The sequence below is a fragment of the Anas acuta genome, chromosome 2 (genome assembly GCF_963932015.1).
Source record: "Anas acuta chromosome 2, bAnaAcu1.1, whole genome shotgun sequence".
NCBI classification, from domain to species: domain Eukaryota; kingdom Metazoa; phylum Chordata; class Aves; order Anseriformes; family Anatidae; genus Anas; species Anas acuta.
In genome coordinates, this window is record NC_088980.1 from 99,352,119 (window position 1) to 99,496,297 (window position 144,179).

General features: G+C 36.9%; 1 pseudogene; it reads left to right on the top strand.

The window, feature by feature from the left end:
- The first annotated feature begins 32,136 nt into the window (after positions 1-32,136).
- Positions 32,137-89,693, top strand: LOC137851576 (CWF19-like protein 2; annotated as a pseudogene).
- The last annotated feature ends 54,486 nt before the right edge of the window (positions 89,694-144,179 follow it).

Consider the following 144,179-nt stretch of genomic DNA (forward strand, 5'->3'; position numbering starts at 1 on the left):
ATACAGTACCTTTACAAGAAACTCATTTTATTTGTTCACTATGCATGATGTGTAATTTTAAGGATACTTTTTATTCTCTAATAGTATTAAACACCATACAAAAATGAAAGATTTGGGAGAAAAATTTTACCACGAATTTTCAGTAGCTCATAAGTCTATTTATAGAATGCAATAGCTAGGATATTCAGTAAATATTTTCCCTCATCTGCTTACTCTGAAACACTAAGTGTAGGTAGACAAAGTATGTTGAGATATCACATTTTGTGTAACCTACATGTATTTCTTACATAACCATGGAAGAAAGATTAAATTTATTAAAATAACAACAACAACAACCACCTGTAGAAAAAATTACTTTTCTTACAACTTAAGTTATGATGTTATTGAAGAAAAAATATATCATTCAAATTATATCCTAGGCTTTTTAAAAGCTTCTGTTCTTGAGTTGCAATCACCTAACTGGATTGTATGACAGAAATGTAAGAAAGCAATATCTGAGATAGTCCAAGAGTGGCTTGGAAACAGCAAAAAACAATGCCAAATAGCCTTCATTGACATAGTGTTGGCATAATTTATGTCAGAGTTTGTTGTTTGCAGAGTAACACCTGGCATTTTATACTGAAATAAGTGACAAACAAATAGGGTGCTTTGTTCTTGAATCTTCTCTCTTGTAGGATGCTTTCAACTTCTTTTTCACTGTATGGGAAAAAAAAAAGTGATTCTGAGAAATAGCCATTTTCCACTGTTATCACTTAGGATGCCAACAGGTAGGAGCATCCAGCTGTGAAGTTCAACAGCCTACTAAGTTTCTCAGGTATGCAATACTGCTAGAATCTCTTGGTCACTTCTAGATTTTAAACAGTGATTACATTTGCTATTTGCCAATTTCTTGTTTGCATGACAGTAGAAATAAATACAATAATGCAACCCAATAAAAGTCAGTATCTGTTATAAAAAGCTTGCATTCTGAATACTTGTAGAGTTGATGAGAACCAAAAGCTCATGTGACTGGGACTAAGACTGTGCTCTAAGAGTCCAAATCTAGTGCTCTACTCACTGAATAACTCACTGACCTTTTAAAATTTTTCTTATTATTTACTTGCATATGTTTGGATGAGTAGTATCTAACAATAGATCATTAAAAGCCCAATGATATTGTGTTTTAAGAGGGAAGCCACAGTACTGAGAGCTTTCCTTGGAGGGGTATATTCACTATTCTAAGTCAAATTGGAGGTGCTTGATTTTATCAGATTATTCAGCATTTTATAGTGCTTGTACTTTATATGTTCACAGCAGATCTCCCACGGACTTCAGTTGCACCCTGAAGCTTCGTTATTTTGCTAATCAGACTGCGGTTGTCTTAAATAAGGTACTCTATTGTATAACTCCCAGTTAGATGTTATAACTGCGAAACTTTGATTTATATGCCAAGTATCTTAGGAAGAAAATCCATTCGTTAGGAACATTATTTTGTTACTTAGGAGACAGCTGTGAAATCCATTAGAAAACTGAGTCACTCCACCCACATGGAGTGAAAAGCTCATATACCAGACGTATATAGTAGGATCTTCAGCCTGTTGACATGTTCTCCATGACAGTTCTCCATGACAATATGTGTTTTCCAATTAAAGATGTATTTAAAGGAAAAACAAAACCAAACTCTTGTGGTTTAACCCAGTAGGCAGATGAGTATCACAGAGCCATTTGCCCACCCTCCAGTGGGATGTGGGAGAGAATAGGGAGAAAAAAATTAAAAGCTTGTGGGTTAAGATAAAAGCAGTATAATAGGACAGAAATAAAAGAGAAATAATAATGATGACAATAATAATAATAATAATAAACAGTAATAATAGTAATTATTACTAATTACTAATTAAATAGTAATTATTACTAATTATTACAAAACAAGTGATGCACAATGCAATTGCTCACCACCTAATGACCTATGCCTAGCTCATCCACACCCCCACCCCAACCCATTTCTCCAGAATATTCTGGAATATTCCTTTAGCCAGTCTGGATCAGCTGTCCTGGTTCTGTCCCCGCCCGACTTCTTATGCACTCGTCACTGGCAGAAGCTGAAAAGTCTGTGACTTAGTTTAACCACTGCTCTTGCAAAACTAAGAAATGGAAGCACATAAAACCAGGTAAAAAAGAAACTGTGAAATAAATCCTTATATAATCAGCAACCATTGATCATTCCATTCCTTAAGAAACCAGCTGTAGAAGCTGCCTTAGTGCACAGTATTATCATCACTCATTCTAGCCTTTTACTTAAATTGGAATGCAGGGATTTATGAGGATGGGAAAATTTGGCAGAATTTCCGCTCTGGTGAAGGCTCCTCCTTATTCACATTCTATGATTTTTGAAAAGTAGTTCAAAAATTCATCAGCAAAAAGTATATGTTGTATTCTCTGCAAAAGTTAAATATTTTCTATACTTTATTTCCACTCTTATAGAGAAACTTTAGTATCGGGTTGCTAGAAGATATTTAGTGTTTTTTAGTATCTAGAAGGTCCTTACTAGACAGGTGGGATATCTCTGTTATGGTAACAAGAAACAAATGCCAGAAGACTAATCAAAAGACTTCAGTGCAATCCAAGTGTCCTGACTTTATACAGGATTATTTTACATGAACCTGGGCTCTTGAAGTTATATCAGATAATAATTGACAGTTCTGACACAGGAACCTATGGGGGTTTCTTCTCGTGACTGTCTACTGAACTGACTGAATCAGCACCTGTCTGTTGTGACAACAGAAGACAGATTGTCATATGATAGAAGTCAATGTAAAGAAAATGATTGTTCTTATAACAGGTTTACTTTTTTAGTCTTGCATGGGTGTCATTATTTTCTTTAACATTATAATCATGTGATACTTATAAATAATTTTAGGTACAATTTTAAACTGCAAATTATTACTCATTATTACAAAGCAAGTTTGATAACCTTCAACTTATACAAATAGATATCTCCATGTTAGATTTGGTCCATTATCTATAGTTGGATTTACCTGTAGACACAAAAGAATGCCTATAAAATTGAAAACTGTGTTGACATAGTTTAAAATAGTTTGTAGAAATTGAATCATTACACCAAAGTTAAAAGGAAAACTGGAGGACATTAGTCTGTTCATGTCAGGAGGTGAGAACAGCAGAGCTGGAGAAATGAAGGATAATCACCATTTCTAAATAGGGGAGACAGCTGTCACAGGAAATTGCAAATGTAATGGTAAGGATTTTTAAGAAGTCTATTAAATCAGAAGGGTCAGTAATTATGCATTTTCCCAGTTGCAGGTCCCGTCTTTGTTATTCTCTAATTGTAAGAAAAAATGTATCACAGAATCACAGAACTATCTAGGTTGGAAGAGACCTCAAGATCATCGAGTCCAACCTCTGACCTAACACTAACAAGTCCTCCACTAACCCGTATCGCTAAGTTCAACATCTAAATGTCTTTTAAAGACCTCCAGGGATGGTGACTCCACCACTTCCCTGGGCAGCCCATTCCAATGCCTCACAACCCTCTCAATAAAGAAGTTATTCCTAATATCCAACCTAAAACACCCCTGGCGCAACTTTAGCCCGTTCCCCTTCGTCCTGTCACCAGGCACATGGGAGAACAAACCAACCCCCGCCACGCTACAGTCTCCTTTAAGGTACCTGTAGAGAGCAATAAGGTCTCTACCCTGAGCCTCATCTTCTCCAGGCTGAACAAACCCAGCTCCCTCAGCTGCTCCTCGTAGGACTTGTTCTCCAGACCCCTCACCAGCTTTGTCGCCCTTCTCTGGACTCGCTCCAGCACCTCGATGTCCTTCTTGCTGTGAGGGGCCCAAAACTGAACACAGTACTCAAGCTGTGGCCTCACCAGAGCCGAATACAGGGGGACAATCACTTCCCTAGTCCTGCTGGCCACACTGCTTCTTATGCAAGCCAGGATGACGTTGGCTTTCTTGGCCACCTGTTGAGGGATTTTTGAAACAGCAAAAATCCCATGGCTTGCTGTAGCTGAGCAAACCAAGCTACCAGGGCAACTATGAGAAGTTCCCATGACAGTGTTCCCACATTACCCAATTGAGGAATGCAGAAAAATATTGTTACCAGTAGCTGGCTTCAAGGACAAGGTCTACGTAACTGCTAATCACAAGTGGGTTGTTTTCTTGCAGGTGGGGTTGTTTTCTTGTAGTTGTTTGTCTCAATGCTTTTGACCAATAACCTTGTGTGAGACACTATCTGCCCCTGTTAAGTTCACTATAAAAGTTAGACTATTTGGGCAATAAAACAGAGCATGATCTGACTCTACTGATGTCTGTGGTGCTTTCAGCTGTGCTTCCTGCAACAGCCACCTGAGCACACTGCTGGCTCATATTCAGCCGACTGTGCAACAATATTCCCAGATCCTTCTCTGCCAGGCAGCTTTCCAATCTATCAACTCCCAGCCTGTAGCTCTGCTTGAGGTTGTTGTGCCCCAGGTGCAGGACCTGGCACTTGGCCTTGTTGAACTTCATACAGCTGGCCTCAGCCCATCAGTCCAGCCTATCCAGACTCTCCTGCAGAGCCTTCCTACCCTTGAGCAGATCGACACACGCACCTAACTTGGTGTCATCTGCAAACTTACTGAGGGTGCACTCAATCCCCTCATCCAGATCATCGATAAAGATATTAAAGAGGACTGGCCCCAGTACCGAGCCCTGGAGAACACCACTAATAACCAGCCTCCAGCTGGATTTGACTCCATTCACCATGACTCTTTGGGCCTGGCGATCTAGCCAGTTTTTAACCCGATGAAGAGTACGCCAGTCCAAGCCACGAGCAGGCAGTTTCTTGAGGAGAATGCTGTGGGAAACGGTGTCAAAAGCCTTGCTGAATTCAAGGTAGACCACATTCACAGCCTTTCCCTCATCCACCAAGGGCATCACTTTGTCATAGAAGGAGATCAGGGTCGTCAAGCAGGACCTGCCTTTTATAAACCCACGCTGACTGGGCCTGATCACCTGGTTGCCCTCTAAGTGCCGCATGATGACACTCAAGATAATCTGTTCCATGAGTTTCCCTGGCACTGAGGTCAAACTGACAGGCCTATAGTTTTCCGGGTCTGCCCTCTGGCTTTTCTTTTAAATGAGTGTCACATTTGCTAGCTGCCAGTCAACTGGGACCTCCCCTGATAGCCAGGACTGCTGATAAATGATGGTAAGCAGCTTGGCCAGCTCCTCCGCCAGTTCTCTCAGTATTCACGGGTGGATCCCATCTGGCACCATCGACTTGCGTACATTCAAGTGTCGTAGCAGGTTGCCAACCATTTCTTCATGGATAGTGAGGGCCACATTCTGCTCTCCATCCCCTTACACAAGTTCAGGGTACTGGGTATCCAGAGAGCAACTGGTTTTGCCACTAAAGACTGAGGCAAAGAAGGCATTAAGCACCTCCGCCTTTTCCTCATCTTTCATAACTAAGTTCCCCCCCACATCCAGTAAAGGCTGGAGATTCTCCTTAGTCCTCCGTTTTTCATTAATGTATTTGTAAAAACATTGTTTGTTGTCTTTGACGGCAGTAGCCAGATTGAGCTCCAGATGAGCTTTGGCCTTTCTAATTTTGTCCCTGCACTGCCTTGCAACATCCTTATAGTCCTCCCGATTAGCCCGCCCTCTTTTCCAAATATTGTAAACCCTCTTTTTCCTCCTAAGATCAAGCCACAACTCTGTTCAGCCAGGCTGGTCTTCTTCCCTGCCAGCTCGTCTTTGGGCATGTGGGGACAGATCGCTCCTGCGCCATTAAGATTTCCTTCTTGAAGAGCACCCAGCCTTCCTGGGCTCCTCTGCCCTTCAGAACTGCCTCCCAAGGGACTCTACCAACCAGTGTCCTGAACAGTTCAAAGTTAGCCCTCCGGAAGTCCAATACAGCGGTCCCATTCCTGGCTTCTCCAAGACTGGAGAACTCTACCATTTCATGGTCACTCTGCCCAAGACAGCTTCCGACCATCACATCTTCCACCAGTCCTTCTTTGTTTGTGAAGAGAAGGTCTAGCGGGGCACCTCCCCTGGTAGGCTCACTAACCATCTGCGTCAGGAAACTATCTTCCATGCTCTCCAGAAACCTCCTAGACTGCTTTCTCTGGTCTGTGTTGTGCTTCCAGGATATATCTGGGAAGTTGAAGTCCCCCAGAAGAACAAGCACTGACGATTTCGCAACTTTTGTCAGCTGCCTGTAGAACTCCTCATCAGTCTCCTCATCCTGGTTCGGTGGTCTATAACAGACCCCCACCAGGATGCTTGCCTTCTTGGCCTTCCTGCTGATCCTAACTGATAGGCACTCAACCTTATCATTCCCAGTCTCAAGTTCCGTGACATCAAAACACTCTCTGATATAGAGAGCCACACGACCACCTCTTCCATGCTGCCTGTCCCTTCTGGAGAGCCTATAGCCAGACATTGCAGCACTCTGGTCATGAGAGTGGTCCCACCACGTTTCCGTGATGGCAACCAAGTTGTATCCTGACTGCCACACGATGGATTCCAGCTCCTCCTGTTTGTTACCCATGCTGTGCGCATTAGTGTAGATGCACTTCAGTTGGGCGATTGCCTTCTCTGCCAGCCTTGCCATTGTTCCCACTGGCACAGCTCTAACAAGCCTTGTTTCAGCCCCGTCCCCCTTCTCACCTAGTTTAAAGCCCTCTCAATTAGCCCCGCCAGCTTCTGGCTCAGGATCCATTTTCCCCTTAGAGATAAGGACCCTTCTGTGACCATCAGGCTGGGTGCTGAGTAAAGCTCCCCATGGTCATAAAAATGAAAATTTCTGTGTTGGCACCAGTCTCTGAGCCACGTGTTTATCAGGTGGGCTTTCCATGTCCTCTCAGTACCCCTCCCTGACACCATAGGGATGGACGAAAACACCACCTGTACTCCTGCTCTATCCACTAACTGTCCCAGTCCCCTAACGTCCCGTTTGATGGTCTTCAGGCTTCTCTCTTCAATGTCATCACTGCCAGCCTGGACTATGCAAAGAGGATAATAGTCAGAGGGGCGAACCAGGTTGGGAAGCTTTCTGGCAATGTCCCTGACCCTGGCCCCAGGGAGGCAGCAGACTTCCCTACGGGTAAGGTCAGGCCAACAAATATGTCCCTCTGTTCCCCTGAGAAGGGAGTCGCCCACAACAATCACCCTTCTTTCTGTCCTGGTTGTAGGCAGTCCTGAGGCGTGGAGTCGACTTCCTCACCCTAGGCATCCTCCTGGGTAGACTTACTACATCTTCCTCAGCTACCAGTCTCTCAAGCTCCAGGGCCTCAAACCTGTTGTGTAAGGGCACCTGGGAAGGTGGGGCCGGTGGGGGAGGGCATCGCCTGTGATGTTGAGCAGAGACCCGTCTCCATTCCTCCTCAACTCCTAGGTCCCCTGCCCATGCCCGACAGCAACAGGGTAGGTGGTCCACCCCCATTTGGGGTGTCTCACCCCAGGGCCTGTCCTTCAGGCTGTGCAGGGAGTCGCTCCACAAGTCTATCTCACACTCACACTCTCTGATATCCCTCAATCTCTTGACCTCCTCCTTGAGTTCTGCCAACAAGGTGGACCAGGTCATCCACCTGCTCGCACCTCATGCACACAGTCTCTCTGCCCCCCGCAGGTGGTAGCAACAGGCTCAGGCACTCCCTGCACCCGGAGACCTGAACTGCTGTACTTTTGAGTGGCAGTCAGTCTGGCTGTATACAGACTTCCTGGAGAGCACACTGTGCCTGGTGTACGACATTGCAGCTGAGCTAGAGGTAGACCACCATTAGAGGAGGCGTTCATATGGGCAGGGGGGAACACTCTGCCCTTCCTGCTTGCCCTGCCTTTGCGAATTGCCGCGCTAACTGCCGTGCCACTCCCTTCTGCCGTGCCACGCCCTGTTTACCCATCCTGGTTGCCGCGCTCCTGGTTGCTCGCGCTCCCTTGGGGCAGCTTATGAACGGCCGTGGAGGGGGCGCTGCTGGCTCTGCCTACACCTCGTTCTCGTCTCGTTCACCTCCCTCGCTAGGGCTTCCGGGTCCTGGAGGCTCCCTCGAGTGGGCTCGGTGCCAGAAAAATTAGCTCTGCCTGTCCGATCCCCTGCTCCGCTGCAGAATGAGTCTGCCCCGGAGCCAATCGCCTCGGCAAGTGACTGAGGTGTGAAAAGCTTTTGGATGAATTTAGACACTTCAAGAAAACATGCAATGAAATAGATAGGTGAAGGAACGAATCCAAAAATGGATCCTGCAACCTCATCTCATATCCTTTTTTTATTATGCAAATTATTTTATGGAAGAAAGATAGGAGATAATTCTTTTGGGGGTTAGTATTTGACATAACATTATACAGGAGAAATAATAGCAAAAATGAAGATCAAGATGTAAAGGCTTACAACATAGGTTAAAAGGTGCTTCTAATAAAGATATGTTATTCTGAGAGAACAATAGGTTTGGACGAATGTTTTTGACAAGGATGAAGTTTTGGAGCATTTAATATTCAAATTGATGAAATTGACAAAAGTAGTTGAAGTTTGCTGACTAAACATACAGAAAATGATTTTGTTATGCAATAGAACAGGAGAGGGTGTGAATAATATGTACATGTATGAAGAACCATATCAATCTGTATTATGATCTGAAACATAGTTTACAAAGCAAGGGTAGGTTTCAGTTTAAGGTTATGTTTTTACAGTCACTTTTCTCAACTGTTCTCATTTGCAGATATTCTTAAGTGTAAATGTGAAAGAAAGGGAAAATCCAGGATATTATTAGCCTTTTGTGGGATGGTTATCCTGTGGAAAATAAGCATAACTGTAAGGAGGTGGCCTTGAGGGTATCAGGTACATAATGAAGACAATCTCATTGTCAATATTGTAGACAATTCTGGCTATATATGGACATAAGAGCAAATAAGCACAAGCTGGGCATTAATACATTTAGGTTGGACTTCAAACAAACAAACAAAAAGTTGTAGCCACATGACTAGTGAGATGTCTGAAACAAACTTCAATAGAAACAGTGTGGACCGGAGTATGACAATTAAATACTAAGCTTGAAATAAATTATAGGCCTACCTACTTCAGTATAGGATGGGATCTGAAGATCAAGCATGTCTGTTTATGATACTTATTATAAAATGCAACCCTGAGAAATGTAATTAGATGATGAAATATGCTTATTGGATGGAAGGCCATTTTAAAATTTTGGGTTTTGGGGAGGTGTGTGTGTTGGGCTGGGGGGGGAGGAGGGAGCAGAAGGGAGGGAGTATTAACTCTTGTTGTATTTTCTTTTTCTTCCAAGGCCAGGAAGGTTTAAAATTTACTTTTTTTCTTCAGCTTCATGATCTATTTTACTCAATATCACTTAATAATAAATACATGAATATATATATATTTGTATTAATCATTCCTTGAATTTTCTTCCATTGGAAAAAAAAAAAAAAAAAAAAAATTAGAGAGAGATAGAATAAGGATGTTTTCCATAAATTACCTGGAAAGCAAGCTGCCCTTGAATCTCATCCAGACGTGATATCACTGTCATGCATGGAACACAGGACTATCAGCAGTATACACTATTTCAAACACCTTTCCTAAACAATGATCTAACTTATCAACAGAATAAGAACCTAAAATAAAAATATTGTAAGAACTTGTTACATTCTTTCAGCAAATAAATTCTCCGAAGAATTCTATTTCAGTTAACACAGAGAAGTTCTCTTACATCTTCACAGATGTCAGTTAAGACATTCCCTAGTTTGTCAAGTGACTAAAACTACGACACTTCATATCATATTGAAATAATTTCAATAAGGGATGTTTTGTAAAAAGGAACCATATACATATGTCTCTAAACCTAGAGAAACGTTAACCAAAAAATACTTATTTATATACTTATTATATGATAATATAATGCTTTTGCTTACAACCCTCCAAAAAGTTATCTTCCTTCCATTGGGAACACTGGCATTTTATTTCTGTCTATAAACTAGATTTCTTTTTTTCCCCTACTGATACTACATGTAGTTTAAGGATATACATATATAAAGGTAGAAACCTTACCTTACTTGTATGATATTGCTGATGTCATATTTATACCACAGTACTGTATCTTTCCTCATCTCAAGGCCATTTTTTTGTGGAATAGACTACTCAACAGAAAATGGAAAATAACTCAGAGAAGGTGGCACAAAAGGGAGCATTTCTTCCTCACTGCAGGCATATAAGAACCTCTGTTTTACTTTTGCCTGTGTAATGCTGTGAAATCCTTCTTCAAGAAACTTATCTTGTTCCACAACCCTGCCAGCTGCTCTTCCAGCAGCTCTCCATGCCTGTCACAATTTGCTATGACTAGTCTGTGGTATCATCATAATGAACAGCTATCTGTTTGGATCCTTGGCCAGTGATACATTTAGAGATTTCAGTCTGGCCACTAGTAATGATCTGTGAGATTGGAAAAGCTCTAAAAGGCACAGGAGGGATTTACAGGCAAAGAGGAAAATGATTCAACTGTGTAGAAGCAGCATGGAGTTCAGCACCTAGATGTTTTCTCCTAGGTGACTGGGCTCCCTCATCATGAGGGTGCCACCCCCTCTCCTCTTCTACTGTTTCATCAGATAATAGTGCCTGGTGATTCACTGTGGTGACAGTATTATAAATGGGTTACATGTCTGGCTCTTTTACAGCAGGGATATTTATTTGTTATAATGTCATTTTGCATACCCATTTACAAAGCTGGGGAGAAATGAGTGTGGCACCACTATAGGGCTGCCTGCTCCACATGGGTATTTAAAATACTGTTCTCCTTCACTTCTGCCTGGCAGTTTAACTTTGATAGTTATTCAAGTTTGTAAGTGTAGTCAAGAATAGTCAAGGCTTTTACACAAGGAGTGCCATGAGATTAAATTCCCAAGACTGTGTGGACAAAATCTGAATGCCTTGCAGTCATTATCACTAAACAGAGATAATAGAGGTGCAGAAAGGCTGTTTCAAAATAGAAAATTAAAGATGGGTGACTTGTGGCCTATTCTAATGTACTAGCTATCACATCATACTTCCCTTCTTAATAGTCTTTGGAGAACTAGTCCCTGCTCAAACATTTAAAAATAAATAAATAAGTAGATATTTTTAAGGTCTAAAACATAATAATAATTAAATAATAATTCAAACTTCATTGAATCTCCATTGACTTTCTGGATTGCAAAAGAAATATGAGCTCATCTCACTAGCAGAGAGAATTATTCATGTCTCTGTGGTCATGAAGAGGTGTGTTTGCAGTACAACTAGCATGGTTTTCTTTTTGAGTAAATGTAAAGGACATGAGTTAATGACGTTAGTGGGAAAAATGTATAAAATGGTAATACTAAGCTGAAATTACTTACTAAATGTATACTACTGAATATTCTGTATTGTAAGTACAAGGAAATAATAAAAAAGGTTGCTTATAACACTAACTGCTGTGTTGTAAAATAGTTTATTATGTTATGAGTATTTTATTTTATTTTTTGTTGCCAGGGAGAAAGTTTTATTTAATAAGCAGCATTTTGCTGCCTTTTGCGACTTATTATGGGCATTAGTATACAGCACATACCTAGAAAAAAAATAGGCCTATAACTAGAGTATGCAGATTGAATCTACAGCTAATCGTCTCTATATCTTTGTACTTAAAGTACTGAATTACAAATGAAATCCTAGGCAAAATGTATTACTTCCATTTTTGTTTACCAAGATTCTTTCTGTACCCGTGAGATTCATATGAAATTAGACAATGTCTGGAAAGCTAGGATTTGTAATAATGGCCAAGATATTATACGGATTAGAGGAATTTGAATGAACAATCCCTTAGCTCATAAAAGAAAATGATAAAGGATAAAAGATAGCATTAACTGTTCAAGGGTCTTGGCTATGTACTCTACTGCAGCTGCACAAAATTAAAAGTCACTCGCTAGATCTCTTAACTAAATACAAAGCAAAAGGTCTCACAAGCAGGATGTTAATGAAAATAAAGTTATTAACTGTGTATTTAATTCTTTTTTTTTTTTCATGACATTGGTTTAGGTAGTGGCCTTTCTCTAACAGTTTTGCTTTTGTGTGTTTTAAAATCAGTTTAGGATTATTATTCCTTCATTGAAGTCTTATGTTAAGACTCATATTGCTAGGTTGGGGTGACGCTTTGGCCGCAAGGCAGAGTCACACAAAGGATATGTTAAATATTTTGAAAAGAGTAATTAAGAGATATTGCAAAGTACCAGGTATTGCTTCATCCCACTTCATCAAAGTTATCAGTGGCACATTAAATAATGATTGAATAATGAATGCTGTCACTATTGAAATGATAATCTGTTGCAGCATACTGTAAATTAGCTTATATTTTCTTTAACTAGAAAAGATGGTTAACACAACTTGTCTCCTTACTTCAGAGTGATTTGGAGGTCAGCAGAACCCAGCTCCTTGTAACTTTTGCATAAAATAGAGCTGAAAGAAGTAATTTAAAAGTGTTAAATTTCTTCCAAGAGGTCAGTGGAAATCCTTCAGTCCAGGGTTTCAGTTTGAGGTTATTACAGAAATGGTTATAATTGTGTCATACATATATTTTTATTAGACACTTTAAAAAGTCTGATTCCCATTGATAACCATGCTCTGTCTGTAACTTTCTCTCAATAGAATAAAGCTCATGTGATTTTTCTTTTATATAATACTGTATAAAATTACAGAAATATTTGAAGTCATGGGAAATACTTGATATTATACTGGTATATTGGTAAAATACCTATACTATATTGGATATTTTATTTCCAGACAAAAAAAAGTCTGGAAAAAAACTCTTTTTCATAAGTAAAAGTTTATTTCGGCTTAGAAACCACTTCCTGTTACAGGGGTTCTGAATTATCAAATATATCACACAGTTCAAAAGACATACTCAGAGAGGAAATATGCAAATCAAATGTGGGTAAAACATGCAAATTAAATGTGGATAAGTAACGTGCAAATGTGAATAAGTAAACGTGCAAATAAAATGTGAGTAAGTAACAAGACAAACCCTTAACAATAACAATAACTAAAATAACAAAGTAAGGCATTTTACCAAAACCTTATACAAAGACTTATATCTGGACAAGACTTCTTTACTGTGATGGTGGTGAGCCCAGAGGAGCTGTGGATGCCCCAGCCCTGGAAGTGTTTAAGGCTAGGCTAAATGGGGCTTTGGGCAACCTGGTCTAGTGCTACGGGGGTTGGAGCTAAGGTCCATGATCTTTAAGGTCCCTTTCAATCTAAAACGTTCTATGGTTCTATGAATAAAAAACTTAGATACACAGATATTTTTATGAATTATTTGTTAACTTGTGCCCACCAAGAAAAATAATCAATGCTATCTGATCTAATAACCATGTCTAAGATGGACAGTTGGATGGACAGATCGGTGTGGGTGTGTGTGTGCGTAGAGACTTACAGATGCATCTGAGACAGAGAGAGGTGGTTACCTATATATCTACAGGAAATTATTATGGATTTCCTTTCTCTGTGATATGTTACTGTCATAACTTGTCAGTTAAAACAAATTTCAAAAGTTTACGTGTCTTCTTGTTTGAACAACATTGCTCAACACAGCCTCATTCCCATTTATTACTGGTCAATAATAACATTGAAGCATGGAATCCAATACCTCCCACCAAAATAGATAAATAAATAAATAAATAAAGCAACAAACTAAATGAATAAGCTGGCAATAGATTTGTTCAACAATGCAGGAATTGGTAAATTAAGCTTTGAAGAGTGATATGATGTTAGTACTGTCTGTCAACCCAAGAAGAAGCTATAGAGGTATCACTGCGTCTTTCAGCATCACTGTGTTAACTGTTAAAAAGAGAAAAAGAGTGCATGTATAACTTCTATAATATGTATATATGTGAAAGAGAAGCAATGAGTTATGCAGGTGTTTTGACTCCATGTCTTTATCATTGTACTTGGGCCAGGCTGGGATGGTAAGCAATGGTAATCTATTTTATTCAAGAATGCTATGAGAATAATTATAAAACTCTAACAATAAATATATAAAGAAGAAAAAACACACCTTCAGATGAATATAACTGAGTAGAAATAACATGAGGGATTGCACACAAGTTACTATTTAAGGAGATATATTTTATTTTTTTTTATTTTTTAAAAAAAAGCCTTTTTTCATGTGAAAAAAATCAGATTACACGTGTTAAAAGTATTATACATAGACAAAAGTATTCAGAATACTTTGCTAGACAGTCTTTCACAGGTAACAAAGTAACCATCTTAAGTAGCAAAGAAATACAGACTTTTGCTGATAAACATCTCAAAACAGTATAATAGAGCAAACGTGCTTGATTTATAGTAACCAGTAAGAATTTCAAATAAAATGCTACAACAGAATAACAGTAAAAGATGCAGAAAGAGACAGTGGACGCAACAAAGGAGGAAATCAAGACTAAAAAATAGGTTAAAAGGATAACTGGGGGTGGTTTATAATGGTCCTTATTCATTGGGACACAAATATGTTCTGGACTGCAGCTGTACAAATAGTAAACTTTAACTGGAAACCAAAACAAGTATATTTCAAGCAAAACATTTTTTTAAAATTATTTTCAAAGTTCATTTATTGTTCTATATTCTACCTTTTAAAAATATTTTTCAGCTTAAAAATGTAACTGTAAAATTAACTATAAATGTAAAAATGTTAAAAGTAATGATTTTGGTTTAGTTTTGTTTCTAAATATGAAAAAAAAAAAAAAAAAAAAAAAAGACTTTCCAAATATGAGTAAATAAATGAATAGTAAACACCATGTTTTTAAACTAATCATCTTTGCCAGTTCAACCCAATTTGAGAACAAATTTGCTTCCTTAAAGCTGCATTTTTCCTGAAAGCTGCATTTTTTCAATATATGGCTTATTTAATAGGGGTCGGGCAGAAGCATTTATCTGTATTAATCTTTAACCCTGTTCTATATTACTTGCCTGGAGTCTGTCCAAAGATTATTGCAGTTGACTTCAGTGTGTGTTTTGATCAGACCCTGAGTTGGGAAATATTCCTGAATCAAGGTCTGTAAGAGGAATCTTGTTCAAGGTAGAGAACAAATTGTGAAGGTGAAAAATGAAAGGGCAACTGAGAAAAAGGTCTGGTAGACTGGGGAAAAAATAAAAATAATAAAATAATAATAATAATAATAAAAAAAGATAGATCCAAGAAGCTCAAACATGAGAGAAACTAGACTGAAAACTGGAGATTTGTGTCTAACATGATGAATAATTTACTTACTTGGTTTGGTTCACAATTAGACAACATAAATATGGCTGTAGTAATTCTGCTGTGCAATAATGCTTTATAAACAACTAGCAATGCTTAGCTTTTTCCTATTATGATATAGATTGTTTGACATTAATAATATTCTGAGTCTGAGGCAAGGGCAATGTTTTTAAACTTCCTCTCCTGTATATATGCTACTACTTAGAATCAGAAAACACCAATATATAATCTAAACTGTGAAGTTACCTCTGAAAACAGTGACAAGTCTGTGAGTCTGTAATACGTGAAATAGTCATGGTTATTCTAGGACTGATCCAAAATATATTATAGATTTTTCTGGCGAAAAGCACAGAGTTTGGACTGAGCTCCAGTGTCATCAAACACAGTGAAATAAGAAAGGATGATTAATTGCAAAGGCACTTCTGCAGCTGTTGCAGAATGTTGTATAGAAGAGGAGAGACTCTTTGTTTAGAACAATGCAATTAAGATGCAAGGAATGAAAAATAGCACCTGAGCTAGCATTTGTTTATCACTAGACTAAATGCTTGCATGTAAAGAAGCTTCAAGTTGTGAATTGTGAAATGAATCAGGAATTTCAGTGAATACAGCCTTGCTTCACAAAAAGGATGATTTTCAGTGAGATACGTCTGTACTTTTGAAAAGAACACCACATTATAACAGTGTATTGCTATCTTATAATGAATAGGACACATGAGCAGGATTTGGGGAAAAATAATGTTTAGAATATTTTATGATTATGAGGGGTATTGAAAGGGAAAGTTACTTAGAGAATATTTGGATTTTAGTAGAGAAAAAGGTACTTTTGGATACAGAAAATTGATACATATATCTCTGATTCCAGATAGAATTGAAACTGGACTCAAATGACTCAAGTCCCAGATCAGGAAAGACTGAGATACTTCCTTAAGGTTAAGAGAATGCTTGTGTTCCCTTCGTAAATAGATATGAACTTAAATGCATTCCTGAATCAAAGCCAAGGATACTAGTTTATTTTTCCTTGGGCCTCATCCTGGAAAGACTTTAGTGCAATAACTTTTGAAATGTAAAATATGTGAATGATTGCACACATAATCAAGTACACACACATGCTGCTGACTTTGAAAAATTTTAGATAAAGATCTCAGATTAAATACTCTGACATATATTTATATACTTAAAAATTATTAATTTTAAGAACCCCCCAGATAATGAAAGGACTTTCTACAATGTTCTCTCTCTCTCTCTCCTTTTTTTTTTTTTTTCCTTCCAGAGTTACTCCATTGAAAGGCATGAGAAGAAGCACTCACATTTTGATTGTGAAAAAAGCAAGTGCAAAAAGCAAGACATACTACTGCATTCATTGAATTTAGACCATGTTTGGTGTAAATAAGGTATTTCTGAATAATTTTGTAAAACTTTCGTTGGCATATCTTGCGTAATAAGAAAAACATGAACACATATTTGGTATTCCAGCTAAATCGTATTTAGCAACCAATAAAGAGAATAGACAACAGATTTTGATTAATATTATTGTGTTTCATACTTATCTATTTCTCTATTTTTATGATAAATGCATTCAAAAAATATCCTCTGTCACAATGCAAATACTTTTTTTTTCTTTTTTTTTTTTTTTTCTCTACAGTAATTATCAGTTCAATATAAAAAGTTTAGCCTTTGGACAGATTTATGGAATCTTTAGAATATCTACTTTTAATGCCAGAAATGTGATACAGGTGTGATATATTTGTATTTCTGACAGGAATAGGATTGAGACTAAATGGAATGTGAGAATTTTGTAAGGATTTGAAGAATCCTTAAGGAAGAAGAATGAACTGCATCAGCAACTATGTGCTTAATCTGTGAATTTGCCAGATTTCTAAATAAATTGAGGGGGGAGGGGGGGAGGTGAGGAGAGTGAAGAAGGGGAATGAAGGGGGGAGGATAACAACTAATAATTGATATAATTATTAGTAACTTGGAAAATTGGAACCAAGGTCTTAAAATACATCAGGAATTTGATAGGAGCCAGCAAAAGGGCTGGATATGGGTTGTAGCAATCTGTACTTCGGGAAGCCTAGCCATTCAGCTTTACATATAATTAAAGTAATCTAGCCTAGTGGGAAGAGAAAGTTAGTAATGTCCTTTTATTTTGTACAAAGTTTCTTTGCAAACTAAAATTGAAATAAAATCATTTTGGACACAAATGCTATCAGTCCTATAGACTTATCAAGGCATACAAATGCAGTATTTATAAGAGCATTACTTGGATGAAAGAAAATTTGTGCTTTATTGGTGAAGATAGGAATTGGCCAGCACTGTGGAAATATTCCTTTTTTAAATTGACATTCTGTCATTTATAATTTGACATCACAGAGAAGCAATTACTCTATCTGGAACAGATAATTTCATTATTTTTAGAGTGATTGTTGTTGCATTAGATGAAAAATAGATGAAATAAATGAATATTGTTTTTCATTTTCTTAACACACGATTCTTGATCAAATTAATATAAATGTGCATTATGTACTGTCATGTAAAACTAAATCAAATAAGATTAAAAAAATAATGCTTGAAACTTAGATTTTTATACAAATCCAATATGATTTAACAAAAATAACTTACCTGCACAAGCTTATGTTACGCTATAAATCTCTGTCAACAGATATAGGAAAACAAACAAACAAACAAACAAACAAAAACGAAACACCAAGATTAAGAATGTAACTGGTATCTTTCTGAAGACAAATGAGGAATGATTTGAAATTACACCTTCAGAGAGATTTTTGTTAAAGAAAGCAAACGGTTTGTTTTGGTCCCCTGAATTTGTTCAATTCAATTTCATTTAACAAACACAAAGCACATGCAAGCACTAATATAGGCTGTTTCTTTTCAGAATGAAGCTACAGATCATGGAAAGATTTTTTTGATTAATCTAATATGTCTTATACATTACATAATAATTAGAAAAAGAAGAAAAAAAAATATCCTTGTATTCCTACAGGAGCAAAAAGAATTGGTCTTGATGACAAAGCCAAAAGAGTAAATACTTAGAACTTATCGTGACCTTTTATGAGTCTCTATTCTATTACACCCTCGTATTCAGCAGAAAAATATTCTATTTAACTCACAACATAGATTTACTAAGTAGTACAAAATATACTTCACCATTGCAATGCCAAAAATATCACATTCATAATATTGTATATTCAAATGCCTCTGCAGTCTCAGAGGATCTTTCGTATTGCATCTTGGTGAGTGAAAGACTTAGAAACAGCCTTTAAAAATTCCAGGTATTAATGATGGTTTTCTGATAATATCTTTATTGCCTTCTATTAAAAACTTTATTACATCAGTCAGACACAATACTACTGTATTATTGCTATAACACAATATGATGAATGAGGGCTACCTCTCCCTTATTACATTAACACTATATTAAGTTAATCAGATGCAGTCATAGCTTACTATGATGGATGAGATGTACACTATTGTCAGCAATTATGTATGAAAAATAAAAGTTCATAACATATATTCTCACATTTTTTGCTTTAAAGAGAGTTATATGCAGTTCACAAAAGTAAAAAGAAAATCTAACACCAGTTGTTTTTCACATTTATCAAAGCACTCTCAAAGTATTCATTTAGAGATGGGCAACTAAAAGCTGATGGGATTTACTTCATGTTGTTGAGATTAATTGCAGTGTTGTGAACAGAACTTGTGTTTATGAACTCACTAGCAACTTGACATAGGTATAGCTGTTATTGGCTGAAAGTGGAATCCCACTGAAGTTAATGAAATCAAAAATGTCAATTTTTTAGCATTATCCTCCATTATTCATGGTATTTTTTCACCTCATGAGCATTCACCATCACACAGAGGTACTTTTTAGCTAATTCAGGAAGACTAATTCATATCCAGAGAGATCAGCAAGATGTTTTTCTCAGGTTACAATGGCATTACACGTTATTATACATATACATTATAACATAGTATTTTGCTTTGCAAGCTTATTATTTCTCTAATATCTGAAAACAATAAGCATTTATAAAGTTTAACATGTGCATAAAGGGCATAAAGGATATAGAGGCCATTTGCGCAGTTTGACTGATAAACGTGAAAATTATAAACTTTTAAGATTAAAGGGTAAAATGTTGCTGGAAAACTATATTTGAGTGGATGGAGGTTACCTTTGATGGACCTCAGAGCAGTGCATGAGGTTCTCGATATCTTAGTGATTAAAAGCAGAAACAGTTCTGGTCTCTGTGAAGACATCATAGAACAGGCTGCTAATAGTATGCTTAATTTTAAACACGCATGGCATCATTCATACTCACCCTGGTAGTATCATATTCACACAGTCTACTGAAATTAGGTCCAAAGTGAAGAAAATTAAATAAAATACAGACAAATATTTGCATTAAAGTACAAGTTATTCCCTATATTTGATATACACTTTGTGTTCTTTTCTGCACTAGAATGAAGAATTTACTCAAAAACAAAATTTCAAAATCGAATGTACAACATTTGTAGAAGCTAGAGCTGAATATTTATGTCCTTGGGAATGTATATTTATATCATTCTGAAACAGCTATCTAAGAATCACATTGTCAATCAGCTCATCAAATGTAGCAGGGAAAAAAGAGAGAGAGAGAGAGAGAGAGAGAGAAATAGCCATAAGAGTGAATACTTACACATAGAAAAGACAGAAATAATTTCACACATTGACTTGATTAAGCCCAGAATTTAGCACCTGCTCAACATTAACATTAAACCCTCTCAAAATTGTAGAGATTTAAAGCCACTCTTAATTGTTGTGCTGAATAAATACGTTTCCAATTATTTGATGTTAAACATTTCAATGTTTGATTTTGAGTCATTAAGAAGAGTAGAAATGATTGGCTTGTTATTAATAATGAATAATTTCACCAGTATTATGTATATCCTAAGCAAGGGAAAATTTCCAAGTACAGCAACTAAATGTCTTATTACTTTCTCTGTTATCTGAAAGAAGGAAATTTAGGGCCTGAGGTTTTGATGTTTCTAGGACCTGAATAAGGAAACAAACAGAGTGAAAATTACACTTTAACATATTATATTGCTTTTGCTGGTAAAGATCAACTTTAGCTGATTTTTGTACTTTTAATAGATATCTCAAACACAACATAATAAGATGTTGTTCAAACATATGTGTTCAAAATGAGACCTCCAAGATAATAACTTTAATTTATTTTAAAGTAACATTATATTTACTCGATTTTATCATTACTAGATTTTTTATCATTACGCATTCCTTCATTAAGTTCTCTCCCAATGATTTTTGTGCAGGTAGTATTTAACATCATACAACTGTTATTTGACAATTACTAATGATTGTCCTGTGGTTTAACCATGATTTTTATTTACTGGGAAGAACTAGTGGATACTGAGAATCAATATTTATTATTATTATTATTATTATTATTATTATTATTATTATTATTATTATTATTATTATTATTAAGTAGATGTTTCCTGGGAAGCAATTTAAAATGGAAACACAGCTCTGGTCATAGAACTGCATTCTATTTCAGGGTGAATTTTCTGAAAGATACATAGAAAGGCAGCTCAAAAACAAAACCACAGTAAAAACATTCCTACCAGAACAAAACGCTTTGTGTAATGCACTACTCTCCCTTTGGAAAAGGAATCAGAGTAAGAATGCATTGAAAATGTGAAAAACGTCAGCTATTTTAGTAAATGCACTACTGACAGGCACTTAGATTTAAGAAGATTTAAGAATGTTTATAGGGAACATGGTACTAATGCAGCAAATGGCATTACATTTCCGGCTATAGTAGTTTATTGGAGCTTGTAGACCTCTATCTCCACATATATTTATCTTCATAAGAAATTCTGTATTTTTTTTAATCTCAGATTGTCAGTTTTCTGTCAGAGACTAGATAAACATCAGCAAGAAAACAGTACAGGTAATAAAAGTTATCTGAATTTATGATATTGGAACTTAAAGACTAACATCCATACCATAAAAAATAGCAGAAATGACTTTGTCCAGGTTTTCTATTGATAAGTTTATCCTTGGGGCTATTTATTTCTCGACACTCTCTTATTTTGACAGTAGGTAAAAAGGGATTATATGTACTCTAGTTTTCTTTAAAAGCTATAAGCAAGATTATTATTATTAATTATTATTAATGTATAAAAAGTAGAAAAAAAGAGGGAAGAAACAATAATTTCAGCAGGACAGATGCATTCACTAGCTTTTCTAAACCATGCTAAAATTGTTACGTCTGTATCTCCTGATCTGTTTATAATTATTAACCTAATTCTGTTTGGTTTTCAGTGCATGCATTGGGAGTTAACACCTTGAATATCAGTAATTGATGTGAGAATACTTCTCTCACCTTACACATTTTCAGGCTAGGGGGAATGATATTGCAATCAGGTATTAGCAACTAGACTATAACATAAATAATTGTTATTTTTAAACCTAGTACTAATGTTAGTAGATTTAATAGCCTTTCAGCTTTAAATTAGAAAAATATTCAAATCAGATGGTGGTTTATATTCTTTATATTATTATTTCCCAGTCTGAGCTTGTTTAACAAAATTATCTGGTCAATGGCTGACCATGACATGTCACACACAAGACCAAAGTAATTTTACCCTATAATTTATTATCAAGGTACTAATACATATTTAGCATGATTTTATTATCATTGTTGTTGTTGTTGTTATTATTGTTGTTGTTGTTATTATTATTATTGCTATTATTATTTCTATTATTATCTTTACAAGCAATCTCAGAAAGATGTCAATGTTGGCAAATCTAGGAGTATCCAAAGACAAACTTTTTTTTTTTTTTTAAAAAAAAAAAAAGGACTGATGAGATGAAATTTGGTTTATATATTTATTAACTCTATTCATATTAGTACTACACAGTGCTATCTGAATCTCTGATATGCATAACAAGTACTAACAGACTGACATAAAGTGAAAAGAACCTATTAAAATTTCAGTACACAGTTCACTGGGTATTTGAGTAAGTGTGGGTTTGAACTTTACCTCATTAACCTCCTCCTTTTGGCTGGTGTGTTATAGGAGGCTAGAATACATCCCTTAGGCAAACATTCCAGGGCAGGGCATGCTTTTTAAAAAGTACCTCTAAGAATCTTTTATTTTTTTTCCTGTCAATTTTTGGAAAAAGGACTTCTCTCCCTGCAGGTGACTTCCAGCACTCCTTCCCATGCTTCACCTCCTCACCTCATGGCAGTACTAATCTTTCATCTTCTCACATGCACAGCATGGGTACTCCTTGTCTACAAGCATGAGAAACAAGCAGCACTGCAGGAAAGGAAGGATAGTGTCCAGAGACCTTCACCTACTCACTCCATTCCTGGTTCACAAAAACTCTGGAGAAAACTCTGGAAGAGGGAAGAAGGCAGTTCTGGAGTCAAAGCAGAGTCAGACAATACAGGACAGTACACCAGACTAATATCAGTGCTTGATGCTTAGCAGTAATGATAAGTATTATTTATGTTGAGAATTACAGTAGCACAGTGGTAGAGGGGTGTCATGCACCACAAATCTATGAAGAGAAAATGAAAAGATTTCCTATGGGAATATTCATACTGCTGGGATCAGAAATGTTCAATGTCACAAGGATGGAGAAAACTGGTAGATTGGAAGAGAAGCAGCAGTACTGGTTTGTTCATCTATTTTACTCTTCAGTTTCAGAGGGACTTCTACTGACATAGTTAAACTTGTTAAAACATAGTTAAAAAGAAGGGACCTGTCATCTGTTTTATGACCTTTCAGTGAGATAGTGAAGTGTAAAATTTACTTAGAGGTAAATTGATATGCGTAGTAACTCTCCTCCTTCTATTACAGAATTTCTAGGTTGGAAGAGACCTCAAGATCATCGAGTCCAACCTCTAACCTAACACTAACAGTCCCCACTAAACCATATCCCTAAGCTCTACATCTAAACGTCTTTTGAAGACTTCCAGGGATGGTGACTCCACCACCTCCCGGGGCAGCCCGTTCCAGTGCCTAACAACCCTTTCAGTAAAGAAATTCTTCCTAACATCCAACCTAAAACTCCCCTGGCGTAACTTTAGCCCATTCCCCCTCGTCCTGTCACCAGGCACATGGGAGAACAGGCCAACCCCCACCTCGCTAAAAGTATTAGTACATGGACACATAGTTCTCAAGGAGGTAGCCTGCTTACTTCCACTGTGTTAAGTTCAGAGGATAGCTCACTTGCTCTTATGGAGATTTCCATTGACAGCTTTCAAAAATGAGGACAATGGGGGGGAATGGAGAGGCCATTCAATACTTTTTCAAACACACCACAACTCTGCAGTATATGCATGTGGTAAAGCCATGTCATGTACACATTTGTAAAACCTAAAAATATTGCCCAACATTTTGGGAAGGTTATTGAATAGAAAAGAGTTCTGTTTGTCTCATTTCTTCCACTTATGAAAAATCTTATTTTGTTGTTGTTGTTGTTGTTTGAGCTCTCCAAAGGCTTTTGTTATATGAATCTATACCATAGGTTCTACTTAATTTTTCTGAAGACTATTTTTCTTTATAAAAACACTTGCATCTATAAGCTTTTTTTTTTTTTTTTTTTTTTAACGTTCTTTTATTTGAAATAAAGAACATGGTGGACTAGATCTACTTTAAGATTCTGTGCAGATACTTAGTGCATAAAATAAAAATATTAATAAAAATATTAAAAATAAGTCCCTCAACCACACAGCTTTCATAAAAGCAGTACTCTAAAAATATGTATATTACAGTGTCTGAGCTGGTTATGCCATCCTGATTACAATTTGTACAAAATTCATTTATTCTCCCTAAGAAATATACTTATTAGTATCTTTGGTAGAATATGCTAAATTGACTGAAGTTGGTTTAAAGATTAATAAATTGTACCCCTTGCACCACATTTGCATTTTGCATCCTTAACGGATATTCACCCTGAAGAAGGGCAAGTGGTTTTTCTGCTGTCTTTTCTCTCTAGAGATGTTTGTTGTGATGAGGTGGCTGTAAAATTTGCTAAGTGTTTTCCAAAAATTGTGCCTGTAGAGAGCGTGAAGGGATGCTGCAGATCTGACTGTCACCACAAGAGCTCTTCTCCTGAGAACACCTCCCTCTTTGAGTTGTGTGAGTTACATTTTGAAAGGTAGGGCAGCTCATCTTTACTTGGAATATAAATGAATTTAAGTAAAGCTTTCCCTCTATTCAACTTTTGCTGAATTGCCTACTATAATTTGATTCCTGATTGAGCTATGACTATTTGGCCTTGGAAATGCAGGAGAAGAGCCTTTTAAACTCTCTAGCTGAATGTGTGTCTCTCTGGAATATTGCCAAAGTTTTAATACATACTTGTAATTATTCTCTGGCATTTAAATCTATTTGGCTCATTCTCTTTTATTCTTCTTGTTAAATTGTTTTCAATCTGAAACATAGTCTATGAGGTCTTCTTTCCAGTGAGTTCTGAGTACAGAGTTAATTGTTAGTAACAGGTATTTTAAAGACCCACTGATGACTCATGAAAAACTTTGAAAATCATTCTATTTGCTGTTAATTTAGAATATACGCATAACTTACATGTTTGTGTACTGGGTTTACGTGGTGAGGTTGTTGTAGCAGGGGGAGGCAGGGATGACTTCTGTGAGAAGAATCCAGAAGTTGTCCCATGCTAGATAAGGGCCAGTTTCAGCCAGCTCCACAGGGACCTACATCTGGCCAGAGCTGAGCCAATAAGCAATGCTGTTTGCACTTCTGTGAGAGCATATTTAAGAAACGGAAAACACTGCTGCACAACAGCATCTGGGAGAGCGAGGATAAAACAGCCCTGCAGATGCCAAGGTCAGTGCAGAAGGGGGGCAGGAGATGTTCCAGGCATGCAGCAGCAGTTCCCCCGCAGCCTGTGGAGAGGCTCCTGGTGGAGCAGGCTGTCCCCCTGCAGCCCATGGAGCAGATCTCCATGCTGCAGCCTGTGGAGTAGACCCCAGTGGAGCAGGTGGATGTGTCCTGGAAGAGGCTGAGGCCCATGGAGAGCCCCTGCAGGAGCAGGACCCAGGCTGGAGCTGCAGCCCATGGAGAGGAGCCCACGCAGGAGCAGGGAATCCAGGGGGAGCAGACACTTGTGGGGACCTGTGTGGGAACAGTTTGCTCCTGATGGATGGACCCCATGGTACAGACCCATGTTGGAGCAATTCTTGAAGAGCTGCTGCCTGTGGGCAGCCCCCGCAGGATCAGTTCGGGAAGGATGACATCCCGTGGGAGGAAGATTTTTTTCCCAACATAGCCTTATTTGCTTCATTCTGATTGTTATATTAGTTTTTCCTCTATTTCATAGCCAGTCTGTATTAGCCATTGTTACTAGATAAAAGCAAATTTGTCTTCCGTCTGGAAGCCTTGCATTCTACATTTTTTATTATAAAGAGTTCTTGTAGGAAAATAATCAGGGGAATGTTCTTACTGTCTTGTGCACTTGAAATGACTAAATGACTGGGAAAGAAAAAGTTGGTTTTTTTGTTTGTTTGTTTGTTTGTTTTTGTTTGTTTGTTTGTTTGTTTTAAGAAGTAAATATGGAGACTGAGATACAACCTCATGAAGTTCAACAAAGGCAAGTGTACAGTCCTGCACCTAGGGAGGAATAACCCCAAACACCAGTGTTGGCTTGGGGCTGACCTGCTGGAGAGCAGCTCTGCAGAGAGAGACCTTGGAGTCCTGGTGAACTACAGGCTGACCAAGAGTCATGTGCCTTTGTAGCCAAAAAAGGCCAACGGTATCCTGCACTGCATTAGAAGAATGTTGCCAGCAGGCCAAGGGGGGTGATCCGTCCTCTCTACACAGCCCTGGTGAGGCCATACCTGGAGTGTTTTTCTGGGCTTCGCAGTACAAAAGGGACATAGAACTGCTGGAGCAAGTTCAGAGGAGGGCTACAAAGAGGATTAGAGGAATGGATCACCTGTTGTATGAGGACAGGCTGAGAGAACTGGGCCTGTTTAGCCTGGAAAAGAGAAGACTGAGGGGAGACCTCATTAATGTATATAAATATCTGAGGGAAGGGTGTTGAGAGGATGGAGCCAGTTCTCTTTTCAGCTGTGCCCAGTGAGAGGATGAGAGGCAACAGGCACAAACTCAAGCACAGGAAGTTCCATCTGAATTTGAGAGGGCACTTCTTTACTGAGATTGACAGAGCACTGGAACAGGTTGCTCTGAGAGGTTGTGGAATTCCTTCTCTGGAGATATCCAAAACCCATCTAGATGCCTTCTTGTGCTACGTACTTTAGGTGATCCTGAACTATATGATCTCCAGAGGTTCCTTCCAACCTCGACCATTCTGTGATTCTGTGATCCCCATGTGCTGAGAAAAAAAAAAAAAAAAAAAAAAAAGGAGAAAGAGCTGGTGTTATTCTTATGTCATGCAGTCAAGTTGCTGTGACACTCCATCTTTTAGTAGGGTTGTGAATTGGTACAGAGATAGAAAATGAGCTCTTGAATCCTTCAGAAAACCACTGTAGTACTAATAGGTGATATGATATAGAACAATAGCTTATGTGAATCAAGAATGGCGTTGCTATTTGGTCAAGGGAAGTGATCATCCCACTCTGTGTTGGTGCTGCCTGACTTTGAATATTGTGTGGAGTTTGGGGCACAACAGTAAAAGAAAGATATAAAACTGTTAGAGAGTGTCCAAAGGAGGTCAACAAAGATGGTAGAGTCTAGAGTAGAAGATGTATGAGGTGTGGCTGAAGTCACTTGCATTGTTCAGCCTGGACAAGAGGAGACTGAAGGAAGACCTCATTGTGGTCTACAACTTCCTCATGAGGGGCAGCAGAGAGGCAGGCACTGATCTCTTCTCTCTGGTGACCAGTGATAGCAGCCAAGGGAATGGCATGGAGCTGTGACAGGATGTTCAAGCTGGATATTAGAAAAAGGTTTTTCACTGAGAGAGTGGTCAGGTGGAACAGGATCCCAAGAGAAGTGGTCACAGCACCGAGTCTGATGGAATTCGAGAAGCATGCTCTCAAACACATATTTATTTATTTATTTATTGGCTGGTCCTTTGGGGACCCAGGAGTTGAACACGATGATCCTTGTGGGTCATTGGTCATCGTGTGGGTCATTGGTCAGCGGGTGGTGAGCAATTGCATTGTGCATCATTTGTTTCGTACACATTATTATTACTACTACTACTACTACTACTACTACTACTACTACTACTTATTATTATTATTATTATTATTATTATTATTATTATTATTACATTATTATTTCTGTCCTAATAAACTATCACCATCTCAGCCTACAGGCATCATTTTTCCTGATTCTCCCCCCATCCCAGAGAGGAAGGGGGGAGGGTGAGCAAATACCTGTGTGGTGGTGCTTGGCTGCTGGCCAAGTTAAACCACAACAATATCCTATGATTCTATGATTCTGTGATGATTCTCTTTTCCATTGGAGCCATTACACATTTAAATGGAAGATTAATGACATTTTAATTAATTCTAGGTGTCAAAATATAAATGTCTCCATAATCTAGTCCTTATAGATTTATCTGTCTTATCCTTCATTTTATTTTAAAAAGTTGTGCACTTATTTGTCAGAAAATATTAGAGTTAGGAGTCTTGCTGCCATGCCAGATTCAATAACCCCATGGATATTTCCTTTCTCATGGGAGAGCTAATGTGAAACATTCTTTAATTCTTTTTTCTCAATTCCTTTAAGTCACAAAATATATTTTGATAATTCTAATATTTTTATTTATTTTTGACTTAGAAAAATATATATTTTAATATTATTGTGGTTATTCAAAACAAGTAATGTAAATAATAATAATTATCCTGTGTTACTAAAATAATATTTTGATTTAATGGGACAGAACTTAAATACCTTTATATCAAGGGAGTGAAAGGTTTATGATCTAGTCCTTAATGAGTCTTTTGAAGTATATTTATTGTAAAATGATTTAATTTCACAGTCTTGCACTTTAGAGAATCTAATGGAACAACTTATCAAGAACACGACAAAATCTGCAGTCTTACCCATGAGCTGATCTGCACTGTCAGATTTTAACAGTGAGAAAGAGAGTTACATCTATATTATGTTTTATACATGTATAAAGAAAATTAAATGTTCTGTTGGAACGCTATTATATGTAATATATTTTTATGAAAACTATCTGCAATTTTAATTAGCCTGTATCCCCTTGAGATCTGAAAGATCTAAAGAACAAAGACTCAAATTCAGGAAAAGATGTTTTGGTTTTCATTAAAATATAATGATACCCTTAATGCTTCTTGATTTCTTTCACAATCAAAGAGTAACAATAAAAGATTGGAGAGGGATACAGACTTTTTTGTTCTGGGGTGTCATATTAGAAACATAAACCGCTTTTGCCTATGAGAATAGTAGTATGATATGAATAGTAAATATGAGAGAAGGAAGGGAAGGGAAGGGAAGGGAAGGGAAGGGAAGGGAAGGGAAGGGAAGGGAAGGGAAGGGAAGGGAAGGGAAGGGAAGGGAAGGGAAGGGAAGGGAAGGGAAGGGAAGGGAAGGGAAGGGAAGGGAAGGGAAGGGAAGGGAAGGGAAGGGAAGGGAAGGGAAGGGAAGGGAAGGGAAGGGAAGGGAAGGGAAGGGAAGGGAAGGGAAGGGAAGGGAAGGGAAGGGAAGGGAAGGGAAGGGAAGGAAGGGAAGGGAAGGGAAGGGGGAAGGGGGAAGGGGGAAGGGGGAAGGGGGAAGGGGGAAGGGGGAAGGGGGAAGGGGGAAGGGGGAAGGGGGAAGGGGGAAGGGGGAAGGGGGAAGGGGGAAGGGGGAAGGGGGAAGGGGGAAGGGGGAAGGGGGAAGGGGGAAGGGGGAAGGGGGAAGGGGGAAGGGGGAAGGGGAAAATATCTTAAAAAACAAACAAACAAACAAACAAAAAAACACTGACTAATAACCCACATCTGTAGAAAATTTTTCAGCAATAGGAAAATCGACTCTGGGGCAGATGCATTCCTCAGCAGATCAGGGGATCAAGGCGGGCAGGTTTTTTTCCCTCATTGAGGCCACTTGAGGCAGCCGAGGGAGCTGCTGACCTGGCAGCAGCTCCCTCGGGTGCAACACAAGGGTGGATGATGAGGCACTGGCAGAACCAACAGTCCCTCCCACTACAGCAGCCCCTGGGGACAGTGAGCAACCAGGAGCATGATGAACATGGCGTGGTGCGTCAGTCAGGGCCTTGCGCTGCAGTTGGTATAGCAGTTTGCATGACAGTGTGCACAGGCAGGGAGAGCTGTGAGGCTGAGCAGGATCAGTCATATCTGTGTATGACCAGCCCAGACCCTCAGTTCCAGGGAGCTCCAGTCTCTGGAGGTCCCCCTAGTGTCTGAAGGCAGAGGAAGGTGTCATGGGTGCAAGTGTGCCCAGCTTGATGAGCTCTTCAAACAGATGGCTCAGTTGCAAGAGGAGCTCACCAGGCAGCATACCATTTGGGAATCTGAGCAGGAGATTGACAAATTGTATTATATGCTGTCACAGGCCGAGCAGAAGCCCTGCCTGAAGTCCAGGCAAAGAGTAGGGAAACAAGTGTGCAGCCCAACACATTTAAAAGACTCACAGGATGAGGGAGAGCGGACCCTTGTCTCTGATCTGAGATGGAGGAGGAGTCTCCCCCTGACCCTGAAGTGCTCCTGCACAATAGATACGGGGTTCTAAGGCAGCAGAAAGGTGACTCGAAGGGAACTAGTAAAGACCTTAGAAAGACCAACCACATGGAACTCAGAAAGACTGACCACACAAAGTTGTCTCAGTCTCCCAACTGCAATAAAGCCAATGCCACAAGAAGGCATGAAGGGTGTTAGTCATTGGAGATTTCTCTCGGAGAGGAACTGAGGCTCCCATTTACTGTCCAGACAATCTCTCCAGAGAGTTTTGCTGCCTGTCTGGGGCCTTTATTTGTGATATTACGAAAAAGCTAACGAGTCTGGTGGGTCCCAAAGACTACCACCCCTTCCTACTTTTTCAAGTAGGATCAAATGAAGCTGTAACAAGGAAACTCCTAAATATCAAAAATGATTTTATGTCCCTTAGAAAGATGTTGAAGGATCAGGAGCACAAATAGTGTTCTTCTCAATCCTCCCACTTGGTGACTGGGAGCCAGGAAGGAGACAAATGAGACTAGTGAATGATTGGCTGAGAAACTGGTGCCATGCCTAAGGTTTTGGGTTCTATGAACTTGAGTGTGCTTTTGAGGGACCAGACATGCTGACATCGGACGGGGCACAGCTGTTCACATTAGGCAAGAATGTTCTGGGCAGTAAGCTGTCTGAGTTTATCAGGAGGGCTTTAAACTCAACTTTGTTGGGGAAAGGGAAACACCTCTGAGCAAAGAAAGCATACACGAGAACACTATCATTCTAAGCAACAGCAGGGAAATACTTGCAAATTGTCCCAGTGCAATCAGGAAGGACTCTAGAAACACGATATGACCGAATGCCCAGCTGAAATACCTCTACACTAACACACACAGCATGGGAAACAAGCAAGAGGAATTGGAAACTTACCTGCTCTAACTGGAAATTTATCTGCTCTAGGGAACCTGCTTTGGCAGGTGGGTTGGACCCGATGATCTCTGGAGGTTCCCTTCCAACCTCTACAATTCTGTGTGATTCTATGAAACTATGGAGCAATTAGACGAATATGAGCTGATGGCTATCACAAAAATTGGTGGGATGGATCACATAACTGGAATATTGGAACAGAGGACTACAAACTCTTCAGAAGAGATAGACAGGGAAGGAAGGGAGGGGATGTTACTCTCTACATTAAGGAAGGAATTGATTGTGAAGAGTTGCCTTTGAGAAACAACCATGGACAAGTTGAGAGCTCAAGACCGCATCAATGAATGACAGCTTGTGGTTGGGGTCTGCTACAGGCTGCCTGATCAAGGGTAGCCTGTGGATGAGGCATTCTTGCTTCAACTACAAGAATAGTCACACTCACATGCTCTCATCCTGATGGTGGACTTCAACCACCCAGATGTCTACTGGGAAAACTACACAGCATGCTGTAAGCAATTGTAGAGTGCGTTGAGGATAATGTCCTGGTCCAGGTATTAGACAAACCAACCAGAGGTGAAGTGTTATTTGACCTGGTGCTCAGAAACATGGAAGAGCTCATTAAAGAGGTCAAGATTGGAGACATTCTGGGCTGCAGTGACCATGCCCTAGTTGAGTTTGTGATCTCGAGGAATATGGGCCTGGCAAAGAGCCAAGTCAGGACCCTAAACTTCCGAAGAGCAGACTTCAAGCTATTTAAAGACCTAGTAGCTGAGATCCCTTGGAACACTAACCTTAGGGACAAAGGAACTGAGCAGAGCTGACAACTCTTGAAGGATGCTTTCCTTAGAGCACAAGAACTCTCCACCCCTCTTTGTAAAAAAGCAGGCAGGGAGGGCAGACAACTGGGATGGCTGACCTGCTGGTCAAACTGAGGTGCAAGAAGGAAGTGCACAGGTAGTGGAAACATGGCCTGGAATGAGTATAGTGATATGGTCTGGATGTGCAGGGATGGGATAAGGAAAGCCAAGGCACAGATGGGATGCAAAGAATAACAGGAAGGGATTATATTGGTACACTGATCAGAAAAGAATAGCCAAGGAGAGTGTACCCCCTCTGATGGATGAGAAGGAAGAACTGGTAATGACAGACATGGAGAAGGCTGAGATACTCAACAACTTCTTTGCCTCAACCTTCATTGACCGTCAGGCTTCCCAAATCTTTCGTTTTCCTGAACCCATAGACGGAGGCTGGGGGAGCAAACTCCCATCCACTGTAAGTGAAGAGCACGTTTGAGACCACCTGATGAAACTAAACAGGTACAAGTCTATGGGGCCTAGTTACATTCATGCCTGGTTCCTGAAGGAATTGGCTGATACAGTTGCCAAACCTCACTCCATCGTATTTGAAAAGTTCTCACAGTCAGGTGAAGTCCCTGGTGACTGGAAAAAGGGAAACATCAATCTAATTTTTAAAAAGGGAAGAAAGATGGTCCTGGGGATCTACAGACTAGTGAGCTTCATCTCTGTGCCTGGCAAGGTTATGGAGAAGGTCCTCCTGGAAGCAGTGTTAAGGCACATGCAAGACAAAGAGGTGATCCAGGATAGCCAGCATGGCCTCACCAAGGGTAAATCATGCCTGACCAATCAGGTGGCTTTCTATGATGGAGTGACTGTATCAGTTGACAAGGGAAGACCAACCAATGTCATCTACCTGGACTTCTGCAAGGCCTTTGATGCAGTCCCACATGACATCCTAGTCTCCAAATTGGAAGGATATGGATTTGATAGGTGGACTATTCAGTGGATAAAGAATTGGATTAAGGGTAAGACTTGTTCTCCAGACCCCTCACCATCTTCATCGCCCTTCTTTGGACTTGCTCAAGCACCTTGATATCCTTCATGTAGTGAAGGGCCCAAAACTGAACACAGTACTCGAGGTGCAGCCTCACCAGAGCTGAGTACAGCGGGACGATCACTTCCCTAGCCCTGCTGGCCACATTGCTTCTTATGCAAGCCAGGATGCCGTTGGCCTTCTTGGCCACCTGAGCACACTGCTGGCTCATATTCAGCTGACTATCAACCATCACTCTCAGGTCCTTCTTCTGACAGGCAGCTTTCTAACCACTCATCTCCCAGCCTGTAGTGCTGCTTGGGGCTGTTGTGCCCCAGGTGCAGGACCCAGCACTTGGCCTTGTTGAACTTCATACAGTTGACCTCAGCCCATCAGTCCAGCCTATCCAGATCCTCCTGCAGAGCCTTCCTACCCTCGAGCAGATCAACACACGCACCTAACTTGGCGTCGTCTGCAAACTTACTGAGGGTGCACTCAATCCCCTCATCCAGATCATCGATAAAGATATTAAAGAGGACTGGCCCCAGTACCGAGCCCTGGAGAACACCACTAATAACCAGCCTCCAGCTGGATTTGACTCCATTCACCACGACTCTTTGGGCCCGGCTATCCAGCCAGTTTCTAACCCAACGAAGCGTGCGCCAGTCCAAGCCAAGAAGAGCCAGTTTCTTGAGGAGAATGCTGTGGGAAACGGTGTCAAAAGCCTTGCTGAAGTCAAGGTAGACCACATCCATGGCTTTTCCCTCATCCACTAAGCACGTCACTTTGTCATAAAAGGAGATCAGGTTTGTCAAGCAGGATCTGCCTTTCATAAACCCACGCTGACTGGGCCTGATCGCCTGTTTGCCGTGCAAGTGCCACGTGATGACATTCAAGATAATCTGCTCCATGAGCTTCCGCAGCACCGAAGTCAGACTGACAGGCCTATAGTTTCCCATGTCCACCCTCCGGCCCTTCTTGTAGATGGGCATCACACTTGCTATCTGCCAGTCGACCGGGACCTCCCCTGGTAGCCAGGACTACTAATAAATGATGGAAAGCAGCCTGGTCAGATCTTCCACCACCAGTTTTCTCAGTACCTTGAGAAAAAAGCCCTGCCCGCCTCGATCCCACACTCTACTGCAGAATGTGTCTGCCCTGGAGCCAACCACCTTGGTGGTTGCTAAATGGTGGCAACCAGTTTAAAGGGCCTGCCACTGCCACTGCTGACTCCACCCACACTTCATCAGCCTCCATGGCCCAGCTGGACGCAGCCTCTGGGATGGCACTGCAACAGCTTCCCTGGTTAGCCTGTTGTAATGCCACACAACCCTTTCAGTGAAGAAGTGCTTCCTAATATCCCACCTCAGCCCTGGTGCCACTTGAGGCCATTTCTTCTTGTCCTGTCACTTGGTGCCTGGGAGAAGAGACCGACCCCCCAGCTCGCTACAACTGCCTGTGAGGCAGCAGTAGAGAGTGATAACGTCTCCTCTGAGCCTCTTTTTCTCTTGGCTAGATAAGCCCAGTTTCCTCAGCCTCTCCTCACAGGAGGCTCACAGGTCCTCTCTAGACCCTTCACCAGCTTCATAGTCCTTCTTTGGACATACTCCAGCATCACAATGTCTTTGTTGTAATGAGGGGCCCAAAACTGAACACAGGTTGAGGTGCAACCAAGAGCCAGATCCAAGTACAGGGGAACAATTGCTTCCCTGGTCCTGCAGGCCACACTGTTTCTGATACAAGTCAAGAAGCTGTTGTCCTCTTGGCCATCTGCCCATACTAGCCAGCAGACTGGCAATTCCCAAGAGACACAAAGCACTGCAAGGTGCTGAGGTTTGGGCTATGCCTACCGAGATGCACTTGTGAAAAACTAAGTTTTGTTTTTGCAGTAGAGAACCAGTTTTCTGTATTCAAAGGTAGTTGTGTAGTCGTAACAAGGAGAAATGCTAAGTAGGTAAGAGGACAGTAGAAGGCCTTACTGTTCCAAAATAAGGTAGATGACTGAGAAAAACAGGATGAGCAATGTAAGAACAGTAAAATAAATGTTGCAAGTTCTCAAAACATAAAAAAAGGAAAATGGAGAAATTAAAGGGTTGAAAAAGGTACACATATGGTACAGAGGAGCATCAAGTAGTTTGTGAACCAGTAGTACTAAGCCAATAAGAAAACAGAGGAGGTGATAAGGTGTCAGGTAATAGGGAATAAAAGGTTATGATTTGTTTACTATAATGCGCTCCTAATTGGCAGGATGCCCACCGTTGTGATCGCAAATAAAATAGCTTCACAGAAGATCCTGTCTGAAGAAAATTATTGAGATTTTTTCTCACACACTCAATACTGATCCAACTCCACAGCAGACCCTGCAGCCACTCCAACCCTGGAGGACCCCAGCTGGGCCCAGAATCTGCTCCTGCTTGTGCCACCAAAGCCCCTGAGCACCCCACCAGTGCAGTTGCCCCACAGCCTGTGGGAACAACACGGAAGGGCAAGCACGTGTCCAGGGAGCCTGGGCAATGACCCTGCACTCGCATAACTCCTCCTCACTGAGCATTTTACTGCACAGCCCCTTGCCCCCAGGGCTCCAGCCCAGGTCCCAGTGTCAAGACAAACCTGCAGTGGGGGGGATGGTTGTGGGAGCAGTCAGATGAGAAATTCAGCTCCCCAGGCCCTGCCTCCCAGCCAAGACCCTCCCCTCTTGCTGGGTGCCCCACAAAGGCCTGTGACATCACAGGGCCATCGGCGACAGCATTGTGGGGCTGCTGACACCATCACCCACTCATTGTGCAGACAGTGGTGCTGCTGGTGACTGGCTGAGCTCAGGCCAGGGTGACGGCCAGAGATTTGCCTTCCTTGTGGTCAGAGCTGGGGAGGGGGTAGCACAATGCTCAGCCTGGGGCTCTTTGTGCTCTGCATGGCCTCTCTGCTCCCCAGCAGCCTTGGCTGTTCCAGCTGGCCCCCCTGCTCCACGGTCATATGGGATGTGGCTCCTGAGGACCTGGAGCACCAGGACATTAGCACAGGGTGTCAGTGTTCCCACTTGCCCTACCTGATGGACAAGCTTCGGTCCTCTCTGGCACTGCTGGATAGAACTTTTGGGTCCATTGAAGTGCTATACAGAAGCAGCCCAGCCCAGTGCCTGCTCAGCGGGGTTTTCTTGAGGGGATTTACATATGGAGAAAAGCCAGGAGATGCCAGAGAGAGGTGACAAAAACAAAACAAAACAAACAAACAAAGAAACAAACAAAAAAAGAGCACCAAATATGTCACTGATACCTCAACTGTACATGAAAGATGTCATACCAACTTTTCTATGAAAATCAATAATCTATTAAGTATGTGCCATACTCTGAAATACTCTTGTGACTTCAGATTCCTCTAAAGAGCTAAAAACAGATTTTGTGCATAGCTTCTTAGCTACAGTTATAGATTGTTGGATTGTTTTTTTACAACTATAGTTTGCCTTTTTTTTTTTTCTCTCCTGTTTTCAGTTTTACTTGCCATTTGTTCTGTTTTATTCTACTTTGTTCTTCCAAGGTGAACACTTTTCAATATTCCATGAATAAATCATCATCACTTATTATTGCTCAGTGGGTCCTTTGGTATCTATAGCTTAAACTCAGTAATTAAAAGAGCTCAGAAAATCCTTAGCCTGAGCTTTCCACAAAGCAGAAAAGTGAATTGTTCCCCTAGTGTCTGTTGCTGAAAGGAAGGAAGGAAATTGAGGAAAATGGACAATTAAACTTTACACCACTACCTCATATTTTATTCAGTATGATCAGAGAATACTTAGCTAGTTCACCACTGTGGGTAATTTTTCATGTTGATTTATATCAGTAGTTCTTAGTTTTAACTTGAAAAACTAAGATTTAAAAATATGTAATGATTTTGAACTACTTTAATGTAAAAAGCTGTTTAAGGAACCGGCTCTCACTCCAGTACAATCTCTAATACAATTCAAATTCAAATGATAAATCAGGAAGTGACTGATCACTATTTGAATGCATAGTGACTCCCAAAACCTGAATAAGTACTTCAGCAGATACTGCTATTCTAACTCATAATACAGTTTTTTAACGGCTTTCATGTATAAGCGAATCATTCTGTTTGGTTGTCAATTATTCAATTAAATTCAAATTATTTGTTTATGTTGATTAATATTCCTTATTAATTCCTTATTATTCTAAGCTCATAATGACACAGACAATGTGGAGATTTTCAGGGCCTTTGGATGGTATATTTATCTGATTAGATGGAACATTTTAAAACCAGTATCTATCTGTTCTCGGATATTTGGGACTGCACGTCTGCAGAGTTAAGCATGACAGTAAGTATTCCATGAGTGTGCATCCAGTTTCACACAATCATGTATTTTATGTAGTGAAATGCCATGAATCAGGTCACTAAATAATATATTATTATATATGTAATATAGCGTACAGGATTAAGATTTTTTTTATTTTTTTCTAAATTTGACTATTCATTTTGGCAATCAAAATTCCTGGTGTACTGTGAATATACTGATTTACCATCTACCTTGAACTACTGTGTTGTCCAATTTTGCATGGGCAATACATTCTACACTGCAGAGAGGGAAACAAATTTTATGTAATTAAAAAATCATTCAGAGTCAAATACTTAATATATATTTATTGATACATTAATAAGTTTGTTACAAATGTTCCCTACTGATATAAATCCTTAAGATTGTTGAGCAAGGACATGTTTTAATTCCATATTATGATTTTCTAATGTAAAGTTAGAAATTATCCACCATTGAAGAGGACTTGGACACATCAGAGGACCTAAAATGAATGTAATTAATTCAACCACAGTTAATAGGAAGACTAATGTCCAGGAAACACTGTGCATCACTGATTCAGTACAGTGTCATAGATGGTTTACAGAACTCAAAAATTTACTCATGTTGCAGTTTTGTTCTTTAAAGCTTATTATTATAAATATATACCAGATTATTAGAAAATGTAGTACACTACGTTGGCTGTAACACAGTATACAATATAAAATGAAAAAGTCCTAAAAGCCATCAGTACTCTCATTAATCTATCCCTACTTGTGCAACCAAAGTAAAAGCCCAGTTGATCAGAATATTTTCTTTCCAAATAAATGTTTGATTTCACTTCTTTCTTAACTTATTTATATCAGCTTTTTTTTTTTTTTTTTTTTCCAAATTATCTAGCCTACATTGAAAATATTCAATACTCAATTCAGAAACAAGATATGTTACAAGTATTGTTAAAAATATTTGGAGATTACAATTCTTCAATAGTATTTTAGAATAGTTCACAACATTGATCAAAACAAAAGTTGACTGTTAAAAAGTGTCCATGAATGAAAATAATTAATCTCATTTAGAAATGTTGTTAACTATAAAATATTCATTGAATTTCATAATAGTTGATTCATGTAATATCTATCAATTATTTTCATCCTTATTTGTTTTCAATCTCTTTCAGGTTCCTCTTTCACACAGCACTCCTTTGTCGGCAAAATATTGAGTCAAATTCAAAATCTAGATCATTTATTTATTTATTAATGCTGAACAATACCTGCAAAGTATCTTTGCTGTTTTTTATCTTGAATTTATGTTTTTGACTACTTCTAACCTGCCACAGTTATCATGACTGCCAAGAAAATAAAATAATTAAAATGAGGAACAGGCTACCATAGATCATATGGAATATTTAAATTGATTGCGACCTCAGAGGGAAAAAATATATATATGTCAGTTTTTGTGTTTGATTCCTGTGTCCACAGGACCGAAATATCACTGAGGAATAAGCTGATATTTTTACAGATGGACAGAAATAGTCAATATATGAACTGCTAAGTAACTTACTCCCCATTCCACATTTCTCTTCCCCTACCTCCCACCCTCACCTCCCGAAGAAATAAGACATACTTACTTGATAAAGTTGCAGAAGTGAGACATTGCACTTTTCTGCTTTAGAGCAGAGAGTCCAGAAATTACTTCTAGTTCTCTCACTGTTACAGGGAGACTAAAGTGAAAACATTGCACTTCTCTTTATTTGCAAACAAGAACATTAATATTTACTGTGTACTTCTCCAGGTTGCTTTGAGGTTTGCTTAATGCTTGTAAAATACTCTGATGTTCTTTGGCAAATCTTTCCTTATCCTGCTTCACAGCTGCAATTGAAGAGTCATGGTATTTCTGAAAATAAAAGGATTAAAAAAATAAATAAATAAATAAAAGTTTCCTAGGCCAGGTGAAAGGGTTAGGTGAAAACTTGTGTGCTGTGCTAGTTCAGATCGTAGTTAAAGTAAATGATAATTTTCAAATCATAAGGAAATCTAGAACTCTCTTTTTAAAATAATTGTTTTATTACTTTTAGCTGAGTAGTAGCAGTACTTGCAGTGCAGTTTTTAAGGACCCTAAAAAGCTTAATGTTCAGATCTGCTGGACTCCAGCAAAGGTGGAAATGCACCAAAATATGGTTCTATTTGTGCTACTTTACACAGAGTACGTCTTCTGGGTACGTGTTAAACCTGAGATGCCTCAACCTCATACTATGACAAGACCCAAATGTGGACCAGTCTTCTTCCTCTCCTTTCCCGTCAACACCCATTCCTTTGCTCCAAGGGAATAGCTTGGAGCTACTGTCATAGGTTTTGAACAAGTATTGGTTTGGCTAACTGGAAGGAAGCCTCTGAGAAGTACAATATCATGGAATCACAGAACGGCCTGGGTTGGAAGGGACCTTAAAAATCATCTAGTTCCAATACCCCTGCCATGAACACGGATGCCACCCACTACATTAGGTTGCCCACGTCCTTGTCCAACCTGATCTTGAACACCTCCAGGGATGGGGTGTCTACAACCTCTCTGAGAAACTTGTTCCAGTGCTTCACCACCCTCTGAGTAAAGAATTTGCTCCCAATATCTAATCCAAATCTCCCCTCTTTTAGTTTAAAACCATTTCCCCTTGTCATGCCATGCTGCCCTAGCAAAAAGTTTCATTCCATCTCTTTTATAAGCCCCCTTTAAGTACTGAAAAGCTTCAATAAGCTTACCCCAGAGCCTTCTCTTCTTTAGGCTGAACATTCCCATCTCTCTCAGCCTTCCTTCATAGGAGAGGTGCTCCAGCCCTCTGATCAACTTTGTAGCCCTCCTCTGGACCTGTTCTAATGGAACATTATTCTTATGCTGTTCCTACAGCAACTGGTATTCCCTGGTATTATCCAAGCCTGATCATGCTTTGCTTCCAAAATCAGATGAAATCAGGTGTTGCCAGGGTGGTATGGCCATAGATATGTACCAACATATAGTATACAAAACCAGCATAGGTTGCAGCCTGCAAAAAAGCCAGCCTCCAAGATAACACTAATTTTCTCCTTTTTACATGTGAGGTAAACCAAAGATGGAATATTTCTGTGAATTTCAGTTAGGAAGAACAATTTGTGCTGATCAAGCATCATTTAAAAAAATCAGCTTGCTTACAAAAATGCACATATATTTTTATTCCTGGGTACAAACTGCCTACCTCAATTAAAAACAGGAACTTGTTTCAAAACCCCTCATCTTTCAAAGAGTTATAGGCAGGTTGTTCAGGCTGTAAAAGGTGTTTCTTTCTCCTCTTATTCACTCTTACACACCTCCTCTGCAGTATTATCAAGTTGGCCTAAGACACTGAGTTTCTGAACAGTCCTAAGTTTTCTTGGATGGAATATGAGTGCTAAATATATCTTGAACAAGGAAAATTTAAAGTTTCAGAAAACCTCAATACAACATCCATGGTAGAATTATTTTTTATTACTGTCACATAGTCTAAAACACATTGATGATTGTTGAACTTGAGATCAGCTGATACAAATATTGGTATTTGAACATAATCTCAGATAAATTTCTATTCATCAAATATAAGAAAAATATAAGAAAATAATTTCATTTTCTTTTTTTTTTTTTTTTTTTACTACTTCAATTTCATTTCTTTTCTCCTTCCCTAAATGCACTAATAATCTATAATAAATTAATAATAAATAATGTATTCCAGAATATATAATCCCATGACAATGTCACCAATCCAATCTATGAGGTGCATAATATAAATTATTAAACACTGAACAAATATATATTAAATTAATATCTGGAATTAGCTCCATCTGATAAAGTTATGTTTTGCTATATTTCACTCTCTCTGTAATTTATTGTACATATAATATTAATTCTAGAGTGAGAGGAGGAGAAAAACAGGAAGTATATTAAATATATATTTCATTGTACATTAAGCTAATATGTATTTTAATGTAATGAAACATTCCTAAGCAGTTTAATTCTACTTGCTTCAAAACTTCAAATTACAAACTGGTTGTCTTCTTATGCACTCTATTAAACAAAACAAACAAAGCCAAAAATAAATAAAATAAAATAAAATAAAATAAAATAAAATAAAATAAAATAAAATAAAATAAAATAAAATAAAATGTAATCATAATGTATTCAAAATGTTTCAGAATAAAATATGATATTGAGAACATAATTATTCTGTAATCTTCACCTGACACAGGTTCATTCTGAACCAAATTTGGATTTTACAAATCAAATTTCTGTTGGTTTTCCTTTTCAGTAGTTCAAGCACAATTACTTATTGTTCCTACATCCAATGGGATTAACTGTTAAATTAAATCACAATTTAGCTGTTCAGTATCTCACTAATCATGGTTGCAGAATTTTTACAGTAGATGGAGTCAGGCCAAAACTGCAATACCATCAGGCAATGGGAGTTTTAAGTAGTGACAGTAAATTCTCAAGTGAGACCGACAGAGTGATTTTTCAGGTAGGACTGTCAATAACAGTTCTGGATAATTAAAAAAAAAAAAAAAAAAAAAAAAAAACACGTAGAAATATTTGTTACATTTTATTCATATTTACAGGGTAGGAAAGAAAGTGATGAAAATAAAAATCCCCATTCAGAGGGTCCTGTCTGAAATTATACTTTTAAGGATAAACTTAAATTTCAGACTACTTGACTTTTTGCATTTCCTGAAGTGATACTGCAAATGATGTCACCACAGTAACAAACACCTTTCCTCTCAGAGGCTGTCTGAGCTCAAGCACTGATTCAGCAAGAACAGTTTGACACTTTAGGGCATTGTAATACCAGAAACTAAAAACTGCTTATTTAAAATAAAATTCAGACTTTTAAATTATTCAACAATAATTGATTACATTGAGTAAGAGAAACCCTCACTAGAACTTACACACATTAGTGTATTGGAAGTAAAGAACACTGTCAGAATAAAAGTATAACTGCAGCTAAATTTGCCATCAAAAGTACTTTGCACTATACAGCAAGGACTGCGTAATTGGATAGTGCAACCTGGCAGCATGTTAAGTGTTGTGAACATGGAAGATCCATCTAGTGTTAATTGTGCCTAGGAAAGCAATCCTTATGAATAGCCTTTCAAGTCTAGGTATTTTTATAAAGAAAATTCATCATGGCATTTACATTCTCATCTATTGGCATTGTGTCATAAAAAAGCAAGTCGATTTGAAAGATGAATCATATGCAGTTTTTCTGTCATGATTATTGATTATCTTTCAACCTATAAAGACTATGTAAGGTTAAGAAGCTCTTAGAGATTTATTATTTTTATTGATCTATCTTTTCTGTGGTGGTGAAAGTAAGCATAAATCTCTGTTTTACTAAATGATACATTAAACATGATTGCTTCAAAGAATTAAAAACACATTAAACATAAAGAACTAACACTTTTTTTTTTTTTAATTTAAGCATAGATTTGGATAAACATTTTAATGCTTTGAGAGCTTTAAAAACATTTTTATTTTGCCCTTTTTCAGAATGTATGGAAATGTTATTTAAAAACCAATTACATGCAGAAGCTTAAAAACTTACTGGGTTTTCTTCTGCATTCGTAAGGAGATGGGGGGACATAAGTAGGACAGAAGGGGAACAATAACAAAAAAAAAGTACTTAAAAAGAAGCAAGAAGAAATCACCATCAACTGAGTTGTGCCTTCTTAGCAACTGCTAATACATTTCAGAATCTATAGACATTGGCAAAGTAATACAACTACAGGCATATATGAACCTTGCAAACAAGGCCAAGAACAATGACCTATTTTTGGTTGACAGCAGTTTCCCATCTACTGAAGGTCATCCTTTCTCTCTATGCCTGTAGAACAGCTACTGTGACCATTCTGTAATCAGTTTCAGTTAAACTTAGTCACATCAGCAAATTTTAATTTTTAAAGCTGTTTAAAATAATCAGGATCATTATTTCTAAAATGGACTAGGTCTTGACAGCAGCTGTTCCTAGGTTATGAATGACAGCCAGTGGTGAACAGAAGTGAACAGATGGGTTTATGGTGGTGGTTCCTACCCATTCCGACATATCCAGAAAACTATGGCTGCCCACACACAGTAAAGTAATTATTAAAAGGCAAATTTAATCCTAAACTTATTTTTTTTCTCAACATTCTCCTTCTTCTACTCCATGGTATTCTACACACAAAAGCATGCCCAGTCCTAATTTAATCCTTATGTTACAATAAGAAAATGATCCAGTTGCTACTCTATTTTATCTCCTATTAGTACACACACAGGTGTTGCTGATAGGGGATTAAGAGCTGTTCTTGAGAGATGTTTGCAAATGTAAAGGAGATAACTGAAATGCTGCAAAAATGTTCAGTGTTGTTCTGGACAAAGAGTAAACTCTGCTCCTCAAGACATCATTTACAGTGAAATCACTGGAGGGCTTTATAAGCTTGCAAGTCTTTTACTTCTTGATCACCCTCCAGAATTTGATTCAACTCAGTGGAAATTGTCCTGTGAATAATGGTAGCTCCTAAATTAGACATTTTGTTAACTAAAAATCATAATAACCCAAAATCACCCTTTGCACCAATTTCTAGATTCAGCCAGAGTGCCAAGAACAGTACAGGCCATGGACAATGATCATTTTAGATCAGGCTTGATCTATATGCTGGAAGAAACCGTACGCAGGAAATCTGACATACAGAAATAAAGAAATACGTTGTTTAGTAGCATAATGCATAATATCTGAATAACTAACTAACTAATCTAAACTTCTGTTAGAAGTTTATATGGATCTCTGTTACGTAGATGTACATCAAGATCTATTGTATGCTGGAAAATCCCTTTTTATGGAAAGTTTCAGGTCATCATTGGGATGAAAAGTTGCAAGTAACGTTTTCTGTTAGTAGTTTCAAATAAAGTAAAATCTATTTTTTCCTCTTAAGAGAAATGTTGTAAGGAGGCTGCTTTTAACTTATCTAAGATCAATGTGTATTTTTGTCTGTCTGTCTATGTACCTATCCATCTATCTGTCTAATCTGTGTAGATCTGTATGTGGATTACATGTTGTATGTTGTTTGTATATATTGTTTATATATATATATTGTATTGTTTGTATGTATATTGTATGTTATTGAAAAATGTAATAGATTTGTCTTTTGTGGTATCATTTAGAAATAGAGCAGATTAATATAAATACATAACATACCTTTTATTACTGTTCTCTTTATTAGTACTTTAGAGATGAAACAGATTTTTTAAAAGAGCCCATTGTACTAGGTTTATAGCATTTGTTATGTACAAGCCAGAGATGCTTGAATATTTCTGGGAATCCTCTGCATTAACAATTTTGTTAGAATTGATATTTACTCTCCATTTGTTTCCAAGTTACATTTCTCAGCTCTCTAAAACATGTCAACCATTTTTTCCTTCTTAGAAAACCTCATTTTAAACACACTAACAGTATTGTTCTGACCTTTCCATGACTTTTCACTTTCTCATAGACCTATTTGAGAAAGTAACTTTGATCTAGCCTTAAACCACTTTGCTCCATAGTTATTGTTCATCTTTTTCAGTCTGGATTTGGTCTTAGCATAGTAAGAAAACAGCCTTTCTTTATGCAAGTAACTATTATTCATTGATTTCCATAAAATATCCAATGATTGTATTGTGTGTCCTCAACATCTTGTGTGTCTATGTATCAGCAGCTGTTAGTAAACTTCTACTTCATCTACTCATCTACTCTTTTTCTTTTTTTTTTTTTTTTTTTTTTTGGTAATTGTCATTCATACACAAAAACTGACTTTACAAGTAGGCCCAGATATTTGGAAGACAAATTGAAAGGTATTAGATCTTTTTGCAATTTTCCTAACTTGCAATAAACAACTTCCTTATTTCTCACAGTACCTAGTAGGTTGCTATTCCTCCCTGAAATTTCACTGTAGTTAGATTAAGTATCCCATGAATCTCTTCAGTTTGATACCAAAGAGACAAGATGACAGTTTCCACAGTAACTATGAATATATTAAAGTTATGCCAATGATACAAGTTTTCTCTTTAGTGACTGGACAGACAGGCATTGCGAAGGCCGAATCATCCTGTCCTAAACAAATGGCAAGTATTCCTTTGAAGATTCCTGTCCCTTTCCTTTGATGGTGGAAGGAGTCCAGGTAATAAACTTGAATGATTATAGAGATGAAATTAAACTTATCCTGCTTACTGTACAGCTATTAATATTTTTATTATACTTATCATTTAAATATGAATTAAACTCAAGCTTTGGGATGTAAAGAGTGGATCAACCCATTCAGTTTCCTTCAGATATCAGCTCAATTAGTTTTTTTCTCTCTAAGTTTCATCCTTCCTTTATTAAAACATTATATTGGGTTTCCAGATGGAAGAGTGAAACCACTGAAGCAATTTTTTTGTAAAGTATCTTTGTAACATTTTGCAGCTCAGGTCATAGGTTATTTCAACAGACATCAGAGAGCAACATGTATGTGACTTGCTAAACAGTAAATAATTATTAATTAAAAATATGCAGAATGCAATAAAAATTACATACTGAAACTGATCTGGTGGCTTTCCTTCCCTGCAGTGTGGTTGTCTTCTAGCTACATTCCATGTCTGTTTTATAAACCACATCCTAGCTCCCATGATGTGACAAACATCCCAGGCCCTCATTTCAGTGATAAACACTCATTCATATTTAACTGTCTCTGTCAACTTCACTTTCATGTTGCGTGACTTAATGCTTTAAAGCTCTTTAGGATACCGTTTGTGTTAAGGATTCCGTACAACAATAACAAATGTTTTTATCCTTGGCAATCCCAACAGACACAGTAGGAGGAGGATTAGACATTTCGGGCATGGTAATAAAATACAGTATCTTTCCCTGCTTCATAAGTCATTGCTGTTTAGGCAATTAGGCACCTTATGTTATTCACAATGGCTGTGTAAGCGTTTGTCATTAATTAAAAAACAAAACAAAACAAAAACAAAAACAAAACAAAACAAAAAAAAAAAACCACAGTATCAGTCCAATTCCTAGTAAGCACATCTGTACATTAAAAATTATAGTTGTTACTGTTAGTTACTTATGTTGACAGTTTCAGCAGAAAAGCCAAGGAAATAAATATCTATTAAGACTGGATTATTCTTTCAACCATTGGAAGGGCTCCTAAATGTTAGAGTGAGAGCATTGATTTCAAAAAATCTTGCTTTTTGCCTATTTCTGTGTGGTTTCTCCTACACAAGCATGCATATTAATATAAAGTGTTTCATTCCGGGACTTCTGCTTTCATAAGCTGCCTATTTGGCACATTTTACTATATAAGTGCAATAAGTGCAATGTGTTAGTTACATTCCCTGAGATAGGTTTAATCTTCATCATTCTTTTTTTTTTTTTTTTTTTTTTTCTGTATGCAATATAAGCTATATAAAAACGCTAAATGTAATAGATTCTTATCTAACAATGTTGGCAAGTATTTGTATCTGATTAAAAGATCACATTAAAATTCTTAAACTCACTGAATTTATATAGAATAACTGCTAAAAATATGTCTGTCTAGGAAAGAAAAAAAAATGTATATTTATATACTATTTTTTTTCATCTAACCACTTTGTCAACTAGCTATCAGTATTCAAAGGGTTCATCTGCCAAGAAATACAAAGAAGAAAAAGATAACTGTTTCTCAGTCAGTGACATTTTGATGTTTTAAAAACAACAAAAACATGCATTTAAATAACTTTAATTAACTCTAATTAGGTTCTTTAAAAATCCTACATGCATTTAATTGCACCATTGTGTAAAAAGCAATATGTTTGTTTGTTTATTTATTTATTGACAAAAAAAAAAAATATAACAGGACATTTTAACAGTTTATCTTGTGAAGCTAACTAAAGGCCTGACCTTGTCAGAAAAACCTTTGACTAGATATTCTGCATTTGGGTGATCTTGACTGCAAGAAAGCATAACACGAAGCCATGAAAAGCCATGTACTTATAAGGTTACTGGCAGTATTGGTATGTCACAGCTGAATGTCTTAGCTTTTCCTTATCCATCACACCTTCCAGAGCATGGTATATAAAAAAAAGTGTTCAATGATGACTCACATAATGGACAGAAATAATTAAAGATGAAGTACCATCTCATCTTATGTGGATTCATTATAAATAAACACACCAGTTACATTGGTATAGTTTGTAATGTCCATGTTAAAGTCACTTTATATGACTGTTTGTGTTTGAATATTACAGTCAGTAAAGCATTGAGCTGAATTCCTTTCCAACTTTATTAGGGCTGTATTTTCCTCACTATGTACATGAACAAAGCAACCACTAAGAATTTAAATTTAAGCAAACAAACAAACAAATCAGATATTAGTAATCATAGAACTTTGTATTATGAAGAAGGTATGGCTTTATTAGGAAAAAGGATTACTGTGAATATTATTACTTCTTTTTAAGTATATTTAATTAAAAGCAGGAAAAAAAAAAAGAAAAAAAAAGAAAAAAAAAAGCTTATCCATACTTAGATATTTATACTTAGATATTTTTAATTTTCTTGTCAGATAAGCTTCATTTCAAAGTAGAGTATTTACAGTCTTACATGACTTTTCTGTACAGTCATACAGTGGCCATTCATTACTTTTGTGCTCCTAATATTTTCAATTTAATTTCATTAATATTAAAATCAAAATGCCTAGATTTCTGTTGTTTCTCCTAAGTACTTGTCTTCTAGGAAGAGTGGATAGAGCATGCTACTATGGAATAATTTTTTTTCCTTCTAATAAATTAATTTTCTTCTAATAAATTATTTTTTTCCTTCTAATAAATTATTTTTATTAGAAAAAAATCAGTTTCTTCTGGTTAGTAAAACTCGTGCATGCAAGAAGAGTTTAAAAAACAAAACAAGCAAACAAAACTACAACAAAACACAATCCTTTATGGTACTTTTTTTTTTCTAAATTACTAATTTAGCAATAGTAAATAACTAAAAAAAAAAAAACACTAATTAATTGTATTGATTATTTATAATAAAAGTTTGATGGTGATGGTGATGATGATGATCTCCTTGATCTTCATTACATTGAAAAACATCTTTTCATGCTCCAGTGAAACTTCTGTCAGTGGGGGAAAGAATTTTGTGCCTTCTCACCCATCAATATGTCTTTTCAACTGTTGATACAAGAGATTGGTACAATTTTGTGTTTTCAGTTTTCAGTAGACTAAAAGTTCAGGCCCTGTTGTTCTGCTTGGTTGTTCTGTTTAAGACACATATCTCACCATCTCTTTTCTGGCCAAGTATCCAGACTATCTTTTCCAGAGTTGTTGTCTTCTCCTTTACTTCTGACTTTATCAGCCTACTTTATATCTATTATGTCTACATCTATGTGTCCCAGAAAGAAAATGAGTCTGGTTCTTGTAACCATAATCATATTTAATAAAGTTATCAGAGTTCTTTGTTAGAGTGAATGAGTACAAGACAAAACACAATCCAATTAACCTACTGAGCTTTGCAAAGTCTTGCTATGAAATTTGAGCTGTCAAGAAAAAGATGGAAAATATTTACATTGATTAATATGTAAGATATTTACATTGATTATAACTGACTAAGAGGTAGGAAATGAAGGAGAGAAGTTAGTGTTGATGACCTGCTATCAGATCAGACATTTATAAACATCCATAAAGCATTAATTATTAGAAGATTGACATTAAATGAAACAAATATATTTATGATAACCCAAACTGAAGTTAATGAAGGAGTTCTGGAAACATCTCATGATATGAATTGATCATGATAGATCATGGTCATGATAGAGACCGACATTTTTTCAATCAAATTCTCTTTCTCTGTTCTCTTCTGTGTGATTCTGACTTTTTTTCTCCCAAAGTAATATTTTTGCCTTCTTCCACACTGCATTTTGGACAGTCTGAGTCTTTTCTCTTCAAATATGATCCACTGAAAACAAATTATATCCTTTTACAGCTTTCTTCATTATTTCCTTACTTTTTTAATTGAAATAATATCCCATGTCTTGTTTTGTCCTTTACAGTAGGACATGGAGGGGGCAGAGGGAAGACAGTATTTTATTATCTGCTTGTAAAGCACCATGTAGTTTCAGTGCCACATGTCCAAAATTTAATAAACATATCACACCATAAAATTAAAAACTCATACCCTTGGCAAGGTGCTCATTTGGCAGAAAATCTAGACTCTGGGTCCAGATGGGTTCTGCATTATGAGATGACTCCCTTATTCAAATTTTGATAGAGGCGCCCTGAATGTGTATTTTGATACCCTCTACAGGAACTGCTTTTGGTTTGTGTCTCTGTTGCCAAAACAACAGTTGATGAAGTAACAGCAGGTTCTCTCTCTTCATGTGTTTCTGTACCAGGAAGTCAGAACTTTCTTCACCTGTTACATGTGAAAAAAAAAAAAAAGAAGAAAAAATAAAATAAAATAATAAATAAATCTTAAATAGCTGTGTACTTTGTTCTTGCATACATTAATTTCACCAAACATTGTCATAGCTCAAATGTATCTAATTCTACGCTTTTACATAACTAAAACAGAAAGAGTAGTGCCCTATGAAAGACAGTTCAAGTATTTGGTGGTCTGAACTGTCTCCTGGAGAAGTCTAGCTGTCTCCATTGCCTATGGGAGAAACTTAGTGACGGTATTTCTAGCTCAGGTGGGTGTCTAAAATTTTGTGGATTGAATGTACATATCTGGATAACTCCCTATTACTATAGTACTATAAAAATGCGTTTCCTTAAAAAGAAGGCTCTTTTTGTTTGTTTGTTTGTTTGTTTTTAATGTTATTATTCTATATAAATGCAGGTTTTGCAAAATGCAAAACAAACCAACAGATTTCATGCAAACCATGCAGATTTCATGTCTTCTTTCTGCAATCATTAAAATACACTCAGGTATTGCATATTAACTTCATTCCTCTGGAAAAAAAATAATTCTTGTTTGAATAAAAACAAGAACAACTTACAGATCTTCACTAGTAATGAGTTTAGATGATTTACAGAATCAGAATGATTTATTCAGTTCCTTTGTAATTCCATCTGTACAAATCAATGAAAGACACTGACAATACAAAGATGAGATAAGGATAAAAGGACAGAATGGCTAGAAATAGCAAGTAGTAAATTTCTGAAAAGAATTGAATGTGATATGTAAGAGATGGATTATATTGTGGAAGTACAGAATTCAAAGACATTTATTTTCTCGTTCAATACATTCTGAATGAAGTCTTTATACATGTACATTGATAAATTGAACAACTCATTCAAGTTTTAATTTATCTATATATACATCCGACTCTTCCTTGAGTGGCCCTATCCACACAGGAATACTAGGAGCCATAGTACCTTTATAGTGCTTTGTAGATGTACAGTTTCATAGGAAGAGGAATGGCATATCTAAAACTGATCCTCATAAAGGAGAGTTAACTTTAACCTCTTCCCACCCATGACGATAGCAGTGAAAGTGGAACACTTGGAACAGCAGGCAAGAGGCAGCAGCAATAGCTTCAACTTGGGCTATACTGTGAACCCCAAGTAATAATCTAAATTAAAGTTGTGCACCACCAGACATTCATTGCAGTTGTTAGCTGTGATAGTCACAAAATATTAGGGTGTTGGAGGTATCTCACCAGAGTTATACTGTCTAATAGCAATGAGAATATCAAAACATTACATAGCCGTTGGATATCCATTACCAATAAATAAATATCTGGATAGAATTTCTTTCGAATTTACTTCTACTTTATTTTAAATACCATTAAGAGCTGAGAAGCAATGGAAGGAGCAAGAAAAAGTAGCGATTTTCACAAAAGGAAAATTCAAAACCAAAGGAAATTCTCAATATTAGCAACTTAAATTTTAACTTTTAACTACTGAAATTGGGAACAAGAACAACAACAAGATAAAAACAGTAAAAGTTTAGATGGCAAAAGAACTTGAAGAACAGGATTTGAGAGACCATATAAACTAAAACTCATACCAATTGTACCACTGTTACAAGGTACATTGTAAAGCAAATATGTAGATATAATATACATAAATAGTAATAATAAATATTTAGATAAAATTTAGTGGATGAAATGTATAAACATTTAAAGAATTTTATACCGTTTTGTGAAAATATTAGTCTACATATGTGATATAAGATCATTATTTTGCACCTTGGAAATGACTAAATTCTAAACAGATATGAATAAAGTTTGTAATGAGAAAGTACAACACAGCAGTGTTATGTGCACCATGTGTTGTTAATCACTTTTTCAATATCTGTTTGGTAAATAATAAATATTTTGAATATCATTAAGTACAGACAATGTTCCAAGAATCATTGATTATAGTAGTAAAGAAAATCATATTAACAGTAAGCTTAAAATTTTAAGCATGGGTAAAGAAAAACAGTGGCAAGAGAGCAAAAGAGCTCTGATATTAAATTTATTTTTAAACTGGGAATGAAAATAACATTTATTGCCGTATGATGTTAGCTACTAAAGCTATCATTAATAGTGAAGTGGAAAGGGAAATGACACAAAGCGAGATCATAAATGTAGACATAATTGAAGAGATCTTTACAAAGAAACAATCTCAAATACTACTAGCTAGGATTCTGACAAGAAAATTATATATTGTAATGCAGGTGAGGAAAATGGCCAAATACACGGAAGGAAAATGATGTAAGCCATAGACAAGAAAAGACTCCAGAGATAAACCAGGAAGGTACCTAAATCATAAACATAATCTAACTATAAAGACAGAAAATAAATAAAATATATAAAGAAGATGTTAAAAATATAAATAAACTATGAATACCATTTTAACTTATGATTTTATTTTATTTCATTTTATATCTTTCCAAGCATTTTGTATGATGGACATTTCTCCTAATTAGAAAAGATACTGGGTACTCACCAGGATACTGTAATTAATAGGATTTTACTGTAAGAAATACTTGCACGCTATGGTGAGACCAAAGTTTACAAGTTAAAGATGAGAAAAAGGAACTCTTTCATAGCCTTGCTAATTTGAAGATAAATGGGAAACAGAAAAATGAAGGCTTGAGACTTTCATTAAAATGAGATTATTTTTGATATCCCAGAGCTTGGAAGCATTCTATGCAAACATATCTAATCTTAAGAAAAAAGTTGTTCTAAGGGGTCTTACAATTAATACTTCTCTTGTTTTTTTTTTTTTTTTTTTTTTATTTTATTTTATTTTATTTCTTTGTTTTTCCTATAAAATTTTATTTTGTGTGTGTGTGTTTACTGTTGTTGTTTTAAATTTTATATACATGATAAGTGAGCAATCTCAGAGTACATGGTGTCTGACTAACATGGTTTGGGCTGTATTTTGAAATGAATTAAATGCTCCTTCACTGAGTGTATCAATCTAATGGATACAAGGGCTATTTGAAATTTGCATAACTTAAGATCATGTAAAAAAAAATATTATGAAGTACGTTTTCCTTTTTACCCTACATCCTTTTCCTGCAACTTCCTTTTCTATTTCTAAAATCTAATTGTGAAATGTGCTCATTTTTTTACTACTTCTACTGATTAAATTGTCATTATAATGATCCCAAAAATAACATCAATGATGTAATGCCATTACAAGGAACTACATTTTGGTTGAAAGGGAATACTTCAGACCCTATGTATATTGTATTTCATATTTTCATAAGTGATAGCCAGAACATTGGTAAGAAAGCAGGAATTAATGGTTTTGAATTTATGAAAGAAGAACTTGCAGGAATCCTATGGCCAGAACAGTGCAAGCTGACATTTTGATAACAGGGGTGTTTTCAGGTACAGAGAAACTTCTGAACATGTTGCATTATGGAAGTGAGATTTTTGAGTTCAAACCTCCTATCTTGTTTTGGAATTCTTCTCCAAATGCATCTGATTTATTTATTTATTATTTTTTATTTTCCATGTACAAGCTGCAAAAACAGAGACACACGCTTTGTGAATACAGCACCAATGAGCCAGGCAGCACTACTTCAAGAGAGGTCTAAAGGTTTCCTTAGTCTAAATCTTTGTCTAAAGATTATTTTAGTGCAATTTCAGTGGAAGGAAAACCCATCTGGACTACAGTTTTACTTTCTTTCAGGTTACCTACCAACTGGAAATACACTGCAGGCAACAGTAATTATCTCCTTTAAAAAAGGTATGGGAAGTTGCCCTGATAAGACATGACTTAGCAAACACATTTTAAAGTATAATTTATATGAAGAACTGAACAAGTTTTACCATACATAACACATCCTATAGGGAAGCTTGCACAAAACTATCCATCACCTTGTTTCCTTCAAATACACTTACTGTGAAGTGCCTTTTTCTTTTTTCTTTTCTTTTTTTTTTTTTTTTTTTTTTTTCTCATTCTACTTTCTAGATATATAGATGACTTCGGGAATTCGGATGCAATTAATCCATGATCTAGCAATATCCTTTTTGAAGTGGAGTTTTCAGGTCAAGTGGCATCATTTGCATTTGTAGTTAGTGAATGAGAAGACATTTTTGTTCAGGTCTTCCAAGGAATGTAAGTTTTATATATCCTAGCACTTATATTAGTACAGTGTGTAAGACCTATCTGGGTAGGCAAACAATTGATATAACTAGATTGCCAGTCTATTGCATGATTTTATAGTATTATTAGGAGTGTACTTACTCCTACATATGTGCTGGCATTTTTACAAAGAATCCAGCAATGGCAATTTATCATCTTGTTACTATGAATACATAAAATGTCACCTTAATAAGGTATTACTCTAAATTTTAATATTATAGTTATGAAAGTCTATTTTCTCCTTTCAGTTAGTTAGTGCTTTCAATTCACAATTCATTAAAGAAAACAAAATTATATATTTTATCATAAGATTTGCCTTTTCTCCATTTTATTGTCTTTGCCTTCCTCAGTAAAACAGTAAATTCTAAATGGCCATCTGTCTAAAATTCTCTCGTTGCACAGGTAGAGCTGATTTATTTACAAGGCACATCTTGGCAAGCATTTTTAGATCTCACTTAGGATTTCAGGAAAACTGGGACTGTTTTATAATTCACAGCTATCAAGTGAAAGAACTTTACACTACTTTGTGTTGCCTGCACAGGGTATATAAAATATTTAGATGTTACAGTGGGGCTTGGCAAGCCAGTATTGTCACATCCGTTTGGGCATTTTCTGTTACACATGGTCACAACAAACAGTCAACACTTAATCTTCAAATGCATATTTTGAGGAAGGAAAAAAAAAAAAAAAGTCCCGGAGGTAAGAAAGGAGGAATGCAAAATACTAGTATCAAACAGGCAAGAGAAATGAATAATACCTGAGTTTTATAGATATCATAGATATCAAACCAACTAAAGAAAACAAACATATTTATTTTATTTTATTTTATTTTCATATTAGGTGTTCTTCTTTGTGCGGTAATAGACAGAATACTGCATGTTAACATTAAGGTAAGCATGAAAAAAATATATATATTTGATGCAAAGTTAAGCTCAGAGTGGAGACTAAGTCTTTAGTGTATGATAGACCAATGAGCTCCACTATTTTAAGAGGGACAAAGTAATGTTAAAAATTATCCGAAGATATTGAGAGTTAGTTTCCGCAGATGATCTATTAGCCATAATCAAGAGCCAACTATATAGACCCTAAGGCTTATAGGACATAAATGCAAAATGTAATTTGGAGAGTCACTACACCATAGTATGAGGCCCAGGTCCAGACTATTGCTCCTATGGGAAAGGACATAAATTCAAAGGAATAAGGGAGCAGGAGTTAAGCTGAGAGCTGGAAAATGGCATCTTGCTCCTTTTGGCAAGATGAGAGTAACTGATGTCTCCAGGGTGGGCTACTATTGCTGTCAGAGCACTATGCTTCAAACCATTCATTCTTGTCAGCCAACATCAGTCAAGTGTATACCCAGCGAAAGCAACTGCCTCTGGTACTCTGCTGCCCTGGGTCCTGCTTTGCCTACTCAACCTAAGCAAGACACATGGCATTGCCCCAGGAATGCTGTTGTATTATATGTTGAATTTTAATATTTTCTGAGATGTCAGGAGGTTAAGAGTACGACACCATGGATGAGGACATTGCAAAGCTGAATGTAAGTGAAACTTAAATGTCTTCTGGAAACTGTGATGCAGCAAAGAATTCCTTACAGCAGATTAAGAAATTAATCAGAACATACAAATGGTCAGTTAAGACTGATAAAAACAGCAGTATCCCTTAATTAAGAGTCTAGCTTGTGTTCACAAACACAAAAACATTTTGTCTGCTTGCTTGTTTGATAACCTGTTCCAGACCTATTTGTCCAGAACATTTGAAGTAATAACAATGATATCTATTACTAAGATGAATAGTGATATATAAAACTGTGGCTGAAGCAGGCTTGAAATGAATATCAGCTCCCTTAAGCCATGTAAACCCTACAGAAATGGGTGGTATGTTCTATAATTGATTCTATAGTGATAGAAGTACCCAGTAACTTAAGGAATTCACTTTGTAGATACAGTTAGTACTGAAGGTTTAAAGAACAGACATAAATAAATAAGAGGGAAAAAGAAAAAGAAACCAACCAACCAAACAAACAAACAAAAACCAGATTGGTGCATTAGAGGAAATTTAGTAATGAAAGAATCCTGAACTTTGAATTAAGTGCCTAAACACCAAATTTATTGAATATATTTATATATTGGAAGTATATAAGACACAGAATACAGAATAAGGTATGTTTTCTTCTGCTTTTTATTCCAGTCTAGTATTTCACTCCATTCTAATATTAAAACACTCCAATATTAAAAACTTGTAGAAGCATTATTTAGGTTTTATTTATTTATTATTTTTTAACTGTGGTCTGGAAAGGAAAAACCAAGAGAAGAGCAGGGGCGGTGCCCATCACAAGGTTGATAATCAGTGTTTTTTCAATTTTATTAGCACCAAAAAGCTAAGTTACTGTTATATATATTTTGACTTACATATTTTATATATTTAAAAGAGACTCATAATGCATGTATGCATTGATCTGAGACATTTAATTGTATTAAGTAAAAATAATGTTTATTTTAATGAAAAATTCAGTCTGAGTTTTAAACACTTGTCTCTATTTGCAGCACCTCAGAATAGGCTCTCTGTTTGTTTTTCACTCTGACAACAAAGACCAAGAATTTTTTCCTCTTTTGCATCAAGGCAGGTGGCAGTATTAAAAGTGAAGAGAAAAAGAACAAAGAAAAAGAAGAAGAAATAAAAATCACCAATTTGAATAATACTTCAGCTGGGTTTTTAGTCCTAAAGTCATTCCAAACTCAGATCTTTTCATCTGTAAGATAGACTGTAATGTCACTTGTGAACTGGATCTTTAGCTCTGAATCCCTAACCTTGTCAGAACAGCTCTGCTCAGAAAAAGGAAACCTTGGAACTCATCAAAACAGTATAGGAGAGAACAATGTATGCTTTTACTTTTGTTTTGTAGGCCTGTGTTTTGCAAACCTTCTGGACAGTGTCAAGGCAGGAGGCTAGCATACAATTGGGTGCCATTAAAGGAAGTATTTTTTTATATAAGTACATGGTTACTTACATGTATATAAAATATCAATGGCAATATCAACTCAGCAGAATGTCAAGACCAGAATTAGGTGTTTGTAACACCATGGCCTAAGCAGAAATTTCCTAGGAGCCAGCTTAGTCAGGAAAACTCCATTGGCGATGGTACAGCACTAAGAAGAGATTGAACCTGACTACTAACGGGGACTAATGGTCTCTCAGAAATAGGTATTTTAGAGAAGTAGCTTCTGTTATCTACATATATGCTTATTATCTAGAATGAACTTGTTTTTCTGAAACAGTAACATTCTTAGCATTACTCTTCCTAAAGATAAATCTCAATACCACAAACATAGCACTATGTAGACCTTAAAGAAAAATAATTCTTAATGGAATATAGCACAGCAATTTGTGTTTGTGTGCATGCATGAGAGAGAGAGAGAGAGAGACTGAGTAAAACCTATACATAACCCACTCATTAGTTTATTTCAATACAGATTTTAAGTGGCTTTGCATTTTCCTAGTTCTGAAATGGAGTAAAATTCCAGCACTTTGTGCAATCATTTTCAAATTCAACCTGCTGGAGCAGGTATTCAGCTGGAGCAAACTGATGCAAAGCCACTGTTCCGTAAGTGATAATGGAGCTACGTCACACCTGATAAAGATCTTTGCAATATATTAATTAAATTCACTAGGGGTTTTTGGAGGACAAGTAGTCATACTTGACATAGAATTCATAGAATTTTTTCTTTACATTTTACATGCCATTTAAGGAGGAAAAAAAAGGGGGGGGGGGGGGGGGGGGGGCTTTAATAAAGGTTCTCATTAGTCTATTAGTCTATTGGACCAAAAAATGTTTTCAGTGAAATATAGACACTTTCAAACTGCTTTTACCAGGAGTCAAAGCATTCAGGAAACAGTGGTGACTGAAAAATCCTAATCATTATAAAAAAAAAAAATCCTGATAATATATTCTATTTTTTTTTTCCTTTGTGTCATGAATTGTAAAATATCAGCACTTATTTTCAGGTCGCACAAGTCAAGGCTAGCAGAGGAGTAGAGGCTTCCAGCAGGGATGATGGGTCAATCAGACCCCTCTAGTCTCAGCATGAAGCTTCTACTGCAGTGAAGGTAAAGCAGCCTTGGCCTGGAATTTTCCCAACAAAACCAATGTTTTTTATTGGATTGACAGACTTTTTTTTTTTTTCCTGATATTTTACAAGAGAAAGCATAAGTAATTTTGTCTAATAGGGAATTGTTTAAGGTGTCACATTGGTAAAATGTCAGTACCATCTGAGAAAAAGTACACATTACCTTTTTTAATGACGGACATAATGACATTTTTTAATTTTTTTTTTTTCATTTTCTTGTGTACTGCGATAATATATTTGCCCTTGAAAAGTCTGTTTAGGTGCATGTAATTTATTTTCAGCTATATACAGTGTAATGAGATGAATCAGAAGATGAAAATACATACTGCTTTCTGCATTTGACATAGCATTAATAATAAAATGAAGCAGGTCTCAATCTATGAGAAGCAAATCTTTTAGCTCCAGGCATTTTTCCAGAGGCATATAGATTTCTGAGTCCTCTGTTATGCTGCTACTATGACATCATTATCCCTCAAAACTTATCCTTGTTGTAATGCACACATGGACACATATAAAAGCTGCATACAGTGAAACATAGCTGGTGCATACTAAATGTGCAGAAAAGAAAGAGAGAGAAAGAAAAAGGAGAGGAATTTTCTCATGAAAATCCTGTCAGTCATTTGGAATAGAATGACAATTACAACAGTCTCATATTTAAGGTTTAATTGTCTGCTTGATGAGACAATGGGAGGGGTTCTGATGATAATACCATCTTTTATTCAGACACCATAGGTAAATATTGCATCTCTCTGTCTTTTCTGCAACCTAGAAAATGCAGTATTATGCTGTTGAGAATAATTATTGCACAAAATAAACAAAACCAAATTAAATGAAAACATGATTAAGTTATCAGTAGTGCTACATGTCCACAAAGATACTATACAACTGTGTAGAATAGCATTGATCTGGGTTTACCATCACTATGTACAGCTCCTGCTCTGTTTCATTTTATAGTCCTCTTCCAACAGCATCATTAACTTTTCCATAAGACGGGGTCTATGACTAGAGTAGTTCACTCTACTAGTTGCTTGGTAATAATGATTTGCGTTGCATATTTTAGGCTCTCCTGCTGCTGACCTGGCTGAATGAATTCCATTTAGGGCATTTGATAGTAAGTGTACATCAATGCATTCATCAGTTACACTAAGAATGAAAGCCTGTATTTCTTTCCTTGTTAGAATGAAAAGTCAGAGCGGTGCAAGGAAGTAAATTATATACAAGAAGGGAACACTATTTTTTTTTTCTTCCTCATTGCACTGATATATTTTACCACTTCAGCAAGTCACCCGTGTATTGTGTTGTACACACATACCTCACTTTTGACTTACAACACTGTATATTTCACATCTCCCTCATCTGCAGAGAAAATAGTTTTCAAGGAACGCTTGCAATTTTCTCCACACCGGAAAGCAGTGTACGATCTTTACTGGATCAAAGTTCTTACTTCAGAAAATATACTCCAGTACTTTTTGCAGAAAAATACTTTTATTATTCAAATGATAAATGAAGTCATTTCACTTAAAAATATCTCATATTACTCTTCAAGTTCAGAAAGTGTGATCCTCTATAGACAAATATGTACATCCATAGCAAAAAAAACATTTCATTTCCTACAGAGAATATTTAAAAGTACTAGGTCTTTGTGCATGGTGCTCTCTATGGCAGTGGTGATCTCAGGACAAATATCAGAAAACATTTTCTGCATATCATAATGACATCCTTTCAACAACAGCCCTAGAGGAGATCCTCTCACACACCCATAGATACACATAAATAAATAAATAAATAAATAAATCTCTGGCAATCATAGAATCGTAGAATATCTTGGGTTGGAAGGGACCTTAAAGATCATATAGTCCCAACCCCCCCTGTCATTGGCAAATATATCTGTTGATTTGTTAATTCAGGAATAGGTATTAGGAGAAAATTGTGCAATAAATATTCCTATTCCAAGGAATAGTCCATTATTCTATTCCAAGATAATGGACAAAATGAGGCAATCACTAATCTCAAGCAGAGGACTTTGACATCTATACTTTGAAAATCTTTTCCCCTGCGGACTTCCAGGCCTTCTGCACACATAAAATATGAAGAAAATAAGTAACTAGATATCTAAATACATTTTTTTTTCTTTGTCACTATCCATCTTGATTTAGATGTCTAAAGACAGGTTTCCAGCAACATTTAAAAAGTCTAAGAGTATTTAAGAGTTCCCTACCTGCTAGCAAGCAGCTGACAGACAAGTCAAAGGACCTGTAGGAAACCCATCTCTTCAAATCAGTATCCTAGCAAGAATGAATGATGAGAGACATCTGATATGACACCAGACCTCTGTAAAGCCAGTCAACCCTTCTCTTCTCATGTGGTTGAGAAACAATAGACATGATGAGTCTGTCTGAATTTAAGAAGAGATTGGACTGTGCACTTAGTCACATGGTCTGAACTTTTGGGTAGACCTGTGCGGTGTCAAGAGTTGGACTTGATGATCCTTAAGGGTTCCTTCCAACTCAGGATATTCTATGATTCTATGATAAAAAAACTTCTCATGAACATTTAGCTTATATTACGTATAATTTTTTTACATGTCATTTTGCTTAAATAGATTTTCCTTTTTATGTTATATAAATATATATATATATATTGCAATTAGACAAAATAAGGCCAGTAAAGGCACTGGAAATGACATTAGTGTTTAAATTTGTGTAATAAATAAACTTATTCCAGATAACCATTTGAAAACCTTTTACAACTATTGACAATTCATTAACGTGAATAAATATAAATATCAAAATACTTTTTTTCCCCTTTCTTTTGTATGTTCCTCATCTTCTAAGGCATAATATGTGTGATACTGATATATATATTGTCGTGGTTTAACCCGGCCGGCAGCTAAACACCACGCAGCCATTCGCTCGCCCTCCCCCTTCCATCTCTGGGACAGGGGAGAGAAATGGAAAGTGAAGCCCATGAGTTGAGATAAAGACAGTTTAATAAGACAGGATAATAATAATGATAATGATAATGATAATGATAATGATAATGATAATGATAATGATAATAATAATAATAATAATAATAATAATAATAATAATATGTACAAACAAGTGATGCACAATGCAATTGCTCACCACTCGCTGACCGATGCCCAGCCTAACCCCGAGCAGTCCGGCCCCCTCCCCCGGCTAGCCACCCCTATATATTGTTTAGCATGACATCAGATGGTATGGAATACCCCTTCGGCTAGTTTGGGTCACCTGTCCTGGGTCTGTCCCCTCCCAGCTCTTACTGCACTCCCAGCCTGCCTATTGGCAGGAGAGAGCAAGAAGCTGAGATGTCCTTGGCTTGGTATAAGCACTGCTCTGCAACAATTAAAACATCAAGGTGTTATCAGCACTCTTCTCATCCTAAGCCAAAACATAGCATTCTACCAGCTACTAGGAAGAAAATTAACTCTGTTCTAACTGAAACCAGGACATATATATATATATATATATATATATATATATATATATATATATATATATATATATATGTATATGTATATATGTATATGTATATATATATATACGTATATATATATATATGTATATTTCCAAGCATTGAACATATATCTGCAGACATTATATACAATTAACAGAAAAATGCTGTGACTATTTGCCTCTTTCAAATTTACACTACTTGTATGCTTGCTATTACCACATATGTTGTAAATATACTTTTTCACTTAATCACCATAAACAGACTATAAAGAACTATAGTAACTTACATTTGATATGCATTTTTTTTTCCAGCAATATTATCTAAAAGCAAATTTAAGAATAGAGTTAAAAGGAAATCTTTTTAAGAATATAGCAATATCACATGAATTGCTAGTTATTAAATATATGCATTTTTGCATCATTTATTCTGAAACAGATTGAAAAATGTATTTTAAAACTTTTCATATCCATCTGCAAGCTACAATTTTACTGCATTTTAGTGTCAGAAAAGCTAGCTTCATTCTTAAGAGAAACTGAAATCTATGACAACCTAATGCTTCATTTATTGAAGTCTGTAACTACGCAGTATTTCGGAGACCATTCAATCAACTACTAAGACAGATGGATTCCTATCTGGACTTTAAAAGCAACCCAACCAAACCCCCCAGAAAAGCAGCAAAGAAAGCTTCCTGGAGAAACAAAGAAAGGACTAAAAAGTAGTTATTTGAAAGTCTTTAGATTGGACAAGAACAAAAGTTTCTGTCCTTATTTACCAAATAAATAAATAAATAAAGAGAGAGAGAGAGAGAGAGAGAGAAAGACTTCTTCCTCACATAAGCTTTAAACATTCAGCAAGTATTTCTCAAAGTTCAAAATACTACTAACATCTAATGTGTTTCCTGGTTGGATTCACAACTTTGAAAAAATACAGCCTGTAAATAGCATGTATTGCTTTATGATTTGTTTACATGTTGACAGTGTAAAGTTTGAAGAGCTCAAGAAGGTAATTAAATGACTATATTTTAGATAGAAGAGGATGGCTTGCATAACAGACTTTGAGATAAAGTTTTTCTTCGTGTTCCATTCTTTCCTTCTAAAAGCATAACCATTCCATAGGCATTAACAGGTGAATCTTCATTTAATACTTCTTTAAATAGCTGTACATATTCATCACTAATCTTTTAGAGGATATGGGTTGTGCATAGAGGCACATATATATACTCAAACCTATCTATATGAAATACTATGAAGAACTTGTGACCAGTGAAAGGTGACATTAATATAGGAAATGCAAGTATGTTGGTACATAGTGCATCATCTGCCTTGTTTGCCTGACAGAGTATACACTAACAGACAAAACACTGAAGCAGCTGATGGTGTTCCTGCAATTTGTTTCCTGGACAACAGGTTTAAGACATCACAAAAACACACATAATTAGAGGAAATATTATATGTATAATACTATATATATATAGAGTATATATATAATGTCTCACTCTAGAGATGTAAACATGCCTACAGTGCTGTGACATCATTGAAATTATGGAGATGTGGATGGCTTCCATGACTGAAGTGTGAGAATGGAAGGATACTGGTTCTTTAGGAAGGACAAGCAGAGGAAATCAACAACGACATAGGATCAACAAGCACATAGAGTGTGTGGAGCTATTCCTGGGGATGGATGAAGAGCCAACAGAGAAAAGGGGAAATGCAACACAAATTTTTAGAAAGAAAAATAATGTAGACCCAGGGAACCACAGGCCAGTCAGTCTCATCTCTGTGAGTGGCATGATCATGCAGCAGATCCTCCTAGAAGCTATGCTAAAGCACATGGAAAATAAGGAAGTGATTGGTGAGAGCCAACATGGTTTCATGAAGGACAGATTGTGCCTGTCAAATATGTTGGTCCTCTACAATAGGATATCCACACTAGTGCATAAGGGAAGAGCAACTGATTTCATTTACCTGGACTTTTGCAAAGCATTTGACACTGCTCCACATGACATCCTTCTTTCTAAGTTGGATAGACACTCAGTGAGTATGGAATTAGCTATATGCTTGCAGTCAAAAACTTTCAGTCAACACCTGTCCAGGTGGAGACAAGTGATGAGTGGTGTTTCCCAGGAGTTGGTATTGGGACCCACACTGTTTAAAATTTTTTGCTGAAGACACCAAGATGTGCGGTATGGTCAACATGCTGGAGGAAAGGGATGCTATCCAGATAAACCTTGCCAGACTTGAGAAGTGGGTCTATGTGAAACTCATCAAGTTCAACAAGGCCAAGTGCAAGGTCCTGCACCTGAATCAGGGCAATCTCTAGCATAAATACAGTCTGAGTAGAGAATAGATGGAGAGCAGCCCTGAGGAGAAGGACCTGGGGGTTATTACTGGATGAGAAGTTCAACTTGAGCTGGCAATGCACACTTGCAGCCTAGAAAGCCAACCTTATCCTAGGCTGCATGAAAAGAAGCATGGCCAGCTGGTGGATGGTTGAGATTCTCCCCTTCTACTCCACTCTCCTGAGACCCCACCTGTAGCACTGCATTCAGCTCTGAGTCACCCAGAACAAGAAGGTCATTAACATATTACAAGTACAGAGAAAAGACATGATGATATCCAAGGGTCTGGAGTACCTCTCCTACAAAGCAGGGCTGAGAGAGAGATGGGGTTGTTCAGCCTGGAGAAGAGAAGTCTCAAGGGAGACTTTATAGCAGCCTTCTACTACCTAAAGGGGACCTACAGGAAAGCTGGGGATGGACTCTTTATCAGGGAGTGTAGTGATATGACAAGGAGTAATGGTTTTAAATTAAAAAGGGGTAGATTTTGATTAGATATTAGGTAATTCTTTACTCTGAGGGTGGTGAGGCACTGGAACAGGTTGCCCCAAGAAGCTGTGGAAGATTTCAAGGCCAGGTTGGATGGGTTTTTCAGCAACCTGGTTTAGTGGAAGTTGTCCCTGCCCATGGAAGGCGGGTTAGAATTATCACAGAATCACAGAATGGTTGAGGTTCGAAGGGATCTTCAGAGATCATCCAGTCCAACTCCCCTACTAAGAAGGGTCACCTAGAACATGTTACAAAGGATCACATCCAAGTGGGTTTTTAATATCTCTAAGGAAGGAGACTCCACAATCTCTCTGGGCAGTTTGTTCCAGTGCTCTATCATCCAAACTGTAAAGTTCTTCCTCATATGGAGATGAAAACTCCTGTGGTTCAATTTATACCCATTAACCCTTGTCCTATCACTGGCCACCACTGAGAAGAGTACTCTTTACATCGTGTCTCAGGTATTTGTAGATCCTCTCTAAATGAGATCCCCTCTCAAACTCCTCTTCTCTAGGCTAAACAGACCCAGCTTGCTTAGTCTTTCTTCATAGGACAGATGCTCCAATCCCTTAATCACCTTTGTGGCTTCCTCTCTAGAAATCAGATTAGAATATAACTTCTAATCCCTCTCTAGAATTAGATGATCTTTAAGGTTGCTTCTAATCCAAACCTTTCTTTGATTCTATGATTCTATATAATATATATAAAACTTCATAAATGGGGAAACAAAGTGGCCTTTTAGTAACAGAAGTTAAAGAATGTCTACCCAACATGTTACGCACTTTTTTTTTTTTTTTTTCATCAGTCATTTAGCTGTCATTTGTATTGAAGTTGCTTGTCATGATGCAGGGTGGAGACTTGCAGATTTATGAGATTCCCAAACTCATTTTGCAGATGGGAAAGTACAATTGTTATGTGGGCTGCGGGAGGGAAAGTTCTTACTTATCTACAGGCAATGGCAAGGGTCTTTTTAAAGACCTTTTTATTAAAACAATCAAAAATGTAATCTAAAATGTAATTTTGGATTTTTAAATAGCTTATAAGAATTTTTATCTAAATGTGTAAACAGAGATGGACATCTTTCCCACTGGAGGATCCTGTAGTTTATTTTATGTTTAAGGATGTCTGTTGAGAATGATAGTTGTGTCCCATTTATGCATCCTTCTTAGGGAGACTATCTCTGAAAATTGAACATTATGATGATGGAGGAACACAGAGAACCAAATAAAAGGTAATACTTTTTCCAGTCTACGTTTTCAATTTCTTCACTGTGTTTATTCAATTTCTAATTAAAATTTCTTGTCCCAATCTCTACCATTTACATAGTCTTTATGGTTTTCCTATACTACTTTTCCTGTCGCTTAACTAAATAGGGTTATGTTAAAAGCCCCTTAATTTTTCCATTGAATATTATACTCCTACGCATTCTCTCTAACATATTTCTGTGGCATAATAAGTACTTTCCCTTAAAGGAATGTAAGCACATTTCCTTAAAGGGATCATTACAATCTGCATTTATATTTGGTTATATAACAAAATGGCTTTGATTAATTATTCAGGGCCAGTAATATTTGTTTCAGATGACAATCCATTTCATGTTGTTGCTTAATGCAACACAGGCATGTGGTTATTTTCTATATCCCCAGGAAGACCTTCAAAGTCAGTGTATGTTCATGTTTACTCACACATCAGAAAGCCTTTGTTGAAGAGTGTGTGGTATTGTGGTGGTTTTATTTGGTGGGGCAGCCAGGCTCCACCACAACTGCTCTCTCACTCCCCCTCCTCAAAGGGAAAGGGGGAGAGAATACAATAGAAAGGGCTCAAGGTTTAAGGACAGGGATATCACTCAACAATTATTGTGATGGGCAAAACAGGCTCAGAGTAGGGAGACAGTGAAGTTTACAACGTATTACTAATAAGCTAGAGAAGTGAGGAAAAAAAAAAAAAAAAAAAAGGAAAGATAGCAAAAACACCTTCTCCCTATCTACCCTCTCCTCCTGAGTGGTGCAGGGGAATGGCAAAATGGAGGTTGCAGTCAGTCTATGGCGCTTCTCCTCCACCGCTTCTTCACAGTCACTCTCTTCCCCTGCTCCAACATGGGGTCCCTCCCATGGGATGCTGTCCTTCCCGAACTGATCCTGCATGAGCTTCCCAAAAGCAGCAGCTCTGCAAGAACTGTTCCACATATGGGTCTGTACCATGGAGTCCATCTATCAGGAGCACACTGCTCCAGTTTGGGTCCCTCACGGGCAGCAGTTCCTGACAGATCCTCTGCTCCTCAATGGTTCCCTCTCCACAGGCTACAGCTCCAACACAGAATCTGCTCTGGCAGAGGTTCTACACAGGCTGCAGCCTCCTTCAGGCCACATCCACATTCTCCACTGGGAGTTCCTCCATGGGCTGAAGTGTGGAGCTCTGCTTCGCTGTGGGATCCATGGGCTGCAGGGGGACAGCCTGATCTGCCATGGGCCCCTCCACAGGCCACAAGGGAACTTCAACTCTGGTGCCCAGAGGACTTCCTCCCCCTCCTTCTTCACTGAATTTGGTGTCTGCAGGGCTGTTTCTCACTCCTCACTCTCCCAGCTGCTGTTGTTCAGCATTTTTTTTTCCCTTAAATCTGCTCTAATAGAGGTGCAAACAATATCGCTTATTGGCTCAGCTCTGGGCAGCAGCAGGCCCTTTGGAGCCAGCTGAAACTGGCCCTTATCTAACATGGGACAGCCTCTGGATTCTTCTCACAGAAGCCATCCCTGCAGCCCCTACTACCAAAACGTTGCCACGTAAACCCATTACAACCTTATAAGCTGAATTTGAACAACACCATTTCAGACACTTGCTGGTATAGTTATACAACATTCTCCCTTATGTTTCAGTAGATTAAATTAACCAGCATCTAACTTCTCATCCAGGGAATTCAGTTTCTGTTCATAAGAGACAAACTATCTCCTCTAGTGTTTTTTGTAAAATCTACTTTCCCAGTTTGAGGGCCCAATAACGAAGTCAGAGGCAAACAAACTGAACATTTTGAAGATGAGATTGCTAGGAAATTCTTTGGTATACAAATAATCTACTCTGATATCAGGAGAATTTTATAGCAACCAATAGGCACCTGTTAAAGCATTAGCTCCATCTTCATCCAGCAATCTTGTGGTTAATTTATTTAATGGCCTTGCTCCTCTGGCATACTCTGTAAGGACAGTTATGCAATTACTTCTACAATAAGAGACAGGACTTCTAAGTGTCATTGGGAGCAACAAAGAGCTAGATATCAGAAAGCACATGTGAGTGAGCTCCAGATATATCTTCTCAAGCCTACAAGGGATAAAGTTTATGATAAAAATTCCTAGACACCTGAAATAGTTTTAAGGTTTGTTGATCTGTCAGCTTGTTTAAATCACATTTCAATCTGTCTGAATAGTCTTTATTTTAGATTTTATGGTGCCATCTTATAAGAAAAATAAATTCAGAGAGGAATTGTTTTGGTACTGAGAACTAATCTTAAATAAATACATTTCTTTCAGATGTTACAAAAGTAACTTTATCTGTTCATTAGATGGCTGTTTTAGTCGGAATAATGGTCGTCAGTGCTGCTGGTTCAACTCAAAGTCTGCTGAAGGAAGCTGAGACTCCAATGCACTACAATGAGTTCTGGATCAAATAAAAGTACTTCAAAGAACTGACTAGTGCTCAAATATTCAGTTAACTGTTATACTTCTTTCTTGCAGTTGAAAAACCTTTCAGAAAAGTTCTGTGTACTGGTTATCCTCAGAGGCTGCTGATCGTCTGGACATAATGAAAGAGAAGTGTACTTTTCAGCCATATTAATACCATAGCTACACTGCAATTACTGCAGTTAGTGTTGTTAAGAAAATCTGTCCAAAATTCTGGGCAGACACTATCTTATGCTTAGCTTTTTCTGCTGTGGCTGTGGTAGAACAGCCATACTGAGTTACAATAGCACTATCCCAGATTCCTGAGTCTGACAGAGGCCTGACAGACCCTCTGGTGCATGCCTGCAGTGAAGGAATAAGGTGTGTTTTTCATCAGCAATGGATTGGTACTTCTGTTTCCTCCACCCTAGTGTTTCCAGGCAGACATGTTCAGAAAACAAAACAAAACAAAACAAAAACAAAAAAACATTCAGGAAGAACTAACTTCCTTCTCCCTCTCCTTGACAGATATCAGTAGCAGAAGCTTTGGAAAAACGGAGTAGGTGAACAAAGCAAATACAGAATTACAGCTTCTGGTGCTGCAGTGTGGAAGTATTTTCTGACTCACATGGGGTATCACCTCTTCTTTTCTTAATTGTCTTTGATGGACTTCCTTTCATACTTATAATCACTTTTTGAATCCATTTATATGTTTGGCCTCCACAACATCCTGTGGCAATGAGTTCTACAATTTAATTACACTCTGTGTGAAAAAGCACTTCCTTTTGTTTGTTGAAAATTCTCTGGATGATAATTTCATTTAATGTCCCGTGTTCTTGTTTTACAAAAATAGTGCATAATTGCTCTATAACCTGCTTATTCATGGCTTTTACAATTTTATATATCAAGATCATGTCCCTTTAGTTACTTCTCTGTGTTAAAGATTTCTAATCTAATATCTCCTTCTACAGAAGCATTTCTAGATTTGATCACACACACAGCCCTCCCCCCCACTCCACTTTTCTCTGTCTCATTGTAGTTTTATTGTAGTCTTTGGCAGATGAGGATACCAGAGTTGCAAGTAATAGTATGCACATGGTAAACTTTCAGTGCACTGAGCACCAAAACAGAGTTAAACAAGGCTCACTGGTATGAATCTGTAGGATTCACAGTCTGCAATATGGGGATATTAAAATGTTTTGGTATGGCTTTTTTTTGTTTGTTTGTTTCCCTTCCTAAGTAGAAATCTGTACTGCCTGCCTGAGTCCTTGCTCTGAAGAATTTCCATGGTATTAGCTGCCAGGAAGCTAATGCCATAATAAAGGACAACTTTTTGATAAGCATATGTTTATTTTACTTTGATATCCCTATTGTTTATGGTAGCTTTTCAGGTAGCTCACTAGCAAAATCTTATCTTCATTGATAGGAAAAACAACAACAACAACAAACAGAGAAATATTATGATAGTGGGTCATTTTTACAGAATAAGACTGCAAATAAGAATAGAATTTCCAAATGCCATGACAAAATCATTGGATTATTTTTTTTAGCTTAAATTCAGTGGTTGAAGTAGTCCATCATCATTTAGATGAGATTCAAAGAAAAGATCTGAGCTTTCTCACTGAGGGGTTTTTAGTTCACCTCACACTATGAATGGCAGGACATTCCATCTGGAGCCCTATGCTTCATATATTCATTCTATTATCCCCTCAAGGAGGTTGAAAATATATTTTTTCCCAAAGTTGGAAAAAGAAAAAAAAACAAACAATCAAAAAAAAAACCAACAGCAACCATAATTTGAATTCCATAAAGATATATGACAATATAATAATTAAATTTGTATGTTGTCGGTGAATTTACTGCATCTGTCATTATTGGCAACATCTGTCATTTCCAAGCGATATTTGAGTGCCTCCTTCTGGACCATACTGGAGCGCCCAAATGAAGAGTTCTTTCCTAAGACAGTGTTCTTGGATAGTAATGCTCCCAGTATTCAAGACATATTGCATATTCCGATGAAAAGCAAGAAATTGCTTTAGTGAAAGGATATATATAAATATATATATAAATTTATTTATTTATTTATTGTATTATTACTGTAAAGCCAAGAAGCACTCGGGTTTGAGGAAGCAAAGAAATAGAACTGCAACTGCAATATCTCCAAAAATAAAGTCCCAGATTATCACATCATTTGCATAGGAATCTTTGCATGTTTATACAGGTATAAAGTTTGAATCAGTTCAGATGCTTCAGAACAAATAGACAGTATTCCTAGATCTTCATCTGATTTCCTTCTAAAGGGATTCCATTAAAAAACTGTGAAATTATTCAATAAATATCTCATAACTTGTGAGGTTGCCAACCATTAGAGATACTTTGATTATTATTACATATATATATTTTTAATCCTTTTTCTTTAATCCTTAGATGGCTTTAAAATATGCTCTATTTAAACTATAAGATCCAAAGCATTTTTCAAATTTTTGAAGATGTATCTTGTTAATACCTTTTGAGTGGTCAGGCACAATGTGGCAAGGCACTATAAGCATAATAATTATCAAAAGACTCTTGCAATTTAATTACAGGAAATTACATCACATATCTGACTGTACTCAGCGGACTTCTGCTGTGAATTATAATGCCAATTGCACTTTATTTAACTACTATCCAGGTATCACAGTCTTCTTTTTAATGACTCCCTTTGTGGAAGTTCAAGTCTTTTCTTTTAATAAAACTATTTCACATTTTGTCCTTGCCAATGTCAGTTTAAAAGAAATGAATACTTCCTATCTGTCTTGTTAAGGGAGATGACCTGTCCAACCTCTCAATGGAAGGTTTGGATTCCCATTAAAAGTTTTCAGCTCTTTCTTTTCCTTTCTGTTACTATGTGCTTTATCTTTTGTGGATACTTTTTCAAAAAATAAATGACCCGGTCAGAAGTAGAGAAGATTTTGCCCCAAATCTTTAAATTTGTTACTGGATGATACTTCTAGATCAATATTTGCATTAAATAAAGTGAATTGGTTGGACAAAAGGAGAAGATCAAAATGAAAGATGGTTACCACCCCTTGTACAGAATTTAACCTTTAGGACCCAGAACTGTTAGTGAATGTGTAGAAATTAGTAGAAAAATGGTGTGTTTTGTTTAATATTTCAAGATGAATACTAATAACAGATTTTGCTAATTGAAAAGAAGAATAAAGACATAATTTTCTTGTTAAGTGGAATGTTTATCCATTTGATAGGCCTGATATTGGTTAGCAATGCAGTTCATTTTTAGGAGGTGTTGATAATATAAATGTGGTAACATAATAAGTATTATTTAAATTTGTCAAAAGTAAATTATCTGGTCAATGAGAATTGCATTCTAATGTAACAGGCAATATCACTAACAGATGGTAAATATATGTTAGAGGAAATACATTAAAGGGCATATTGAAGATGTCTCTTCCCCTGGCATATATTTCTTTCTAGGCTTTACCTTTATTAATGCAAGTAAGGTGAGAAATTCTTGTGATGTTAGCAATGACTATTAATTCTACCAACTGTTTTCTGCTAAAGGATTTTTTCAGTAACTTTAACATAGTATAACTGATCAAAAATGTGTATAAAAGAGGTAATAAATGTTAAGTGATATATTTAAGTGTTTCTAGCTTAATCTAGTGAATAAAAACAATCACCTCTTTGTTTTATGAAAACAGCAGTTATGGTCAGAGCTAGACTCCGGAGACCATCAAATCCATGTTTTCTGAGTACAGGAATCATATGACAAACCAAGCTAGTGGTGTCAAAGAGTAGGAAATTACAATTTAACATCAACAGAAATTAGCAATATAACATCAAAGGGTGCTGCCCCACAGCCGGATTGTTACTGCTTTCTACTGAATTTATTATTATAGAATCATAGAAACATAGAATCATTCAGGTTGGAAAAGACCTCTGTCATCTAGTTCAACCTTTAAACTAGTACTGGCAAGTCCACTACTAAATTATGCTAAATTCTACATCTACACTTTTCAAGTGGAGAATAAATTGTTATTTTTCTGACAGGAATCATATGGGGATGAAACAAGACTCAGAAATGTAGATCTCAAAAATAAACTTTTAGATACATATAACATTTTTATTTTTATAGAATAATAATAAACTTTAGCATGTCATTTTGGATGGATATTCTCAGTCTTCAATGGGTGTTTTGATTTGACATTTTCGTGTCAAATAACATCAGGTGCACTTGCCTTTTATTGTGTATGTTGTGGGATACCTGCAGTTAACCTTTCTAACTTAAAGCCTGATGGCTATATCATTTCCCTAAAGACTCAGTTTCATATCACACTGTCTGAAGTTTAAGCCAGGGTGGCCTTCTTCCAAGAGGAATAATATATTCTGAAGTGAACCTTCCTCTGAAAGCTTCAGCTTTGTGTAAAACGTAAAACTCCAAACTGAAACTGATCAACAGAAAATTTTTGGCTGCTTTAGTAGTCAGGGCATTTTCACAGAACTTGAAAATTGTACATCCTAATCCCTCTGGCAACCTTAGTCTGCCCTACTTTATGCAAGAGGTCTAACTGCAGAGGTACTTAATAAAACAATGTTTTTTTTTCTCATTTTCCTTCAGCTCTCCTAATTTTACTATTTTATTTTTATTTTATTTTATTTTACTTTATTTTCTGCTTTGAAAAAGTGTTTATCAAACTGTGTCTCTAAGATAAACAGTAATGATATTAAGCAGGATCAACCCCAGAAGAGCAGCCTTCTGCTTTCAAAGAAAGGATTGAGGCATGATTTTCCTCTTATTGAAAAAACAATATAAATAAATAAAAAGATATCAGTAAAATTATTTTTCATATTTTATTAAAATATGACTCTTGACAAAGATAATTTCAAACAATTTCAACAGGTGTTTAAGTAGGGTTTAATGATCTGTAGCTGCTTGGATCATCTCTAACAGCATTTTAAAATACAGTAACAACATTTAATTTACTTCTTAAGAACACTATTTAATTTTAATATAAAATTAAATATTTTTAGCAGCTGAACAACCTTGTTGCTCTGCTTCTGAAGAAACTAAATTTAAAGAGATGTAATACCAACGTTAAATTACACATATATTGACTCGTATCTACACCTTTTATTTTAATTTATTGTTAGGCTTTTTTATTTATTACTAGAAAAAGAAGTACAAAGTAAGCAACTTCTTAAACACAGGATGTGGTAAAGTCTAACAAACAAATTTCACTTTTTATTGATATCTCTAATTGTTTCCTTTCCCCATCACTTCTCTGGCATACTTTCTATCTTTCTCCCCATACTTCCCCTTCTGATAAAGATTAAGAATTTCCTGATATTTGATCATTGCATTAAGTGTTTGATCTTTATTTTCATCTTACCCTTCTCGTCTTCCTTCCTACATGTCAAGTGCCAAGGGCATGGTTCATTTGTTCTGCACTTTAGCATAATGGCCCCTGGAGGCAAACCAGCAGATTTTAGAGTATCCTTGAGATTACACTGAACTTCACCAGAGGCAGTAATGGACCTGTGATTTCTGAAAAAAATTATAATATATATATAATATATATATATATATAATATATATAATATATATAATCTTTGATCTTTGTCTTCACCTCTTCTCTGCTATGCAGATTTCTGTTACAACTAAAGAACTAGATGCTAGTATTTTACATTGTGTTGAAATAGTATAACACAGATTTTTCTACCATTAAGTGCAAAACACTGAGCCAGAACAAATAGAAATGTTTAAGTAACAGTTTAATAATTCTGTCAGGACTACTGGATCACCACCTTTTCTTAAAGTAAAGCTAGAGAGGGAATCTTCATTAGGGAGTGTAAGAAGAGGAAAAGGAGTAATGATTACAAGCTAAAATGGGGGTAGATTTAGATTAGATATAAGGAAGAAATTATTTACTCAGAGAGTGGTGAGATACTGGAACAGGCTGCATAGAGAAGTTGTGAATGTTTTTTTTTTTTTTTTTTCTAGGTAAGCTACTGAGTTTTTGAAGACTATTAGGTAATACTTCTATAAAAGACTACTTGAGTAGTCTGTGTTCAAACCTCAAGGGCTTCTTTTCTAAGAAAAGCTCCCTAGTGTAATCTAAAGGGTGGTATCCAGTACTCAATAAAATATAGATATATATATATATTTGAGGGTCTTTCCTTTCCTTTCCTTTCCTTTCCTTTCCTTTCCTTTCCTTTCCTTTCCTTTCCTTTCCTTTCCTTTCCTTTCCTTTCCTTTCCTTTCCTTTCCTTTCCTTTCCTTTCCTTTCCTTTCCTTGCCTTGCCTTGCCTTGCCTTGCCTTGCCTTGCCTTGCCTTGCCTTGCCTTGCCTTGCCTTGCCTTGCCTTGCCTTGCCTTGCCTTGCCTTGCCTTGCCTTGCCTTGCCTTGCCTTGCCTTGCCTTGCCTTGCCCTTCCTTGCCTTGCCCTTCCTTGCCTTGCCTTGCCTTGCCTTGCCTTGCCTTGCCTTGCCCTTCCTTGCCTTGCCTTGCCTTGCCTTGTCCTTCCTTGCCTTGCCTTGCCTTGCCTTGCCTTTTCTTGCCCTGTCTTATCCTGCTCTCTTCCTGCTTTTCATTCTCTCTCTGTTTCCAGACAAATGTCTGGAAACAAAATTCATGAACAAAAGTAAGCAACACAAAACCTAAGCTGACTTTAGTTCTGAGGCCATGTAGTTGTAGTCTATATACATGACATTTTTCAAAAGCTCTGGCTGTCAAATAATATTAACCAGGTTATATTATACTTCATGAATATGTAGTATATTTCTTCATTATCATGTAATACACTTCCATTTATAAATAATGATCAGGTTTTATTGCTATCATAGATAAATATTAAAGGTATAATTTAAATAGTTTTATTAGCAAAGTGGTACCTACAGTCTTCACAGAAATACATACATTTTTATGCCACCATTTTCTCTCATGTATGTTTTCCTTTTGTTCCTTTATAAAGGTATGCCTCAAATCTATTAGATATACATTAAATACTTCATGTCTATTTCAGAGAAAATTAAACATGCATTTGGAAAGATGTATCGAAGTATTTTCATTCCAGAACTTTCACATTTTAAGACTAATCTTATTGTCTATGATTAGTCTAAATATGACAACCTCTACTGCTACCATTACAAAAGATTTACTGTTTAACTCTTCAGATAAAATAAATAAATAAATAATATTTCAGTTCTCTTGACTTTCTGTCTGTAGTTTGATATGTTGACTTTTATTTTCTGGTCTTTCATGTGAAGTGATAGCACTCAAATAGTTAACCTCAAATTGCTAGAATGTTGAATTGTTGAAATATATTTTGTTAAGCTTCCTGAAACTTAAGAAATACAATATTCAAAATGTCTTTAGCATTTTGAAGGCAGACGTCAAGAATATGTATGGAAATGTATGGCTCCTCAACTATAGTTGAAGACACAGAAATTTAAGCTTGTTTGCTTTGCATTTCATATCTGATAAAAATCAGATAGGGTTACTGTCAATGTCTCATACACATTGTTGCAAATTTTCCTAGTTATATTTATATTTATATCATCATTAATAGATGATCTGTGCTTGGGAAAGTAAAGAAAGTAACCGAGGGTACTGAGAGAACTGGCAGAGGAGCTGGCCAAGCCACTATCCATCATTTATCAGCAATCCTGGCTATCGGGGGAGGTCCCAGTTGACTGGCGGCTAGCAAACGTGACGCCCATCTACAAGAAGGGCCGGAGGGCAGACCCGGGAAACTACAGGCTTGTCAGTTTGACCTCAGTACCAGGGAAGCTCATGGAGCAGATCCTCTTGGGAGTCATCATGCGGCACTTGAAGGGCAAGCAGGCGATCAGGCCCAGTCAGCATGGGTTTATGAAAGGCAGATCCTGCTTGACAAACCTGATCTCCTTCTTTGACAAAGTGACGCGCTGGGTAGATGAGGGAAAGGCTGTGGATGTGGTCTACCTTGACTTCAGCAAGGCTTTTGACACTGTTTCCCACGGCATTCTCCTCAAGAAACTGGCTGCTCTTGGCTTGGACTGGCGCACGCTTCATTGGGTTAGAAACTGTCTGGATAGCTGGGTCCAAAGAGTCGTGGTAAATGGAGTCAAGTCCAGTTGGAGGCCAGTCACTAGTGGCGTTCCCCAGGGCTCGGTGCTCGGGCCGGTCCTCTTTAATATCTTCATCGATGATCTGGACGAGGGCATTGAGTGCACCCTCAGTAAGTTTGCACATGACACCAAGCTAGGCGCGTGTGTCGATCTGCTTGAGGGTAGGAAGGCTCTGCAGGAGAATCTGGATAGGCGGCACCGATGGGCTGAGGTCAACTGCATGAAATTTAACAAGGCCAAGTGCCGGGTCCTCCACCTGGGGTGCCATAACCCCAAGCACAGCTACAGGCTGGGAGATGAGTGGTTGGAGAGCTGCCAGGCAGAGAAGGACCTGGGAGTGATGGTTGATAGTTGGCTGAATATGAGCCAGCAGTGTGCTCAGGTGGCCAAGAAGGCCAACGGCATCCTGGCTTGCATAAGAAACAGTGTGGCCAGCAGGGCTAGGGAGGTGATTGTCCCCCTGTACTCAGCTCTGGTAAGGCCTCACCTCAAGTACTGTATTCAGTTTTGGGCCCCTCGCTACAAGAAGGACATCGAGGTGCTTGAGCGGGTCTGGAGAAGGGTGACGAAGCTGGTGAGGGGCCTGGAGAACAAGTCCTATGAGGAGCGGCTGGGGGAGCTGGGCTTGTTCAGCCTGGAGAAAAGGAGGCTCAGGGGTGACTCTCAACAGATACCTTAAAGAAGGCTGTAGCGAGGTGGGGGTTGGTCTGTTCTCCCACGTGCCTGGTGACAGGACGAAGGGGAATGGGCTTAAGTTGCGCCAGGGGAGTTTTAGGTTGGATGTTAGGAAGAACTTCTTTACCGAAAGGGTTGTTAGACATTGGAACAGGCTGCCCCGGGAAGTGGTGGAGTCACCATCCCTGGAAGTCTTTACATTGGAACAGGCTGCCCAGGGAAGTGGTGGAGTAACCATCCCTGGAAGTCTTTAAAAGACGTTTAGATGTAGAACTTAGGGATATGGTTTAGTGGGGACTGTTAGCGTTAGGTCAGAGGTTGGACTCGATGATCTTGAGGTCTCTTCCAACCCAGAAATTCTGTGATTCTGTGAAAACAGAAACAATCAACGAAACAAAATTAGATTGCTCTTTCAAAGTGACTTCCTTTTCTTTCTTATTGTATAATCATTAAATTAGTTACATTAATAGCCTGTCATTTTTTTTTCCTTTATTGATAAGTGATTTTGAATAAAAGTTGTTATTATTTACCATTTCATGGAAAAAAAAATAAAAAAAAGAAAAAAAAAAAGTCTTGAATAATTCTTGAATAATTGTTTCATGCCCAAACATTTTTTAACATATTTTATTTAGCAAAAGCATTTATCTAATCCTGTTGAAGATATTGTGGCTATTTTTGTATGGTTCTGAAACATATCACTTTGCCTTATTCTCCCCTAACAAATCTCCCATATTAAGGAAGGTAAATTTAGTGTTGTAAGTATGATGGGGAAAAAATAAATACATAAACACACAACCTTGACTTCAGCAGAGTTATAATGAGATCAGAATTGATTACTGTGTAGGATCTAAATACCAAGAATAATCATTCCTAGTGAATGTACATATGACATATGTACATATGACATAAAACTGGGAGGAGTGGCTGATAGGCCAGAGGGCTGTGCAGCCATTCAGAGGGACCTGGACAGGCTGGAGCACTGCGTGGTGGGGAACTTCATGAAGTTCAACAAAGACAATTGTAGGGTCCTGAACCTAGGGGGGAATAACCCCATGCACCAGCACAGGCGGGGGGCTGACCTGATGGAAAGCAGCTCTGCAGAAAAGAAGCTGGGACTCCTGGTGGCAGAATGATCAGGAGCCAGCAGTGTGCCCTGGTGGCCAAGGTGGCCAGTGGTATCCTGGGGTGCATCAGCAAAAGCATTGCCAGCAGGTCAAGGAAGATGAGTGATCCTGCACCTCTACTCATCCCTGGAGCACCTCTCCTGAAGCATTGTGTTCAGTTCTGGGCTCTCTAGTACAAGAGAGACATAGAACTGCAGGAGCAAGGCAAGCAGAAGGCTATGAAGATAACTAGGGGACTCGAGCATTCATGAGGGGAGGCTGAGAAAGCTGGGCCTGTTTATGTTGGAGAAGAGAAGACTGAGAGGGGATCTGATCAACATACACAAATAACTGAAGGGAGGTTGTCAAGAAGATGGGACTGGATTCTTTTCAGTGGTGCCCAGCAACAGGACAAGAGGCAATGGGCACAAACTGAAACACCAGAAATTCCAGCTAAATATGAGGAAACATTACTGTTAGGGTGACAGAGCACTGGAACAGGCTGCCCAGAGAGGCTATGGAGTCTCTTTGGAGATATACAAAACCCACCTGGATGTGATCCTATGCAACATTCACTAGGTGATCTTGATTGGCAGGGTGGTTGAACTAGATGATCTCCAGAGGTCCCTTGCAACCTCAAACATTTTGTGATTCTGTGATAAAGGAGATCTTAATTCATCAGTGTTTAAGAAGCAATTTGTGATTCCTTAGGCATACACATACACACATGAATTCTGACTAATTCTGATTTAACAGTACTAGGAATTGAACTTAATCCTAGAGTTAACCAAACAGATTTTTCTCTACCCCTTCATTCAGAATTACCACATATGCTTTGGCTGTGCACAACTTCCTACAATCTGGTCATTCATTTACACAACTAGAAAATATGCTTTTCTCAGCAGTTCTATGGAAAATGGTGGTACTACATCACTGAGCTAGCTTTTCTTGTACATTACAGTGCAAACACTGCAATGTGTTTTGTTTTACTTTGGTCTTATATATTAAATTCACTTTAACATGGTTCCAGGAGGTGAAGGTGTTGCACAGGAGGTAGTTTAGACGAAATCTTGGAATTTGAATGTTCAGCATGTCTCAAAGTTTGATCCTCTTCTGTCATATCAGGTCAGCATCAAAGGATAAACTGAAAATATGAATAAATCTCCTCTGAGTATGGAGGCAGTGCATCAAATAAAATTTCAAATCAGTTTGTCTCCATTTGAGATTATTTTTTACAGGGAGGTCATGGATGGAGGTTGTGATTGTTTAACTAGCATGTTATAGTCTTTCCAATAACACAGAAACAATCAATACAAAAGTTAGTAATGGATGGTAGCTTATTTAGGAGGTGATCATGAAAAAGGGGGGTTAAATTCCTTACAGAAATAGAATAACAATATCTGCTGCCCTGGACACATATTTTCAGATAAATAATATTTTCCTGGTCATTCTACATCCATTGTTTTCTATCATAAAAAGAGAGGGTTTAGTTCCTTTTGCTGCAAAGCACAGAAAGGTTCGTAGAACTAGAATTTCAGCTGTATAGTCCCCAAAAGAGCAAGAGAAAAATAGCTGTACTGTTCCACTAAGCAATGTCTTTCTCTCTGTTTACATACAGTATGGGAATAGCAACTGCATTCTCAGTTTTCCTCTAGAAAATACATCTATCTGTTCCTCTTCAGGCCAGAAGTCCAAGTTATTATATTTATATAATTATTATATATTAATATAAAAATAATAATTATTATATTTATTTCTAGATATTATAATTACAAGTAATCCTAATATATGATTGTGATCCTAATATATGATTTTAATTAATAATTACAATTAATAATATAATATAATATAATATAATATAATATAATATAATATAATATAATGTAATGTAATGTAATGTAATGTAATGTAATGTAATGTAATGTAATGTAATATAATATAATACATAGGTATATTATATTATATTACATTATATTATATATTATATTACTTCCTATAGTTTCAATGAAACTTTATCTATATATTCTTACAAAACTGGGACTTATATTTGTTGGATTTTTCATTAGAGGCTATGAATCCTGGGTATGCAATGAGTTTACTTTCTGGACAGTGGAGAAAACAAGATGGTTGTCACCATCAGAAATTTAACTTATAAGTTCCTGTATAGAGAATTCACATACTGACTCTTTAGACTGTTGTCTTCCACTGTAAGCATAAGCCCAATTACATCTCATGTCACAGCTAACTAGTTTACAGTACAGAAGTGACCTGTTTAAAACAAGCCTATTTACTTATCCAAAATTGATTTACCCTTTTCTTCACTTCTAAGGTCTGATTTCCAGAAATTACCCTCAAAGTGTTCAGTTGGCATTATCTGCTTCATTTTCAATCAGTGTTTGTGCCAGTACTTTCCATCTTTATTGCTGCTCTATATTACTATAAACATTCTGAGCTCTCCCAGTAGTTCAGAGATGTGGAGCACAAGTGGCCTTCAAGGTGACTAGAATAGAATGAAAAATAATTTGTTGTTGTTCTGTTGTGAAATATGACTTGTTTCCAACCTGAGTTTAAAGCTATTGAAGTACTTGAATTATTATTGCTTCTCTGACAAAACTAAAATACGAAGATGTATGTGTGTGTGTATGTATGGCAGCGTAACTGATATCTTCCTCATTAAAATGCCATCAGGTGCAAAGGAATACTTTTTTTTTTTTTTTTTTTTTTTTTTTTTTTAACAGCTTTCAGGATAAAGAATAATATTTTTCTGAGAAATTTAGTTGTGCTAGAGGAGGGCCATGAGGATGATCAAGGGGCTGGAGCACCTCTCTTATGAAGACAAGCTAAGGGAGTTGGGGTAGTTCAGCCTGTAGAAGATAAGGTTCCATATAGCGGCCTTCCAGTACCTGGAGGTGGTCTACAGTAAAGCTGGGGAGGGAATTTTTTTCAGGGAGTATAGGGAGAGGCCAAGGGGTAATGGCATTAAAGTAAAAGAGGGTAGGTTTAGGTTAGACATAAGGATAAATTTCTTTACTCTTTCTGGGTAGTGAGGCACTACCCAGAAAGGTTGTGGCTGCCCCATCCCTTGAAGCTTTCAAGGCCATTTTGAGTGGGGTTTTGAGCAACCTGATCTAGTGGAAGGTGTCCCTGCCCATGGAATTATATGATCGTTAAGGTCCTTTCCAACCCAAAACATTCTGCGATTGTATTATTCCATGATCTTTGTACAGGGGTCATGTCTTTGTATTTCTTTGTTTTCTATGATTCTGGTGATTCTGTGATTCTTTGCTGTTGTTTCCTAGCTCCATGGACATATTTGAAAAACGTTATTATTTTTGTTTTCCGTAGAAGATCATAGAGGAAATTTTCATAATGACTGTTCAAATCTTAGCAAAAGGCATCCACATACTATCAAAAGAGACCTAGCAGAGTCAACACCTGAATTTGTTTTCTGAATATGTCCTGTACTCTTAAATAACAGAAAAAAAAGTGATGATATCTGCAGGATACAAGTAAACTTAATTTCAGATTCAGCTTAAGTTTGGTACTGACTGGTTCTAAAAGCAAACCATGTAGAGGATAAAAAATGGTAAAAGGTAAAAGATGACAGTAAGACTTTTTAAGACTTTTTATTTATTTATTTTTCCTCCTAGAGAGACAAATCATCTTGAGAAAAGGTATTGTATGTTTGGCTTTTGTTGTTTTAAATAATTTTGAACAATTATTCCATGTTTATAACTATTTTAAATATTTTTTTTTCTTTAATGTGATCTTCTTTACATCTGACATGAAGGAGATATGCAGTATTTACTACCAACAAAATAATTCAGAGTATAACTGAGACATGAATATCTGCAATGCTTTAAGATTTACATCCTAACTATCCAGATTCTATTTTTAACTTATGGGCCAGTTCATAGATAAAAAAGAGAAGTCAACAAGAAATAAATATATATGTATACACACACACACACACACACACCACACACATATATACATACATTCGTAAAATGCCCATGTTTGCTCACTGTAACTGTATAAAACTTCTGCTTGCACGTGATTGGTTCAGTTATCATATGGCCTGAGGAAAGACCTTTTTTTTTTTTTATTTACTTTCTCTGATCTTTACTATACCAATTGTTGATTCTTTATAAATACATTACTTTTCCAAAAATATGCAGGTTAGTAATAAAATTGTCCTTCCCTGTTAATATATTTATTGTTTGCTGACCAGTAACAGTTTGGGGATTGTCATTTAGAAAAGAGACTTTATGATATACTTATACTATAAAAGACTTCCTATTTTTCATAGATATGCTATTACTCACGTATTTTGATTTTCTGTTTTTGCTAACTGAACCAGTTTAGACTCTCTTCTGGAGAGTCTAAACAAGCCTTTTCCAGTGGGAAATATAAACTCATATCACTTTTTCTCTGAGAGTTTCCAATATTGTCCTATTGTTCTCATGATCCTCATCATTTTACCTATTCAAGTTTCCCTTATATTAAGTTTCTGGAGCATTTATAAAGTTAGATATAAGAAGACTTTTCAAACCATACTTATTCTTGAAGAGCCCTAGACTACCCAGATGAAAGATTCCCATTCTTAAGGACTAAATCTAATAGAACTATTTTAGCATTCTGTGAAGCAAGTTCAAATTTAAAGAAAGGTACATGAATAACCAAGAAGAATTCAGTACGTCAGGAGGTTAATAGATATATTTAGACAATTATATGTATATGCACACTGACAACGTATATATTTTATACAATTTATAAATTTAAAAATATTAATATATATAAATTGTTAAAATGTTATAATTGTTTTACCAATGTATTTACATGTGTAAATGTTAATGCTTTAAGTATACAGGTTTCAAAATTATCTCCTTCAAATAATCAAATTAAGCTGAAGCACATAAAACAAACTTCAGTTTCCTCCATTTTATTTTACTGGCTTATTTTCTACAACTAAATGATTTCTTCTCACCCCATCCCTCACAGTACCCTACTGTATGTGTATGAATGACTTGTTGTCTTTGTTCTAACAGAAGTGTAGAGGAATGATCTCAGATTTTACAATAGTATAAGGTGATTCTTGTAGTGTTTAAAAGTGAAGAGACAGTGAGTACTATCACTGTATTATTTTTTTGTTTATTATAACTAAGGTTAGAAGTCACTCGAGCAGTACTCTTTTGCACTGAAATTTCTGTGTGATGCCTAAATTACAGATATTAAATAGCTGAAGTAACATAAGAAATATTAGATTAGAGGCATAACTACTTGAAATTCATAGCAAGTAGGAGCATCTTGAATAGTGACTGAATTACATTACAGATTTACATCACAGATGTATGTTAAAGATGTATATAAGGATTTCATGTGATTTCTCAAGGTTATCCTGGTTCTGCTCAAAATTTAATTTCTACATTTGTATTGACAGTTTTCTAAGGTGATGAAACACTAAGTCTTTGTTCTTTATTATTCCTTCTGTTGCTACTGTTTATTCCCACCTGAAGTCAGATTCTCAGATTGTGGCATCAATCATAGCACAATGAAGAGTGATGTCACGAAGGAAGGATTATTTCAGGTGAGAGAAAGCAGATAAAGCATATTAATTTTTCAAAAACAAAGAAATCAGGTTTTCATACAAATGTCCTTTGCAATACAGAATAATGGAAATGAAATACAGTCAATATGTGTTGTGAGCATAAGTAGATTTGTTTCTTAAAAGGGTGCTTTTCAAAGCTGTACCACATGAAGACAGAAATCTTAAAGGTGACTCAAACAAAAACAGATGAATGAAGGGTGGAATTGCATCTCTACAGAATGACAAAGAAGCTAGAAAATTCTATTTCTTCGCTCGTTTACACTTTGTTATTTTGTTTCTCTTTTTTTATTATTATTTTCTTTTTTGCTTTTATTTTCCTATTTAAATGATGTATGTCTTGTATTGAAAATTTAACTAAACTGAACAACTGAAAATTTAACAACTGAAAGTTTACTTAAATCATGACATTATCAATTGACATGAAAACAAAAATGCACAAATTCAAAAGTTTTTTTTGCTGTGTTTTTTTTTTTTTTTTTTTTTTTTTTTTTTTTTTTTTTTTTTAAGTACGTTGCAGTTCTTTCTTAGTATCTGGTTAGTTTAATTGATAGAATGCATAACAATGAGTATGCATCTGAGATTAAATGTATACCAGTCAACAGTAACAAAGTAGAGGACCTCTTGGAATAGTAATTGCTCGTGAGAGTCTTGTTCAGCCAAAAACTCAGTATCACAAATATTTTGGACTACACTGAGTACAGCACAATGGGGAAGAAATTATAGATCATAGAATCATAGAACGTATGAGTTGGAAGGGACCCACAAGGATCATCGAGTCCAACTCCTAGGTCTCCAAAGAGGACGACCCAAATAAATATATAAATAAATATCAGATTATGTATGTGAGAGTGTTGGCCAAACCCTTCTTGAACTCTGGCAGCCTTGGTGCCATGACCACTGCTCTGGGGAGCCTGTTCCAGTGCCTGACTTCTCTTTGTGAAAAACCTTTTCCTAATATCCAACCTGAACCTCCCCTGCCACAGCATCAAACTGTCATCTTGGGTCCTGTCACTGGTTGCTAGAGAGAAGAGATCAATGCCCGCTTCTCTGTTCCCCCTTGTTAGGAAGTTGTAGTCCACAATGAGGTCTCCCCTTGGTATCCTCTTCTCCAGGCTGAACAATCCAAGTGACTTCGAATGCTCCACATACCTTTTCCCCTCTAGATTCTTTGCCATCTCTGTTGCCCACCTTTGGACACTCTCTAACAGTTTTATATTTTTCTTATGCTGCAGTGTCCAAACCTGCACACAATATTCAAAGTGAGTCCTCACCAATGCAGAATAGAGTGGGACAATGATTTCCCCTGACCAACTGTCAATGTCATTCTTGATTCACCCCAATCTGTCCTCCTCGCCAACAGGGCACTCTGCTGGCTCATGTTCAGCTTGCTTGATCGACAGATCAAAACTCCCAGATGGCTTTCTGCAGGGCTGCTCTCATCCCCCAGTCTGTACATATAACCAGGGTTCTGTCTTCCCAGGTACAGAATCTGGCACTTGCTCTTGTTAAACTTCATATTGTTGGTGATTGCCCGGCTCTCTAATTTATAAAGATCTCTCTGAAAGGCCTCACCACCCTCGATGGAGTCAACAGCTCCACCCAATTTGGTTTCATCCATGAACTTGTACCAAAAAAGTTCCAAGTCCTTCATTCAAATCATTTATGGAAAAAAAAAAAAAAAAAAAAAAAAAAAAAAGAGGACTGGTCCTACAAGCCCTGGGGAACCCCACTAGTGATAGGTCACCAACCTGCTGTAACCCTATTTACCAGAACCTTCTGGGCACATCATCCCATTGGACAATTGTTCATCCACCTTACTATGCTTTTATCTAAATGTATTCTGGTCATTTTGTCCAGAAAGATACTTTGAAAGACTATCAAAAGCATTACTGAAATCCAGAAAGATTACATCAACTGGCTTCCTTTGGTCAAACTAGCTGGGTGATCTTGTTGTAGAAGGAAATTAAGTTTGTTAGACATGACCTTCCCCTAGAGAATCCATGTTGACTCTGACAAATGACTGCTTTGTCCATTAGGTGTTTTTCAATAACTCCCAGATGAGCTGGCCTTTTAACTTTATGCAAACTAGAAAGGTATTGTACTCAGAAAGTAAGCTGTCTTTCCTTCTGGTTACACGTATGAGAAGATTGAGAGAAATAAAAACATGAAGAAATCAGAATTCCCTCTTTCTTCTGTTAGTGCCACTGACAATAGTGCCACTGACAGTATTTTCAAGCAAGACATGGCCTTCACAGGAACTCCAAGAAATAAACTCATAAACAGTCAAATTTGACTGTAGTAACAACACAATTTACTTTCTTCTGTGGACGTTTTGGAACCCAGCAATTGTATACTATGTGGAATAGGATTTGTTTAAGAACCAGCAATCATTCTTGATTTTGGAAGAGGTCCTAGATGGAGGACTAGAACATAGGTCATAGAATAGGATGAGTCATCTTTCAAGCTTCTGTTGTTACATTACAAAAGACTTACCTAGAAAGATTTTTTTATTATTATTATTATTGTTGTTGTTGTTGTTATTTTCAAAAACCATATGGGATTCCAAAAAATGTGAGAAAAATAAAAAATGTGGTAACATTTCAGAATTTCTCTTCATCACTAACATAAACTCAGCAGGGAGAGGAGGGAAGAAATCTTGAAACTCCAGGAAGTGGAGAGGCACGTGAACTTATCAAAAAGGGATGCATCTTAATGAAAAATCAATGCCATTATTATCTCCAGAAGAATGAAGCTTTCACATTTTCCCTTTGTGTTCACAAATCTTTTAAATAGAATAAAAGTGGATAGAAAAAAAAGCTGAGATATTTTTTCCTTTCTTATTTATTGTCTAAATTTTCTTTTATGTATTATACATAATACATATGTATATGTATTGGTATGTATATGGTTAGTTTGTTCAGTCAGCTACTTTGCTTGGAAATCTGCATCTTTAATTTCTGGTAGTTGTTGTCTCTTATAAAAGTCTATTTGGTTTAGATAATAGAAACCATGACTTCAACTGGTTTACTTAAGAGACGGCTGTTTGATTTCTTTGAAAGGATTGATGTTTTGGGCCTCTTGAATACGATAAATAAGAAGTAGATTGTACGTTGGTTAATTATGATGAATATGTAAATAGATTGCAGCACATAGCCTTACAGGGGCCATCATAACATTAAAATTAATGTTAATGCTAAGAATAAATGCAAAATAACAGTTACAAACAAAGTTTAAAATAATGTTCACTTTTAGACTCACAAAATCGTAAACAATAATATATGTTCTAAATATATATGTTCTAAACTCAGGGATTACCTTCCAGTTTTGTTGACATTTACAAAGAATAAAACACTGATTTCTGAATCTTTGGGTGTACACTCTGAAAGTTTGAGGATTGCACAAAGCTGGGAGTGACCCAAAGCCTAGAGGGACCTCAACATGCTGGAGAAATGGGGCAAGGGGAAGCTCATGCAGTTCAAGGAGAAGAATTTTAAAGTCCTGCCCAAGGGGAGTAACAACCTTGTATCAGTATCAGTAATGTATCAGTAATGTATCAGGACAGGCTGTGGGTCACACAGTTAGAAAACAGCTTTGTATAAAATGATCTGGGGAACCTGATGGACATGAAGTTGAACATGAGTCAGCGATGTGCCTTTGCTGCAAAGAAGACAGTATCCTAGGCTTCACAGGATAGGAATGGAGGCTTGCTCCATTGCCAGCAAGTGGAGGGAAATCCTTCCCCTCTAATCAGCACTGATGAGGCTGTATCTGGAGAACTGTGTCTAGCTCTGGGCTCCTCAGTACATATTGGAGAGAGTCCAATGAAGGGCCTCAAAGATGCTGAAGGGACTGGAGCATCTCTCCTATGAGGAAAGGAAAGGCTAAATAGCTATATATAGACTATTTAGCCTAGAGAAGACAAGGCTTTAAGGAATCTCATCAATATATATAAATATATTTAAATATATATATATATATATATATATTTATAATATATATAAATACCTATATATATAAATACCTATATAAATAAATCTCATCAATATATATAAATACCTTTATTTATATATAAATATAAATAAAGCCCCGCCATTGCCTGGTTCCCCATTTGTGACATTGTGCCTGCCTCCCTGCACAGCCTGATTCCGCAGGGTAGCAGTCACTTACATTTTCTGCAGGGGCCCAAGACGGCATTGGGCTGGCAGAGTGAGGTGAGTCTGGTGACGTACAAGGAGCAATGCTGGCTGCAGTGGAAGGAGCTGCTGGTAAATGCCAAAATTAATTATGAGAAGGAGAAGAGGTACAAGTTAAAAAACATCTGTGAGGTGAAGATATGTGGCTGCTTCCTGATGTGAATGAACATGTGAAATAACTGCAAAAGGAATGTTCTGTGCAGCAAAATAAATAAATAAATAAATAAATAAATAAATAAATAAATAAGTAAATAGAATTTGAAATAAAATCTGAAAAGAAGGATGACTTCACTGCTGTTTTTTCAGATTCTTCAGCTGAATGGGTTGAGTCAAATGTATCCCAGTCAGATAACAGAGAAAAGGCTTGGAAGGTCAACAAGCAATCAGATGCTGTGAAAGAACCCTCCTTGCAGAGAGAAGAATGAGTGAATTTAGACTTTGTGTCTTTGAAAACTGTGTCACTAGCATCTCTCAAAGGTGAAAGACAGAAAGACAAAATACTGATATGACAGAAAGCTCAATAAATTGAGCAGGCTATGCTTTTTTTTGTGAGAGAACTCAATCCCCATTGGAAAGACAGTGGTACATTTGCCACCAATGGACGGTGAATCAGTTTCAGTCAAAAAAAAAAAATATGGTGGTAGAAGATGCTGGATTAAGTTGGTTACAAAAATCTTATCTCAGGATGAAGGAGCAGGCTGAGAAAGATAAATAAAATTTTGAGGAAATGTTGCTGAGAGATATGAGTCAATTGAAGCATTTCAGTCACAGTTAGAAGAGGATGAAAAAGTTGCATCCACAAAGGAAAATTATTATAGTGGTGGTAGATGGAAGCAAACTTTTATTCAGAAAGTGAGAAGAAAGAACAGCATATGAAAAACAACACACAACACAAAGATGATAGGAACGTGTTTGGGAGACATAAGAGAAAGAGGTATAACAAAGGATGGATGCAAGAATACAGAGGTTATAAAAGAATTGGATCAAGAGAAGACCAAAAATGTGGACATGGTACCAGAGACTCGGAACTGGGAGGCTACAGCTCCAAAGCAGAAAAACACATGGATGAAAAACAAAGTCAAGAAAAGAGTATCACAGAATCACAGAATCACAGAATCACAAAACTGTAGGGGTTGGAAGGGACCCCAAAATATCATTGGGTCAAACCTCCCCTGCCAAAGCAGGTTCCTCAAAGCAGGCTGCTCAGGTAGGCGTCCAGATGGGCCTTGAATATCTCCGGAGAAGGAGACAACCTCCCTGGGCAGCCTGTTTCAGTGCTCCGTCACCCTCACCGTGAAGAAGTTCTTTTGCATGTCAGTGCGGAACTTCCTGTGCTCTATCTTGCAGCCATTGCCCCTTGTCCTATCCCCACAAACCATTAAGAAGAGGTTGGCTACATCCTTCTGTCCCCCACCCCTCAGATATTTATATATATTGATGAGATCCCCTCTCAGTCTTCTCTTCTCCAGGCTGAACAGATCCAGGTCTCTCAGCTTTTCTTCATAGGGAAGATGCTCCAGGCCCCGTATCATCTTTGTGGCCCTCTGCTAGACTCTTTCCAGGAGATCCCTGTCTTTTTTGCACTGGGGAGCCCAGAACTGGACACAGTACTCCAGGTGAGGCCTGACCAGGGCAGAGTAGAGGGGGAGGATCACCTCCCTTGACCTGCTGGCCACGCTTCTTTTAATGCACTCCAGGATTCCATTGGCCCTCTTGGCCACAAGGGCACAGTGCTGGCTCATGGTCAACCTGTCATCCACCAGGATCCCCAGGTCCTTTTCATCAGAGCTCCACTCCAGCAGGTCATCCCCCAGCCTGTACTGATACTTTGGGTTGTTCCTTCCCAGGTGCAGGAACAACCTAAGTGATATAAAACACAATTTTCTGAAACCCTCTGAAGATGATTTATCATCTTACAGTGTTCGTAAGGGCTACAAGTCACAGTAGTCCTCTTCAAAACTGCATGCTCATAGCTCTTTGAACAGTCATTTCCAAAAAATCTAATGAAGATACTGCATTGTGGACAAAAACACACACACAAAATAACAACAAAATTAATATCTGATCAAAAGTCTTCTGATGTTGTGGTAAAAATTGATGGTGAAACTCCAACTGATGAAAAAGAGAAATCACAAGAAGAGTATGCAACCAATACCCCGAGAAGAAATAAACACCATCTGATAGTAAAACACCATGTTCCAGGTTAATTGCAACTGGTACCAAGGTATACCTGTCTCTACCAAGAAACCAGCCCCGTATTGAAGGTCACTGCCTGATAGCCCCCTTACAGGACCACAGTGCAGCCAGACTTTTGGATGAAGACTTCTGGGAAAAAAATCCAGATGTTCAGAACAGCTTTGGTGAAAATATTTGAAGCAAGAAGCTTGGACTGTGTCTTCATACAGGTATGAAGTTCTAGAACTTGACAGTCAACAAAACAATGATGTAGACAAAAGCCCATCCCAGTTGGAAGGGGTGCCTAAGGAGTTAAAGTGTTTGGACTATTCTCAGTCACACAATATGATTTTTTGGGTAGATCTGTGTGGAGCCAGGAGTTAGACTTGATGATCCTTGTGGATCCCAGCTCAGGGTATTCTATGATTCTATAAGGAAGACAAAGACAGTCTCTTCTCAGTGGTGCCCAGTGACAGAACACGAGGCAGTGGGCACAAAGTGAAACACAGAAGACTCAGTCTCAACATCAGGAAACACTTACATACTATGTACATGCTGGAGCACTGGCACATGTTGCCCAGAGAGATTATGGAGTCTCCCTAGTTGAAGATATTCAAAAGCCACCTGGACAATGTCCTAGGCAAAAAGCTCCAGACGACCATGCATGAGCTTGGAGGACCAGATGATGCACAGAGGTCCTGGTAAAGCTGTTTACAACTCCATGGAAGGTACTGAATGGGAGATAACAAAACAAAATCATGGAACACCTTTTGGTTCTTCACAGTGTTGCAAACATGACTGAACTATTAGGAACTTGTTTCAGTGCAGGATGGGGTTAAGTGGTGTAGCTTACCTGATATACATTTATCTGAGCTGCATACTTAACTATTTGTAACTCTGAAAAGTGCCCCATGAGTATCTAAGTGCTACATTAACCAGGTGAAATTTAGATTATTTCCTTTTTTTTTTTTTTTCTTCTTATTTTTTTATTTTATTTATTTATTTATTTATTTTTACAAGGGATAACTTCACAATCTTTCACTAGGGAAAAATGGATGTCAGGGAGCAGAAAGAGCAGGGCACGTCCTGTGGGTCAGGGCACCGGGAGCAGCAGGGGTTTACCACAGGGTCCATCAGGGCAACTGCAGGTAGCCAGGCCCCATCCCACTGCACAAGCAAGGAGTAGGGCAGCCCCAGCCACAGGAACCTCCTTGGGGACAGGGACAGGCCCAGGCCAAGGCTGGACTAGGACATGGTCCTGGGGGTAGGCCCAGACTGTTGGGACCCATGGTCAAGCAAGATAGGGCTGCGGGGAGCTAGAGCCAGGCCCTGATGCAGCCTTTCTGAGGCAGGGACTGATGTGGGAACATGAGCCATGGGCAGGATGCCCTGAGGGTGGGCAGACATGGGCAGGGTGGTTCTTTAGGACCATGGCAGTAGAGAACACATACTTCTTGTTGATATGACATGGTAAAATAATGACAAATAACACATTAGAGACACAAGATGACCAAAAAATAATAAAAAAAGGAATTCTGGAGAATAGAAAAATAGAAGGGATGCAATTTGATAAGTATTTGAGACAAATGACGTAGATCAAACTCTTTGGTGGAAGGCACCCAATATCAGTTTTGTTTTGCCCACAGCAGTTTTCCCCATCCATCCTTGATATTTCATTTTATACAGTCTTGCTCCCCAGGCTTTGTTTTCAGATTTAGACTAGAAAACCAATTTATTTTTGGTTGGTTGGTTGTTTTGTTGTTGTTGTTTCTAACAAAACAAAACAAAAAATGAACACACATAAAAACATTAAAACCTACAAATCTTCTGGTACACATTTGTAGAAACTGACATTGGATGGATTTTCTGTCTGAGTCCATAAATATCTTTTAAGCCTTAGCTCCTAGTTTCTCAGAGAATTCTTCCCCAAATCAGACAAATCACAAAATATCTCTTTTTTACTGTAGAATTACTATAGAGCACCTAAAACAAACTGTAGAACACCCAGCTAACATCTGTGGTGGTTTTACTCAGGTGGGCAGCCAAGCTCCACCACAACCGCTCTCTCACTCCCCCTCTCCTCAAAGAGGAAGGGGGAGAAAATACAATACAGAGAACTCGAGTTTTGAGATGAGAAAGGTTTAATTAAAGGGAAAGGGAATGGGGAGGAAAAAAAGAAACAAAAGAAACAATAAGTCTGCGCGGAAGCACAGAGAGAGAAAAAAAAAAATTATTCTCTACTTCCCATCAACAAGCAATGTTTGGCCACATCCTGGGAAGCAGGGACTCAAAATGCATAGTGGTTGTTCAGGAGGAACAGCCCCCTTCCCCACGAGAGCCCCCCCTTTTATTGCTGAGTGTGACATCAGGTGTTATGGAATATCCCTTTGGTTGGTTTAGGTCAGCTGCCCCGGCAATGTTCCCTCCCCATCACTTGTCCACCCCCAGCATGCTGGCTCTTGGGGCTCAGAAGGAGTCCTGATGCTGTACCAGCACTACGCAGCAATAGACACAACACTGGAGTGACATCAGTGCTGTTCCAGCTACGAGTGCAGAGCACAGCACTGTGTGGGCTGCTGCAGGGAAAAGGTGACTCCATCCCAGACAGACCCAACACAACATCGTAACTCATGAACTGGGTTACAGTCCCAGAGAAAGAAGGATGTTTCAAGGACAGGATGAAAAGAGATAAGCCATTTGGAAAAAAGACGTCCACTACACTTTGCTATAAATGGTCAGTACTTTTTATACACTTTTTACACATATAAAGCACACACTGATGGTGTACCAAACACACACATCAATGATATTAGGAGCACAAACATATTTTTGTAAGAGTACATAGAAGAAAAATGTCTGCTCCTTTAAGGGTATCTGACAAAGGACATTTTCTGATGTAACAAGGGATAATAAGAAAGGAAGAAGTGATATAAACCAAGTCTGGTCAGTCACACAAATTTAAGACAGCATGCTTATTCCAGCAGGTTTATTTGATTGAGGACTTGTAAGGTGGGAGATAATCACAAGAAAAAAACTGTCCAGTCACAATAATTGGTGGGCTAACAAGCTACAGATACCTCTTCCAGGAAGGGTGAACCTTGCAACTAATAAGTGTGTAAACCATGGGGCCCTGGAGTGAGAGGGTGCAGGAACTGCAGAGCTCTGCAAACATACAAAGATTGTGCAGGGGGAAGGGAGAGCAGAAGGAACAAATATCGTATAGGTGGAAAACGGTAGAAAAAGGCTGTTCATATGTACGATGGAGCTGATCAGTACACTTATGTGGCCAAGCCCTGTGCCTGATCACCTCAGTCTGCCCTATCTTCTTATACTTTCTTATTAAATCTTAACTATCTGTGTGTTTGCACTTTCTATACTACATGTATATGAGCTGCAAGGGTTAAGCATGAGCTACTGGTGAGAACTGAATGTGGGTAAGTGAATCTTTGTGACAACTACTAGAGTCAGTTTGGAGATGTGGGCACCCACAGCTGATGCCAGCTACATAGCTGTGGTGCCATGGTGCCAGCTAGAGGAGCAAATCTGGGGGTCTCAGCACCAGTTGCTGGTGGGACCTGTGTTTGTGCAACAGAATTGGTGCTAGCTACTGGAGTGAGTGAGAGTCCTAGTGTCAGTAGTTGAGGGGCCATAGCTCCCTTGATCTAAAATCATCTCGCAGACTTTGAGCCTGGAGTGCCAGCTACTGTGGGACTGGCATGAATGAACTTGATACCAGCTACTGGAGTCAGACCTGGAGGTGTAGGCCCTCCAGCCTGTGGTGTTAACTACTGGAGTGAATGGAGTTTCCTCCTCCTAGCCACTGGGGCAGGCGTGCTACTGGTGGGGATGGAGGTGGGGTTGTGAGTGAATTTTCTGCTAGCTGCTGGAGTCAGGCCAGAGGTATAGGTGCTTGCAGGATGTGGTACTAAATACTGGAGTAAGTATTATCCAGTAACTAGGCACTGGAGGGAGTCCTAACATCAGTAGTTGGAAGGGCCATAGCTCTCCAAAAGGGATACTACAGACTTTGAGTCTGGAGTACCAGCTACTGTGGGGATCAATGTGAGTGAACTGGGTGCCAGCTACCAGAGTCAGACTGGGAATGTAGGCCCTGCAGCCTGTGGTGTGATCTACCAGAGCAGGTGAGGGCCCTATCATCAACAGCTGGATGATCTTCTGTATACCTAGTGAGGGTCCCATGGACCCTAAGCCTGGGGGGATCTGCCAAAATACTGAGGGATCAGTGTGAGTGGAGTGGCTGCCAGCTCCTGGAGCCAGGCCAGAAGTTTGGATATCCACAGCCTGTGTTGCCAACTACTGTAGTGAGTGGGGTCCTAGCATCAGCTACTGGAGTCAGTGGAGTCGTCTACTCCCAGTACCTGGGTAGGAACAGTGTGTCTTGACAGAATGTCTACCAGGGGCGGACCAGTGTGAGTAAGGCAAACATAGGGTTCTACACCAGTGTCTGGAGTGGGGCCATGGATCACACAGCCTGTTGCCTGGTGCCATCTGCTGGGGGCAGCAACTGTCTGTATCTTCCCCAAACTAGGTGTGCATGTGTATTTGCTAGCACACTCTTAGCTGGAGTATTTGGCAAGCAGCAAGGGCCTAGGGGTCTGGGCTGGAGTATCATGTAGTTAGGGGGTTTGGTACTCCCACAGGGACTTGTAATGGCAGTGTGCCTGAAGGAAAAGTGTGTAAGTGCATGTGATTGCAGTGAACTTCAAGTGGACTTATAGTGAACTACTAGTGAATTACCCTGTGAGTAGGTGACCTGTGAAGAAGGTAAGGGGACTGGGATCCAGGCAAGGGTGCTGGGTGGACAGAAGGGCAGCACTGTTATTCAGAGCATCTGTGAACCTAGAGAGTGCCCTGTGTGTGTGTGAACTTCACTGGTGAACTTCTTCTGTAGTAGCTGGAGAGGAGGAAGTGGTCTCAGCTATCTGTGTGTTTTATGTGAGTCCTGTGTGCAAGTGCTGCTGAAGGCAGTCCTTTTGGCAGCTTTTGTGGATGGTCATGTCAGTGTTTATCTCTGTCCAAGTGTCTCTGGGACATGTGCTCAGCTTTCCTACTGGCTGAACTTGCAAAGGGAAAAGTGGTAGCAACATTCTCCAGCCTTGGCCTAGACTCTGGGTCCCTGGCACCACTAAGATGGGCCCCAGCAATGAGACAGGAATAGTCCTGGGACAGAGCAGTTAGAGGAGGCAGTCACACTCACTCTAGTCATTCTTTATTTTCACTTAATAATCTAAATTTTTATTTCCAGGCCCACAATTTTGTATATACATAGACAATGCAAAAAAATAAATAATAATAAAAAAGTCACTACCATGATGGAGATGTTAACATTTACAGACTTGAAGACTTGAAAAAAAAAAGTCCTGATTATTCTATAAAAAAGCCAAGTCTAACTTGCTCAAGATAGCCAAAATTCAAGTGTACAGATTCTTCAAACCCTGTTCCCTAAAGACTTGTTTCTATTACAGTTCTGTTACAGCTTAACACAAATACATAACTAATAGATTAATGGAATCTTTGCTGTAATTCTGGAAATGTCACTAAATGAGATTGCATTTGCTTTTGTGCATTCCAGATAAAATATGAACATTTTATTATTATTTTTTTTTTAGGCTAACTGACCTTCTCTTTGAAAAAGCCTTGTTTATAACTGATCATGTGTTTTAATCTATGACATGATACAAGTTTCTGCCTCTAGATATAAGCCTCATTATCCTCCTTCCTAGTGTTTTGTTTTGTTTTGTTGTTCCCTCCAAATAGCTGATATACAGTTATTGTCTTACCTGCCATTTTTCTACACTTGCTCTGTGAAGAAGGACAAACTAAGGCTTTTTAAAAATACCTAAGAATAAAAGGTGTGTTGTTTGTGTTTTGTTTTTTTTTTTTCAACTTGTATAACCCTGAATTAAAGTGTTATCAGTTTCTGTAATTTATTGACTGACACAAGTCTGCCTTCAGTTGTGTTGTTAATTAAATACTATCCAATTTTAGAAATACAATATTGAGATTATCCAAGGAAATAGAACTTTTCACCTTTAATGTAGTGTAGTGGGTTTACGTGGCAAGGTTTTGGTAGCAGGGGGCCATAGGGGTGGTTTCTGTGAGAAAGATCTAAAAGCTGCCCCATGTTTGGGAAGGGCCTCATTGTTTTCCAGAGCTGAGCCAATAAGCAATGTTGTTTTGCACCTCTGTGAGAGCATATTTAAGACAGGGAAAAAAACGCTGCGACACACAGCAGCTGGGAGAGTGAGAGGAGTGAGGAACAGCCTTGCAGGTGCCAAGGTCAGTGTAGAAGGAGGGGGAGAGGTGCTCCAGGCGCCGGAGCAGAAGTCCCCTGCGGCCTGTGGTGAGGACCATGGTGAAGCAGGATGTCCCCCTGCAGCCCATAGAGTACCACGGTGGAGCAGGGTTCCATGCTGCAGCCCGTGGAGGAGACCACGGTGGAGCAGGTGGCCCTGCACCGACGGAGGCTGCCGCCTGTGGAAGACCCCTGCCGGAGCAGATTCCGGGCCGGACCTGTAGTCCGAGGAGAGGAGACCAAGCAGGAGCAGGTGACCTGGCAGGAGATGCTGCTCATAGGGGAGCTAGGTTGGAGCAGTTTTCTCCTGAGTGATGGACCACGTGGTACGGACCCATATCTGGGGCAGTTCTGGAAGAGCTGCTGCCTGTGGGAAGCCCACGCCGGATCAGTTCATCAAGGACTGCATCCCATGGGTGGGACCCCACAGCACAGGGGACGAGAGTGACTGAGAAGGAGCGGCAGAGAAGAAGTGCTGTAGACTGACCATAACCCCCATTCCCCCGTTCCCCTGCGCCGCTCGGGGGGAGGAGGTGGAAGAGGGTGGATGGGGGGAAGGTGCTTTTGGTTTCTTTCCTTTGTTTCTCACTTCTCTAGCTTGTTAGTAATGAGCATTAAATCTTACTATCTTCTTATGCTGAGTCTGTTTTGGCTGTTACAATGATTATTGCATGATTTTCTCGTCCTTATCTCAACCTTTGAGCCCTTTTCATTGTATTTTCTCCCCATTCCTCTTTGAGGAGGGAGAGTGAGAGAGCGGTTCTGGTGGAGCTCGGCTGCCCACTCGAGCAGAACCATGACATGTAGAAATATGTTTTTAAACATTTATCCAGGCAATGGTGTCACCATCGTGTCACCATTATGTTTAAATCACTCTTGAGGTAAGGCTTTGACTCTTGAGGCTTTCAGTATAATTCAACACTTTTCAGTACAATTTGACTACTTGGGCTTGTGCAAAGCATTTGATACTATCCTGTACAACACCATTGTCTTCAAACTGGAGAGACATGGATTAGATGGATGGATCACTCAGTAGGTAAGGAATTGGCTGGGTGGTTACACTCAAAGTGTTTCAATCAACAGCTTGATGTCCAAATGGAAAATGGTGACAAGTGATGTTCCTCAGGTGTCTGTATTGGGACTACTACTATTTAACATTTTTTTTCTGGCAACATGGACAGTGGGATTGAGTGCACCCTCAACCAATTTGTGGATGACACCAAGCTGTGTGGTGTGGTCAACTCACCAGAGGGAAGGGATACTATCCAGAGAGATCTTGACAGGTTTGAGAGGTGGGCCTGTGTGAACCTCATGAAGTTCAACAAGACAAGGTCATGCACATGGGTCAGAGCAATCCTAAACATTAATACAGGATGGTCAATTAGTGGATAAAGAGCAGGCCTGTGGAAAAGGACTTGAGGTACATGTGGGTGAAAATTCATTGTGAGGAGGCATTGTGTTCTTGTAGATCAGAAAGTCAACCATAATCTGGGCTGCATCAAAAGAGGTGTAGCTAGCAGGTTGTAGCAGAAGTTCAGACTGGGGTGTGTCCTGCCGGAGAGCAGCTCTGCAGAGAGGGACCTGGGGGTCCTGGTGGACAGCAGGCTGACCATGAGTCAGAAATGTGCCCTTGTGGCCAAAAGGCCAATGATATCCTGGGCTGCATTAGGAAGAATATTGCCAGCAGGTCAAGGGAGGTGATCCTCCCTCTCTACTCAGCCCTGGTGAGGTCACACCTGGAGTATTGTGTCCAGTTCTGGACTCCCCACTACAACAGGGACATGAAACTACTGGAGCAAGTCCAGAGGAGAGCTGCTAAGAGGACTGGAGGATTGGAGCACCTATAGTATGAGGACAGGCTGAAAGAACTGGGCCTGTTTAGCCTGGACAAGGACACTGAGTGCACCCTCAGTAAGTTGGCGGATGACACCAAGCTAGGTGCATGTGTCGATCTGCTTAAGGGTAGGAAGGCTCTGCAGGAGAATCTGGATAGGCTGCACCGATGGGCTGAGGTCAACTGCATGAAATTTAACAAGGCCAAGTGCCGGGTCCTCCACCTGGGGTGCCATAACCCCAAGCACAGCTACAGGCTGGGAGATGAGTGGTTGGAGAGCTGCCAGGCAGAGAAGGACCTGGGAGTGATGGTGGACAGTCGGCTGAATATGAGCCAGCAGTGTGCTCAGGTGGCCAAGAAGGCCAACGGCATCCTGGCTTGCATAAGAAACAGTGTGGCCAGCAGGGCTAGGGAGGTGATTTTCCCCCTGTACTCAGCTCTGGTAAGGCCTCACCTCAGGTACTGTGTTCAGTTTTGGGCCCCTCGCTACAAGAAGGACATCGAGGTGCTTGAGCGGGTCTGGAGAAGGGCGACGAAGCTGGTGAGGGGCCTGGAGAACAAGTCCTACGAGGAGCGGCTGAGGGAGCTGGGCTTGTTCAGCCTGGAGAAAAGGAGGCTCAGGGGTGACTCTCAACAGATACCTTAAAGAAGGCTGTAGTGAGGTGGGGGTTGGTCTGTTCTCCCACGTGCCTGGTGACAGGACGAAGGGGAATGGGCTTAAGTTGCACCAGGGGAGTTTTAGGTTGGATGTTAGGAAGAACTTCTTTACCGAAAGGGTTGTTAGACATTGGAACAGGCTGCCCAGGGAAGTGGTGGAGTAACCATCCCTGGAAGTCTTTAAAAGACGTTTAGATGTAGAACATAGGGATATGGTTTAGTGGGGACTGTTAGTGTTAGGTCAGAGGTTGGACTCGATGATCTTGAGGTCTCTTCCAACCTAGAAATTCTGTGATTCTGTGATTCTGTATTGTATATAAATATCTGAGGGGAGGATGTCAAGAGGATGGAGCCAGTTCTCTTTTCAGCTGTGCAGGACGAGGCAATGGGCACAAACTAAAGGTCAGGAGGTTCCAGCTCAATATGAGGGGGTCCTTTTTTTGACTGTGAGGGTGACGGAGCACTGGAACAGGTTGCTCAGAGAGGTTGTGGAGTCTCCTTCTCTGGAAATACTTAAAACCCGCCTGGATGTCAGCCTGTGCAACATGCTCTAGGTGATCCTGCTCGGCAAGGGGCTTCGACTAGATGATCTCCGGAGGTCCCTTCCCATCCCACCCATTCTGTGATTCTGTGATTCTGTGATTCTGTGATTCTGTGGTTCTATGATTCATCCCCTCTACTGTGCTCTTATGAGACCCCATCTTGGAGTACTGAGTTCAGCCTTAGAACATGCAGCATAAGAAACACATGGACCTATTCCAGGTCCAGAGAAGTGCAGTGAGCTGTAGAACATCTCCTGCACAGAAAGAATAAGAAAATGGGATTAATTAGCCTAGAAGTCCTAGAAAAGAGAAGGTTCCAGGGAGACTTTATAGCAAACTTACAGTACTTAAAGGGAGTCTTCAAGAAAGCAGGACAGGAACTCTTTGTCAGGGAGTGTAGTAACAGGACAAGTGGTAATGGTCTTAAACTAAATGTGGGTAGATTTAGATGAAATATTTGGAATAAATTCTTTACTGTGAGGGTGGTGAGGAACTGGAACGGGTTATCTAGAGAAGCCATGGATACCCCATGCGTGAACACATGAAGTGTTCAAGGTCAGATTGGATGGGGCAGCCTGGTGTAGTGGAAGATATCCCTGCGCATGACAGGGAGGTTGGAACTAGATGATCTTTAAGGTCCCTTCCAATCCAAACCATTCTATGATTCTATGATTCTTTTTATTCCAAACTTGTGAGAAATATATCTGGCAACAAAACAAAAAAACTTTCTTTTGCTCTCTCTCTCTCTCTCTCTCTCTCTTTCTTTCTTCTTTTTTTTTATTTCCCTCTTCAGAACCTTTGATAAGACATGAAAGCCAAAACGCTACTACGTTTAAAACTATTATCTTTTATTTGCTGTAGTATACATTACTGGAAAACAGTGTGGTTTACTCCATAGACCCTCCATTTTTCTCTTAATGGGATTCAATTTTCAAAAAGAAAAAGAAGAATCTCCCAAAGGCAAAAATGGACAGTGTCATCTCTCAGGTAAGATCAAGATGACAAAGTAACCATAATACTACTTGGATAAATGTAACATCCATTCAAGCAGAGCAGTGCTTGACAGATAAAATTTTGGGGCAGCAAGACACTTGGTGTATCTTCGGAGAGAAGTATAAACACCATAAATGCTGTATCTATAGTCATACTGGTGAACAGACATGCAATAGAATCTTGTGGTTTTCTATGAATGCAGTATAAACAGCTGTATACTTTCATTTTGATATTGAAGAGTCCGGTGCTTTTTTTGTTTGTTTTTGTGTTTTGTTTTGTTTTTTTTTTGTTTGTTTGTTTTGTTTTGTTTTGTTTTGTTTTGTTTTTAGATCTCCTAATCTTCATCTTAATTTCAACAGTATGTCAAAAATTGCTTTACAGGAATTACATTTAGGCAATTATAATGCATCAAAAAAAAATCATTTTTAATGGAATACAGTAACATCCTATCAAATAGATAAAAACTTTTGTAGATTGCTATAGAGAGTAGTACAACTAAGACACTGGTTTAATTCAGGATTACCAACTCTTCTGAAGTATGAATAACTATTCCATTCTCTGAGGTAATTTTATTTTCCAATTTTATCTTTTCAATACATAGAGAAATGTCTCTAGTTCTTGAGAATTTATTTATTTATTTATTTATTTATTATCCAAAGAAAGCCAAAGCAAATGGGATATCTTGTCTCATCATTGTGCATAGATTAAAGTGTACTTTGGAGTCAGCCTCTGACAGGATGAGTGCTAGGATGAGTGCTGACTCAGAGCTAAAGGATAACAGATGTTCTTGAATTTTTCCTAACTGAAAGAATTTTTTAGTTCTTTAAAGTGTTGTTTTGTATTGTTTTGTTTTTTCCTTTTTTTTTGGATTCCAAAGTGATCTATTTGCCTAGGAGTGCTTCCTATAATACGTGAATATATTGGATCCTTCAAGAAAACAAATCAAATCAGATAAATATCAAAATTTGGCTGTTAGTTCCAGAAACACTGGTAGTGTCCAGTCCTATTATAGTTTCCAGTGACAATTATAAAATATGAGCAACCACCAAGGTTTCACAATGGTACTTCTACTATTTTAGGAATATTGACTGCTAATTTGTATTCACTGTTATTTCACAATGAACTATGAGTTTCAAATAGAGAATAAGACAATTTCAAAATTGTAAAGAAAAGGAAACACTAGTGATCCACACTAGTGCTGAAGTCACTATATTGGTTCCCAGTCTGAACAAATTAATTGGGAAAAAATAAAGAACAAAATAGTATATACCGTTAATAGCAGTGTATCAAGAAAGGAAACATCACTAGGGATAATGTATTTCACAGCAGGTACTACACAGAAAGAATTTATTTGTTTTCAGGAAGGTGGAAGTAAACATGCAATTTCTTCAATGTTGCATAGATTTCTTTTCCAGCAGTTTTAAAAAACGTTAACATAAACCAATGAAACTGATTGGACAGGTTTATAATTTCAGTAAATTATCAAATTGCAATGAAAGAACTTGCAGTTTATTTCTTTACAATATTTTTCACAAATTAGCAACAGAAGTCATCAAACTTTTTGTCTCTAAAAATATTTTTAGAAGTCATTTGCTTGTCATGGTTGTGATCATACCAGGGATATTATACTCATACGCTGGAGATGTCAGAACATGTATTTGGAGAGAGTGGGTTTCAATTCTCCTTCAGCACGGAAGATTTAAGCCTGAATTTCTCAACTAATTCAGGATATTCAGAAACTGAATTTAATCCTAATATTGTTCTACTCATTAAATAAGTAAAATTAGCACTAAAGCCAGTGTCAGGATTACATGGAGACACTGTTCAATGAAGAGTATCAGGAGAGTTAATAAAACTTGATAGCAGGTAAACAGACTTTTGTTGTTGTTTTGTTTTACAGTACATGTAGAGGGAAGGCAAAAAGAATGCAAATGTTCCATAAATTTTGAATATTACTGACTCTTCCTGTTTGCAATGTTGGGTGGCAGGCAGTGAGTGAAAGAAGCGGAAATACACACCATAAAAATACAAAACATAAAATCATTGTTGACTCTGAAGAATAAGCATATAATTTTTTGCTGTTTGCCATGCATTAAGGAAGTGATAATAAGCTATCAACGTCATTTATGCTAACATTTCATAGTACAAAGCACCAGCAATCCCAAGCCAGAAGATACCACTAATAAAAATGTAAAATATAAATATTTTTGAAATCAAAACAATGTTTAGTGGCTCAGTAACAATACATATTACAATTCAAAGTCTGATACAATAAGTACAGTTTGAAATCAAAGCTATGTCAATAATATGAAGAGTGAAAAGGGATGACGGGAGAAGGATTGTTGAAGATGTAGAGATATCAACTGGTAGAAACGCACTATTTATCGATAACAAAACAGCTGAGCCTATTTTCTTCAAACATCACATTATTTTTGGCTTTCTTGGGAAATTTTCAGATGGAATACACTTCATAAGAAAGGTTAAGGAAATGTTGAAGCATGACTTCAACGTTGAATTAGTAGGTACTGTTACAGCACAACTATTGAATGCAGCTTTGAATGATGAGCTCAAAACCGAAAGTTTTACATTACAGTCAAAGCACCCTTCTTCCTTTTTTTTTTTTTTTTTTTTTGAAGTAAGATGTCTTAAAACACTAAAGTATTTAGCATGATGCAAATGAAATATCCAAATTGTGTGAATTTGTAATTACCAGCTGTGTTGATGCTTACATTTCACATTAATATATTCAAATTTACTGCCATATTTGAAAGACATAATCAACTTGCAGCCAGATGGAAAAGCTGTTTTAAAGTAGATAAAGTTGCAACAGTAATCTCTTATGCTTCTGAAATAACCATGTTAAATATTTTGAAAGATAGAAACTTCAATTCTTCCTGGCATAATTCAATCAATTTGTCTTGTATCACAGTCATTCAAAACCACATTTATATGTCATCTCCTACAAATGGATAGGGATTATGTTTGCTGTGGTCACTAATGTCATAATGAAACAGTAGTTAGTAATTTTGTTTTAAAAGCTGCATAAAAAGAAATATTTTTCTGCTTTTGTTGAGTAGATATAGGAATGCTTGTAAATAAATTATTGTTTTATTTAAAGATCCTGAAGACATTACTGGAAAATAGAAGATGAAAACCATGTAGACTATTCTACAAAGTGAAATGATGGTGATTGAAAGATTACCTGGAATTAAAAACAGATATATGTTTCAATATAAGTAAGCCACTATGTATAAAACATCTAATAATAACTATTACTAGCAGTTAATATAATGAATTGCAAGTATGGAGCTTTAGTGCCTTTATCTTTTTCATGCATCACTATTACACACATACTTGGGCACCTGAATTTCCCTTGCATACTTTTAAAGGCTGTATTTGCTAGTGTAATGAGAGAATAATGGGATCTAATAAAGTAAATCTGAGTAATGTATTTGGATTTAGTAATGTATTTTGTATTTGGATTAGGATTAAATTCAGTTTCTGAATATCCTGAATTAGTTGAGAAATTCAGGCTTAAATCTTCCGTGCTGAAGGAGAATTGAAACCCACTCTCTCCAAATACAAGGAGAAAAAAGTATGCTTCTATATTTTTATTTACTGTATTTGGAAACCATGGGCAAAATAATATAAAGCTTTCTTCTGCTGTTTATGAAATTTTTGTGGGATGGCAAGCCCTCTTATCCATGTTTCTGAGCATTTTTCAAGAAATCATTCAGAAAACATTTGCTTCTCTCATTCCTGGCTTAAGGGAACAGTTTGTATTATAAACCTTCTTATTCTCATTTAGTTATTTCTACTGTCAGACTTTAATATTAATTAATAATATTTATATTATAATATGTAACATTATAATACATAATAATATATATATATATAATATTAATAATAAAATTGTAGGTATTTCTACTCTTCACAGGAATTAAATATCATTCAAATGTTGAGTAGAAAGTGGAGAGCTTTATGGTGGATGGTCTTCCATAAGACAGAATGAATTTGTTTGTTTATTTTATTGTATTTTAGAGAAGGGGTGGGGGCTATGAACTAAGCAAACTTTTTTGTTCAATTCTTCTTCTAATCCTGAATTCTCCTCCTTACTTCTTTCAAAAGAAACCACCTTGAAAAATTCTGGTTTGGACCAAATTACATGTTTTTGAATTGCTTAAGTGGTTTGAGTGGTCTAGGTTTAAGCTCATGTGTAATACAATATATTTAGAAACATTAAGGCAAACAGCAATCAAGTCACACAAGTGGCAACAAGAATAGGTCTTGTAAAGATATTAGAAGACAAACATAAAGAAAAATATAGGTACATTGTCCAATGGAAAAAGTGGATTTTGGCAAAAAAAAATCAGTCTCCTGTCTTCAGCATTCTTTCTTTCTTTGTATCAAGACCACACGTACTTGTCTTTAGCCCAAAGAAGATTCATCTTTGTCATGATTTCCATATCACAGTTAGTCTCAGGATGCTAAACATCATACTGAGACATATTTACAGAGTATTGTATTTTGCTGACTACTTTTTTTCTTTCCTTCTTTTGGTGCAGATTAGTCATGAAAGACTATGAGTTCCATGGAATGAACAAACAGAAACATTAAAAGTGTGATTGAGCATCTATCCATTCTATCCATAATAGCAAGGAACACAAAAAAGTCTGTATTATGGATGCATTTTTTTCTGTGACTTTATTGTAGACATTTGATGAGAAGCGTTACAGGCATTGTAATACAGATAGGTGTAGTCTAAGCTTAATGAAACCCACTAAGAAACAAAACTTATGATGAAAAGAACTGAACTCCAGTATCCCGATTATAGCCATATTGTAAGAGATGCCATATATTGTACATCAGAGAAGTGTACGTAATTTACTTCTAGAGACAAGCTACTGAAGAACTTCCATTGCAGTGAAATTAATACCTATGTGTGTGGAATAAAAGCCTACTATCCATTTCAGAATTTTACACATCATTTCCTGCATTTATCCCTCCTGGACAACAGCAAATGACTTCAAGACACAATTGAAACTAGCAGCTTGAAAATGATAGTGCCAATCTAAACTGGTTTAAAATAGCTCCCCTCCCAAGGGGAAAAAAAAAAAAAAAAAAGCCCATACTGGTAAGAAAATCATCTCTAGGTTTATAATCAATGTCTCCTTTTGTATTTGCTCATATTAAAAGTTGAATTTTAAAATTGCAGATTACCTTTTGTTTGTTTGTTTGTTTGTTTTCCTTTAATGGAAATTTTAATGTTGTGTTTGTTATTTAAATTTCACTCATGACTCACAGAAACTATATGTTGCTCTTCATAAGTATTTAATTTCTACACATCACACCTATACTGGAAGGAAGGCCAATGAAATTTTGCTTATGTGGGAAACCAATGAATGCATAGTCTTGATAGTTATATGGTGTGTCCCTAAGAAAGTACAGTGATGACACACTGTACTTGCAAATGCTGGGATTCAGCTGAATGAAAATATTTTCTTAAAGTACAAGCACATATATACAAATATAATCAAGTGGTTGAGCAAAATGTAAATTAAAGATATACTCTCAATATGAGCAAAAATAATGAGAGTAAGCTGAACAAAATATTCAAAGCAAGTAAAAAAGAAAAAAAAGAGAGTGAGATTGGTGAGATTGAATGGCTTATGAGGCAATCAAAGACTTTGAATTTTTCAGTTCTTAACTAGTGCAACTTTAAACTTGATCCTGGTTACTATTAATGAACATTTTATTACAATTTCATGACTTCCTCAGACCAAGAAACTGGAAGAAGACTCTTTCAGTTAAATTACTGTATTTATAGTAAATATATGGCTTGCACAATTTGTGTTCTTCCTATCAGCCTTAGTAGATAGATTTATGAATGCATATCCAGTCACTCAATTAGTTCTTCCAGCATCAAGTCAGGAATATTGATGATGCAGAGTGGAGAAAAAAAAAAAAGGGGGGGGGGGGGGGGGAAGGAAAATATATTTTAAAAGATGTATTAGCACAATACTGTTTTCCTGGATTATCATTCTGAAACATTTCATTACCAGTAGATTAATTCAAACAAATCCCAACAAAATAAAATGATTGCATAACTCAAAACTACACTAGAACGTAAGGTCTAGGTAAAACTAAGTCATCCTTTTTCAACAGACTCAAATAGAAAATCAAAGGAAAAACAATCCCATGGTTTAAACTAGTTTCAAGTTCTTTAGGGCCCTTACCACAATAAGGTATTTGTCTTGTATGGTATGTTAAAATGTACATGCTATCCTCCTGCAAAATGATCTGGATGTCTTTGTCCCTGAGTTAAACAGTCTCACAGTCCCTTCCTTTTTATTTATTTTATTTATTTATGTATTTTTTTTTCCCCCACAGAATATGGAGTAGGTGAAGTAGAAAAAAGTATTATATGCCAATATAAACTAGATGGAAATAGGTTATTCGTGATATCTAGATTTAGAATCTAGGAAGTACTTCTATATTACAGAGCTGTCTCAGGAAAGGGCCTCAGGGATAGCTGAGAATGAAAGAACAGGGCTGATTTTTTTTTAAGCTGAAACAAAAAGTTCAGGGTTTCAGACTCAAAATTCTGGAAAACAAATGATACATTGTGCCAACAGTATCTTCCATCAGTAATGGAATCCCTAAGGACAGAAAAGAGGTCAGAGAATGTGCAAATTAAGATATAACGTGATATCCTATTCATAGATTTAGTCCATCAAGAAGCATAGCTCAATTATAATAGGAAATTAGAAGATAATTTTCAGAATTTTAACTCAGACTGTTTCATTTCAATGAAGAAGGAAGAACATCTTTAAAAATATGAGGTTTTCTTCTATCAAGACATAAAACGCAAAGAAGCTGTTGATATTCAAAGTAGTGAATGGACATTCACAAATGGAAAACCAAAGCTAAAGTGGTTCTGAATAGTTTTAGGTTTTCCATTAGGCCAAATACAAAACTAAATCAAACCAAACCATCTTGCAACCCATCTCATGGCAGTACTCTTTAAAATGACAATGAATAAACAAATCAACCTTGTTGCTGTTTAACTATTTGCACTGCTGAGCAACAGGAGTTAAAAAAAAAAAATCTTCCTTCTTTGCCTGAATTACATGATAACTGTAGAAGTTTAATTCCAAATCTAGTTAATCTGATCTGTCCTTGATTTGGTCAAATTAGAAATTAATAAGTGTTCTCAAAGCCTTTATTAATCTTAACATAATTTCTCAGAATTACATATTTATTGGGCTGTAGCCAATTCTGACCTTGAAATAATGCTGTTTGAAGAAAATAACATAAAAGAGATAAAACACCTTGAGTTTTATATATTCTTTTAACATACTTATTTCCTAATGTCTACATTTAAACCCAGACAGCACATTTTCTCAAGCCATCTAAAACAGTATGTGTATTCTTCTGCTACCCATATAATTCCTATTCCAGTCATGTAATTGAAATACATGCTCTTTTTAAGCTCACATTGTAAATTAACTCAAGAGTATGATTAACAAGTCACTATCTGTAGCTACATCTTTGCTGGTTATAAAAGAGAAAGATCAAGTGAAAACTTCTTTTTATTACCACTCTAACATTTGTGTCCCCTTTAGATTTGTATCTATCATATTGTCTTTTTGATAAGCTTATTCGGATTTAAGAAACCTTGTTTCTTATTCTCTTGTCTCCTGAAGAACAGAACAAAATATTTTCCTTTTGAAGAACTAGGTGATTTTTTAAGACATTATCTTAAATGTTAAGAAACTAAGGCATAAATACTTTGATAGAGCTGCTCTTGAGTAAGTAGTACATTGTGAAAGCAAGTAACCACTTCAGAACATATTAATAGACTATAGACTCTTTTATCTTTTTTTTTTTTTTTTTAGGCTAGTATTCATATTTTTTTTTCTTTAAGAGAGTTTTCACAATAGAATGCATATAGTCTGAAAGGTGATTTTTTATGTGTATCTAATAGAAAAATAATTTTTAACTACATAATAGCAATACTTCTACCCTGTTTAAATTCCTGTTTATTCTAGCCAAAGTTTGACTAGGCAAAATCAGACTGAATACATTCTAGAATCTGAACCTCCCTTTCTTTTTTTAGAACTTTTTAAACATCCCTTTTTAAAATTCAGCATTTGAGACAGATCTGTGGAAAGACAGAATTCCATTTTGTTCCTCTTGTGAGAAAGCAGAATTGTGCAAATCAACCGTCTTCTTACTGGCTTTGTTATTATTAACTTAATGTACTGCACATAGGAAAATTATCTAATTAATTGTCTCTCACTGACTATATCATGTACATATTAACCAGAGTCAAACCCATTGCAAACAAATGCAACTTTCTCTGTGGAAAGATTCAAAATACACTAATTTAAAGGAATAAAATTGAAACACCAACAGTAATTCATTGAACTTTTTGCATAATACTACCACCGTTCTGCAGACTGGCAAAATGAAATACAGGGCAATGAACTGGCCACAGTTACCTGGGAAGCTATGGCACAGCCAGTATTAAAACTCACAGTTCAGAATTCCTTCAAGAGCTACTCCATGCAGAACAGCAGAAGAGAGGGAAGAATGTCAATGATATCATGATATCTATTTCAGCAGAGTAAGAAAGTAATAGTTCATAGATACATTTTTTTTTTCTGTCACCATGAAATACACAGAATCGTCCCTTTTTTCCTTTTTTTCCATTTCCTTTTCCTTTTCAATTTTTTCTTTTTCCACCACACAGAAAATGAAGTACTGAAATCAACAGGAGTTTTCTCATATATGGGCTGATGTGTCTGTGACAGACCAGTCATATATTTTCCTGAATGTCAAACTATTTCAGACTTGTGACAAAGAGCTCCAATACTCACACTTTAAAATGTTATCAAAACTAATGGACAATCTTTAAAGCAACAGCCAGAGAATATAGTACTTAATCCTTATGAAAAGAATATCGAATCACTCCAGCTAAGGGAATGAATGATTCATCATCAACTGCATTTATTATTATAGACTTTATAATGAAATAATCTTGGTGGGGTGTTTTGTTTGTTTGTTTTCTTGCTTTTTGCTTCTTAAGTCATAGAGAAATATGAACTTCGAATGTTGCCTCATATTCTTTTTCTCTCTATTTTTCTTATTTTTCCTGTTTCTTAATTACCTACTAAGAAATAAAGAAAATAAGACATATCCTTTTGCATTCTTAGAATAACCTTTTTCTGCTTGAAAGTCTCCTGAAAAACACAACCTACTCTGCAGCAGGTGTACTTTTAATGATGCTTTGATGCCATATGTCATATTTCATCACTTGCTGTGAAGAGTGACATTTCTTTTGATAGCTCCTAGCAACAGCAATAGCATTTGTTGGTGGTCACCTCACACTAGACAAATAATTCCAGTAGCAAGAGCATTTAATTTCAGTTTCATGCCAGGGTGCACACAGTCTCTGCTGCTTTCCTCTGTATATAATTGTTTTAAAAGTAAAATATATTCACAAGAGTATGACTGCATTCTGCATAGGTATGTTTCAAAGCTGTCTTCAGGGCTGGATTTCTGATTGCTATAAATAGTGAATATGCAAGCATGGTGCAAGGTGCAGCAAGGGATGATGTTCAAGAACATATTTGCCCACAGAGACCAGGCAGTGAAAGTGCACAACTACTAGGGGGTTAAATTTACTGGTATATCAGCAAACATCTGGATATAGTGAACTGCAGGTTGTCTGCAAGACCTTCACATACACAGGGTCTTAAGGAATATGGCATTCCCCCCTTGCCACTCCCATAATTATTCTTTAAGTGTCATACTATTAGCACCTACAGATAAAGGAATTGCTTGACAGTCAGCTTAATTGGCACTTTACATTTCTTTCTCTTTTAACATTACTTTTATATCAAAAACATATAATGAATTACATTCTGTGGTGGTTTTATTCAGGTGGGCAGCTGAGCTCCACCATGGCCACTCTCTCATTCCCCCTCCTCAAAGGGGAAGGGGGGGAAAATATGATGCAAAGGGCTCAAGTGTTGAGATAAGGTTGGGGACTTCGCTCAACAATTATCGTTGATTGTGAACACTTCACCACTGCTCCTTCACGATCACTCTCTTCCCCTGCTCAAACATGGGGTCCCTCCCATGGAATGCAGTCCTTCCCAAACTGATCCTACGTAGCCTTCCCACAGGCAGCAGCTCATGAAGAATTGCTACAAATATGGGTCCATAACACGGTGTCCAACTGTCAGGAAAAAACTGCTCCAACCTGGGTCCCGCACAGGCAGCAGCTCCTGCCAGGTCACATGCTCCTGCATGAGCTCCTCTCCATGGGCTGCAGCTCCAGCCCAGGGCCTGCTCCAGTGGGGGTCCTCCACAGGTATCAAAAAAAAAAAAAAAAAAAAAAAGGTAAATCAATAAAAATTCAAGGGCAAAGGCACAAAACAAAATAAATATATGGATAGCAAAAATAAAGTTATAAGAGGCAAAGGAATGAAATGGCTCACTATTTGGCTCACTATTTGGTTGCTGGGTTCTCTGGGGCATAAACGACATGGGAGAGCTGGATTAACCTCAAAAAAAAAAAAAAAGTCCAATGTAACAATAAGAAAGATTAAATAGATCACTTGACCGTTTGAAACATTTAACATTTTAAAACTGTTTGAATAAGGCCAGAAATATCAGAGCTTCTGGACTGACATATATGTAGTTGATCTAGTCTTCAATTCCTATATGTTTGTTTATGCAACAGGTATTATTATTACCTCCTGTACTTTAATACTGGGAACTCACCATAGAGAAATAGAACTTGGAATAATTCCTGTTGGAATTATCATGAGTGTGTGGAGAAAACAAAAAAAAAAACAAAAAAAAAAAAAAAAAAAAAAAAAAAGAAAGGAAAGAAAAACAACAACAAAAACAAGACTGCTTAAATACGTATGTTTCTCACGGTCTAAAGTTTAAGATTACAAATCAAAATAAACCAGAATTACTGTTAGTCAAAGTAACAGATTTTGCATTTCATGAAACTCAGTAGCAAATTCAGAGACAAAAATTCAGTTGCTTCTTTGGGTGTTCTTTTTCTCTTGATTATTTTCTTTCTCAGTCTCTCACTGTTCTTGTAAAGTTAATATGGCCAATCCATATTCATTCTGCAGGTTGATGCCTCCATTAGCTGTGTTGTTGTACAGCCTGCAGGCAACATATACTGCGACTAAAGAAAAAAACATGAAAGACATGTACAGGATCTATGAGGTTCCTTCCAATGCAAGCTATTCCATGATTCCATGATTCTAAGAGAACTTGACTTTTGACAAAAGCAACATATTTTGAAATAATTCTTTCTCTATTACAGATACTTCATTTTCTCTGTTAAAACAAAAATGCTTCCATAGGGTATTTTTGCAATTTAAAATTATACTAAATAATGTCTATGCCTTAGAAAAAATTTGGAACATTATATTTTCTTAGTGTGAAAATGAGAATTTTTCAGGAAACTTTAATAGCCAATAGCTATGAAGTCTAAATTTCAAAATTATTAACAACTTAATCTTAGTTTTGATTTCTTAAGATATCCAGCATTAAAAAAAAAAAAAAAAAAGAGAGAGAGAGAGAGCAAACAATAATAATTAAAATCTTGTTATTCAGCAATTATTAATTATGAATCATTCTGAGACCTAGAGGACACGTTGTATAAATGGAAAAGAGAAGGAAGAAGATAGGAATTGAATATACTAAGACAACCATATCAAATTTTCAATTTGAAAAATGGGTCCAGCTTTTCTAAAGCTGCAAGATCTGGGATTCATTACTGTGAAATTTAGCCAAGCATCTCTGAGGAAGACTGTATTAGAGCAGATAGTAATCTAAATCCAAGCAAAAACTTCCTCAGATTGTGTAAAAATTGATGGCACTACTAGTAAATATTCCAGTGTCATACGTAACAGAGGTCTGTTAGTCTCTACTGCAAAGACAAACAGAAACTATCAATGATATTTATTTTGTATAGTGAAGTAATCTATTTTACTTACAAAAGGAATAGGTGTATAAATAAAAATAGTTGTTCTTCATGCTCCAGAGAAGGCCTTGTCTTTCAACTATAACTAACTATAAAAGATCTCTGTTTCTTTATGAATCTTTTTTTTTTTTTTCCTTTAGATATTACTAGTACAAAATAATTCTCTGTTCACCAAGGAAAGTAATTTAAATGGCCTGTAATGCTCAGTTTTGTCAGGTTGCTTTCTACTGTTCCATTATTCCTGAACACTTTAGATTAAACTGAACAAAAACGTAGTTGGGTTTTCTGTAGAGACCTAGAAAAATAGGCAGAATGTTTGCCTCAGGCATTACTGGGAGGAAGAAGAGAGGGATAACCACAATCATCTCTGGTGAACTCTTTTGAGCCAGTACATATCCATAATTCATACTTTATTTCTTTTTCAGTTAAACATTTTTAGAAATTTTATTTATGTATTTATTTAATGCCTATAGTATTTGGTAAAGAAGAGCTAGAGCAATCTAACTGTGCACTCAAAAAAGCCTGAAAAGATAGGATGATTTTCATGCCTTGATTAAAAATAAAATCTTGAAAATTATGCTTTGCCATCTTTAAACTACATTTTGTAATAAATATAAAAAGAATCTTCACAGAGTCCTATACAATAAACAATAAAAACAAAGATTTACCTCAAAAATCAGTTGTAAGGTCAGGGGTTTATGCACTAGTCTCAATTTTGTTGTAATTTAAAACTTCATAATTTAATTCTGTAATTAAGTAAAAAAGTTTAAAGTTAAAAAAGTTAAAAAAGTTAAAAGTAAAAATTTAAAAATTAAAATTAAATTTAAAATTAAAAGTTAAAAAAGTTAAAAGTAAAAATTTATAAAAGTAGTGAGTATTGTGTAGTGTTTGATTAGAGGAAGGACAAGACAAATGATTTCTCAAAATATGTCTGTGAAATAATATCTTATGTTTGTATGTTGGCTGTCATCCATCTTTAGCTTTTACCCTATTAAAAGGAGATTTTAAATACATCAACATTCGTGACCAAAAGAGGGATTAAAGAAGAAACATAATTCCCTGAAATGGGAATAAGATGGAGAGCAATAAGAGCAAATTTCAATATATACTACTGAGAAGTAGAAGTTACTTGTAATGTACTCCCCTGTAAAATAAGTGATTGCTTTAATAAATATTGAGGGTACAGGTACAGTTACTTCAATTTATGATGCAGTGTTGCTTTATCCCAGAGCATGACAGATCATCCTAAAGCATCAGTCCTGTTTTGTAGCTTGATTTTAAGAGGTGGTGAATAGCTTAGGGAGGTGCTTATTGCCCTCAACTCCTACTGATTTCAGTTGTTCAGTACCTAACAGTCTTAATCTTTTCATTACTAATACCTATAATTAAACTGCAAAACATTTCCCCTGAGCCACATTGTTTTCTTCCATTTGGCATCTATTGATTTCCCAACCTGTTACTATCACCCTGACTTCCAACTGAACTAAAACACAGGGAGAATCATGTTATTTTTATTTCCTTGTTGGTGTTTTGCACTAACATCATTGACAATGTCAGTGCAGCTCTGGGAATAGTTAACAGCTTTTGCCAAAGACAGCAGGGAACACTGAACAAACTGAAAAAAATTAAGAGGTAGGTATTTATAAAACAAATGACATTTCCTAAAGTCATATATTAAAGGAAAGTTCACATGTAGAAACAAACCAGGATTGTTAAAACAAAACAAAACAAAAACTTCACATGACTACATGACTAATGGAAAGCTTTCTGCCTAATGGGTAACCCGATGCCTAGCAGTACTGATGCTGAAATAATCAACATTATTAAGCAAACATTGGATCTAAAGAAGTGAGAATTTCTGAACAGAAGTGTTTTTTTTTCTGATGATAAAAAAGCAGGAAAATACAATCCATGAGATTATTAATAATTACATACTCATTATTACTCATATTATATTCAAGGCTGTTCTCTATTTCCTTTTGAGAGTCTTATTTAGCAAGCATGAGGTGTAGAATCCCACAACACTCAGTCACCTCTCTCTCCGTCTGATAACACTAAAATGTAAATTTATTTTCATAAAACAGAAGGTACTGCTCTAAAACCTAGAAATAAGAGGGGATATTCACCCTCAGCCCTTCATAAATGACAGCCACTAATGGGTGCAGTATCCATGCACAGATACAGAGCATGGTTTAACTGATGTATTGCCATGGGTTTAGTAAGCTACATACAAGTGTACTTCATTGGATGATATTGCCATTTGTTGCTAACTCCTAAATGCTCTTTCTACCTGTGGGAAAAGTGCATATGTACAGTAATAAGCTTTACTTATCGACAAAAAACTTAACTATGCATCTGAATATTTTGGACTCCATCCAAGTCTTTTCAGGTGCATCCACTGTATCAGAGTGGCAACAAAACAACTCCATCAATACATGTAAGATCCATGCATTTACACATTTTGAAAGAGGAAAAACATTAAGATTAGCTAGTTATTAGTTGTGTCTTGAACTCAGGTGACAGAAGAGAGAGCTGCTGTTTCTAAACTACCATCACAAGGAAGTTCACTAACACCTTCTGCTGAGCCCAAATGCATTTCTACTGTTCTGTGCCTATCTTGGTGGGAATGTGTGTGTCTCCTAATACAGTTTTCCTTCTTATTCTTCTGATATCAATCTCTCTTCTTTGTTTTGCTGCTGGATTTTTTTTTTTTTTTTAAGAAAGTGCAGGGCAAAGAAGGTGTATGCGTGGTGTTTATATAGAAATATTTTTATCCCTTTTATATTCTGTTGTTTTTCTCCCTGTTTTGGATTTAACATTTTTTTTATTATTATTTTTTCCAGTTACATTGTTCTAGTCAGCCTCAAATTCACAGTTCTCCCTTCCTCTTTAAATTCTACTTCAAACATTTAACTGAAAAGGTGCTCATTATTTTTTATTTCAAGGTCTAGTCAAGTGTCAGAAATAAAGGGGAGATATCTACTGGCTCTGCAGCAGCAGATGCCAATTTATTCCTACAAATATGATTCTCAGTCTCTATTTTCTCTTTTCAAGGTATTGAGACACCTATGCCACATAAATCAATTTTACTTGCACCAAGATTTTCTTATCAGGGCAATGTTGCTGAGTATTAATAAAATAAGTGAAGAAAATATGTGGTCCACAATGCTTGAGGTAGCTTGATCACAGGTGTTGATCACAAAAACATGGTTTAAAGAATTCAAAATTAATAAAGGAGATTAGTGGAGAATAAACAAGATAGATAAGATGCAAGTATAAATTACCAAATTATTTTGACATTTTTATAAAATAATATAAATATGAAAAATAATTTCCTTCATTTTCATTCTTCCCAAAAATCTTTTCAAGGTTTTCTTGTTAAGTTAGATGGACATGTTCAAAGAATTTGACTTCAAGGGGTTGGCAGATGAAAAACATTCCCCATAAGGTGAATGATAAGACTCAAAATGGGTGCTCAAAATTCTCGTTTTATTGAACATTACAACTGTTCCTGTTTCTGGAAACTTTATGACTTGGACATCATATAAGGGCTGTGTGGTCTCATGACCTATCAAATCAGTGAAAACTATCTACTTCTGTAATCTCTCTTGATCAGTGTTTCTTAAAAAATATTGCTGTCATCAGTTTCTGAAATTGCACTTCAGATTCTATTCAGTGTTTTCTCAGTTTAGTGACAGAAGTTCTTCAAATCACAATATTTCCCATGCTATTCACACTTTTAATTAATTTAACACCTTTCTCAACTATTGCCCCAAGACTAACTTCACTTCTGTATTCTGTCCATTCATTACATTGTTTTGGTTATCTAGTAAACTTCCTGCTTCATTTCACTATTTCAACTTCTGTAAATGTATAACATCCTGTATATAATGTTTCATTATAAAAATATATGGTAATAATAATAATAATAATAATAATAATAATAATAATAATAATAATAATAATAATAATTTTAAGAGTAATAACATAATTATATATGAGAATTATAATGTAGTTAAACTTTTGTTGTTTCATACTTTTATTCAAACTGCCTTCTGCAAGAGTATTGCTTGGCTTTTCTCCCTAGTGAACAGGTAAGTTGGTAGATAACCAGGCAGAATTTTTTATTTTAGGCTAGGCAAATAAACTTTTCTGAATAGTCTGAACATTCACTCCAGCTCTGGCAATATCTCATGGCTGATGTTGGTAGCCATTTCATTTTGCTTCTGAAAGCAAACTTACCACACAAAAACACACAGATTGAGTTGCCCCTAACTTAATTGAAGCCTACTATTGTCAGCTGCCATTTTGTAAGTAACTTTATATTGTCTCCTAACGTTTATTTACTTCCTGCAGTTACATTCTTTCTTTTGAATATCATTGATTATCACAGTTTCATCTACCTTTTTTAAATTATCCATGAGAACTCAAACAGTCTTTTATTTAGTTTTCTGTTACTCTATATTAAGGACTCACAAACTAGTAACCATGGCTGATACAACAGAATTAGCCTGTATGGTTGATAATTTTCCTCTTTACATCTTTATTTCCTAACTTATTTGAATGCTTGATTTGTATTGTTTCTTTCCACTTTCTAAAACTCTTTCACTTTCTTTAAAAGTACTGTTTCTGTCATTAAGCTTCCTTGAGGACACTCGATTCTAGAAACCAATCAGATACATTCCACATAAGTTAGACTAATTAACTAAACATATAACAACCTTATATGTTTAGTAACTGACTGTAACTGTACTGTTATTGTAACTGGCTACCAGCCTTTTGTTGTGATGTATCTCTTAAAAAACAAAACAAACAACAACAACAAAAAACATTCTAACAGTCTTTTGAAAAGATTTTGTAATGCTCTGTAAAGATAAAATGCTCACAAAAACTCAATAAAATACATAGATTGTTTTGAAGCTATATATATACACTAATGTATAATATTTGCATATAATTAGATACACTATTTGAACTACAGTTTGTGCTTTCATTTTTGTGGAAGCTACACATGTCAGAATATAACCAGTTTGCAGCATGAACAACAGATTTGCCATATTCATATCTGAGGTCACTCAAGGTTAAAATAATTCAACCTACAAAAATTATATGATGCAAATAAATGATTAAAAATAACAAAAGTACTGAAAAAGTATTTTGTACATGTAGTCATACATTTTAACACATGGTGAAATGATTTGTATTCACTCTAAAGTACCATTTAAATATCTTTCCTACTAACTCCTCATATCACACTGCAGCTTCCTAAATTGTCAGATCAATTCTTCTGCACATACACACAGCCACACCTGCACATTGCATCAATTCATCCTATGTAACAAATCTCAATAACATGGCATACATGAATATGAGCTTTAACTTTACTTTAAACTTTTTAATTGTGGTCAAACTCACTTGAAAAACTTGCTAATTTTTCAAATGACTTTTGAAAGAGATTTATAACTCATACACTTGTCTATTTTACCCGTTTAGTTTATCCAGTAATTAAAATATCTTGGATTTTTTGTTTGTTTTAATACAGAAGGGATAGCTTTATCCGCACAAGAGAAAAACATGGAAGTTCTTTGTGTGTCTGCTTTTAAGTTCATACATACATTCATTCGTACAGAACTGAACTTAAGTTCTCAAAGTCATGCTGGCATTTTCCCTTTTCCCTTAGATTTGTGTTTCAGAGTTGGGTCGGAAGTGCTGCCATCCGAGAAAGGTCTACAGTAGCAATTTATTCTTAGTATTCTGGCATTGAAACAGTGCAAGAGACAAATAAGAGACATTTCTACACTGAGAAGAAATCCTGTTTGGTTTAAATGTTTGATCCTTAGCAATGCTATAAATGTTGTCCATTTTACCATTTGTGTTTATTTATTTGTTGGTATATTTACATTCACTCTAACTTTCTCATGCTAAGATTTGTAGAACTTCTGAGGTACTGGATTTACCAACCTTTCAATTTCTTGCTCAAATTCAAAGCAACCTATCATTGCCTGAGAAGATAATTTGGTCAGTTATTCCATTTCCCACCAGCTTTATGTGCTGAAAGATCTGTCTACATACAATCTTTCTTATGCTCCTAAAACTTGTTCATAGACCAGCAAAGTGTGTTGGGTCTTTTCCAATCACACACACAGCATGTATCTGGAACCAAGCTTTATTCTTCAAATGTGAATATTGTATTAATATGCAAATAGCTGATTTTTGTTTGAATAACACGAATAACTGAAATTCTCAGAAAGCTGGAACTTTCTGCTCAGTAGAATAATCTTACTTTTTCCTTCATTGCATATTTTTTCAGGTAATGTACAATTATATTAAAAAAAAAAAAAAAAAAGCAATAAATAGTGCTCTTGGGGGAATATCTGACTCCTACATGTATTATTACCATTATAAAATTAATCTTAAAATCAGACAAACAACCACATGTATCAAGACAAATGTCTTCAAATTCAGACTACTTCTACGTAGTGCATGCATGCTTTCCCCTGTATTCATACCTGAAAAAAAAAAAAAAAAAAATCCAAAATTCAACTACCAGAAATAGTGAATTAGGTCACTAAGGTTTACTTTTAAATGTGTTTTGACAACACCTCTGATTGTTGTATTCTAACATTCGGCATATTAACCATAGTCCACACTGTGTTAATAACGTGATTCAAGTGAACAGTTTGGTAGGTATCAATAAAATACATTTTATAATACATTTTATAACATATGCTTAAAAATTAGATAGGTTTACTAGCTTTTTAACCTAGGATTGATTAAAATGCATTAATTTTTCTCCTTGTATGCTATGGATAAAAAAAATAAAAAAAAAATCTGCTTCTTGTTGGGTTTTGTTATTGGTGGTGGTGGTTGTTCTTTGTTTGTTTGTTTGTTTTTCCCTAACATATTTTTTGAAACAAAAACCTACCATCTTCAGTGGATTTCCAAATGTTGAATTTCATGCCAAGTCTTCATGCCTGAAGTATAGCTACTCTGTTCTTAAAAAGATGAAGATCTTAGTTGTTGTAAGGCATTTGTCATTCCTCTGCTTATTTAAACTGCTTATTAAACTGAAGTTCTGTTAGCATTTTTCCTGATCTTTTTATTTTCTTCAAGGCTAAAAATGACAGGAAAGCAACAAAAGGGGAAAAAAAAAGTCATCTCTATAGCCAAGATGCTCCAATGATATACCCAAGGATGGGTCAGCTGTGAGCAGGAGAGAAAAAAAAAAAAAGAAAAAGAAAACAAACTCCAAACCCTCTGATCAAAGAAATATTTTCTGTAACTTGGGGCAGTTTAGAATCTTCCATGTAATTACATGTACTGTTGAATAGCTGTTAGATCTAAAGAAAACAACACCATGGAGCAGAAGGGAGAAGCGATTTATTACTAAATCATGTAACTGAAATAAGAATGAGGCAAAGATGCTTTTGCTCCAATTTCCTAGTTCATGTTATTACCACACCTAAATGAATAGAAAGGAATGATAAAGTCCATACTTTCTGTAGGTTTCTTCTTGCTTCCCAGACCCTTATATTTTTTTTTTTCATCTAATTCTTCATTTTCCTCAGATCTAGGTGCCATATGACATGAACCTAATTCACTTTTGTCATCGTCTTACTGGGAAAAGTTGTCATTCATAATAACCAGAAGATGAGTTCTTACCAATATGAACTCTAGCCACCTGCACTGACACCTATGCAGTGTGCAAACTACACATAACAGCTGACATATACAGCATCAGAAAGTAAGCACTCCATCAGTATAGTTCACTTTGATGAAATCTCTAGCTCTATGGAAAACAATCTGGCTGCATAAGGAATCACAGTAAGAATGGGAAGCTGTAAAAAATATACACAAAGGTCTGTTTCAGAACTTTTGGGACTGTCGCGTTAAGGGGTGTAGCTGATTAACCATATACGGGCCCGGTCAGATTCAGGGTACTGAACCAGTCAGACATTCACCAAAAACACGTTAACTGTCTGGGGGTCCAGTCAGACATTCACCATCAACGCATTAACTGTCTGGGGGTCCGTTCAGACATTCACCAAAAATGCATTAACCATCTGGGGGTCTGGTTGGATTCAGAACACTGAACTATCACGGATAACCACCCTTACCCTAGTTGCACTTAATGAGAGCTATCACAATGCAATCAAGTATGGTTTATTACAGCAACAGATAATCAGGTTCTTTTGGATTGCCAGTGATAGTGACTGTTTGCAAAAGCAAGCTAGCATGTATGAAATACACAGGTGTTACAGGTGTTATAGGTGTTACAGATGTTACAGGTGCACGGCCTAGAAATAAGCGCATTAAAAAGATCAAAGACTCTAGAGAGATTTATAAGCAAGTATTCAGATCTCACCCAAAGGCATCCCAATTGGGGCGGGGGGGGGGGGGGGAAGAGAGGCTCAGCCCGTCGACTGATCCCAGGAGTCAGAAGGTCCTAAGGATGTTGTATTTCCTTGGGATGGTATCTCCCCTGATGATGGTATCTTCCCTAACATCCCCTCTCTCTTAGGCCAATTTATATTATTTTCTATCTTTTAGGTGGAGCTTGAGTGGCTCTAGTCAAGCATATCTTAGTTATGATTGGTGAAAAGTTCTCCCGTCTCCGTTTAAAGTAATAGGCTCCGAGAAATTCAGGGCGCATGCTCAGTGAGGGGTGGTCGCACCTTGGAGGTGGGTAGCTTTTGGGATGGAGGTGTGTTTTGGTATTATAATGATATTATAATGAGCAAAAAGTACACTAGGGTACAGTATTTGTCAAAACATGACAGGTCTTTGGCTCAGGGTGGCAAAAAGTGCAGCTTTGTGCACAAGAGCAATTGAGCCACCTGATTACAGAGCCTAGCAATGGTGTCTCCACTCCACTCTACGCTATGTGCTGTTCCTTAGGGCTAGCACACCAAGTTTCCCCAGTGCGATAGCATCTAAGGTTGGGAGCCTAGGGAACACTCAGGTAATGCAGTTATGCCCTACCCTGAAAGCCTCTTCAATGCTGTACCTTTTCCTTAAAAATGCGAATGTTAGTTTTATTTTCCTAGTTACTTCAGGCAATTACACCACAGGGACATAAGAAACTCAGAGTTTATGAAATGCCTAACCTCTAGAGCACTGCTAACTGGCCTTTTAAATAATCATCAAGCACCATAAGGCAGTCAATTGGAATCTAGGAAACCATTCGCAACAGAAAAAAATGTTACTTTTCTCTCTCATGAATGATTTGTGGAACAAACTACAGGTTTTCTGTATTTTCTTGTCATTCAATAATCTACTTTCAAACATTTCTTGGCCCTGTTTGTCCCTTGGCTTACATCTATGAACATATTTAAATCATGAAATTTCATCTGTTTTGAGTGAACATGCAGGAATTTTTCAAGTATTCTGAATGAACAGACTCATGCAATTAGTTTTTCAGTATAAATGCTGTTGAATTCCAGTTCCAATTGGTTTTTCACTATTATCTTACACTTCTCTGTCAGAAATGTCATTCACAGTGGTGGTTTTGATTGAGCTACCAAATGTTTGGGTATTTACTTCCTGCTTTCAAAACAGTGTCCCCAGAAATAGTGTTTCATTTTCTGGCTCAGGGTGCAATACTGGAAGAAAAAAAAAAAAAAAAAAAAAAAAAAGTATTTTCTTAGATACATACATAATTTCTGAATGAAAAAAAAAAAAAAAAAAAAAAAAGTCCCAGTGAAGTGAAGAGTATCTACAATACTGTCAATGGGGACGAAGATAGTGGAACAGGCCTGTTTGCACAGGAAAAAATACTGCTGTATTTGGTCACTTTCACAGACCCATGGTAAGACAGCAAATATGTATGAAAAAGAAGGCTAAAAATAAATGACTTACAAAGACATTTGCATTGATAGTAGAGTAGGAGAAAGAGTTTAAAAAAAAAAGAAAAAAAGACAGTGTCAAGAAGGTATAGGGCAAAAGCATAGAGGGGTAAAGGAGAAAACAGAGGAAGACAAGATTCAGACACGTGGGAATAAAATTTTGCCACAGAATTTTAACAGTCAAAGGGGAAACAGAGGAAGAACCTAGGAAACACAACTGTATTTATCACAGAATACATAACTCTCTAGTGGCCTATTATCCCAAAGACTACTACTAATCATGTTGATGGGATGTATGTGAGACCAGCAATGGCATGCTTCTTTTTATTTATATGTCACCTCTCAGTAGAACTGTATTTGTACAAGTGGTGACTAAACAAGAAGATAATTTGGCTATAAGGCTTTAATCACAGCTTTCCCTTCAATCAGCCTAGGTGGCAGACAACTTCTGATGGCTTCCTGTTGTCCACCCACCTGATGGTACTGGTCCTCTGCCATTTAGACTTGTCTTATCCCTGGCATGAGCTCCCTGCTGTTCCTGACATGCTACTATTGATGCTTGCACTGTTGCTGGTGATGATGTGTGTCTGCTGACCTTCCTTAGACTTTGTGCTGCTTTACCAGTAGCTCCAGCTTCTTCTTCCCATTCTTTCATTATTTACTCCCATTAGCTATATTTTGTTTGTTCTGTTTGCACCTCTATGAACTGTTCCATTGGTGGGTACTGCTTTCACGTGAAATTTTAGTGTTCTGTAGGCTGGCTCCCAAACTGTTTATTTACATCTGCTCAGGAAATAACACATCTTCCACAGTTCAATCATCTCCCAACCTCTGCACTGTCAAAGACACAGGAGAGATGAGGGCTCCATGTTTTTTTTTACTGCATTGTTCAAGACTTCGTGCTACAGAAGCAGTTTTATTGTATTTTGTCAAATTACAAGTCATTTTCCAACCAGTCTTCAATTAAAGGAAGAAGTTTGATTAAAGATAAGCAATTCTTGCAGGCAGATTCTATCCTGCTCCCTCCTCCCCCCACCCCCCCCCAAAAAAAAAAATCTTTCTTAGGCTTGCTACACAAGTGTTTGTGTTTTGTTTTATATTTGTTGTTGTTGTTGTTGTTGTTTTTAATGACCAGGATGAATCATTCAAAATCTGTGTCTCATGGATTACTTACAAACATGAAAACAATGGTCAGTTTTAAATAACAACAATGTGGTATTCCTCACATTGTGACCTGACAAACCATGAGCACCTCTTAGCTCACATCAAAGGGAACTTTAAGTATTGCTCAGATGATATCACCAACATTTCTGCTGCATACCCTAGGACTAAACAAACCCATTACCATCAGGATTAATCAGTATTAATAATGTTACATGGTTTAATCTATGTTGTGTGCTCCTGGCAAAGGTAACCATAGATATAATTAGCCTAAAGGTCAAACTATGGAAAAGGCAGTACTCATTTCCTTTTGGGGTGCTGCCATCATCACTTATTGTATTTTTTCTAACTTCTGTAGTGTTTTAGTCTTTTAAATAAATAAGGCCTATTAACATTAGTCTTGTCAGTCAAATGAGGCCTATTAACAGCAGTAGAAAATCATGCTTCATTTATATAAATTGAAGAAAATGTGTAAATAATTATGTTATAATGATATATATTAAGTTCAAATATATTATTGAAATTTAGTTACTAAATGTGTTTGCTTCAAATAGTTGCCAGGAAATCTGAGAATTCACCTCACTAAAACAAACAAACAAAAAACAAAACAAAACAAAAAACAGAACATACCATATAGCAAAATGGATTTTCAAAATGTCTTGATTCACAGTTTCTTCAAAAGATTTAATTTTCTTTTAAGCAGTATTTGTGGAAAGAGACAATAGATATAAATTGCATAGGAAGTGGTTGACGAACATTCCTTTGTCCTCAGACTTGTATCTGATAATGTACCTAGTGTTTTTCTTAATATGTAAATATTCATTTATATTTATTTATCTATGGATATTTAAGATATATCTTAAATAAGATAAAATTAGTTATAGATATACTGAAGTAGATCTACAACTTAAGTAGATCTAAATAACCAGATGAATAAATAACTGGAAATTTATTTATGAATCTACATAATTAATGATTTGAAATGACACAAGTCTGTGGTGAGTGCTTTCATTGTGTGTTATTTGCATGTAATTTACGATTTTAAGAGGAGATGGATTAATTACAATAATATCACACCGGTAACATCAGTCTTTTGTGACCCTGAATTTTCTGAGGTAAATGAGTTAGATTTAGTTGGAAAAATTGTTTTTCTAACCTGAGAAGTTAATTAATCAGCTAAGCCACATCTTATTCTTATTTAGATACATCAGGTTCAGTAAAAACTTCTAAGCAAAATTTCATGTAAAGAAATAGCACATATTTTGAGTAATTGCTAACTACAAGTATCTCTAACTTCAAATAATTGATGACAGGAGAAAGAATGAATACATTTACAAGATACAGTTTGGGGTTTTATTTTCTTCATTCACTGGAATCTGAAAGTTCAAGTTTTCATTTTTTTTCCCTGCAACTATGAACAAGAGCAACTACTATTTAAAAGTAAAAACATACATTTTCTTATGATCCTACACCTCCAGAAGGAGTAATTATGCTACATCATGAAAAATTGTATAGTGTTTCTTGTTGGATTTATAAATATAAATAATTTAGCTTAAATGTTGATTGAAATTGAAAATCGAATAAAAAGTAAATTTTAATAGAGTATAACTGAGCAAAGAGACTTCGTAGTCCTGAAAGACAATAGGCAGAGTATTGGAGGAAGCAATTAAACACTTTCTGATTTTTTTCGTAGTCCGTAGCTACTGAGAAACCAGAGTTGATAAAGTCCCATATATGAGGCAGATCCACAGCCTCAGGACATTTGCAAAGTATTTAAATAGAAGTACAAAAGCATATGATAAATTTCTGTTACATCTTTCAAAAATGTTACGAGTATTTCAATGCATGGAAGAAGTTAATTAGTGATAGCATCATCCCTCCTTTGTAGGAACTTGACTGGTTGGTTAAATCAGATGCTTATTATAACAAAGCTAAGTGTCATGAATTTGAGGAGTTAACAGGTGGACTAATTAAAGACTGAATGTGTGGCACAACTGATAACTATGTTTCTAATGAGAGTAACATAACTTTGCAAAAGGAAGTATATACTTGCATTGTTGGTGAACTGCATGTCCTGAATGAAAGTGATAATGAATAGGGAAGAAATGAAGTCCATGCAATTAAAATGCCTGCAGAGAAACTGTAAATGTAGAAAACTACAGAAATTATATTGTTTGTGCAAACCATACGGGTGATTCCTATATATCAGAAGAGTGTCCAGCAAAAAGAAATATCAAGGGGATCAAATTAATTTTTCAGTGTCAGTTACTAGGGTCATTATATGGTTGATAGTGCCCATGTGATATTACACAGATCATTGTAAAGCTCCGTATCCTGTCATAAGCTGAATTTCCAGCAGTCATTTGTCCAAGACAGGGGAAAGCCTGCTAAAGTCTCTTTGCTATGCTGATGCCACAATTTTTTAGTACTTTAAAAGCATTTTTTTTGTAGTAGTAGTAGTAGTAGGGTGAGGGGAACTGCAGACTTCAAATGAGGCAGAAAAGTAACATCCTTTCATGAGTGACTTTGACACTTTTAAGTGATCTTCATAGCACAAAACAGGGTTTCAGAACTGATATATCATACTAATTACTAAATTCTGAGCCAGTGCCCATTTCCAACAGTGTATGACCAATAGCAGTAACTGAAGATGCATTACCAGTCAAAGATGCAGCTCAAAGCTCCTGACAGAGAAAGAAGGCACTGGCTTTATTCATGACTACTTAATAAAGTCCCAGAAGGTTGGTTCTGCAAATTGTAATTTCACTGCTGTTTAATATTCATTAATGCTTAAAGCAATGACAGGAAGTATGTACATATTATAAATATATAGATTAAGAAAGAGAATCTTCTATGTCCATTAATTTCTTTCCCCAGGGAAATACAACCCAATTCTGTAATACAAAATATTTCTGAATGCTTAGAAGCCACATTAACAATTTTCAGAAAGGCTTCAATGTTAAATAAGTTTGCAGAAGTTTTAGTTTTCCTGTGCTGTCATAAGCCCATGTTAAGGAAAAATAAATAAAATAAATAAATAAAGTTGCTAGCTCATTTAATTTTCTTTTCTTGACTAGCATCTATTTTATAACATAAGAATACGTTTGTTTGCTGTTGTTTTTTTATTTGGTTGGTGATTTTTTTTTTAGCACACTGTATCTACTAGGCTGATCAAAAGTTTACAGAAGTGATCATGCGGTAAACTTTGATTTCAATAAATACATTTAGAGATAATTAGAATTTTATTATCTATATAGAGCCATTATTTATGGCAGTATAACAAAATATATTGTGTAAAATAAAAAACTAAATAAATATATGCTGGGGTGGAGTTAATGTTCTTCATAGCAGTCCTTCATTTTAGATTTGCAATTAAAACAGTACTGATAACATAAATGTCTATTAGCTACTGCTGGACAGTGCTTGCAGTCTCAAGGCTTTCTCTGCCTCTCACACAGCTCTGCCAGTGAGGATGCTGGCAATACACAAGAAGTTGGGAGAGAACGTGACCCAAACTGACTTAAAAATGTTCAATACCATATGACATCACACTCAACAACAGAAGCTGGGGGCTTTTCACCTTCTGCTCTTTCAATTTTCTTCCACCACCATCCTGCCAAGAGAGAGAATGAGCAAATAGCTGTGGTGGGGTTTAACTACCAGCTGGGGTCAGCCCACCACATGAGGAAGCATTAATATTGAGATTAAGAGATACTAACAGTTAGGCATTTTAAAAGCCTAGTATACTTGTCAAAGGTGGGCCAAAATGGCAAGTCCAATTTGCACTGAAAATTACCACACACAATTATATCACGTTCTGGTTTCAGTTAGGATAGAGTTATTTTTCTTCCTAGTAGCTGGTAGGGTGCTATATTTTGGATTAGGAGTCATGATAACACACTGACATTTTAATTGTTGCAGAGCAGTGCTTACTCCAAGCCAAGGACTTTTCAGCTTCTTGCCCTGTCCTGCCAGCAGGCAGGCTGGGGGTGCAGAAGGAGCTAGGAGGGGACAGATCCAGGACAGCTGAGCCAAACTGGCCAAAGGGGTATTCATACCATCTGACATCATGCTAAACAATATAGAGGGGTGGCTGGCCGGGGTGGGCGGGACTGGCTGCTCGGGGATAGGCTGGGTATCAGTCTGTGAGTGGTAAGCAATTGCATTGTGCACCACTTATTTTGTACATTATTATTATTATTATTATTATTATTATTATTATTATTATTATTATTATTATTATTATTATTATCCTTTTATTTTCTGTCTTAATAAACTGTTTCTATCTCAACCCACAGGCTTTTCTTTTTTTCCTGATTCTCTCCCCCATCCCAGAGAGGGAGGGGGAGGGGGAACGAATGGCTGTGTGGTGCTTAGCTGCTGGCCGGGTTAAACCACAACAATCATTATGGTGACTGCACTCCTGTAGATTATATCACTAAAACTTTATACAAAAAACATTTCACTTAGTGCTTTAAGAATGAGGATAACACTTGGCAGACTGAGGCCTATCTAGTCTATGCCTAGTTGCAAAATGTTAATCTTTCTGATCAAGCCTAAATAACTATACAGCTATTCGTAACAAATATACAGACAGTCCTAATGAAATATGGAGCTCAATTTGCTTGAGCTATTATCGAGTGAGATACCTCAAGAATTCTACCTGGTAATCAAGGCATACTTCTATTAGAAGTTAAGCATATCGCCACCACCAGACTAGACACTCCCAAACAAGCATTACTTATGTAATACTGAAGGATTATGAAACTTTTACTTTCTCCACACAAGGAGTTCAAGAATCTTCTAGTGTTTTCTAAGTGCCAGAGTTCAGTATGAAATATTAATAGTAATAGAATGTTTTGGGTTGGAAGGGACCTAAAGATCATCTATTTTCAAACACCTGCCATTGGCAGACACCTTCCACTAGAACAGGTTGCTCAAAGCCCCATATAACCTCACCTTAAACATTTCCAGGGATGGGACGGCCACAACATCTCTGAGTAGAGAAGGTTCCTCTGGTGAGGAACATGTCTTAATGGCTGGAGAACAAGCAATGCATCTGGAGAACAAGACACCTGAGACTGCATGGAGTCTCCTGAATCACCCTTCTTTGTTCCCTCTAAACTCTTTTATATTCCTGATGGCCTTATCGTTAAGAGTTTAATGCTATCTCAACCACGGGGCTTTCCAACCCCCATGGCCACACTCCCACATCTCCCCCTTCTTTATTAATATCAACCATTTTCTCGACACGAATTACCAGTCTGTATATAACAAATAACAATAATAATAATATATTTATACTAATAATATATATTTTTTTCAATTATTAACAATTCCCTATTTGGAAACCAAAGGTTTTCCTGAAATAAATATAAAAATAACTAAATAAATTAGATTGATGGCTGTTCAAAGCTCCTCAAAGCTTTGTTACGCTAAATAAGATCTATTTTTTTATGATTTGAAGTATATTTCAATGTAACTATATTGAAAGCTCAAAGCTATAAACCTCAGACTATTTTCTACACTCTCTTCCAACTTATACTATTCCAACATATTACTACCTGCCCTGTAGTAATGCATCAGCCTTAGCACAAGTTTCTGTTATGAAGCCACCTATGTGCCAACAGCTCTAATTTCTGTGGTGTAGTGACCACGCGGACACCAGTGTTCTATTAGGATCAGTAACTGCTACTTCTTTATTGATGGCATAACTTCATCTCTCTCTTACTAAGGGCCTAACTTCATCTCTCATATTGAGGGCATAATTTCATTATCACCCTCCCTTATCGAGGATAGGCCATTATGCCATTATACCATTTGCCCCATAGCAGTCCTTTTCCACTAATTATGCATTGGTCAACAACTTTGACCGGCAACAGCAAACACCCAGCAACTTCCATGCCTTAATGGATGGGGAAAATGAACCTTAGACAAAAAGGCGTCTCCTGAATCACCTTTCTTTGTTCCCTCTAAACTCTTTACATTCCTGATGACCTCATCGTTAAGAGTCTGATGTTATCACCAACCATAGGACTTGTCGACCCCCATGGCCACACTCCCACAAATTTCTGTTTATAAATATGCTTTACAGCTAAGTGATTCATTAAAGTGTTCTTGCTTTGTTCTGTTTTGTTTTAAATTGACAGCAAAGGGGCCCAGCTGCAGATGTTGAGATACTATTGACAGAAGTAGCCAAATGTGACAGTTCCTATTTTTAAAAACAGCAGTTATTTTATGAATTCGTTTATACTGAGGTTTAATCTGGGAGTGATATGTAATCCCTGATCCTGTTTTCTTAAAAATGCATTAGAGTGTTAAGAGACCAGCTAAATTCTGCCTGCCAAATGCTGGGAAAAAATAAAGCTCTTTAGCTCGAAAGTTGCTATTTAAAGAAGTCTTGTGACTTACCTAGAAGAAAAGATGGTACATTCTTCAGTGAAAATATTTACGCAAGTCTTTAATAAAACACATTTTTCTAAGTGCTGAAAAGAATTTGTATTTGTTATAGGAAGATTCTGAATGTACATGTATTCTTGGTGTTTCAGTCACCAGCCACAGCTCTGTCTTCTGCAGAGCTTTGACTCCTTGACATCAAGTGTACCCATTTTTTAAATCCAAAAGCCTTCATACTTTTTCTTTGCTTTTCTTTTTATATGCTCACTCCCTTTTCACCATGGCAACAGGTGTGCTTATATAGAAATATACATAGAGATATATAGTTATAGATATAGATCCTAATCAACATCCTCATAGATAAACTCAGGAAGTCTGGATGAGATGAGTGGACAGTGAGGTGAATTAAGAGAGCTCAGAGGGTTGTGAGCAACAGCACAGAGTTCAGTTGGAGGCCTGTAGTTATCAGTGTCCCCCAGGGCTAAAAGTACTGAGTCCAATGTTCAACTTAGATCAGTGACCTGGATAACAGGGCAGAGAGCACTCAGTGACTTTCTTGATGATACAAAACTTGCAGATGATACAGGAGTGGCTGATAGACCAGATGGCTCTGCTGCCATGCAGAGAAGGAGCGGAACTTCATGAACTCCAACAGCAGCAAATGCGAGGATATGCACCTGGGAAGGTATAACCTTCCAGCTATTCACCAGCACAGATTTGGGGTTGACCTGCTGGAAATCAGCTTGGTGGAGAAGGACCTGGGAGTTCCAATGACCAAGTTAACCATGAGCCAGCAATGTGTACCTGTGGCCAAGAAAGCCGATAGAATCTTGTGGTGCATTAGAGAGAGTGTTGCCAGTAGGTCAAGAGACGTTATTCAGCCCTCAGGAGACCTCTTTCAGCATTCATGAGGCCACATCTGGAATGCAGTGTCCAGTTCAGGGCTCCCTATCACAAGAAAAACGCAGAGCTCCTGGAGAGACTACAGTGGAAGGCTACAAAAATGATTAGGAGACTGGAGTTTTTTTCCAATCTTAATGATTCTATGATAAGGGCTGAGTTCATTGCATTCTTTAACATTCTACATCTGTTTACATTTATAGATCCCAACAAAACAGTTTCCATAGATTTTCTAAATGTGAGAGCAGAAGCATCTACTAGAAAGCTGATAATTCTCTCAATTCCACCATCTCAACCTTGCATAAACTGAAATAATTGGGAAAAGCAAAGGAAAAATAATATTTTTCCAATAGCTATTTATTTTTGAAATGCATAACCTCAGAAGGTTTTCTGTTTTTGTTTTTGTTTTTGTTTTGTTTTGTTTTTCTTCTTTTTCTTTAATGGGGAAACTCTTGCAGTGTTCTTACTTCTCAAATTTTAATCAAATAATTTTATGTGATGTATCAACTAGACAGCATTCTGTTTATTATTATATAGATTTAAAATACTATTAACAAAGTGTTAATGAAATAGATGCCTCACCATAACAAAATGTGTACATCAATAGTGTAATAGGGCTGGGATATATATGAAATGGAGGGTGTAGACTATATTATGTAGCTCTCTTACTTGTTTTTCCACTGATTGCTTCAGAAGATATGCAATTCATTTTAATGAGGTGGAAAAAAGTGACTTAGAAAATGATGTAAAAATTTACCACCTTTTTCTAGTAAAATAAATGGTATTTGTCAAGGATACTCAATTCATGATTAATCAAATTTTTGTTGCACAATTTAGCACAGCTCAATCACAGTCCAAAAGATCAGAGCTTCGGCATTCATGCAGATGAAATGTGAACAGGAAAAAAAAAAAAGTAGAAATGAAGAGAAGTTGAATTGTTTCTGATGCGCACTTTTTTTTTTTTATTATTTTTTACCATTCCCATTGTGTTTGATGTTAAAAATACACTTTATGTTTGTTTGTTTGTTTGTTTGTTTCTGATTTCTGATAATTATTGAAATCACTCAATAATCGTTGTCACAGGCAAAACAGACATAACAGGGAGATTAATATAATCTATTGCCTATCACTAGCAGACCAGAACAATAAGAAACTAAAAGCAGAATAAAACCACCTTCCTCCCCATCCACCTTCTTCTACCTCCTCCCCCCAAGCGGCACAGAGGAATGGGGCATGGGGGCTGTGGTCAGTCCCTAATGCTGCGTCTCTGCTACTTCTTCATAGTCACTCTTCCACTGCTCCAACAAGGGGTCCCTCCCAACAGGTTACTGTCCTTCCTGAACTGATCCTGTGTGAGCTTCCTGCATGCAGCAGCTCTTCAAAAACTGCTCCAGTATGGATCCACACCATGAGGTCCATCCACCAGGAGCAAACTGTTCTAATATGTGTCCCACACGGGTGGCAGATTCCCCCAGATCCCCTGCCCCTCTGTGCGCTCCTCTCCATGGGCTGCAGCTCTGACCTGGAGTCTGTTGAGTCTGTTCCTGTGGGGACTCTCCATGGGCCACAGCCTCCTCCAGGCCACATCCACCTGCTCCATGGGGGGCTCCTCCACGGGCTGCAGTGTGGAGATCTCTTTTGCCACGGTACACCATGGGCTGTAGGGAGATAACCTGCTCCACCATGGGCCTCTCCACCAGGGGAACTTCTGCTGTGAGGCCTGGAGCACTTCCAGCCCTCCTTCTGCACTCACCTTGTTGTCTGCAGGGCTTTTTCTCAATCTCCCAGCTGCAGTTGTGCAGCTGTTTTCTCCCTTTCTAAAATTTGCTCTCAAAGAAACCCAACCACAGCTGTTCATTGGCTCAGCTCCAGACCCTAACTACCCACAGCTCTGGCCAGCAGCAGGTCCCTTTTGGATCCAGCCAGAGCTGGCTCCGATTTAATGTGAGGCAGCCACTGAGCTCTGCTCACAGAGGCCACCCCTCCATCCACCCCCAAGTCCTTGACACATAAATTCAGTACAATCATATTAATGCAAACTAGAAACAGCTCACTAAGTACTAAATTCATTATTCTAGCTCTGTTACCTGACCAGAGGCCTTCCTGACATTTGAAACGACATATAGTGCGAAGCCTATTTTTCAGTAGCAGGCAATTGGGACATAGACTCTAGAGACCCATTCTGGGTTTGCAACTGGACATTAGATGTGATTCTATACAAAGTGAGAATTAGCAACAGATGTCTGTGGTTACCAAGCCCGGTACTGACAACAGAATTTCTCCTTGTAGTAACATTTCAAGTAAAATCTGCAGTCCAAGCTATCACTTTCTGGCATGAAATATGGGTGCTCAACATTCTCTTTTACACATATGAATTTCATTGGTCATCATTTCCTTCACTCAGAGTTATAAGCATACCAAATATATAAGTGAAACAGGAAATGGACCACCAGACTTTCTTGAATGTTTTGAGTAACAAGCTGATTTCTAATAAAACATAGAACATGGCATATAAACTTTTTTCTTCAGTGCTGAGCTTAACTTCAAGTTTTTCTAACTAAAAAATAGATAATAATTCTGTGGCATAACAGTTCTTCCTGTTCACAGTAGGCTTCCTATTCACCAGAGGCTACAGAAAGGTGATGAAAGAAAAACTTTGTTAGATGGGAGAATTTGTAGGCTGACATATGGCTTCAGAGTTCACTTAAAGACAAATGTTTATCATACTCAAACATCATTTACTATTTTGTTAATCTGAAGGAGAAGAACATTCTTTTTTGCACTAGCAGTAGGAGAATGTTGTGGTTTAACCCAGGCAGCAGCTAAGCACCACATAGCTGTTCGCTCTCCCGCACAGTGGGATGGGGGAGAGAATTGGGAAAAAAAAAAAAAGTTGGTAGGTTGAGATAAAAATAGTTTATTATGACAAGAAATAAAGGAAAATAATAATGATAATAATATTACTAATGTGTACAAAACAAGTGATGCACAATGCAATTGATCACCACCTGCTGCTTAGTCTATCCCCAATCAGCCAGTCCCCCAGCCCCGACAAGCCACATTAATTGTTCAGTATGACGCCATAAGGTATGGAATACCCCTTTGGCCAGTTTGGGTCAGCTGTCCTGGGTCTATCCCCTCCCAGTTCCTGCTGCACCCCCAGCCTGCCTACTCACAGTGTGAGAAGCTGAAAAGTCCTTGGCTTAGTGTAAGCACTGCTTTGCAACAATTAAAACATCAGTGTGTTATCAACATTATTCTCATCCTAAATCCAAAACACAGCACCCTACCAGCTACTAGGAGGAAAATTAACTCTATCCTAGTTAAAATCTGGACAGAGAACTGTACAAAAAATAAGTAAACCCATTTGTTATTAGCATTCATAGGATAAAGAATTAATGAAATTTCTTAAAATAAGCAGAATAAAAATAGTACAAAATAAGCAGTGCAAAAAGCTTTATTTGCTTTTTACAATGAAAGACCTTTTCACAGGGATAGTCAAAAGGACATTCCCATCATTTATTTTTTTTTAATTTCTAGCTAAATTTCTTAAGTCTTTAAAGAACATTAAGTAGTAGGATATAGTAATTGTAATTAAACCTACTTGTGAGGAAAAATGCTTAGTAGCAGATTACTCGTTAAAGAAGTCAGCCAGACAGCTGCTTATTTTGCCAACAGATGTTCTTTTTTCCAATCATGATAATCCTGCAAGTCATTTTCCCCATAGCTCAGTGACAAAATCTGTAAGATCCATAGTTCATCTCCAAAGGCATATAAAGGCTGTAGGACTTCCTGGTGTTTAATAAGAAAGGAAAAGTAACAAACAGGAAATCTACTTTTGTAGATTGAATTGTTATGCTGTTATCCTGTTGCATATGTTGATTTTGAAAATCCTTCCAAGAAATTTACTGAGGTGGAGGTGTGGAGGGGTGGGGTAAGGTGGGGGGTGGGCAGCAAGAGAAAGTGGATGCGATAAATAATAATTTGTTATAAAACATTTATAAATGGTTCTAAAAATGCCAGGTTTTATTTTACCTACCAAATGAACACAGAAGATATTGCTCTGCTTGTAAATATTTCAATAATATAAAGGCAATCACATGATTACTGAAAGAAAGGCTTTTGATCATATCTCTAGTAGGCAGAAAAATCAGAGTACCTGTGCATATTCTAATGATGTCTCAGGTACACAGGACCAGTTCAGCATGGGTGATTATCCAAGTTATGCAAACTGAATATATTGCCAAAAGAGATTCTGTTATGTAACAAGTCTGAATTAAGCTAAACCTTTAATAAAAACTTAGTGTAAGACTTTTTAAAAATAAATTATAATGATAATGACAATACAAATAATAATATTGCATTGCAATTTTTAAATTTTCTTTTCCTTTTTTGGGGGGTGTTTTTTTTTTTTTTTTCCCTTCTGTTTTTCTTTTCTTAGAGGAAACTTTTAAGAGCTGTTCTTTGCTTGGGAAATGTGCTGACTCTTTCTGTCCTAAATTTGCCATTATGCAGCTTCTATGAATTTATCAAATCCCCAGGCAGAGCTGTAATTTTCTAATTCTTTCCTACGTCTAAAATCTCTGCATTCCATATGGTGTGTAGCTATGAAATTAACGGAGTCAGGTAAATGGAAATTCACATTGCAGTGGCAGTTTTTTGTTTTGTTTTGTTTTGTTTTGTTTTTTAATGTTCAGGCAGGGTCCAAATAAGCACAAAGAAACTGCATCAGCTATAGCCATATGATTTGATTACAGATCATAACTTTCTTTTCTACTAGCCCCCTAAATCTCATCATTCTACTTCACGAGAATCTAAGAGAAAATGCCATATGGATGGTATCTGGTTTCTAGACGCTGACAGCTTAGCAGTTGTCCATATTGACAAAAACTGCTTTAATATGGGATACCTAAAGTTACAGCATTAGAAGTGACAGTAGTATTAAGTGTGAGCACAAAGATGCTTGAACCAATCAGCTCAAACTGGTTTCAGTCTGGAAATAATCTATTGCATTCATACAGTAGCAAGTTACTCAAATCTCTTTTACTACCAGATCTCTGTGGCATGCTTTGCAACTTTACTGCTTTTATTAACAATGTCTCAGGGCTGTGTTTCTCATTGCATGATACTAACCAGTATCAACTGGCACAAATCAGGAATTTTTCAGTAAGATTTTTTTTTTTTTTGGTCAAAACAGGCAAATTAATTGGAGCTTCTTTGTAGAAATATTTAAATATCAGCAAAGCTTTAATTAGTAAAGTTTTGTTTGTTTTCACTCCTAATTCTTGATAGTTCTTTAGGTGGATTGATTGCTTCATTATTTTTTTTTTTTCAGTCAAATGATGAATGTCTCTCTTTTATTTCTGTTTAATGTTGAAATGCCATGTATTTATACAAATTCTCCTCCCCTCAGTTGTAGTCAAAAGATTCTTGTGTTTATTTAGAAAAGGATTTTCTTTCACTATTTTATTCATTTCCTTTCTTTCTTTTTTTTTTTTTTTTTTTCCTTTTCTTTCTTTTCTTTCTTTCTCTATTTTCTTTCATCATTTATAGTCCAGGAAAATAATTTTACACTAGTGCACATAATGCCATGCATCTTTAAGTTTATAAATCTTCTTTTAAGTGTAATTTCTTAAAACTTATAAAACTTTTTAAGATTATAACCTTTTATATCATTTCCAATAGAAAAATATCTACTCATAGAATCACCAGAAAGCTTTTAAATTAAGCTTCTTATTAAGAAATATCTTCTCTTTTGTGTCCCCCTTATTGGAGGATTTCCCTACATCATGAACACTTTCTAGACAATCAATTACATTAAAAAATTATATGCTATTAATTATGATTTTCAAAAATATGATGTTCAGTGTTCAGACATAAATAAGTGTTCAGAGTCATTTAGAAAAATACACACATCTGGATAGTACCTCTGCTTTTCAAAGGACAGCATACTTTCCCTAATAATTCTTTATTTGGACACAGCAGAATGAGCAATTTTTTTAAAATATGATTATTTTTTTTTTCCTGAATTTTGGATTCAGGCAATTAGAAAAAAAGAAAGTTCAATTTTGTTCTAACAATTTATTGTGGCAATTACATGATCTGGAATAGTGTGTATAAATCCTATTCACAATCAGTCTTAGGTGATAAGTACTACATATACAAGGAAAATCTTAAAATGAGAATTTTACAGTACATGTCAAGATTGTATTATATACCATTATATTTTATATAAAATCCAACAAGAAAAATAAATTCAATTACTATCAACATACAATTCTTCAGGTTTCCTATTTTACTGTATTGAAGCCCTATTTACAGAGCAATGGGAGCAAAGTATCTATTTTTAAACTTGTCAGATGAGGAGTTGTTAGGGGAATGGGAAGGTAGGGGAACACAATTCGTCATACTACATTGGATATTTCACTCCATATTGCTGTCAATATAGCCAAGATCAGTCTCTGCTGTTTAGAGTGGTTTGAGTTTCCAAAGCAAGCAAACAAAAACAAACAAAATAACAACAACAAAAAACACAACATAACCCAACATATGGTGATTGTTGTTGAAAGTAACCTCCTTTTCAACTAATATGTTATACCATTGAAAGAAATGCCATTTTCTCATTCATCTGGCCAAGTCTCTAATTGTTTTACAGTCAAGATTTATCTGAACTACTGTGATTTTCACTCCAAGTCATTTTCTGTTCCAGTTCTACATTTTTCTTCTCATTTCTTCATTTCCTACTCATTTCTTCTCATTACACAACATGTGTAATCACTGACATGTTTACAATGATAACTTCATATTTTTTGCCATTTTTTTTTTTTAGTATCAGTTTCATTACCCCTGAAGTCACAGAAACTATACATTGGATATTTTAAACTAGGAAGTATAGTATTTTGTGAAAGACAATTATATGGTCCTCTAGGTCTAGAACTTTTAAGTCTAAACATCATAATATCTATTTATCATAATTACGAGCTGGAAGCTTGTACTGTTTGTACGAGTTCGTCGTGTTTCATAGGCAGTAGCTATAAATATTTGGTAAAAGACTTTCAGAAAATGTTATCAAAATGTTTAAAAATAATAGATCTAGGTCTCAGCTCTGAAGCAGACAGAATCATGTAAAAATACGATGAAAATATATTATTTTAATACAGCCCATTTGAGAAATGTAGGAGAAAAATAACTGAAGAACTTTGACACGAGATCCTTAATACAGCATTAAAATGTATTGGACATACACCAAAGTTGTCCAGTAGAGCTTATTGGATCCATTTGTGAGTTTAAAGTTTTATAACAGACATAAAATATAAGTACTATCTATGCAGTACTTTATGTTTGTAACTCTTTTAGCACAAGCTTTACAATAGCTCCATGAATTACTTGAGTAGTACCAATAGGAAAAAGCCTACTGAGAGCAATGCAAATGAATGAGAACAGAAAGGTGTGTAAGTAGCATAGCACAGCTTCACAAACTTGTTCTGAAAACAAGTTCCTTTTTATTTAACTAAATAATTTCTGAGCATTTTTGTAACTGCTTACGGGTGCACTTCCAATCACATCAGTGATATATTTGCAAACAAAAAAGTTAGCAATATAATTTAGATCTACCGAGGTGAATAGTGAAGCTATTCATCTCTCCCCAGAAAGAAAATAGTTATAGCTGAAAAAGATAAGAACCATGGAACTGCCATGATCATAGATTGTATGTTAGACTATTTAGTAATAAATTAATTCATTTAATAATCCTGGAATGGGTATGTATCAAAAAGTGAAATAAAATTAATTTAATAATATAACCTAAAGCAACCCCTGCCTTTCCAGTGTCCTTACCTTTACACTTTGAAAGTTATTTTTCCCCAGATAAAATATGTATGTATAACAAATCTTTTCATTTGTATCTCTAACAAGGCTTTCATTTGTATCTCTAACAAGGCTTTTATAAATTATAAGGTTTCATTTGAATAATGGCATAGTGATCACACTAGTATGACTGTATAAACACATAAACTGAAAATTTACAGGAATGGTTTTAGTTTATGCTTTTTTTTTTTTTTCTATTTTGGAATTGCCATGCTTAAAAATAATCCAGTTTAAGTAAAAATACTGAAACCTCTTGAAAAGAAATGCAATCATTCTGGCAGGTACTGACTGACAATAATAAAACTTTACTATACGAGAGGGGAAGATGTAATATGGTATTAACAGAGAAATGAGAGAAAGAGAAACACAGCTCAGCATCAGTTTGCAAACGTTATTAACTAATAATAAATGAGATTCTCATCCAGTTTTCTTTTAAATAATGTTTTCCTTTCAGTTCTTCCAGGACCCCTTTACACTTTATTAAATGATTCTCTTCTGCCCTGTCCTTTTTGTCTTGCTCTCATACCTTGCTCTCCATCAAACCCAAACTTATCTTACCAGTCAGTCCCCAAAACAATATAGCTCAAAGTTGGAAGGACACCGAACTGGACATCTTCTCAGTCAGATTCCTTTTCTTTGAATCAACACTTTTTTTTTTTTTTTCCCTGTATTTAAATACAGATTACATTTTTAAAGAAAAAAGACACATTCCTCTGGATTAATTTTTTTGGAAGATAATTTATTTAAATTGATTACAGGAATAATATATCTCTTTCAAACCATACATGATGTGTGTAACCTCTCAAAAATAAATAAATACATGTAAATAATGATAATTTAAATATATGTATATATATTGATATATATATTAATACTTATCAAATTTCATATTAAATATTTGATGATATTTATAAATATTAATTAATATTTTTCATTTTTATCAAATTATATATTTACATATATATATATGTTTATATATTAATATATATGTATCAATGCTCTTAATATATATATGTCACTGGCAACATATGGAAAGGCAAGAACGTCATTCAAAATCAGACTCCCCGTTGTTTGCTGATTATAAAACTTTAATATTAAAAATGAAAAGTGATTTTTCCCCTTAGTTTCCATTATACATGTAAAATATATTTCCTACTTTAAACTGATCTGAATTAATACTTAATGGATTATGAATATAACATATTATCAAAAAAAAAAAAGTGTATTTTTATCAACTGTGGATTAATGGAGATGCAGTGATGTTGAGATCTGTTACATAAAAAAGGCAGAAGAATTAGCTGTTACTTGCATCTCTTTTAAAATGAATTATCCTGCTTTGTCATCTGGGAGAAATTTAGAAGATACATACTTTTATTTTTTTTTTCTGTGGCAGAAGTTAGAATTATTTTTTTTGTTCCAGTTTACAAAGGAGAATTTGCAGGTTTGAGTCTCAAATTTAGCCATTAGACACTGCAGATGTAAAAGGCATAACTCTTGGAGAATTCTGCTTTAAACAGTGACTTATGAACAGAAGGAGACAAAAGGCATGAACACAATCAACATAAGTAAGTAGTAACACCTTCTGTGTTACTAGCCAGTAGGGCTGTGTGAGTGGTTATAATACTATTATTGGATTTGCAAAGTGTTTGCTGCCTCCTGTGCAGAAACCTTAAGTGGGGAATAGAATCCCTTTTGGAATACTCCTCTTGTACTAAAAGAGCTGTTGTTCTGGTCTAAATGTGCACATTTACTTTTACTAAATAAGAGTACACTGTTATGGCCAAATAAATCCACTTAACCATATGTGCATGTCACTTTACTCTGCATAAACAGTACATGTCTTCCAACCCTTAAGAATCAGGAAATCTCATGAAAGATTATAACTCTCTAAATTATTCCATTTGGAGAAAAATATTCTGCCTTTACAGATTTTTTTAATTTCTTTTTAGTTTAATTACAACTATAAAGAGAAGTTGGATAGCAGTTCTGTTTGCCCAAGAAGACTTTACTTGAGATGAAAAATTGCAGCTGAAAAATTGCTTGGAACTTGTGTTACCAACCTATTAGATGACCTATCAACGCAAGATCTCAGTAATGTATCTTCACAAATATAATATCCCTCCTAGTAATGCTGCACCCCATTAATAATGCTGTTTCTTTGAAATAAATTTGCAGATGTACCATGTATTCCAACATCCATTTCAAAATTGGATTAAAGAAATTACAACAAAGAGGGCACATTCTCCTTACACCCACTTTATATCTAAATAGGTTGATGAATATATACAATTGCATGTGGAAATCAGGGATTAGTATTTTTATTGTGCTAGGCAATACAACTTAACCATCTTCCAAAGAATATTCATACAATGTCAGCAAAAAACAAACAGAAGAAGGCAGCGATTAAGAATCATGAGACTGGAGTTAAAAATAACAGATTCAAAAATAAATAGTATTGTTTTGGGGATGGGGTGGGAGTTTTAATACTGTATGTAAAAATGTCATATTTTTGTGTGGGAAAACTATAGTTTGTTTTAGAAACAGATCCATTTTATTAACAAAATTAACAGAGATGAGATGCAGTGTAGCTCCATCAAATTACTTAGAGCTACGTAATATTGCCAGTATTCCTCTGGTGAATTGGGACATGATGAAGTTAAATTAGTTGCCTAGGACTGCATAGTAAGACTACACTTGACATAAAGTCTAACTTTTCAGTTCAAGTCTACACTCTGCTACTATTCCTGAATTCATTTCCATATCGCCCACTGTGAAGCAGAAAGGATTGCAATGTCTAACACTGAAAGAGAGCAGGAATGCTTTCAAAGATAGAAGCAGCTTTGTTCGCAGAAACATCTTTTGTAATTGTGAGTGGCTACAAAGAGAATATTTTACAGTAACAACAACAACAAAAAAATCAATCCACAAAGACATTGGAGTAAGGAAAACAGTTTTACAGTATCATATGTGGCTGCTTGATTCAGAAGTTGGCAAGACTCATAAGTGGATTCTTTTTTTTTTTTTTAAAAAAAAAGGAATTGTTTAAGTAGGAAAATATCGTTACTTTCCATCATGAAGTCTGAAGCGTCCTGAGGCCACCTGGTAGCTTGGGATGGTTGGTTCTCAAACAGGATCTCTCCTCTCACACTGCAGCTCCCAGATAATCCAGAGGCTTGGCTGGCTGGGAAACCCGTCTTCAGGTTCTCCCTTCCTTCTTTCACCATGCCCAATTCCTTGCCTGTTGCCTGCTATGCAAGTGGTGCTCCAAATACTGTAACTTGTCTGTTCAGAGGTAGAATACGACCCCTTTTACTGCAGCCAAGTAAGGCACTTTGAAGTGCCCTGTGCTATGCCAGAATGCTTAAGACAGAAAGTTCCAGCCCTCTTTGCTTCGTTGCCCTTTACCCAAACTGAAGGGCAATGGGTTCATTTTATATAGTTTATAGAATATAAATTGAGTGATATATGTCATGTAGCAGAGAACTTTTTCCAGGAGTAGTCTTTACAATCTGTGCATTAAAAACTGCCTGAAAAATTCCACTGGACCCCTCCTACCCAACTTACAGGTAGACTTCAATAAATAATCTACATTAACATGATATTTGGTACTTAATAAAGTAGCTTAAATATTCACATCTTCTATAGATCTTATGAAAACACAGTGGATGGAATTAATATTTTTTGTTTCCTTGTTTCTTGATTTATGAGTATATGCTAGAGATAGAAAACATAAAACATGTTTTGCAATCTGATCTTAATTTCTCCTGCTATAGTTATTATCTTTGCATCGCATAAAGTCTAAAAGAACAAGCAGATGTCTGGTAGAGTGATGCAGGTATAAAGCATTATTGTGAATCTCAGTGCTGCACCTCATCGAAGCCATCAGCAAGCAAAGCTTAATGACATGTAGTATTTTTATACATGGCAATCTGTAAACACTATGTAGTATTCTATTCCTTTCTATGACCTTATCCTATTATTTTTACACCTTCTCCTTCAAATCTAGATTCAGCCAGTCAATCAACTTATATACCTGTCTAGACTGTTTTAACCACATGTATTCAAAACCAATTTTTGGAGGAGGCAGAATGTTAGAAAGGAATGTGAAGACACTTTCTTTCCCTACATAAATGCACTAAGGGATTCTGGCCAAGTTGAACACAAAAAGAAGGGAGATATCTTTTTGCAGTGCAGTCCCACTAATAAATTGGAACAATGAAAGGTTCTATTAATTCAATTTCTGAAAGCATGCAGTGTTTTAGAGGCCTAGTATAAGTGCATCCTCTAAACACAATGGTACAACTTTGCAATCTCCACTGCCCTCCAAAGTTTCTGAATTTCTGAAGAAAAGCAATTTGAAGAATAACAATTTGTCTTCAGTTATGTCTAGGACAGACATTATATGATCACTTACAATTAATTGAAACACAGACTGAGGGTCTTATCTGCCGATTGTTCTTGAATAAATTAATGATTAAACGCAAGTGTGCAGTTCAGAGTACATGTTAGACTCAGTCCATAAAGTAGGGTTCGTTCTACTCTTGATGAAGCAAAAAGTTATTTTTATCCTGGTCAAACAATTACCCTGTATATGACTCTCTGAAAACATGTTTGCAGGTGTTGTCTCCAGACATATATGCACTGATGCAAAGAGCAGACAAACGACCCTACAAATATAAAATATGTTTCAAAGAAGATGACCAAATTCAACACAAAAATAACACTTGAAGACTTAGGACTAGATTTATAGCTTGGTGATCGCTGGCAATGTACTGTATTCTTAGTTTAACTCCCCAAAGGGATGGTATGAGACTGGTTGATAGATAGGTTATTTTTATATAAGATACCAGTAGATGATTATTTCCCACCCTTCTGTAAGGAAACAGGCAGTAGATTCCACATTTGCTTGTGTCCCAGCTCTCTTCTTAAAATGACAGGCAGAACTGTGTGTTCTTGTTAACATCAGGCAGAATGTATGCTTCCTACATGCTTGGCTACACTTATGTTCATTTCTATTGATGCATTCTATTTATATTACATTTAATCTGCTATCACAGTAGATTTGCAAGGGTAACTAGAATTAGCTGCTCACCTCTAACTCTAAGATCCCCATGCAGTTCTGTGCAATCCCGTGTTCCATTCTAAGTGTAATGCTTCAGCTGATCTATGCTAACAGAGGCATAACTACATTAATTTTAAGCTGCCTTTCCTGACAATATCCCATCACAAGTGAGAGCCACAGATGTTTATTCGATCTTAAGACTTAGGTTCGTCATGCTTTTCCTGATAGAAAAGTTACAAATCACAGCATGTCTATATGTCTAAGCATGCCACAGTAAGGATGATGGGCCATATTCAATTAACCAGAAAACATTTACTTCTTCCAAGACTATTTACAGAAAATCTTACAGTGCTCACCTTTAATAGCTTATCCATTGTGACCAGTACCTTTTATCAAGCTTATGTATAGTCAACATTCAAAAATATGATGACAGATTGACTATGTGCTACAGTTAATGCACTATTTCATTTCAGTTGTGCTTAGCTTATAAAAATAGGTTCGACTAAGTGTAATCAGAAGCATTTGTGAACTGGTGTTAATTATGTTTGTCATAATTAACTCACTTGATCTGTGCTTTAAAACTGTAAAAAAAAAAAATGGAAAAAGAAACTGACCACTTTGAGATCCAATCGTTTTTGATAGATTGAGTGATTGGGTGAGTATAGCAGAAATGTTTGGTTCTCATCATAATGGTCCTAGTTGCCATTTTCATTATTGATTCATCAGTTTTTTATTAACACCAGGTAAGTAATCTCATTCTATAACAATGGACTCAGATCTTAATTATCAGCATCAGTTTTTGTAGATCATATTTGTAATATTGTTTGGCTGACACAGCAGAAAACAAAACAAAACAAAACAAAAAGATTAATTGAAGAATTAAATTGGAACAAAGACTTGCATTTATAAGACATCATATTTGCATTGGAATAGATATTTAGACTGGTAGCCTCTGAATGCCCTTGCTAACCAGGAGACTGGTGATTCAGTCCATCCAAATTAACATACTGAAGCAGCCATGAGTCACTAAGTTACTGTTGGTTAGCTGAGTTGTAATAGAAGATTATCTTTCCTTTAAGTACACTCCAGTCAAT